This window comes from Hemicordylus capensis, chromosome 6, assembly GCF_027244095.1.
Source record: "Hemicordylus capensis ecotype Gifberg chromosome 6, rHemCap1.1.pri, whole genome shotgun sequence".
Lineage (NCBI taxonomy): Eukaryota > Metazoa > Chordata > Lepidosauria > Squamata > Cordylidae > Hemicordylus > Hemicordylus capensis.
Genome location: NC_069662.1, coordinates 32397398 through 32526415, shown reverse-complemented (window position 1 = coordinate 32526415; position 129018 = coordinate 32397398). Strand labels below are relative to the sequence as shown.

The 129018-nt window shown below is 43.4% G+C and overlaps 12 protein-coding genes and 1 pseudogene across 12 annotated transcripts; 9 read left to right on the top strand and 4 right to left on the bottom strand.

The window, feature by feature from the left end:
* The first annotated feature begins 12482 nt into the window (after window positions 1-12482).
* LOC128332162 (olfactory receptor 5V1-like) lies at window positions 12483-13412 on the top strand. The gene has a single exon (XM_053266581.1). It carries the CDS (start codon window positions 12483-12485, stop codon window positions 13410-13412), a length of 930 nt encoding a protein of 309 aa, XP_053122556.1.
* Window positions 13413-24240: 10828 nt separating this feature from the next.
* Window positions 24241-25173, top strand: LOC128332161 (olfactory receptor 5V1-like). The gene has a single exon (XM_053266580.1). It carries the CDS (start codon window positions 24241-24243, stop codon window positions 25171-25173), a length of 933 nt encoding a protein of 310 aa, XP_053122555.1.
* Window positions 25174-30987: 5814 nt separating this feature from the next.
* LOC128331252 (olfactory receptor 6B1-like) lies at window positions 30988-31932 on the top strand. The gene has a single exon (XM_053264605.1). It carries the CDS (start codon window positions 30988-30990, stop codon window positions 31930-31932), a length of 945 nt encoding a protein of 314 aa, XP_053120580.1.
* Window positions 31933-38917: 6985 nt separating this feature from the next.
* LOC128331251 (olfactory receptor 5B21-like) lies at window positions 38918-39865 on the top strand. The gene has a single exon (XM_053264604.1). It carries the CDS (start codon window positions 38918-38920, stop codon window positions 39863-39865), a length of 948 nt encoding a protein of 315 aa, XP_053120579.1.
* A 5724-nt stretch (window positions 39866-45589) lies between these two features.
* Window positions 45590-46531, top strand: LOC128331250 (olfactory receptor 6B1-like). The gene has a single exon (XM_053264602.1). It carries the CDS (start codon window positions 45590-45592, stop codon window positions 46529-46531), a length of 942 nt encoding a protein of 313 aa, XP_053120577.1.
* A 9651-nt stretch (window positions 46532-56182) lies between these two features.
* LOC128331249 (olfactory receptor 11A1-like) lies at window positions 56183-57145 on the top strand (annotated as a pseudogene).
* A 5677-nt stretch (window positions 57146-62822) lies between these two features.
* LOC128331248 (olfactory receptor 2F1-like) lies at window positions 62823-63746 on the top strand. Its single transcript, XM_053264601.1, has one exon. The coding sequence runs from the start codon at window positions 62913-62915 to the stop codon at window positions 63744-63746; it is 834 nt and encodes a 277-aa protein (XP_053120576.1). The 5' UTR covers window positions 62823-62912.
* A 7999-nt stretch (window positions 63747-71745) lies between these two features.
* LOC128331247 (olfactory receptor 2D3-like) lies at window positions 71746-72561 on the bottom strand. Its single transcript, XM_053264600.1, has one exon. It carries the CDS (start codon window positions 72559-72561, stop codon window positions 71746-71748), a length of 816 nt encoding a protein of 271 aa, XP_053120575.1.
* A 12014-nt stretch (window positions 72562-84575) lies between these two features.
* LOC128328790 (olfactory receptor 11G2-like) lies at window positions 84576-85407 on the top strand. The gene has a single exon (XM_053258859.1). The coding sequence runs from the start codon at window positions 84613-84615 to the stop codon at window positions 85216-85218; it is 606 nt and encodes a 201-aa protein (XP_053114834.1). The 5' UTR covers window positions 84576-84612; the 3' UTR covers window positions 85219-85407.
* A 6723-nt stretch (window positions 85408-92130) lies between these two features.
* On the bottom strand, window positions 92131-93066 carry LOC128331246 (olfactory receptor 10A4-like). The gene has a single exon (XM_053264599.1). It carries the CDS (start codon window positions 93064-93066, stop codon window positions 92131-92133), a length of 936 nt encoding a protein of 311 aa, XP_053120574.1.
* Window positions 93067-102578: 9512 nt separating this feature from the next.
* LOC128331245 (olfactory receptor 6F1-like) lies at window positions 102579-106240 on the top strand. The gene is made up of 2 exons (XM_053264598.1): window positions 102579-102614; window positions 105257-106240. The coding sequence occupies exons 1-2, from the start codon at window positions 102579-102581 to the stop codon at window positions 106238-106240; spliced, it is 1020 nt and encodes a 339-aa protein (XP_053120573.1).
* Window positions 106241-112725: 6485 nt separating this feature from the next.
* On the bottom strand, window positions 112726-113655 carry LOC128330561 (olfactory receptor 4D9-like). The gene has a single exon (XM_053263625.1). It carries the CDS (start codon window positions 113653-113655, stop codon window positions 112726-112728), a length of 930 nt encoding a protein of 309 aa, XP_053119600.1.
* Window positions 113656-124188: 10533 nt separating this feature from the next.
* LOC128331244 (olfactory receptor 4D9-like) lies at window positions 124189-125142 on the bottom strand. The gene has a single exon (XM_053264597.1). The coding sequence runs from the start codon at window positions 125140-125142 to the stop codon at window positions 124189-124191; it is 954 nt and encodes a 317-aa protein (XP_053120572.1).
* Window positions 125143-129018: the final 3876 nt, after the last annotated feature.

Sequence of the window (129018 nt, the reverse complement as noted above, 5' to 3'; positions counted from 1 at the left end):
AATCACAAAAAAAATTTTTTTTCTGGCAAAGGCAGGGGATAGGCGAGGGCACTTTTTGGCGCCCCCTGCCAAGTGGCTCCCGGGGCACATGCCCCCCTCGTCCCCTATCATTACGCCCCTGACCGGGCTCAGCTGCGAGCCCAGTAAATCTGATGATTGGTGGGGAGAGGGCTAAGCACCCTTAGCCTGCTTTTCACTGATCGTCAGAATAGCTTCAATATTTAGTTGAGACCCAAAGATTACTTCCACGGGTTAACATTCACATGAGCCAATTTACTGTCATCACATAAAATTAAAATAAGCTGGTCTAGGGCAGAACCAATATTCATTTATGGCTGAGTTACCCACAAATCCTTGGCTGATATCTAGACTAACACTATGCTATCATATGGGGGTGGGGAGAGTGATTTTCAGTGATCCCCCCTGCTCTCTGAAGCACTTTATACCTCTTGAAAATATGTCCCTGTGGGTTGTGCAGTCCTGTCCCGTTGCACAATGCCACAGCATAAGTGTGAATGTCAACCATTTTTGTGCCAGTGTGGTGCTAGTCTGATTCCAGGGGTAGAGCTACAATTGTGCACATGGGTTTAAAGAACCCATGCTGAGCTGTCTCTGAGACTGCCCCCTGTTCTTTTTGGGGTGCCTTGTTCACCCCTTCTCTCCCATCCACTGTGGGCCTCTGGTGGCAGTGGCCCCCTTATGCAGCGGAGGCCTTCCTGACCCAGCAGCCTGGGTTGCCCTGCTCCTGCTGCTCAGCTGGCCACATGTGGTGGCCAGCTGAGTGGCAGAGGCAGGGCAGCCTCTCTGCAGCCTGTTGGGTCAGTGAGGAGGCCACCACCGCAGGGGAGGTGGTGGTGGTGGGTAGCCGCGTTGGTGAGCTGCAAGGGAGAAGGGGCAAGCAAGGTGGGAAATGTGCTGCTGGTGCAGAATAGAATTACCAAGTGCCCACAGCAGCAAGCTATGGTGGAAGGGGCAAATGAGGCAGGAAGCAGGGTGCTGTCACCATTACAGAAGGGCAGGCTGCCTGTAACTGGAACACAGGCCACGTATGCCCTCCCTATGCCACTGATTCATATTGTATTGGATCTTGCACGTATCTATGAATCCCATCAATCTGACAAGAAGGTTTATGACAACACAGTGAGGCTATTCACACTCCAAGAGCAAAATCAGGCCAAGAAAGGCCAACCCAGTTTTGCATGCGCATGTGTACTGGCGGGATTGGGCCTGATCCTGGCGGCACTGTGGCGGCAAACAGCCACCCTCCAAAATGAGGTTAAGGGAGTGAGTGCTCCCTTAACCTCATTTTTACGATTGTTTATTAGCCACAGCAGCCACAACTAGCAGACTGCAGTGCTCTCGGTGCGGGGGATCCCCATAATGCACCACACACTTGTGCAGTGCATTATTGGAGCTCTGGGGGGGACATGTCCTGGCACCCCAACCCTTGGAGCTATCAGCAGCCGCTGGTGCTCATCTGGGCGGGTGATCTGCCCACCCGCTCATCTGCGGGGAGGTAAACTCTTCAGGACTTCCTTCCCCCTAACCCTTTTGCCCTTTCTCACTGGTTGTGAAAAAGGGCTCTGACATTTTCCTTTATAGTGACCTCTGGACACATGCAAATTCAAAGGGCGTTAATGGTTAAAGGCAGCTGCAAAGACCTAGTGAATAAGCATGTGTAAGCCCCACTGGAGAGATTTCATTGGATTTACCCATGTTTTACTCCTACCTTGCTTCCACACAATCAGTGCTACCCAGGTTTTACTCTTTATTTAAATTCTGATGAAAGCTGAGGGAATGGATGCTCACATTCTTTCAGAGAAGTATCACAGGAAATTATTTGCCTGTCCTTGAAATTCTTCAGATGTTTCATCTAAGAAGGAATCTCTACATTCAGAATACATTTTGCTTTAAGCATCTTACCAGTGATGAATATCAAGCTGGGGGGAAACCCCAGAAAGTGAAAGATCTATGCCCAAAATGATCTTGAAAATCCATCAAGATTCCTCTGAAGGTAAAACCCACCATGAGCATTCCATATTGACTGGAAGTCAACAAAAGCTACAGCAGTTCTAGAAGTCCAAAAAACAGGGCATGTATATATACAGTAATAAATGAAATACAATCCTAAGCAATGCACCATTGATTACAGTATATACAGTCATAACGACATACTCACAATGCAAGTGCTGCTATCCAGATTAATACTAGTGCAATGAACAAAGATGCACCCAGGCAAGAAGGTTACATAGTGGAGTGGATGCTCAGAGTTATCCAGTCTCTTGCACTCTTCCTCCATTTGTCCAAGCATTGTGCTTGGACAACACAAAGAGTGGATTGCTTTGCATCATTCCCTGCAACATATATAGATCAAGGAATGGGTTTCACTGCAGGAGGCATGCCACAGCTTGCTCAAGCATACCTTGTTCTACTAGTGCAACACCTGTGCCCAGAATGCAAGCTCCTAACTTAGAGGAACTAACTAGCAAAAGATCTTTGCACTAGTGCAACACAGTTGTACTAGTGCAGGGTTCATCTGGATGTCAGCAACCGGTTTTTCCTCTGTGACGCTCACACAAGGTACTATCACCTTCCACATGAAACTGAGTCAGACAAAGTTTTCCCTTACCTACATCATCTCTTTCTCTCTCTCGGGGATCAGAGTTGTGTTCCATGTGGGATTTGTGAGTTGTACTTGTTCATCAATGAGATGACTTCTTCTGAGAACGAAGAACAATACCAAGATAAACCAACTGGTTCTGGTTCACACATTTGTCCATGTACAGAGTTAAGTGAGCAGTTTTCACACAAAGGACATTGGGCCAATACTGAATCCAGAAACGCTGCATCTTCAGAATGAGCCAGATGGAATGGATGAGCCAGATAGAATGGGAACCAAGATTAAGTCATCTCTGGGTGGGATGTTTCTAACCCTGGGGATTAATTACTGGAACACATGAAAACACAGAGACTGGGGGAATAAATACATGTGAGAGTAATTTAGGAGATGACATAGCATTTCCAGTGTATCCAACTTGTTCCCCATTTTCAAATAATTGTCACCAGTCTGGCAACTATGGGGTAGCAGCATGAGTCTTCTGTAGCTTATTGTTCTTCTCGTGACTCAGGTCCGCCTAAAATTTGATGTAGCTTTTTTGAGTGAAATAGCAGAGAGTCTCAAAAAGAGAACTTGAGAATTCCACGGCATACTCTCCAATCCCCATTTAAGCTTCATCTGGATTTTGGTGTGGATTTCTAACCTCAGCTGCATAAAGGTGTATAAACAAGCAAACCACTGCACTCCCAGCTATGCTCTTGTTGTCAAGCTCTTACCTGAACTCTGGCACACAATGAAGTCATTCGCACAATCGAAAACTGTGTTCTTCCCAGGTTTGGGAGCTGTGTGTACTCCCAATTTTTGATCGTGTGGAAGCAAGGTTAGAGGAAAACCTCGGTAGAAGTGATTGTGTGGAATCAAGGTAAGAGTACACACAGCTCCCAAACCTGGGTAGAACACAGTTTTTGATTGTGTGAATGACCTCAATATATCTACAAGTTTGGCTCATCATTAGTTATGATATTTATGTTATTAATGAAAATATGACACACACTAGAAAACTACTCCAAAATGAATGGCTTTCTATGGTGGGGTGGTTTCTATCCCATTCCCATTACAAATCAATTGGGAGGAAAAACCTCCCCCCAAAATGAATGAGCTTTCACTGGTAATGGACTTTCACTGGTCAATTGGGAGAAAAACCACTCCATAAATGTATAGGTTTTTTACGGTGATGTAGTATCTATCCCATACCCATTTTAGACTCTCTGGAATGGGGGAGGACATCCTGTTTCTATTTGTAAACTTCAGTTTTGTTTTCCCAAATGATGATAGCATCTTAAAACTAGTCAGCGGCACTGAAGCTCTTATCACGATCAGTGAGAAGAGATTCTTCTGGGTCCGCAGGGCGAGCGGGCTTAGCCCGCTTTCCCCACAGATGATCCAAAGGCAGCCCTGGGCAGCTGGATCAGCCGCTCACATGACTGCTGGCTCTGTCATGGATGTATGAAATTCCAGGATGCCCCGTGCGAGCGCTCACTCCAGTAACCTCATTTAAGGGGGGGGGGTGTTCTAGGTGAGCTCGGTGGGTCCCGTGATCGAAAGGAAGCAGGCTAAGCTCCCTTAACTAGGGATGTGCAAAAAATTTCGGGCACAGAATGATCTGTGCCCGAAATGAGCAATTTCGGGTGATTCGGGTCCAAACCGAGAAATCTCATTAGCTATCATAGAATCCACAATCAGAATACCTCTGAAACAACAGAACGTGTACCCCATGGGTTAGAAACCCATGGGGGTGGTTGGCACCCTATGTGCACTACACTACCACTCGCTCTGGGCCACCCCAGCACCCCCCAAGTGCACTTATGGGGCTGCTGACACCTCAATGCTTCTCTATGGGGAAAAACCCTACAGACGCGTAAACTTTAACAATTCCCAAAAAATCAGCCCTATGCCCAAATCCTTTGAAAAAATTCAGGTAGCTTCCTTGACCCTACCTGGCACTATCACCAACCCCACACTGCTCTAGGCCACCCCTTTGCCCCCTGCATGAAGCTATCCATTTGCTGACACCTCAATGCTTCTCTATGGGGGAAAACCTTACAGATGCGTAAACTTCAACAATTCCCCAAAAATCAGCCGTCTGCCCAATCACTCTGAAATTGGGGTGGTAGCCTTAACCCATTAGGCACTACCACCCCACCCCACTCTTTCCCCCCAGATCCCACTCTATGCCCCCGAACTGCCCCAAAGACACTAAAACTTCAAAAATTCCCCAAAAACCAGCCCTTTGCCCAATTCCCCTGAAATTTGGGTGGTAGCCTCCAACCATTGGGCACTACCCCACTCCACTATTTTGCCCCTGGGGCCCATTTTTCCTTCCCGAATCGATTCGGATTCGGATTTAATCTAAATCCGAACCGAATCAGGGGTGATTCGGGTGGCCCAGATTCGGGCACAGAACAGATCGGGGTGATTCGGTTCGGGTCCCGAACTGAATCACCAAAAACCTGAATTGCACACCCCTACGGCCTTAACCACTTTCTGTCAATCGTGCGGATAGCCTCAGAGTCTCCTTCCAATTGAAATGCTGAGAACACAGATGCTGAAGTATGAATCTTTATTAGTGTGAGATTTGAAGTGTTCATTTTTCTTAGCTGAGAACTCATTTGAATCAAATTGTAATCTGTTCCAAAAATTTGATTCAAATTCGATTCAAATTCGAATCAATTTGACCTTGTTTTGGCACCTTTTCAGGAGACCTGAATGGTTTTTAAAATGTACCCAATGGCTCTTGAATATAATTTGAATTGAATTTTGAAAATTCAAATAGAATTCGAATCAAATTGCCTTTTTAAGGGGTGATTTGATTCCAATTTGAATCACCCCAGATTTTAATCAAATTGATTCAAATTCAAAGCATTTTGCACATCCCTAGTTTTTGCAACAATATGCCAAAATGGGGCATGTTGTGCAAACCCACCAGTCTTTTGGGTTTATCCTGCCCGACTTGCATATTCTGCCCTACTTGCAATTCCAAACTTGACATCTATCCCGTACTTCAGATCTAGGTTGCAGATGTGAGGTTCACAACTGCAAGAAGGGCAGGATATGCCAAGATTGGTGGATTCACACAACTTGCCCAGTGATGGCACCTGGTTGTAGAGACTGGATGGAGGACTTCTGAATGCTCTGGAGTTACAGCGGCTCACGGCAACCTTAGCTGCAGCATTACATATGAAGCCTCCCACTGTGTTTAATTAAAACAAGACAGAATCGTCCAGAGGGAACTGCTTGGAGTGGAGGATTCATACATTCTATTTACACATTCCATTGGTACATGTGCTTTTGAGTAAACATCAAAAGTGTGGGAATTGATAATAATGGTTTGCCTACGCTGAACAGCAGCAGAGGAATGAGCAGCTGTGTGCCTTTGAGATGTGTACTTTGGCAGAAATTCATACCCCAGAACCAGTCTTCAGAAAGTAAAGCGGAAATAATCCTCTCAGATAAAGTACTGTTAATTAACCCATACAATTCATTTAAAGAGACTTTGAAAAGCAAGAGCTTCTTTTCCCTGTCCAGATGAAACTGATTCAAACGTTTCAGGAACACCCTTGGATGGAAACATCTGTGTGCACCTTTATGATTCACTGCTTTCCATCCTGACACCAGGGGAGACCTTGGAAGGTTAAAGTTTTGATTGGTTATTAATGGTGCTAGAGACCATCTGCCCGCTTTGCAGCAGAAACTAATTTGGGAATAACTCTCATGTGGTATCTGGGGGGAAAGAATGATATAAGTGATTTTCTGTGACTTATTGAGGAAAGCATGCAATGTTATTCTCCACTTTCATGAGGTGAATTGGCTGTTTCATTAGGTCTATTTTTCCTTTGATGTCTGAGGAATTTTTAGATTTGATGACTGAGGAGTCTAAATCAGTCATAATATCCTTATTTGGTGTGTATCCAATGATTTAGTGGAAGTCAGTATTTTCATTTATAGCAATAATAATTCTGGTTCCTTTGCCTCGAAAAGATTATTATTCCAACTATGGATTTGAGTTTGAATGGCAAATTCCACTAAAGGAATCTGACCCATTGTGGTATGTACTCAGTTTTTTAATCTTCATGTTGCTGCTAATAAATAGATTGAGGTTTGCATGTTTTAGAAAATGTATGTTCATTTGTGGGTATCTCTGTGTGTCTGTGTGTCTTTCAGAAATATTGCAATTTGGCTCATATGCATTTATGGATGTATTTCTGTATCGTGTTTACATCTTAATGTTAGTGGCTTACATACCATATTAAGGTATAATGTAGCAGGCACACAAACACAATGAAGCTATTCACACGATGGGGCAAAATCGGGCTAGTGGAGGCTAGCCCGATTTTGCTCCATCGTGTGAACCACCGGGCTCGGCTGCGAGCCCGGTGGTTCCTAGGCGGGCAACCCGCCTAACTAACCCTGCCCTTAAACCAGGTTTGCAGCGTGAACGCTCCGCAAACCTGGTTTTAAAAATCGTGAGTAGCCACGGTGCAGCTCCGTGCTATGGTTACTCATGAGTAGACCCCTGGAGGGGAAGTGAAAAGCTGCCTCCCAGCTCCGGGGGTCTCCCCAGTATGCGCTCACGCAGGGCATACTGGAGCTTCCGGGGGCCACATGGCCCCTGAGTGCCACAGCTCCCGCCGGTTCCATCACAGAGCCAGCAATTGTGTGGGCGGCCGATCTGGCTGCCTAGGGCTCCCGCTCTGTTTGTGTGCAGGGAGAGTGGGCTTAGCCCGTTCTCCCCGCTCACTCTTACAAACCGGGTCTCACTGATCGTGAGACCCGGCTCATTGTATATGTAGTAGGCACACAAACACAAAAATTACACAAAAGAACTTACACAAGAGTAAGCCTATTATTTTCAGTAGGCTTACCTTTGTGCAACATCATTGCAGAACTTGTGTACACACATTACTGATCTAACATATGTTGCATGGTATGTCAGTCAGTATGTTTTGGTGGCATGATTTTTGAGAAGCTTAGATTCCCACATGCAAAAGTTCAATATTTTTTTACTTTATTTGCTCAAGTATGCAAATACATGCATGAACTAAGAATTGTTAGCATGAAGTAGGTGATGCATGGAAGAAACTAGAACCATTTCTCTTATTGCATCTGTGCTTCTGTCCCAGTGACTGTGATCATGGAGGGGAAAAAATCAGTTCTGATTGATCTGTATAGTATACTGCCTGCATCATGTATCCATATGGTCATTCATATATCTGCATATAAAAGAAAATGCAGGGAACATGCATAATAATGCATAGCATTTGTATAGACTTTTTTTGGTGTGCTAAGTGTTCCACATGTATTATTTTCATGTAATTCTGATGAGAAGTCTGTAAGATGCAGGCTCTCAAAGTTGGATCCACGGATGTTGTTGGACTACAATTCCCATCATCTCCAAAGGCCATTGTGGCTGGGGATGATGGGATTTGTACTATAGACCAACATCTGAGGACTCAAGTATGAGAACCCCTGTTGTAAGGTAAATATTATTAGTTCCATGTTGCAACTGAGACTTGGAGGGAATGACTTTCTTAATGCCTCTTCTGAGTTCATGGCAGTGGTGAACTTCAGATTTGGCAATCCCTAATTGCCGCTCAGTCTCTTAGTCATTACATTGTACCAATATACATACAGAGATCTACCCTATTACATGTAATATTGGTAACCTGTGCTTTGATTTTGAACTTTTCATGATTCGGACTGTTGTTTAAAAGAAGGTGAATGCTTGAAAATTTTTGAGACTTTTGTGTAAGTAAGTAGGAAGACTTAGTGAGGGCTAAGTGTTCTATCTGGTGTTCTACCCAGATTTGGGTGCTGTGTGCTCCTAATTTTCAGTTGTGTGGAACAAAGGTAAGTGGAAAACTTGGGTAGAAGTGATTGTGTGGAAGCAAGGTAGGAGTAAAAACATGGGTAGCTTTTCCTTCTACATTGCTTCCACGTCTACCCAGCTTTTCTTCCTCCCTTGCTTCCACACAATCCTAGCACACACAGTTCCTTCCTAGCACACATAGGGGTGATTCTCACGATCAACAAAAATCGGGCTAGCAGAGGCTAGCCCAATTTTTGTTGACTGTAAGAACCACTGGGCTCGCAGCTGAGCCTGGTGGTTCTTGAATGGGTTACCCACTCGAGACCCCCTGCTAAAAAGCAGGTTTGTGGAGCGAGTGCTCCAGCAAACATGCTTTTTAGGATCGTGAGTAGTCGTGGCACGCCTTCACACCTTGCCTACTCATGAGTAGACCCCCGGCCGGAGGCGAAAAGCCGCTTCCCGGCTCCGGGAGTCTCCCCAGTATGCCCTGCATGCTCACGCAGGGCATACTGGGGCTTGTGGGGCCACGCGGCCCCTGCTCCCCCCACCCCCCACCAGCTCCATCACGGAGCCAGCCATCGTGTGTGTGGCCGATCCGGCTGCCCAGGGCTCCCTGCCCGCTCGTGAGCGGGGAGAGCGGGCTTAGCCCACTCTTCCCGCTCACTGCCCCAAACCGGGTCTCACTGATCGTGAGACCCGGTCCATAGTTTTTATTGTCTGAATGACCTCAGTGTATTATTAAGCTTATTTCTGTAATATTGGGCGGACGGGTTAAGTACAGTTACATTCCAGTTGCTTCCTACTGGAGTGGGGGAGTTAGTTTTCCCTTCAGCCAAGCAATACAGAAGAAGAGGATTTTGGCAAGATGGGGTGCATCTATAATTGAGCAGTTGGGTTCAAAGAACCGGGGGGGGCAGCTTTTGAGGACCCCCAAGTCCCACCTCTCCCTAGTTTGTAATTATCTCCCTCTCTCCAAGGGGCCACTGTGGAGAGGGATGAACACAGGTCCCCTCTCCCCTAGCTACACCCCTGGGATGGAAGACAAATGTGGTCTCACTGGGTACTAGATGGCCAATGCGGTAATGGGACTTTTGACAACATTAATGCATTCCCATTTCCATGGCCCATTTTCTTAGTATCAGTGTAAGATTATCTGTATGTTTGCTGCAGCCAGGGGAAATCTCTCCCCATTGGTCCAAATTGGCCATGGGATCAGTAAGGGGATGTTTTGCTTCCTCTGTACTGTCAAATGTGAGGAACTATTATATGTGCTGTTGAATCTGGCTCTCATAACTAGGTCACACATTTCACAACTGGGAATGGCAGTGTTGGTGCAGGGGTAGTTGAGGATTAAGGTGCTTGGCAGGGGTGTGCAATTCGGATTTTTGGGTGATTCGGCTCGGACCCGAGCCGAATCACCCCCGTTCTGTTTTGTGCCCGAATCTGGGTCACCCGAATCACCCTTGATTCGGTTCGGATTCGGATTTAATCCGAATCCGAATCCGAATCGATTCGGGGGGGTAAAAAGGGGCCCAGGGGCAAAATTTTGGGGTAGGGTGGTAGTGCCCAATGGGTAGAGTCTACCACCCCAATTTCGGGGGGATTGGGCAAAGTCCTGATTTTTTGTGAATTTTTAAAGTTTTAGTGACTTTGGGGCAGTTTGGGGGCATAGCATGGGATTTGGGCAAAAGGAGTGGGGTGGGGTGGTAGTGCCTAATGGGTGCAGGCTACCACCCCAATTTCAGGGGGATTGGGCAAAGGGCTAATTTTTGGTAAATTTCTGAAAATTTCATGTCTTTGGGGCAGATTGGGGCATATTGGGGCAGAAAGTGGGGGCTGGGGCAGAATAGTGTGGTGGGGTGGTAGTGCCTCATGGGTTCAGGCTACCACCCCAATTTCAGGGGGTTTGGACAAAGGGCTGATTTTTTGAGAATTTTTGAAGTTTTGGTGACTTTGGGGCAGTTTGGGGGCAGAAAGTGGATCTGCCCCAAAATAGTGGGGTGGGGTGGTAGTGCCTCATGGGTGGAGGCTACCACACCAATTTCAGGGGGATTGGGCAGAGGGCTGATTTTTTGAGAATTTTTGAAGTTTGGGTGTCTTTGGGGCAGATTGGGGGCAGAAAGTGGATCTGCCCCAAAGGAGTGGGGTGGGCTGGTAGATAGTGCCTGATGGCTGGAGGCTACCACCCATCCCCAATTTAAGAGTGATTGGGCAGAGGGGTGAATTATGGTGAATTTATTTGTATGAGGTTTGTCATCATAAGGTGAAGTGTGCTAAATTGATTACTTCCTCATATTATTCATAGTAAAGGAAAGTGTGAAAAAGTGAAAGTGGGGTCATGAGAGTTGTTTAATTGAAAAAAATCTCATTTGCTATGATAGAATGAGAATTCACACCTCAGAAGTTTTGAATCCACTGAATCCACTCACTCTCATTTGCTATCATAGATTCCACACACAGAACACCTCAGAAACAACAGAACCAAGTACCCCATGGGTTAGAAACACATGGGGGGGGGGGGTTGGCACCCTATATGCACTACATCACCACTCGCTCTGGGCCACCCCAGCACCCCCCAAGTGCACTTATGGGGCTGCTGAAACCTCCATTATAGCTTATAAGGAAAAACCTTAAAGATGTGTAAACTTCAACATTTCACCAAAAATCAGCCCTCTGCCCAAATCCTTTGAAAATAATTCAGGTAGCTTCCTTGCCCCTACCTGGCACTACCACCAACCCCACACTGCTCTAGGCCACCCCTTTGCCACCAACGTGAAGCTATACATTTGCTGACACCTCCATGCTTCTTTATGGAGAAAAACCTTAAAGACGCGTAAACTTCAAAAATCACTTAAAAATCAGCCCTTTGCCCAATTCCTTTCAAATAATTCTGATAGCTTCCTTGCCCACCCTAGGAACTACCACCCACCATACTCCACTCTACGACACCCTTTTCCCCCCGATGTGAAGCTATACATTTGCTGCAATCCTCATTATTCTCTATGAGGAATTCAAAAAAACTTTAACAATTCACCAATAATCAGAGGAATGTCCAATTGCCTTGGGGTTTTGTGGGTGGTAGGCACCCCTGTCTGTCTACCACCCACCCTGCTTTTGTGCCCCTAGGTGCTCCACAATAGAGGATATGGACTGGTTCAGGTCCCATTATACTCTATGAGAATAATAATTTAAAATTATTTCAAATATTCATTAAATATCGTAGGACTGTCCTATTGCTTCAGGGTTTGAATGGTTGTTGGAACCCATGGGTGCTCCACAATAAGGTATAATGGCCTGGTTCGAGTCCCATTATATCCTATGAGAAAAAAATAAAAATAATTTTCAAAAATTCATAAAATATCATACAAGTGTCCGATTGCTTTGGGGTTTGGGTGACAGGTACCCCTGGGTGCCAGCTACCATACTATCAATATTTGGGTGTCTGAACAAGTCTGAACTGGTCCTAACCGGTTTGAATCGAACCACCCCCTGGTTCGGTTCGAATTCAAACCTGCAGCTCGAACCTGATGGCTGGTTCGGTTCGAATCCAAAACCTCCGAACCACCGCTGGTTCAGATTCTAACCGGTTCGCACATCCCTACCCTCGAGCTCCCCAGTCCCCGCCAGCTCCATCACGGAGCTGGCAATTGTGTGGGTGGCCGATCTGGCCACCCAGGGCTCCCTCCCCGTTTGTGTGAGGGGAGAGCGGGCTTAGCTCGCTCTCCCTGCTCATCCTGCTGAACCGGGTCTCACTGTTGTTTTCTGCTGTTTGTGAGATTACAGAAATGGAGATGAGGGAATAATTCATGGCTAGTGTTCTGTGTAGGGCTCAATTGGTCAGAAGCTATGTAGGACTAGTCCAATATTTCTTAAGCATCTGATGGTTCTCTTTTCTCTTAGAACACTTTAAAACATTTCCCATTTATGTTGGTTTTCCACTGAGTTGCACATGCCATTGCACTCTTACAAGTTAATAAGCATGACTTTTGTTTGTGGCAAAATCACGGTTGCCCATTCTTCCTTATTTTGCAGACAGAACAGTAGGAGGACACCACAACAATGGCCAATGAAACAGATCTGACTGAATTCTTTATCCTAGGCTTCTCTAATCTTCAGGAGCTGCAGCTCTTGCTTTTTTCTGTATTTCTCATCACATACATCTGTACCTTGGTGGGGAACATCTCCATCATTACCATTGCTTGCCTGGACCCTCGGCTTCACACTCCCATGTACTTCTTCCTAGGGAACCTCTCACTTCTGGATATCTGTTATACCACCACCAACATTCCTCAGATGCTGGTGCATCTCCTGGAAGAGAAGAAGACCATCACATATGTTGGCTGCATAATTCAGCTTTATTTCTTTGTCTTTTTTGTGGGCACAGAATGCATACTGCTGGCTGCAATGGCCTATGATCGCTTCCTGGCTATCTGCCACCCTTTGCACTATACAGCCATCATGAAGAAAGCACGTTGTCTCCAGTTAGCTGGGGCATGCTGGGCAGGTGGTTTCCTCAACTCTGCGGTGCACACCTATTTCACTTTCTGGCTGCCTTTTTGTGGTGCTAATCAGCTCAATTATTTCTTTTGTGATATCCCTCCCCTTTTGAAGCTATCATGTGGAGATACCTATCTCAATGAGGTCATTCTGCTTGTCGTTGGGGTCTTCATTGGGTGGACCCCATTTGTTTGCATAATCCTTTCCTACATCTACATCATCTCCACTATCCTGAAGATTCATTCCACTCAAGGGAGACTCAAAGCATTCTCCACCTGTGCATCACACCTGACCATTGCTCTCCTGTATTATGGGAGTGCCATTCTCACCTATGTCCGGCCCATCTCCACCTACTCATTAGACAAAGACAGACTCATTTCTGTCCTTTACAGCATTGTCACACCCATGTTAAACCCTTTGATCTATACTTTGAGAAACAAAGATATTAAGAATGCTCTGAAAGTCTTTTTGGGGAAAGTGTATTTAAAATGAAAATGCAGGTGTATGTTTACCATATTCTTGTTGAACTGAAAACTGGGTTATACCCTATCCCTAGGTTTCAATGTAATAAATATATTAGAAAGCAACTCTGTAATATCCCAGTACAATTAAAATTACCTTAAAGAGCAAACACGTTTGGCTGCTGCTTTTTGTTAGACTTTGGCATGTGTGTTGGGAGGTTATTGAGTAGGGATGTGCATGCAACAACACTTGCATTCCATTCGGAGCACAGGACAGATTGCAAATGCCCAGAATGGGTCAAGCTGGTTGTTCCAACAAAATGAGCTTGGAACAGTTGAAATGTTCCCAGCACAATTTGAAATCCAAAATGGGTTCTTCTGGCCTCTGTGCATGCAGAGCAGCCATTTGCATGGTGGAGCTGACCACACAAATGGCTGCTGCATATGCACAGAGGCCAGAAGTGTGCTATTTTGGACTCCAAACTGGCACTTGGAACATTCAAACTTGGAACAGGGTTGTTCCGTTCTGAGCTCAGAACAGGCCTTTCATTCAAAGGGCATTCTGTTCAGAGATCAGAACACTCACAATGGCCTGTTTTGAGTCAGAACATTCTGAGCTTGGAACATTCTGCACATCCCTGGTATCGAGCTAGGGCATGGGTTCCTAGCCTGTGGTACTCCAGACGTTGCTGAACTACAACTCCCATCATCCCCAGCTATAATTTATTGTGGCTGGGGATGATTGGAGTTGTAGTTCAGCAACGTCTGGAATACCACAGATTGGGAACCTCTGTGTTAGATAACATTCATATTTTGGGTAAAATAAATAAATACATAAAATATTTGAGTTTTGTGTTAATTTAACTAAAATGCAAATGCCTAACAGGAATTAAAAATAAAGTAAAAATTTGCACTTGACTAACATTTAAAAGTGATGTTGATTTTTTTTGAACATGTAGAAAGACCTTGAATTTATTTGGATTGGAATGCATCTTATGGGAACAAAGATATGTCAATATTTGGAGTGCAACAACATGTTATGAGATGTGGGTGATTGATGCTTCAGTGCTCCTTTTTGGAGATTGTTTCCTGTCAGAGTAGAAAACAGTGAGCTAGATGGATCAATGTTCTGACTTGCTGACGACAGCTTCCTATGTTCCTATGACTACCTTGGGCTGGATCCTACTGACAGGAAATAGTTTTGTTCAATATCCAAACCAATATGAGAAAAGGAAAAGAAACCCATCTCCCTCACAGCTCTCCTTGACTCACCAAACACCCCCATCAAAGTATCTCCCTAGCAAAGCAAGAGAGATACTTTGCTAGGGGACTGCTTTAGAGATGTCTCCATGAAAACTAGGTGTAGGGAGGTAGAAGCATACCTTCATTAGGGACCCTACATGAAAGACTTTTCCAAGAAGCTGCTTTTTAAGTATGAAGACATGTTCTGCTGGGGCTTAGTGCAGCCACCTTGATAAAGCTTAACAGTTCTATTAATACAAATAGTTAAGGTTCAAGAGTTGCCAATGAAAGGAATTTAATCCAGTTACAGTGAGGAATAGTTCAAATAGACTTGGCCATGCCATTCAAAATGTTGTGTTTGTCCAGGTGATCAAGTCCTGTTTAATCTCAGCTATTGAATGAGACCTTAGCAAGCTCTTTCCAGGAACACCTCCCCAAGAAAGAAACCTAGGTAAAAGTTCTACAAGGCTTTATTTGATCTCACCACTATCTTAGCAACTGCATAGAGGCAAGGCAGCTCAACCAGCTCGTTGGGACTGACAGGGAGGGCCAGTCAGACCCAGAACAAATGTAATACAAAATGTTTTTCCCTTCTACAATCTGCTGACAATAGTCCCCCACCTCCAAAAAATTGATAATTAGTGCCACGCAGTAGGGATGTGCAAAACGTTTTGGGCACAGAATGATCTGTGCCTGAAACAGCGAATTTCAGGTGATTCAGTGCCGAATCTGTTGTTTCTGAGGTTATCGGAGTGTGGATTCTATGATAGCAAATGAGATTTTCAATGAGACACCATGAATCCTCTCTAATTTGCTATCATAGAATCCACACTCAGAAAACCTCTGAAACAACAGAACCCTGTACCCCATGGGTTAGAAACCCATGGGGGTGGTTGGCACCCTATGTGCACTACACGACCACTTGCTCTGGGCCACCCCAGCACCCCCCATGTGCACTTATGGGGCTGCTGAAAGATCCATTATAACTTATGAGGAGAAAGATGCGTGAACTTCAACAATTCACCAAAAATCAGCCCTCTGCCCAAATCCTTTGAAAAAATTCAGGTAGTTTCCTTGCCCCTACCCAGCACTACCACCATCCCCACCCGGCACTAGAACACCGCTTTCCCCCCGACGTGAAGCAATACACCCTTCATGGGGGAAAACCTTAAAGATCCATAAACTTCAGAAATTCACCAAAAATCAGCCCTTTGCCCAATCCCTCTGCAATTGGGGTGGTAACCTCCACCCATTAGGCACTACCATCCCACCCCACTATTTTGACCCAGATCCCACGTTATGCCCCCTATCTGCCCCAAAGACACTAAAACCAAAAATCAGCCCTTTGTCCAATCCCCCTGAAATTTGGGTGGTAGCCTCCACCCATTGGGCACTACCACCCCACCCCACTATTTTGCCCCTGTGACCTGCTTTTTTGCCCCAAATCGATTCAGATACAGACCTGAATAAATTCGGGTCCAAACTGAATCGGGGGGTGATTCAGGAGGGCCATATTCGGCCACAGAACAGAACAGTGGTGTTTTGGCTCAGGTTCGAGCTGAAACACCAAAAGTCCGAATTGCACACCCCTACCACACAGCATGTACACACGATTACATACACCCTATGACTTATGCCCACAAGATGTCTGCAGTTTAGCTTTTTTCCCTTTCGGCCCTATGTTGAAACCCTTTTTGACCACAAGTAGCCTATTTCAACATCTATAGCATCAGCATATATTAACTTCCCCACTTAGGTAGCCTTTGACCCACACACATCTGTGCTAAAGTTTAGTCTGTGCTAAGTATAAGCTTACTTATTATTGATACTATTACTTAATGGATTAATATAGAAATTGCACAACAAAACATGTAACACTCTGAGCCTATTCCCATGATCATTAGAAAGTGGGCTGAGGGAGCCTAGCCTGATTTCCTGTGATCTTCAGAACCACTGGGCTTGCGGGCGAAACCGGAAGTTCCACAGTGGCTAGCCCGCATAATCCACCCTCCCCTTAAATGAAGTTAATGGAGCAAGTGCTTCGTTAACCTTGTATTATTGATCATGTCCCACCGTGACACATGGTGTCACATGAGTAGACCTCCAACCAGGAGGCAACAACAAGCCTCCTCCCAGCCTCGGGGGTACCCCAGAATTCCTCACATACTCGCACGGGGCATCCTGGGACTTCCAGGGGTTATGAGGCCCCGATCCCCACAGCCCCCCACTGGCTCTGTGACGGAGCCGGTAGTTGTGTGGACAGCTGATCCAGCCACTAAGGGCTTTACACCTGATCGTTTGAGGGGAAAGCAGGCTAAGCTTGCTCTCCATGTCAAACCCTCCCAGGCTCTACACACCGCTCATGTGTAGAGCCTCTGTGACTGCTACTATGAATATTTATATGCCATGTTTCAAAAAAAGTGCTTAAAGTGCTTTAAAAAATGCATGGTGGTTCCCTGTTCCAAAGAGGCACACAGTCTAAATGGAAATATAAGGTACATATCAGCAACATCCACTGGAGAGATGCTGTGCTGAGTCTGGATAGGGCCATGCGTTCAAATAGAAGAAGGATGGCACTTTAAAATATGCCTCTTTGCTCAGTTAGCAAAGAGACAGGAGGATTGGTCTATGTCAGTTTGAGCTGGCTACAAGAAACACATGGAGCTGGGTCTCACGATCTGCAAGACCCGGTTTGGGGAGCTAAGCGGGGAAAGGGGGCTAAGCCCGCTCTGCCCACACACGAGCAGGGCGGGAGCCCTGGGCGGCCGGATCGGCTGCCCACACAATTGCCAGCTCCATGACGGAGCCGGCGGGGGCTGAGGGGAGTGGGGGCCGAACGGCCCCCGAAAGCTCCAGCATGCCTTGCGTGAGCATGCAGGGCATGCTGGCGAGACCCCCGGAGTCGGGAGGTGTCTTTTTGCCTCCCCTCTGGGGCTCTCCTCATGAGTAGCCATGGTGTGGAGCCACAGTGTGGCTACTCATGATTTTTAAAACCAGGTTTGCAGAGCGCTCGCTCGTTTAAGGACAGGGGTAGTTAGGCGGGTGACTCACAGTCGAGCCTGGTGGTTAGGAACATAGGAAACTGCCATCTACTGAGTCAGACCATTGGTCTATCTAGCTCAGTATTGTCTTCACAGACTGGCAGCGGCTTCTCCAAGGTTGCAGGCAGGAATCTATCTCAGCCCTATCTTGGAGAAGCCAGGGAGGGAACCTGAAACCTTGTGCTCTTCCCAGAGCGGCTCCATCCCGAGGGGAATATCTTGCAGTGCTCACACATCAGGTCTCCCATTCAGATGTAACCAGGGCAGATCCTGCTTAGCTATGGGGACAAGTCATGCTTGCTACCACAAGACCAGCTCTCCTCTCCTGCGCTAGCCCGATTTTCTCCCATCATGTGAATAGCCTCATGGTATTTTTACAGGCACAAAACCTGGGGAAATACATTACATCAAGTATGTAAAAGAAGTTCAGGCAAAATAGACTTTCCTGATATTGGGATTAATAGTATCATTTGCTTGATAGTTCAGTGAGACATCAGAGGTTTATGCACTGATATTAGACTCCTTTTTATGGAAGATTACTGAAGCCGAAGCCTTGAGGAGCTGATTATTTGGGATGCTGCACTTGGGCAGAAGCACATCCCTCATTATACAGCCAGTGTGGTGTGGTGATTAGACTGTTGGACTAGAACAGTGGAGACCCAAGTTCAAATCTCCATGCAGCATTGGGTGACTCAGAGCCAGTCACTTTTCCCTCAGCCTAACCTAACTCACAGGGTTTTTGTGAGGATTAATATAGAGCATGTACTCTGCTCTGGACTCCTTGAAAGAAGAGTGGAAATAAATCAATACATAAGAACAGCCCTGCTGGATCAGGCCCAAGGCCCATCTAGTCCAGTATCCTGTTTCGCACAGTGGCCCACCAGATGCTGCTGGAAGAAACATGCAGGAGTTGAGGGCATGCCCTCTCTCCTGCTGTTACTCCCCTGCAACTGGTACTACTACTCACAGGCATCCATAAATAAATAGTTTTCAGAACTATGAGTTATATTAAGTTCTAAAAAAAAAGTTATATTCTTTTAAAAAAGGGAAACATAATATCCATTACAAGTGGTTATTCCACACAATTAATGACATCCAGACTAATGAAATACTTGTACAACAAACAAAGTTGTGCTAGTGTGAGAAGATTACATAGTTGTGCCAAAAATGAGGATTTGGGGGATTGTGCTCACGATGCTGTGGCACAGAAGTTCACTTTAAAACAGAGCTGCAGGTTGTGTAACTGCTGTGCAAGCAAAATCATGCTTGTGATAATTCAGCACCAGTCTGGAATACAAGTTTCAGATGTTGCGCAGGTAGTTAGCACAACATTTGTGCTAGTGTGGCTTTCTTCCACAAACACTTCATTAGATTGAGGCAGTGCCCAGGAGTTATCACCACTGACTTTAAAACTGTGGTGCATATGGTGGTAACCTCTAGGCTTGACTACTGTAATGTGCTCTACTTGGGGCTGCCTTTGTAGGTAGTATGGAAAATATACAGTAATTGGTACAGAATGCGGCAATCAGACTTTTCTCTGGGACAAAGAATTGCACGGGCTGACAATATGTTTCCAAGCAAAATTTAAAGTGCTGGTTATTACCTATAAAGCCCTTGACAGCTTGGGTCCAGAGTAATTAAGAGAGCACTTTCTTTGTGCCCCTGCTAACTGGGCAAAGAGCCACCTTTTACCGTGGTGATTCTCTTTATTTAGCAGGGGGAGAGTAACTGGCCCTATCCACCCCCAGCACAGTACTTCCAGTGACTGTTGCTGGTGTGTGTCTTATGTTTCTTTTTAGAATGTGAGCCCTTTGGGGACAGGGAGCCATCTTATTTGTTATTTCTCTTTGTAAACCGCCCTGAGCCATTTTTGGAAGGGCGGTATAGAAATCGAATTATTATTTCTTGTTTACACAGTCAGACAGGTGTTATTGACTGGTTTGTTTTATCCAGACATCGAGTCCTTCCCAAGGACCTGTGATGGCTGAATTTTATCATCAGTACTGTTGATTATTATAGATATTGTCGCAAAATATAGGCTGTTCCCAGTAAAGCTGCTTTTTGTAATTGGCTGATGGTGATTTCTGTGGCCCCTATGGTGTTGAGGTGCTCTTCAAGGTCTTTTGGAACTGCACCCAGGGCGCCAATTACCACTGGGATTATTTGGGTCTTTTTCTGCCACAGCCTTTCAAATTCAATTTGTAGATCTTTGTATTTGGTGATTTTTTCTATTTCTTTTTCTTCTATTCTGCTATCCCCTGGTATTGCTATGTCGATTATTTATTTATTTATTATTATTATTATTATTATTATTATTATTATTATTTGTCATGAAACCTGTTGCCTATTAAGATCATCTGCAGAGGTCCTGTTATGGTTGCTGCCGGCTTTTTGGTGGCGACTTAGGACTGGGCCTTCATTGTGGCTGTCTCGGGGCTTTGGAATATGCTCCCTGCTGAAATAAGAGCAACTCCTTCTCTGTTTGCTTTTAGGAAGACCCTCAAGATGCACCTGTTTTCTCAGGCTTTTAACTGAACATTTTAAACTGTTTCATGTGTTTTTATCTTGTGAGATTGTTTTTATTGGTTTTGTGAATTTTAACTGTTTTATATTGTTTTTACATTTGTTGTGTTTTTAACTTTGTACACTGCCTAGAGATGCACACACTAGACGTGCCACTGTATCAAATTGAGTTGCGTGATGTGATGTGTGCAGGCATTGTACAAGCTGAAAAAGAATTGTTCTTCTCAGATTTGTCCAAACCTCAAGCTTTTGAAGTCACACGACTGCATGCAAACACACCTGAGTACTCTTTGATAATAACCATATCTCCTTAGTCACTTATTTCATTTCTTGCATTTCAGAAAACTGGAAGGCAAACGTCTATTTAGGGCACCAGGGTTACTTGGAAACACTGTAGCAGAAACTAATTATTGGAATTAGACTCCTGAGGACTCAGGAACATATATAAGCCCTTTCCTGTGAATTGCTGAGGAAAGCACGCCATAATAGCAGCATTTTGCCACACATAATGCAGCTGTGTTAGCAGTGTGAGCTGATATAACCTTCTTTTAAGGTTAAATATATTTTGCTTTCATTTAAAAAACCCACCAGTGGCTGACATATTGACCGAGGAAGTATTGATGCTGTGAGGGGTTCATAGTAACAGCTCTTCCAGACTAACAGCACAAGCGCTTACTGGGGGAGAGGTGCAATTTTTGATGACCTCCGCTTCCCCAGGAAACCCACAATGCAACCAAAATATGTCCCTGAAGGTGCACAGAGGGCTCTACCTTCTGTAAGCGCTGGTGCAGTTAGTCTGTCAGTGCTGTTAGTCTGAGCCTCTTGCTGCACAGACTTGTGCTGCCTTACTTAAGATGCCTTAGTTAAGATGTCAGCCAATCGTGCATCAATCATTATCTGGTATACTTGACTGCCATCCATGAAAGTAAGTGTGCTCATTTTATTTACTGCATTCTTTATGATTCTGGTTTCTTTGACTTCAAAAGACTAAGATAATGTATTCCCATTATGGATCTGAGTTTGAACTACAAAATAGGGGTGTGCATTTTGGAATTTTCTTGTTTCGATTTGTATCCGAATTGAAACACCCCCGTTTTGTTTTGTGCCCAAATTTTCTGAATCCGAATTGATTTGGATTTTTTAAAAGGGTCCCAGGGCAAAAGAGTGGGTGGTGGTGGTAGCGTCCAATGGGTGGAAGCTAGCAACCATATTTTAAAGGAATTAGGCAAAGGGCTGATTTTTTGTGAATTTTTTAAGTTTACACATCTTTAATAATTTTCCTATAGGGAATAATGGAGATTCCAGCAAATATATCACTTCAAATCAAGGGGGAAGGGATGACCCAGAGCGGAGTGTGGTGGGTGGTAGTGCCCAATGGGGGCAAGGAAACTTCCAGAATTATTTCAAAGAAATTGGGCAAAGGGCTGATCTTTTGTGATTTGATGAAGTTTACGTGTCTAAGATTTCTCCCATAGGGAATAATGGAGGTTTAGGTTTCAGCAGCCCCATAATTCTACTTCGGGGGCACTGGGGTTGCCCAGAGTGAGGCGTTGTGTAGTGCACATAGGGTGCCAACCACCCCCATACCCACAAGCCCATGGGGTACTGGGTTTTATTGTTTCTGAGGTGTTCATTGTAGATTCTCTGGTAGCATATGAGATTTTCAGTGAAAAACAAGAATCCACTCTCATATGCTACCAGAAAATCTACACTCAGAACACCACAGAATCAACAGAACCCAGCACCCCAGGGGTTAGCAATCCTTTCCCTGGCCAATGTGGGATCAGTAAAGAGTGGCAAGAAGCAAAAGAGCCAATGGGGATCAAGGAGGGAATTGTCAGCAGGTCAGCCCATGATTTAGGTCACCGATCAGAAGGCTGGACGGGTGGGAAATTCAAAGAGATGTCAAACACAAAATGGAGACTGACTCAGAGATCACCACAAAATGGAGGTCCGAAACAACAAAACATTTTGTAGCCGAAGCAGGGACGTTTTGTTTTGTATACAAAACTTGTGGATCTGGAAAATGGGTGTTTTGTTTTGTCTACAAAACACCCGAAACAGGCTGTTTTGGGTACAAAACATTTTGTATCCAAAACGTTTCGCACATCCCTACTACAAAACACCCTAGAGAGAAACAGTGTTGTATGTTGTTTAGTTTCTTCTAGGAGCTTCATGTCTCCCCTAATCGATATATTTCTGCAGCCTGTGTTCTTTGGAAAATGTGCATGTGATTCTGGATTTCTTTGGTTGTGTGTCAGTGCTTGTGTTTGAAAAACAGTGCCATTTGCTTTCTCTGTGGACCATTCAGATGGTCTGACAGTCTGACACCACAAAATAAGGATTTCTGTGTATCTAATAAGAGTACCCATTTTGGGCTGTGTGTAGACAAGCAGTTTTGACAACCTGCCCCTGCCCTTCTCCCCACCCAATATTAGTGAAAGGTGCCTCTGTGCACTGAGAAGTGGGAAGAACATGCACACTCATGGCATAGCCCCATCATTACTGCATGGTTTCACACTGGTGGACAAAGTATAATCTGAACCAGCCCAGTGTGTAACCGTATCTGCTAGTATTTATGTGTACTGATTGTATCTTAATGTTAGTATGGATTGATAGTGTGATTTTTGGAATGCCTGGATTCCCATTTATATGATTGCAGCAAGATTGTACCTTTTTCTAGTGAGTACAGTCACAGGAACATAGAAACATAGGAAGTTGCCTTATAATGAGTCAGATCATTGGTCCATCTAATTCAGTATTGTCTACACAGACTGGCAGTGGCTTCTCCAAGGTTGTAGGCAGGAATCTCTCTCAGCTCTATCTTGGAGAAGCCAGGGTGGAAATGCGGCATCTTCTGCTCTTCCCAGAGTGACCCCATCCCGAAGGGAATATCTTACAGTGCTTACACATGTCTCCCATTCAAATGCAAACCAGAGTGGACTCTGCTTAGCAAAGGAGACAATTCATGCTTGCTACCACAATACCAGCTCTCCTCCCATTGCTATTTGGAAGATAAAGAAGCAACAACAGACTTAGATCAATAGAACAGCTGCAATGACCACTGCATAAATGGAAGGATAAAAGTTTAAAATGGAAGAAAAATATTTTATGCTTATGTTGCATAACAGAAGTTTAATATTCTATTGTGTAATTTGTGTGTAGAAAACCTTTGAGCTTATTTCAGTCATGTTTGTCTGTATTGGTCTACTGTATATTGTTCCAATGTAGATCAATCAATCAATCAATCAATCAGTCCTTTATTACAGTTAAGTACAGTTCCAGAGTAGAAAAGGATATTAGTAGAACTGAAGCTTCTTTAGCTTCAGTTCTACAAAGCTTTTAAGTTTCAGACTTTTTTCACTCCTTTGCCCTGCCTAGGGACAAGTTCCCATATTCAGGATTTGTTTCCATCAATTGCATATACATTTCAAATATGTATTTATTCTGCATTTTATTATTAGCCTGAAACAGGCTCTGACTTAGCAAATCAATGAACGTGTGCATAATTTCTCAAAAGTCAACAGCTTCTCAACATCTTCTCGACATCCTTCATGACATATCCTGGTTTCAGCTATGTTGCCTATGTAGAGAAGGACCATAGAGAAGTAAAGAGCATTTGCTTCACATGCAGAAGGTCCCAAGTTCAGCCCCTGGCATCTCCTGGTATGGATGAGAAAGACTCCTGCTGAAAACATGGAGCAGAGCTGTACAACATTCATCTTCCAGCAGTTGTTGGACTACACCATCTACAGCTACAGTGACCAATAGTCAAGGATGATGGGAGTTGCCATCCAACAACAGTTGGAGGGCTGAAGTGGTGCAGCCCTGTCCTGGAGGGAGCTGCTGCCAGCCAGGGTGGACAATAATGAGCTAGATGGATCTGTGGTAGATGCTATTGAGCTAGATGGCCCTCAGTTGAAGGCAGATTCTTGTGTCCCTTGAGTGAATGCAATTACAACCTTACCGATCAATAAATGAGCCAAGTTTCTATTTGTGGGAACTTAATTCTTATGCATTCATCTTCATTTTTCAGACAGGAGCACTGAAACAATGGTAAATGGAACAGCTCTGACCGAGTTCATCATCTTGGGTTTCTCCAGTCTCCAGGAGCTGCAGCTCCTGCTCTTCTCTATCTTTCTCATCACATACATCTGCACCTTGGTGGGGAACATCTCCATCATTACCATTGCTTGTCTGGACCCTCAGCTTCACACCCCTATGTACTTCTTTCTTGGAAACCTCTCATTTCTGGATATCTGTTATACCACTACCAATGTCCCTCAGATGCTGGTGCATCTCCTGGCAGAGAGGAAGAGCATCACATATGCTGGTTGTGTAATTCAGCTCTATTTCTTTCTCTCCTTTGTGGGCACGGAGTGTATACTGCTGGCTGCAATGGCCTATGACCGCTTTGTGGCTATCTGCCACCCTTTGCATTATACAACCATCATGAGGAAAGCACTTTGTCTCCAGTTAGCTGGAGGCTGCTGGGCAAGTGGTTTCCTCAACTCCGTAGTTCACACCTATTTCACCTTCCGACTGCCTTTCTGTGGAGCAAATCAGCTCAATTATTTCTTTTGTGATATCCCTCCCCTCTTGAAGCTTTCCTGTGGAGACACCTCCCTCAATGAGATCATTTTACTTGCTGTTGGGGTCTTTATAGGATGGACCCCATTCATCTGCATAGTTCTCTCTTATGTTTACATCATTTCTACTATCCTGAAGATACGTTCTACTCAAGGGAGACTCAAAGCATTCTCCACTTGTGCGTCACACCTGACCATTGTTCTCCTGTATTATGGTAGCTCCATCTTCACCTATGTCCGGCCCATCTCCACCTACTCATTAGACAAAGACAGACTCATTTCTGTCCTTTACAGCATTGTCACACCCATGTTAAACCCTTTGATCTACAGCTTGAGAAACAAGGATATTAAGGGTTCTTTGAAAAAAATATTTATGGGGAAGCTATATTCAAAATGATGGTGTTGGTATGTTTTGTTTTATTCTCTTTAATTTGTTTACAATGTATAGCAAATGCTATCTGTGTGGGCAACAATTCAGTTAGAATACAATTATGCAATATTCATGTGAAATTGAATTAAAATTAGAATTCTACTAACTGTGACTATTTCTGATTTTGATGTTCTCTCTGAGTGAGTGGCTGAATGCTTATTTGTCCTTTCTCTGTGTGTGTGTTTGTGTTTGTTATAGGGGTGTGCACAGAACCGCCAACTGTGGTCCGGCACTGGGGTGGGGGGGTACCTTTAAGAGTGGCGGGAGGGTTTACTTATCCCTCCCACCGCTTTCCCACTCTGGCACCCGTAATTCTAAGAGTAATTGGGGCGGCAGGACACCTCCCTGCCGCCCCTTTCCCGACGTTGCTCTTCAAAACTCCCAGGCGTCCTTTACGTGCGCGCTCATCTCTGTGACGTGCGTGCGCACGCGCAAAGGACACCTGGGAGTTTTGAAGAGCAATGTCAGGAAAGGGGCGGCAGGGAGGTGTCCTGCCGCCCCAATTACTCTTAGAATTACGGGCTAGAGCGGGAAAGTGGTGGGAGGGGTAAGTAAACCCTCCTGCCACTCTTAAAGGTACCCCCCCACCCGAACCGGACCGCCCAGGTCCGGACCGGTCCAGAGGCTTTTTAAATGGCCTCCAGACCGGTCCGGGCCCATCCCTAGTGTGTTAGAGAAGCACACCCAGGGGCCTTGTTAGGACATATTGCCAAACCAAAGGTAAACATGCCCGTGGTTTGAGTTTGTGATCGTCAGGAAGCGAAAAGCCATAATTTCATCAACCAACTTCAGCTCCATTTTGGCTCCCAAACCTGAATTTGAAACCTTGGTTTATAGTGAGTTTTGCTACTGAAACATGAGGTTAGAAGGCAGCATTGTGTCATCCAAATTTTGTCACCGCTATAACCTGGGTTTTGTGTACAAGTTCCTCCCACCACCATAGAGAGGTCAGCTCAGAGCAGCCCAGAAATGCATCAGTTCTAGGACGGGCGTGTTTCTCACTGGCTGCCTCTCAGACTGATGCTTCTGCTGTCTCCTTGCTCCTCCTGCCACTGCTTGGCAACAGGGATGCTGCTTCCCTGCAATTCCTGCATTTTAAGGGACAGAAAAGCATTGCAGAAAGTACACTTTAAATGAAAGAAGGAGAATAGACACATGTGCAAGGAGCCATTTCATTGACCTTACACCTGCTCTAGCCCCATTCTTGGGGCTCTCAGATGTTATCAATGGAGTTTAGTTTCTTTGGTGTAAATGTACACAAAAGTATGGGAGGTGGGGAACCAGACTGAGGGACATACCTAAGAATCCTGGGAGAAGACACCAGGCTAGATGTCTGGTGCTCCAGGAACTGACCTTAATGGCTTCCTAGAAGGCAGGTAAAGGATTCTGGGGTTTAGTTCACTGTAATCAAGGGTGCCACTAGGTTAGCAAACCCAGGAAAAGCTGTGAGAAAGACCCAACACACTCTCATCTTTCTTTATGCCAACTTGCTGGCTAGGGAGTTAGTCTTCTCATTAGACCACCAGTCCACCACAGAAAACAGAAACACCAGAGTGTTTCAGCTCTCCAATTGACTGCACTGTCATGAGATACATCTTTCAACTATAGCCCCCCTCTATTGGTGGGCTACCCACACCCCTTGTTAACAATAGAACTCATACTCCTTGAGGTCATTCACACAATCGAAAACTGTGTTCTACCCAGGTTTGGGAGCTGTGTGTACTCCCAATTTTTGATTGTGTGGAAGCAAGGTAAGAGGAAAACCTGGGTAGAAGTGATTGTGTGGAAGTAAGGTAGGAGAAAAAGCTACCCAGGTTTTCCTCTAACTTAGCTTCCACACAATCACTTCTACCCAGGTTTTCCTCTAACCTTGCTTCCGCACAATAAAAAATTGGGAGTACACACAGCTCCCAAACCTGGGTAGAACACAATTTTTGATTGTGTGAATGACCTCCTTATCTTCTCTCTTCCACCCAACCCTTCTAGACTTCAAAGTAGTCTGGGCGGCTTCAGGTTTCCAAGTGTTTTCAGGTTGGGTGGGCAGACACGGAGAGATGGGGGATGAATCCCACATTCCAGGCTAATTGGGATCATTTGCCCCCCGCCTGCTACAGCAAATGCAAACTAGCCACTGTAGGGCACTCTGAAATGGGACGCCTGTGGATTAGAACAGTCCCTGGATAGCCAGGTGACTATGAGCAGCAACAAAACTGGTTAGTCCACTTGCACTTAAAATGTTCATGCATCCACCATCTTGACTTGGGGTGGATGACATCACCACAAACTGAGTTTGAAGTGTCCCTATGTGTATCTACAACTGTACCAAATTTGGTCCAAGTTGATTCCCACTTGCACCTCAAACATTCACATGTCTGCCATCTTGAATCAGGGTGGATGATATCATTACAAACTATGCCCTAGGGGTCTCCCTGTGTGTCCCTACACCAGTAGTAAATCTGGTTTCAATCAGTTAGGTGTTTCACAAGATAGACCAATTGTGCCTCAAACATTTATGCAATTGCCATTTTGAACTGAAGTGGATGACATCATTAAAAACTACACCACTGAGGTGTCGCTATGTGTCACGCACTACAGCTTTAGCAAATTTGGTTCACATTGGTAAGGCAGTCCACAAGATAGGCCTCTTGTGCCTCAAACATTCACGCATCTGCCATATTGGATCAGGGTGGATGGCATCATTAAAAACTACACCATTGAGGTGTCCCTATGCGTCACTCACTACAACTATACCACATTTGTTTCAAACTGGTTAGGTGGTCAACAAGACAGCCCTCTTGTGCCTCAAAGGTTCATGTGTCCGCCATCCTGGATAAGGATGGATGACATCATTACAAAATATGCCCTTGAGGTGTCCCTATACCTGTTCTAAATGTGGCTCAAATCGGTTAGGCAGATGATAACTTAGCCCAATTGTGCCTCAAATGTGTACACATCTGCCATCTTGAATTGAGGTGGATGACATCATCACAAATGAGGCCACTGAGGTATCCCCATGTGCCCTTACAACTATAACTGGTTTGGTTCGTATTGATCCATTGTGAAGTTGATAGGGACACACACACACACACACACACATGGAATGCCCAGTGATCTCATAGGCTAAACATATGCTAAAAACAACACTGTTTGTTCCAGAGAGGTAAATGGATATATTAAAGTTCACTTTTCTGAAATAGAACATGACCACAATTTAGCAAGAGGTAGCATGTTGCAACTACTTCCTAAACCCGCACCCTATCACATTATTGGAAAAGACCTGGGAGGCTGAAATTGAACCATCTCCTAGAACTTTGAAGGCTCAAATTATGAGCTGGGAGTTTTAAAGGGTCTAAATGGAAACATGACCGTTTCAATTTCAGTTTAACATTACCTTTAGCATATGACCATGGGGCTTCTGGATCCTCCTTTAACTAATGCTTAATTAATCACAGGAGATATTTATAGCCAGGAGATATCATTTCATGTACCTACATGAAATTATGGAGAGAATGCAGAGGGATAGTCCAGCAGAATATAAATGTCTCTTTATTGTAAGTTCTCGCAGGCATTAAGGGAACAGAAGCAGAAACTCCTATCATTCATGTACCGAAGGCTGAAGAAGCAGCGTACAAATATATTCACAAAAGCAAAGAAGAAAGTTAGAAACAGGAGGACCATCACAACCAGAGAGCACAAGCTACACAAGAACAGTCACCACCATATGTTCTGCACTTGATATTTGTCAGTCAGCAGAATAAGATATTGATGAACTTCTGTACCGGTAAGAAGCATTTATCAGGGGACAATTGTGTATGTATGTATGTATATATATATATATATATATATATATATATATATATTTGTAATCTAAAGATGAGACCTCTGATATCATCTATTTGGTGCAGTAGAGGGATCAGGTTGTGTGCAAGACTAAATCTATATGTAATATTTAAGAAATATGTGAAAATGTAGGCAAATGTTATCATCTCTGTGTCTGTTGTATTACAGAGGGATCACTGTAATTACTTACCAGTAGTGAAACCTGATCCCAGACTTAATTCAGTTAACCACGTTACTGGACTTCTTGAGGACTGAATTGATTAATATATACCCAATGACATAATCAGTGGCCATGATGTTGCAAAGTGTAACATGTGTGCAGTTGTAAACTGCCCATTCTGGTACAAACTCCTAAAAAGGCCTGTAGAGTTGAACGAAAGCCATTGTGTGAATACATTATGTTGCACAATTGCACTTCTGCTGCACTGATTACCTTATTTCGAACACTGATTCTGCAACTTAAAGTATTAGCACAAGAATGAACTTGGGTTTTTTGAATAGATGCTTGCAAGCAGCATGGGTGCTTCTGAAGCACACACATTACACTGTGCAACATTTCAGCCACTGTATCCCAGTGTATAGCTACCTCTTCTCCCATCAATGTCCTTTCTATCCATCTCTTTTTAACCATTATTTTCCTTTACGTTTCCATTCAACTCAGCATACAAAGCTCAATGCATGTATTGGACTGATAATACAAACAGATTTTGAGGTATCCTGCACTGCTTTTCACTTCATAAAAAATTCCCACCTTATAATATATAATTTCACTTTTTTAAAATTGGCATGGTAATTCGGTATTCACAGTAACTGGTCTGTGGAAATATTGTGTATATTTACAGTATCATATCATAAATAAAGAAATCAGGTTTAACATCAACCTAACAAAATGATTTCTCTCTCTCTCTCTCTCTCTCTCTCTCTCTCTCTCTCTCTCTCTCTCTCTCTCTCTCTCTATATATATATATATATAAAATTATCATTGCAAAAAATAAAAATAAAAATGCAAGTTTTCTTGCTCACCTTTTGTATTCCTTCAAGGAAGGGGGGGGGGAATAACAAAACTTCACAGAAAGCATTGAGGCTGTGCAGAAGGGGCAGTTGTACAACCAGAACTTCCAGAATGTCCCCTTTGGGGAAAATGGATAAACATGGGGAAATATTGGTTGCATGACTGCTACTTCTGCACAGCCCTGTCACGCCCTATAAAATCCACAACAGCCCAGTATTATGCCTTTGTAACATTGCACATCATCTCAGTCATTAATATAAAAAACATCATAAAAGAGATAAAGTCTCAGGCTACATAAATCACATAAATAACAGGACAAATTAAAAGGATTCCCTTGAGGACCAAGGCATTAGCAATACAATGAAACTTAATGAAACTGGTTCTTTAAAAATAAGCAAAGATACTTTCAGATCCTTACATTGCCTGATATTCCACACTGTAGAATGTTATGGAGCCACTGGGGATGTTGCACAACTTGAAAGCTAGACCTGACGGTGTACCATGATGGGGAGGCTGTGGGATGACTTAGAAGCATTCCTGAGCTAATGTACAATGCTACCTCCATTGTTTCCAATGTAACCTCCCTGAGCCTTTTTTGCAAGGGTGGTATATAAATCGAATGAATGAATGAATGAATGAAGTAGCACTGTGAGCCTGCCAAGAAGTCATCTGAAGTCATTCCGCAGCTGCCCTAGCATGTTACACCATCAGGGCTGCCTTTCAAGTTGTGCTGCAGCCCCAGTAGTGAAGCAAAACTGCACTCTCAGGTCATTGTTTCATGAAGCATGAACTTAAGCATAGGAAGAACTTGTGGAAGCGAAGAAACATCCACAGCAACTTTTGAATTATATGCAGTAACTGTTTCACTGTATGCAATCACTATATGTTAATAATTCGCGTTCCCCCCACCCCACCCCCAGACGCAGAGGATGAGTGGCAGAGATGGACTAAATCAAACCATCATCACAGAGCTAATTCTGCAGGGATTTGGCGATGTTCAGGATCTATGCATTGTCCTCTTCCTTCTGTTTCTGGTGATCTACATCCTTACCATGGCTGGGAACATCCTCAATGTTGGGTTAGTTGTAGCCAACACTAGTCTTCACACTCCCATGTACTTTTTCCTTGCCAACCTGTCTTGTTTGGAGACCTTTTACATGTCAACCATCTTACCCAAGATCCTTGCCAGCATCCCAACTGGGGACAAAGCTATCTCCATTCCTGGCTGCATTGCCCAATTCTATTTCTTTGCTGCTTTGGTAGTCACAGAATGTGGCCTCCTAGCCATGATGTCTTATGACAGGTACATAGCAATCTGTAAACCACTGCATTATGCAACCCTTATGAATGACAGGCTGTGTCTTATTATGGCAGCAGGGTCTTGGATGAATGGGTTTCTGTCCATGTCGGTAATGATATATATGATGACCAGGTTGACATTCTGTGGCTCAAATGAAATTGAACATTTCTTCTGTGACTTTACCCCTATAGCAACAATCGCATGCAATGGAAGTCATGAATTTGAACTGACGGGATTCATTTTTTCAGTCATTTTCATTCTGCCTTCCGTTTTATTGACTCTGGCATCATACTCATTCATCGTCACCAACATCTTGAGAATCCCATCTGCCACAGGAAGGCAAAAGTCTTCCTCGACATGCTCATCTCACCTCCTCGTAGTCACAATTTATTATGGGACCTTAATTATCGTCTATGTGCTGCCAAATACAGACAATATGAGAAAGCTCAACAAAGTGTTCTCCAGTTTTTACACCTTCCTAACACCCCTTCTCAACCCTCTCATTTATAGTCTGAGGAACAGAGAAGTGAAAGAGGCCCTGAGGAAATGTGTTGGAAAACTATTTATGGTTTAATAAGAACACAGGGGAATTCAAGGCATAGTTTTTAGATTATGATAAAATAGTGTGTGTATGTGTGATACTTGGCAATACTGATGTCCTGCTCTCTACTTTATTTTCATTTTTCATCCATCCGGTGTTCTCTTTCTTTTATTAATAAATCTATTTGAATTAATTAGTCTGGTATGTTCTTTTTTCTTTTTTCTTTAAATTTTTATTGATTTTAACAATATCTTGAAAATCTCATTACATCAAACATTAAACAAAAATTGACTTCCAGCTCACCAATCAGCGCAAATCACTGACTATACAATTAACCCTTGCTATAATAATTCAAAACATATATCCTATACCTTACCAAACTCAATGGTGGTATGTTCTGATCTAGGTGGATACAGGAAATCTTATCTCATGTTACTGGCTCGGTGTTCTTAAAGGGGTATGCTATTAACTTTCATGTGGAGTTGAGTAGATCTATCTATCTATCTATCTATCATATTTATATACTGCCCCAAACCTGCATCTCTGAGGTTGAGATTGGAAGCTGGGAGAATGAAAACTCAGTTCCCTGTTAGATCTTTCATCGTTTTTGTACTATATAGCTTTTGTATATTCTTACAGTCTTCCTGCAATTTCCTTTTGTCTTTTTAAAAAGATAGGATGGCACCAATAACATAGAGGAAACATCCAAGAAATATCCCCTGCTAAATTAGCAAAGAGGCACCTTTTACAAGTGGTGATTCTCTTTATTTAACAGGGGGAGAGCAACTGGCCCTATCCATTCCCAGCACAGCATCTCTCCAGTGGCTGCTGCCAGTCTGTCTTATGTTTCTTTTAGAATGTGAGCCCTTTTGGACAGGGATCCATCTTATTTAATTATTTATTCTTTCTCTATGGAAGCTGCTTTGGGAACTGTTTTTGAAAAGCAGTATATAAATATGTGCCATATTCATATATATATATATATCACCATTAAGTGCTGTCAACTACTTGAGCAGATGGCATGACGAGCAACTTTCTGTTGCATTACTATTTTTTTAAAATAATTTTAACATTTATATCCTGCTCTTCCTCCAAGGAGCCCAGAGCAGTGTACATGGTTATGTTTATCCTTACGACAACCCCGTGAGGTAGGTTATGCTGAGAAATACATGACTGGCCCAGAGTCATTCAGTGGCTGAATGAGGATTTGAACTCTGGTCTCCCCCATCCTGGTCCAACACTCTAACCACTACACCACACTGGCTCTGTATATCATTGTGGGTCTTTTATTGTGATACTTCCTTATTCTTCTCTCACACAAACAGTTTGAAATGGAACACAACAACACAAATGAAGGCTTTTGAATGGGGGTAGGGTCTCTATATCTCACACATGCACAAATAGACACACACTGGTGGGGAAGAGAAATACACACAGTGGCTTCTAAGTGAGGGGAAGAAATCACACAAAAAAAACTTTTCTGCAGACCCTTGGGAGCTTTGTAGGCCCTAGGCATTGTGTCTATGGTGCCTAATGGATAATCCAGCCCTGCTCCATCCAGCATTGCAAAATGGCTGATGCACTCAAAGAACAGTAGGATTATGTAAAAAACAATTCATTTGAATATGGTGGCCATAGCATCAGCTATGTAGTTTTCTCAAATATGTCTAAAACAACAGTTAATGGATTAGAAACCATGGCTGTCATCCGGACTAATGCCATCTACACAATGTAGGAACACTTTGATTAAGAAAGATTGATGCCTGCTGAGAATTTCAACTTCAGCTTTATGTTCCAGCAAAATATATGCTTGTGGTATTAGGCCGTAGTTTAGCCTAAACCAAGGATAGTTCATACATGTAAACAAGTTGATCTGTTAAGAAATAATCTGCCTACTTTCCTTTCACTACAATTTTAATTGATAATTACCAGCTTCACAAGTTAGCCCACTTCAGTCTTAAATGTTCACACATCCACCATCTTGAATTGGGGGTGGATGACATCATCACAAACTACACTGTTGAGGTGTCCCTTTGTGTCCCTACAACTGTACCAAATTTGGTTCATATTGGTCTAGACATTGCAAAATTGATAGGGACACACACACACACACACACACACACACACACACACACACACACCTGGGGAAATACACTCAGAGAGAGAGAATGTCGGGTAATCTCATAAACTTACTTTCCTTAAGGAAAGTAGGATAAAAGGATGGGATCTGTTTCTCCTCTAATGCCTTTTTATTTTGTCAGTTAACAAAAATCACAACTTATGAAATGGCATGATGTCAAGGCAGACAGCTTTGATAGGAGTTTTCAGTTTTAAAAAGGAATAGTAATAAAAATAACAAAATGACAAAAGATGTAAAAAGCAAGCTGCAAAATACACATCTGCCTCCACTCCTCCTAAGGACTTGCTAGGGAAAAGCATGCATGATTGACTTTTCTGTCCCAGATATCTCCTAACCACTAAGTTCAGTGGTGGGTAAACCTGGCCCTCCAGCTGCTTGTGAACTACAACTCCCAAAATTCCCAGCCATAGTGGTCAGTAGTCAGGGATTATAGGAGTTGTAGTTTAGCAACAGCTGAAGGATGGAGTTTGTCCAGACTTGACTTAGTGTCCACTCCAGATATTTCCCCTCTCGGCTCTATCACACTGTTGCGGGCCTTAGTTAAAGGAGTTCTCACGCTCTTCCCACCTCCCAATTCAAAACAAAATATGGGTGCAGAGGACCTGTTTTGACTTGGTGGGCACAAGTGAAGGCCATGCACAGAGTGCAAAGCAACAAATGCTGCTTTCAGCTCTTACATAAAGAATATACAAGTTGGCTCTTCTCAGGTTAACTATTTGTCACTTTTGGTCCTTTGAAAGCAAGCATCCAACCAATATACCTCAAAAACTGATGTGATGTGTGACACTAATGCTGCACTAGTGCAATGAACAAAGATGCACACATGGAAGGAGGTCATGTTACTGAGCATATCAAAGTGGCTCAATCTGTTGCGCTCTTGGCAACCTTGCACAACTATTGCACTGGTGCAACAAGGTGCACAACTATTGCACTGGTGCAACAAGGATAGCAGGTAGCTCTTCATCATTGCTGGCATCATATCATAAGTGGACTGAGGAAGAGGTTTCACAGCAGGAGGTATGCCACGGATTGCTCAAGTGCACCCTGTTGCACCAGCACAACACACAAGCTTTGGACTAAGCAGAACTAGCTAGTGCAACAGTGCAGTGTTAGCCTGGATGTCAGCCCTTGTCCTCAGCATATGTCATCAACTCCCTAGGACAAAGAGTTGGTGGAATGTCAGATGGATGACATGAAATATTGCTCAAACTCAAAAGTAGTTGATTCACTGTGCTAATCACCAACATCCAATTATAATATAATCCTCCCACTTCCAAAGACTTCATATACCCCTGCTAATTGAGCAGAGGCACCTTTTAAAGTGGTGATTCTCTACGATTTAGCCAGGGGAGAGCAACTGGCCCTATCCAGCCCCAGCACAGCATCCCTCCCATGGCTGTTACTGGTGTATGCCTTATGTTTCTTTTTAGATTGTGAGCCCTTGAGGGACAGGGAGCCATCTTATTTATGTATTTTTTATTTTTCATTTTTCTATGTAAACCACTTTTAGAACCTTTCTTGAAAACTGGTATATAAATATTCATAGTAGTGGTAGTATGTAGTCTAATTTAGTTGTGATGTTGAGCATGCCCAGTGGGGTTCACTTTGTCTAGTGGACTGAGCATGTTCGGTGTGTTCGTTCAGTTTGAGCTATAAGCCCCAAGATGGACATTGCTTGAAGTATGTGTTCATGTGTACTCCTTGGTTAACAACAACAACAACAACAACAACAACAACAACAACTAGCTTAACCCACACAGAGCATATGCGCACTAGTAGCTGATGGTTCCTCACCCCCTGCCACAGCCCCCTCATCTGAGTCGCAGTCCTGCTCCTCCTCCTCCATCTGGTTGCTTCCATCCCCCTCACCCCTTTTGGTTGCAACTGCAGTGTTGCTGGTGCCTACTGGCCAAGCTGCAGCCCCCTATCCCCAGAGACCTCCCCACCCTCACCCGAGCCCTGCTTCTGCTCCTCCCCAAAGGAGCAGCAGTGGTTGACCGGACCCTTCCCCGCTCCCTCCACTGCCATGGCTGCTCATTCCCCTCACGCTGCTGAAAGGCCCAGGCCCATCCCTCGCCCTTCCTTCTCCCCCGCTTTTCTTTCTTTCTCTCTCCTCCACTCACTCTTCCCCTCTGTCTTTCTCCCCCTTCCCCTTCCTGAGTTAACAGATCTTGTTCATCTTGTTTCCTCATCTAATTCACACAACGGCATCCTCCCTCTCCTGAAGGGGCTCTTTCCTGCCTCATGACCCCTCTCTTTGCAGACCCCTGCACATTATCCTTTATATAGTAACAGTTGCATTCCAACTGTCCTTAACCATCACAGGCTCCTTCTCCCTATCTGCATATGGAATTCCCACTGCCCAATCACCACACTGCTTCTGCTCACGAACTCTCACGAGAGCTACCACACACAGGATTAGCCACGGGCATGCCTTAGAGAATTATATATATAGCTAATAATAATAATATAGCTAATAATACTAATACTACCACTGTTTGGACCAGACATGGTGAATATAGCAATAGCAATAGCTCTTACATTTATATACTGCTCTATAGCTGGAAGCTCTCTAAGCGGTTTACAATGATTTAGCATATTGCCCCCCACCATTCTGGGTACTCATTTTACCGACCTCGGAAGGATGGAAGGCTGAGTCAACCTTGAGCCCCTGGTCAGGATCGAACTTGTAACCTTCTGGTTACAGGGCGGCAGTTTTACCACTGCGCCACCAGGGGCTCTAATATACATTAATATACTTTAATATACATTAAAGATCACATTTCTGAAATAGAATGTGACTAAAATTTAGCAAAAAAAATTAGCGTGTTGTAACTAGTTCCTAAACCTAAAGCCTATTATCATTATTGGATAAGTCCTGGGAGGCTGAAGCTGCACCATCTCCTAGAACTTGGGAGACTCAGATTATTAGCTGGAGTTTTTAAGGGTCTAAATGGAAACAGAGGCCACCTAATGGCACAGTGGGAAATGACTTGACTAGCAAGCCAGGGTTTCTGGATTGAATCCCCGCTGGTATCTATATTGGGCAGCAGCGATATAGGAATATGCTGAAAGGCATCATCTCATACTGCGCAGGAGGAGGCAATGGTAAACCCTTTCTGTATTCTACCAAAAACAACCACATGGCTCTGTGGTTGCCAGGAGTCGACACTGACTCGACGGCACATTTTACTTTTACCTAAATGGAAACATGACAATTCCCATTACAATTTAATAATATCTTTAGCATATGACCCTGCGGCTTCTGGATCCTCCTTTATCTAATGCATAATTAATCACAGGAGACATTTATAGCCAGGAGATATAATCTCATGTCCCTACATGAAACGATGGAGAAAACGCAGGGGGCTAGTCCAGCAGAATATAAATTTCTCCTTACTGTAAGTTCTCGTGTGCATTAAGAGAACAAAAGCAGAAACCTCTATCATTCACGTACCGAAGGCTGAAGCAGCAGCAAACACATCTTTTCATGAAAGCAAAGAAGAAATTTAGAAACAGAAAGACCATCACAATCAAAGAGTACATGCTACACAAGAACAGTCATCACCATATGTGCTGCACTTTATATTTGTCACTCAGCAGAATAAGATATTGATAAACTTCTGTACAGGGTAAGAAGTATTTAGCACGGGGGAAATGGTGTTTTTGATTCAAACATGGAACCTATGTTGTCACCATTTCAATGCCTTGGAGGAATGAGGCTCTGTGCAAGATTACATCTATATTCAATTAAAGCAAGAAAGCTTCCTTTTACAGGTGGGTAAGTGTGGGTGTGGCCACTCCAACTGAACTCCAAAAAGAGCGATTTGATGGCCCATGAAGTTCACACAATTGGGGAATATGACCTGATGTCCACTCTGAAATATTGTACCGGCTTACAAAATAATGGAAACAATTGTGACATGTGACATATGACATATGACATAATTGTGAAATGTGAAATATGAAACCTCCATCTTCCAGTGTCTTTCTAAATTCTAAAATACACCTAAAACAAAGCCTACTAAGATTGCATAAAGCAATAAAATGAACACTTAAGATTATTTCCTGGAGGACCAAGGCAGTAGCAATGCAAGCAAAGAACTTGGTTCTTGAGAAATCAGCAGAGGTATGAGACACTTACATTGCCGGGCATTCCATGCAGTAGAATTTCAGTGTTATGGAACCAATGGAGTTGCTGCATGGCCTGGAAGGCAGACTTGACTTTGTAGCACGACAGAGCTGCTGTGGATCAACTTAAAAGCAGTGCAGGGCAGTTGTGCCACACCACTTGCATTGTTTCCGGGGGTAGTTTAAAGTCATTCCACAGCTGCCCCATTGTGCTACAACATCAAAGCTGCCTTTTAATCTGCACCACAGCCCTGACAGGTCCCTAACATCAGTGTTCCACTGCATGAATTGTGGCCTCTAATTTAAATTTGGGGTAATGCCATTGTGAGGTATGCAAATCTTAACTCCCAGGTAATTCTTTCATGGAGCATTAAGTCAAGTAGGGGGAGAATTTGTGAAAAAGAATAAACCAACAGCAGTAACATCAGTCATATGGAATAACAGTTACACTGGATTCCATAGTTGCTAATTGTTAATAAGAACCAACGTGGTGTAGTGGTTATAGTGCTGGACTAGGACCGGGGAGACCTGAGTTCAAATCCCTATTCAGCCATGATGCTAGCTAGGTGATTCAGGTCCAGTCACTTCTCTCTCAGCCTAACCTACTTCACAGGGTTGTTGTGAGGAGAAACTTAAGTATGTAGTACACCGCTCTGGGCTCCTTGGAGGAAGATTGGGATATAAAAATGTAAAATAATGTAAATAATAAAAAATAATTAGCTTATTTTCCCATCCTAGGCACACAGGATGACTCTTGGAGATGGGTTGAATCAAACCATCATTACAGAGCTAATTCTGCAGGGATTTGGGGATGTTCAGAATCTACAGCTTGTCCTCTTCCTACTGTTTCTGGTGATCTACATCCTTACCATGGCTGGGAACATCCTCATTGTTGGGTTAGTTGTAGCCAACACTAGTCTTCACACTCCCATGTACTTTTTCCTTGCCAACCTGTCTTGTTTGGAGACCTTTTACACGTCAACCATCTTACCCAAGATCCTTGTCAGTCTCCTAACTGGGGACAAAGCTATCTCCATTCCTGGCTGCATTGCCCAATTCTATTTCTTTGCTGCTTTGGTAGTCACAGAATGTGGTCTCCTAGCCATGATGTCTTATGACAGGTACATAGCAATCTGTAAACCACTGCATTATGCAACCCTTATGAATGACAGGCTGTGTCTTATTATGGCAGCAGGGTCTTGGATGAATGGGTTTCTGTCCATGTCTGTAATGATGTATCTGATGACCAGGTTGACATTCTGTGGCTCAAATGAAATTGAACATTTTTTCTGTGACCTCACTCCTGTAGCAAAGATCTCATGCAGTGAAAGTCACAAATTTGAACTAATGGGGTGTGTATTTTCAACAATTTTTACCCTGCCTCCATTTTTATTAACTCTTACCTCATATATGTTTATCATCACCAACATCTTGAGGATCCCATCTGCCACTGGAAGGCGAAAGACCTTCTCCACATGTTCATCCCACCTCCTTGTAGTCACAATTTATTATGGGACCTTAATTATCGTCTATGTGCTGCCAAATACAGATGATATGAGGAAGCTCAACAAAGTGTTTTCTGGTTTCTACACCATCCTAACACCCCTTCTCAACCCTCTCATTTACAGTCTGAGGAACAGAGAAGTGAAAGAGGCTCTTTGGAAATTTGCTGGAAAACAGATTTGTGGCATATGATTCCAGGAAAATCAAGGCACAGTTTTTACATTAGGATAAAATGATGTGTTTCCTGCTTCACAGTACTGATCTCTCTCTATTTTACTGTTTGAAGTGTTTCACATGCTGTCGAGTTGTGTGGGGAGCTGTCCCTGGATGACCGAATTGGCCACCCACATGATTGCTGGCTCCATTACGGAACCAGCAGGGGCAGCAAGGATCGGGGACCTCATGGCCTCCGGAAATCCCAGCATGCCCCGTGCAAGTGCGAGAATGACCCCGAGGCCACGACACTTGTTGGAGCCTCCCAGTGGGGCTTTCCTCAAGAGTTGTCACGATGCGATACTGTGCTGCAGTGTCTCACAGCTGCGAAAACACAGTTAGCAAGCGTTCTGTTAACCTCATTTAAGGACAGGGGTTGGCGGGCCCTGTGGTTCCAAAGATCACTGGAAAGCTCCTTTAGCCCTCTTTCCAGTGATTGTGGGAATAGCCTCTTTGTCTATTTGTTTCTCTCTCTGTATAGGTATGGCAGTGGGATGCTGAAATGTTGATTTTATTGTAGTAGTATCAGTAACAAATTTTTGATTTGATGTCCATTCTTTGTTCTCTGTTTTTTTAAAAATAATAAACCTATTTTGGATTAATTAGTCTATGTTCCTATCTAGATGGATAAAGGCTAATCTTATCTCATGTTACTGGCTCGGTGTTCTTAGCTTAGATGCTGCAAAGGGGTTGTGCTGTTAACTTTCAAGTAGTGTTGGATAAGTTGAAAACTCATTCTCAGGTTGGAGCTCTCAAAGATTTTGTATATCCTTATAGTCTTCCTGTATTTCCCCTTTCTCCTTTTCAAAAGTTAGGATGGCACAAATAACATAAAGGAAACTACCATTAATTATTGTCAACTACTTGACCGGACAGTATGACATGAGCAACCATCTGTTGCATTACTCTTTCATAAGTTTGTGTCTTTTATTGTAATTCTTTCCTTGTAAACATTGTATTTGGTAATTATCTCCCATCCATATTAAAACGCCTCTTGTTTCTGGCTTGAACATTTTGGGAGAGAGGTACACCTGAATTTCTAAGCAAATCTTCACTATAGCTAGTGCTGGGTTCCACATAATTCCAAGGAAACACTGATGCTCTACACAAGATCCGTGTGTAGAGCCTGGGAGGTTTCTGCAGGGAGAGTGGGCTTAGCCCGCTCTCACTGCAGACCAGCAGCTGCTGGTTGAAGAGCATCTAGGTTCCAAGTTCCCTCCTGGCATCTCCAAGATAGGGCTGAGAGAGATTCCTGCCTGCAACCTTGGAGAAGCTGCTGCCAGTCTGTGTAGACAATACTGAGCTAGATGGACCAAGGATCTGACTCAGTATACAGCAGCTTCCTATGTTCCTATCCGGATCAGCCACCCACATGACTACTGGCTTTGTCACGGAGCTGGTAGGGGCTGCGGGGATCCAGGGCCACCTGGTCCCCAGAAGTCCCAAGATACCTCACGCTAGTGCGTGGGGCATCCTGGGGGAGTCGCCTGACACTGGAAGGCTCATTTTAGCCTCCCGGCGGGGGTCGCCTCACAAGGCATCATGCCATGGAGCTGCACCGTGGCGATTCACAATTGGGAAAACAGAGTTGTCTGGGGTACACACAAGACCATGGGTACAAACTTGGATACACACAAGACCATGATCTTCTGTCCATCCAAGTCAAACACAGATGACATTCGGGTGAGTCACACGATTGTCCTGGGTAGGCTGGGAGTGCGTTGGGAGAAGGCTGAACTTTACTTACCTTCCACCCAGATGACTGAACTTTCCTTCATAGCATACCTCCCACACACCCACATGGACAGCCCTGCTCTGTGCAGCTCTGTGAAGTTTGGGGCAGGGTGGAGTGATCGGGGCTTGGAACATGTTGAGGGATCCCTCAAAGGATCCCTCAATGCAATGTGTGGCACACATTGGGGATTACCCCATCAGATGGGTACTCTATGTGTCTAGATCATTTATCATCATCATCATCATCATCATCAATTCAATTTCTATACCGCCCTTCCAAAAATGGCTCGGGGCAGTTTACACAGAGAAATAATAAATATAAAAGATGGATCCCTGTCCCAAAGGGTTCACAATCTAAAAGAAACATAGGATAGATACCAGCAACAGTCACTGGAGGTACTGTGCTGGGGGTGGATAGGGCCAGTTAGTCTCCACCTGCTAAATAAAGAGAATCACCACATTAAAAGGTGCCTCTTTGCCAAGTTAGCAGGGGTTTTGAATAAATTTTAAAGCACCGGTCCCAGAACAGATCCCTGGGGAATCACACTTCTTACTTCCATTGTGAAAACTCTCCATTCATACCTACACTCTGTTTCCTGTCCTTCAATCAGTTAGCAATCTGTACATGTACTTGTCCCCTTATCCCCTGACTGCTAAGTTTTCTCAGAAGTCTTTTATGAGGAACTTTGTTGAAAGCTTTTTGGAAGTCTAGGTATACTATGTCAACTGGATCACCTTGATCTACACACTTGTTGAAACTCTCAAAGAACTCCAGAAGGTTTGTGAGGCAAGATTTCCCTTTGCAGAAGCCTTGCTGGTTCTCTGCCAACGGGGCCTGTTCTTCTATGGGCTTGCTTATTTATTTATTTATTTATTTATTTATTTATTTATTTATTTATTTATTTAATACATTTCTATACCACTCAAAATGCAAGTTCTTTGGCGGTTTACAAATCGACCCACCGACCCCCCCCCCACAGCATCCTTTGCCCTCCCCATCTGCCTATCCCATTCTAGCAAAAGTGGGTTGTCCCCTCCCTTCCGGCAGTGAAAGTGGGATTTATCAACTGGCCCTATTCAACCCCAGCACAGCATCCTTCCAGTGTCTACTGCTGCTTGTATCTGTGGTAATAGTTCTATATAGTTCAGGGCCACTAGGTGGCACTGTGTGGAGAGAAGGGAAAAGAGGAAATAAAAGTTTGTTTCTCTTTCAGCTCAACATGGTGTCCCAGCTCTTTGCTATTACCTTGTGTTTCTTTTTGGATTTGGGGGGAAGGGGGCTTTTTTCCCTTTTTATTCTTTGCCTATATAAGCCTTTGAGGACTTTTTCTTGGAAAGTAGTATAATAAACAAACAAATAAATAATTCAGGAGTGTGGGAGAGGTTTATAGAAAACAGACTGAGGCTATTCCCATGATCAGGCGAAATTAGGCTTGGGGAACCGAGCCTGATTTCGCCTGACTGTGAGAACCACGGGGCTCGCAGGCGAGCCCGGTGGCCTCCAAGTGGTTAACCCGCTTAAATAACCCTCCCCTGTGCCCAGGTTAGCGGAGCAAGCGCTCCGCTAACCCGGGCTTTACGATCGTGAGTTGTCATGGTGTGGCTCCGTGCCATGGCAACTCATAAGTAGACCGCCAACCGGGAGGCTTAAAAGCAGCCGGGCTCAGGGGTCTCTCCAGCATGCCCTGCGCGCTTGCGGAGACCGGCAGAGTAATGGAGCCGGCAGTCATGTGGGCAGCCGGTTCGGCCACCTGGAAAAGACTGACTGCTTGTCCACAAAACTCATCCAGGCTCTTCTACTGATTGTGAGAAGAGCATCATTATCTAGGTGATTATTTTTGGGAGCATATAGGTAAATATTACTCTCATTATTTTGCAAATATTGAGGCAAGAGGGAGGTTTTTAACTTGCTATTAGAACAATCGCTAGAGACTAACATCTCTCAAGGGGTACACAGTGCCAGGCTCTGGGGGAAACCATTAAAGATACCAGCTATCTTCTCAAAATAAAATACTCTCATTTGCAAAAATGGGCAGCTATGCAGTGTAGGGCATGCTTTTCTTTGTTTAATCCACCAATTGATTATGAATTGGCGTAGTGCAAGGATGAAGCTTATAAGAAAACAGCCCATAATCAAAATAACAATACGTAAAAGATAGGAAAGACAATTTCTCTTCTCCATCCTCAAGTTGGTATCAGTCCTCTGAAGAGACCACAAACATTTAAAGAAATATAGCTCACTAAGAAGTGAGCTATAAGACAGATACTCCTGTCTTATAAGCAGTGATAGATCTAAAGTATAATCTGAGTACAGTGGCCCTTGCTATCCACAGTCCCGGCACCTGTGGTTTTGCATATCCACAGCTGGGTCATAAGGATCCAGTTACTTTATTTGTGGAGTGATAGCAGGGTTCTTTTCACCTATCAGCGGCTCTTGAGTGGTCAGAAATTACTTCTGACATTGTTTCCTGCTGCCATTTTGTAGTGCTAAGCCATTTTGCAAATTGGCTTTACTTTTTAAAAAGCCCTCAAAAAGGAACAAAAATTGGACAATTTGGAAGCTTGGGGGGCATTGCTGGAGAGCAAGGTACTGTGCTTATTTCGGCTCCCCCCTGCTTTTTCTTGTGTTTTTTTCAGCACCATTCAGTGTGCTTAGAAAACTAACCCCCTAGTCCCCATAGAGTTAAGGTTTCTTTATTCATGGTTTTGTTACCCACAGAAATTGGCAGGAACAGAACCCCTGCGAATAGCGAAGGCCACTTGTATTCATATGTATATGCTTCTGTGCTGCATTCTTGTGTGCTTTATAAAAAGTAGAAGGGAGAGGGGGAGGAAGAAAGGAATTCTAGATAAGGACAGTGTAAAATCATTTAAAATTGACCAAGTAAGTTAGATTAAGAGAGGGTCAGCATTTGGAGGATAACTGTTTATAAATGAAGTACCTTTATCTCTTATTGCAATAACACTCTGTAACAATGTAAAAGAGTGGCATTGCATTCATGAAGGATATGCCATAAAAAGTATACAGTTATATGAAGTTCAGTGATCTCTCCCTGGTTCTGTATGTCTGCTTAACTGAGGATGATCCTATCCTGCCCTTACTGCAATGTTGTAATTCCTGTATTGTAGGGTGAAATGGCTTGATTCAGGATAAGACAGTTTCACATATTCAAGGTAGAGAGGAGGAAAAAATGTGTTCACTTTTATTTACTAAAAGTTCACATTCTCCGTGAGTCATGCAGTCACACACAATACTGGGGGATATTCGGAGATGTGAAGTGCGCGCACAACGTGCACGCACGCAGAAGACTTCTGGTTGCCTTTTCAAGTGAAACAGGGGAAGGGGCGGCAGGGAGGTATCCTGCCACCCCAATTACTATAGAAATTACAGGCAATGTATGCTCATGTGCACAGAAGACTTCTGGGTCTGGGAGCCTTTTCAAGGGGAAGGGGCAGCAGGGAGGTATCCTGCCCCCCCATTACTAGAGAAACTATGGGCGATGGAGGGGGAAAGAGGTGGGAGGGGTAAGTAAGCCCCCCCGCTCCTAAAGCAACCCCCCACCCCAGTGCCAAACCGCAGTTCAGCAGTTCCATGCATACCCCTACTACTTGGGACTAGGAAGTTCTACTCATGTGTAAAAAATCATGACTCTAGATGACAGGTAAATCAGCATGCCCATACTTCAATAGTGCAATTTACATTGGAAATAATTTCAGTTGTGCTCTAGAAATACAGGCATTCTAAATTCTAAGTATGTGTGCATGTGCACAAGTCCACTGGTGCTTCCACAGATTCCTGTAGGAGCATGGGCCAATCAGAGCCACCCTTATAATGCTACACAACATGTGACTACCATCATTATAAGAAAATTCAGTGTATCAAATATGCATTTGTTGAGTGCTTTAACTATTTACCCAATAGCTTTTACTTTTTAATATCATTCTTTTCCAGAAAGCACAGACAGAGAAATGGAAACCACAGAATGGAGAAATCAGACAGTTGTTACAGAATTCATTCTCCTTGGATTTGGAGACAGCAGAAAGCTACATATTATTTCCTTTCTCCTGTTTCTAGCCATCTACGTTTTTACCACAACAGAAAATATTTTCATCATTGGATTAATAGCATCCAACAATCATCTCCACACCCCTATGTATTTCTTCCTGGGAAATTTGTCCTGCATGGAGATCTTCTACATTTCAAATATCTTGCCTAAACTAATTGCCATCTTCCTGACTGGGGATAGAAGCATTTCAGTTTGGGGCTGTATTGTCCAGTTTTATTTCTTTGCCTCCCTGGCTTCTACTGAATCTGCTCTACTATCTGTGATGTCTTATGATCGCTATTTGGCTATATGCAAACCACTGCATTATGTAACCATTATGAACAGTAAGGTCTGCCTCCATATGGCAGCCTGGTGTTGGCTCAGTGGGTTTGCTGCAATACTGGTAGTACCACATTTGATGTCAAGAGTAATATTCTGTGGTCCAAATATCATTGACCACTTCTTCTGTGACCTTACTCCAATAATGAAAATGTCTTGTGGTGATATACATGAACTGAAACTTATGACCTTCATACTTGCATTCATGTTCATCTTGCCTCCATTTCTGTTGACTCTAGTCTCTTACATTTTCATACTAAGAACCATCCTGAAAATCCCATCATCTACTGGAAGGCAAAAAGCTTTTTCAACTTGTTCCTCTCACCTTATTGTGGTTACCATTTTCTTTGGGTCGCTATGCATTGTTTATGTGCTTCCAAGGACTGAAACATTACGGGAACTCAACAAAGTTTTCTCTGTCTTTTACACCATCATAACACCTCTGGTCAACCCTCTTATCTATAGCCTGAGAAACAGGGAAGTAAAGGAGGCCTTTAGGAAAATTTTCAGGAAAATACATGTATAGCACCTTACAGAATCTTGGGGAATAGTGTCAAACAATGTGTAACAGCCATTATAATGCTGGGCAAAGCTAAAATTTGTATTCCATCAAAGAAAAAATATATTGAATTGGTACTGCCTATCATATATTTCTAAACTAACCATGAGAACTGGGATTTTACCTGTATCTTATTTTGGGTTTTGCCTAAATTTTCTTATATCCATCTACTTTAGCAATCATTGGGAACAATAAGGAACAAAATATTAACAATAAGGACATTAACAATAAGGAACAAAATAAAACACCGGGAACAATAAGGAAATTCAACATTATTAACACTCTTTGCTTAATCTCTAAACTACTTCAGGACCTAACAGTTCAACCCATCCTTCTTTCTTTATTTTATTTTATTTTAACATATTTTTAGTAATGCATCTCTTAGTAATATATCCCAACTCAGAATGTAATCCTGCATTTTGAACACAGGTTCATCATGTTGAAATCCTGTGATGGGCATGGCCTTTACCCAGAATAAGACTGCAGTCATGAATGCTAGCTAGCCTACACTTTTGTTAGGCAGATCACTGACATCTGATTAATTTATTTATGTGTTTGTTTGTTTATCATTATTACTTATTTATTTATTTGTTCGATTTTTAGACTGCCCTTACAAAATAGCTCAGGGTGGTTCACAAACATCAAAGACCCTTTAAAACAATTTAAGAGCACTGGAAGGCCAGGCTGAACAGTTAGGTCTTTAGGGCTCTCCTAAATTCCAATATAGACTTCAAATTACGGATGTCTGCAGGGAGCGCATTCCACAGTCCAGGAGCGGCTACAGAGAAGGCCGGCCTCTGGGTCGCCACCAGACGAGCTGGTGGCAACTGGAGCCGGACCTCCTCAGATGATCTTAGCGTGCGGTGGGGATCAAACTGAAGAAGGCGCTCTCTAAGGTAACCTGGACCTAAGCCATTCAGGGCTTTAAAGGTAATAACCAGTACTTTGTATTTTGCTCGGAAACATATCAGCAGCCAGTGCAGCTGTTTCAAAACAGGCATAATATGGTCTCTCTCTTACATTTCTATACCACCTCAAACACTAAGCAGTTTAATGAGGCGCCTGCCTATGAGAAAAGTACTGGTGCTTCTGAAGCGTTACAGACTAATACTGCACTGACACTTGGGTGGGTGGCAGAATTTTGAGCACCACCCTTGCCCCCAGAAGTACTCTGTGCCACCTGAAAATATGTCCCTGAGGGCCATGCAGTCCTCACACACATATTTATGCATGGCAAACAGCACTTCCAGGGGAAGGGAGGTCACTGAAATTTACACACACACCCCTTTGCACAAGCAGCAGAGCTCAGTTAGTTGAGCTCTTTAGGAGCACTGGTGTTTCATTTGTCTCGATGTCACTCAATGTTTCCTAAGGAGAGCCAATGGGCAAGAAGTCACCCTGGAGGGGGGAGACATAAGAGTCTTATGATAGCATATATCCTCCTGGCAGGGGCATAGGAACATAGGAAGCTGCCATATACTGACTCAGACCATTGGTTTATCTAGCTCAGTATTGTCTTCACAAACTGGCAACGGCTTCTCCAAGGTTGTAGGCAGGAATCTCTCTCAGCCCTATCTTGGAGAAGCCAGGGAGGGAACTTGAAACCTTCTGCTCTTCCCAGAGCAGCTCCATCCCTTAAGGGGAATATCTTACAATGCTGACTCTTCTAGTCTCCCATTCATATGTAACCAGGGCAGACCCTACTTAGCTAAGGGGACAAGGCATGCTTGCTACCACAAGACCAGCTCTCTTCTCCTAAGACCAGCTCTGTGAAAGACCCGCTGCTGTGAAAGTGTAAGATGACATATCCTGCCTCCTGAAACAGCAGTTTCAGGAAATTTTTGTGTGCAACAGTTGATGCAAACTTTGAGGGTGGGGTCATAGCTCAGTGGTAGAGCATCTACTTTGCATGCAGAAGGTCCCTGTTGAATCCCTGGCATCTCAGGGAAAGACCTGTGCCTAAAACCTTAGAGAGCTGCTCACAATACTGAGCTAGACAGACCAATGATCTGACTCCGTATAAGGCAGCTCCCTGTGGTCCTATGAGTTTGGGAGAGGCTGGAATGACAAAATTGGGCAGAGAGTTTAAGCACCTTGGGGTGCACAGACACTCCCTGGGAAGTGATGTAATTTGTTCCTGCTTGTAGGAATGTTTTGTTATTTCCACTCCATCTAATGCTTAACCAGTATATTTTTAAATAAGCCAAATACTACAAAAAATATCATTAGTCTCCAGCAGTGTTCCCTGTGACAGGGACTCCCATACATTTACTAATTCCCATCAACCCCAGTTGTAATGGGCTTTGGCTGGGGATTATGGGAGTTGTAGTTAACAACATTGTGGAATCCTTGTTACAAGAAACTTTGGCTTCCAGTGATCTCTTCTCAGAAAAAGAAGTTAGAATCTGAGTAGCACTGCCCCCACTGGGGGGAGTGAGGCATGTAAAGAATACTCACCATAGTGACAAGGGCAGTAGGGGTGTGCAAACAGGTTTGAATCTGAACCTGTTCAGTTCTAAGGTTCAGGGTTGAGCTGAACTACCCCCAGTTTGGATTGACCCCAGATGGAACACCCTCCCATTCAGGAGTTTGTTGAGCCATTTTTCTTTTTAAAAATCTCCCCTTTTTTAACTTACCTCCTCCAGGGGGCTTCTCCGAGGTGTTGGGGGGTTCCCCTCACCCCCATCGGCCTTCCTTTATGCAAAACATTTGCCCAGCTGGACTTCAGCCCTTTCTGGGCCTATTTCCCAGCACGGTGGCCATTTTGGAGGCCACTGTGCATGTGCAGTGGGACCCTGCATGACCTGGGCCATGAAAAGGAAATTTCAAAAAAGAGAAGAAATTTTTAACAAGCACCCCTAAACTGAACCAAATGGGGGGGGATCCAATGGGGGTGCACCAAATTGGCCTAGTCTGGATTGGGTCCAGTTCAAACTTTCCAGGCAGTTTTGTACACACCCCTAAAGAGCAGCTGTTACAAATTGCCTCCCTGGCAAGATCCCTAGTGCTGTCATGATTAGTTTAAAGATCTAAAAGGAAAACAACCTCAAGTTTTTGATCATAAAGCAGAGCAGACCTAGAGTGACATCTTTGTCGTCACTGCAGATTTCAAGGGAAAGATAATCCATATGCTGATAACACTCAGCTCTATCAGTCCTTATTCATGTTTTTGTAGACAAAGTTGGACTTGAAGCTTAATCCAGATAAGACAACACTGATACTGACTGGGAATTCCCTCCCACATCAAAGAGCTTTTTCAGAGGAGCTGCTTCAGTCCTCTTACCATCTGAGATACAGCAAAAGGATGACATAGCACTCTGCGGCTCTGAAATTCCCTTCCATCAGAAGCATGTTCCACCCCTTCCCTGCTGGCTTTCCAGTAGCACGCAAAGGTCTCCTCATGTGTTGCCATGGCATAAAGCCGTGCTGAGGCAGCACACGATCCACCAAATTGGGGTAGCGGAGCACTCGCTCCACTAACCTAGTTTAAGGGGAGGGGTGGTTTTGCCAGTTTGCTGCTGGGAGCTGCAAGTCTCCCATGGCAGCAGACGACCAGGGTTAGTCTTCCAGGGAAAATCCTCCCAGGGGATTTTCCAGGGGAAATCGGGCTAGGCTCCCTTAGCCCGGTTTCCCTTGGTCATGAGAACAACTTCACTCTCTTAAATACCCTGGGCCCAATGTTTATCTAAAGACCATTTAGATAAACAGCCCCCACACATGAACAAGGGACTTACTGGGATGGCCCCATTGGGGGGACTCAGGGGATCGATGGAGCATGTCCTGACAGCCACTTTATTAGTGTGCTCCCTCCTTCTTCATATGTGCTTGGACCAGTAGTGTTTGAACCAGCCTTATATCGGATAAACTGTATCATGGATGATGTGAGCTGCTCAGATAAAAAGGATTATGAAGAGTACTAGAAATCCTTTCAAAAAGACCTTCAGTTCCTTTCTATCCCAAATCTCTATGAATCTTTTATTAGGGATGTGCACGAACCAGTTCACAGGCCACGTTGGAGGCCTGCAAACTGGTTTGCTGGTCCGGGTGGTCCGGTGGACTGTCGCCGGGGGTGTGTGTGTTGCTTTAAGGGCAGGGGGGTTGTACTTACCCCTCCCGCCGCTTTTCCCCCTCCGGCGCTCCAGTTTTAAGCAAAATCTTTGAGGCGGCAGCGGTCCTCCCTGCCGCCCCTGCCCCCTTGTTGTTTGCAAAATGCGGAAGTAACTCCCGTGCATGTGCCATCCGCTCACATCACGCACATCACTGTGACGTGTGTGGTGGTGGGCGCATGCACTGGAGTTACTTCCGCGTTTTGCAAACAACAAGGGGGCAGAGGTGGCAGGGAGGACCGCTACGGCCCTAAAGATTTTGCTTAAAACTGGAGCACCGGAGGGGGAAAAGCTGTGGGAAGGGTAAGTACAACCCGCCCTTAAAACAACACACACACACACATACCCGGCATCGGACCGTGCCTCCGCGGTCCGTGCACATCCCTATCTTTTATATAGTTGGGTGCCACGACTATATAGATAAAGATCTTGCGCCAATCACTTGACTCCTTAGCTCAAATGAGTATACCAAATGGCCACCTGCTACCTGCTACCTTTTGGCTCATCCCCTTCCTAATTGTGTGGGCAGGGTCTATGTCATCCAAACTGTCCCTCCTGACTACTTAGAATGTTTATGAAGCCTATTGTAGAAGAACTGGATGATCAGTAATGGTCAAAAACCAATATGTGAGATTTATTTCACACAAACCTGTGCTGTCTTGGCTCCTTGGCCCACAGACTTGTAGCCTTTGTGTGGCAACTAGGCAAACATTACGGAGGACAGTGGTGAGAGGAGAGGCATTTTACTGCACACATGAAGGACTAGGTTTGCTGGGGTGAAATATATTTTTTTACATTTTAAACTCTCTTCTCCAGGGACAGGACATATTTCCCCAGAAAGCAATATTTTGCTCTCAATGAAAGCAACACATATGTTGGGGCAAATATCCTCACAGAGAGTTAAAAATATATATTTCCCCATAAAGACTGGAGAAGTGTGATAATTATGAGTGTTATTTCATCTATATCTATATTTATCTTGGTTATTTCAGATTCACATAAATTGAACCATAGAGGATATTTTGCTTTTACAGAAATATATAATGAGCCATAGGAGACTTTCCATCCATTGCTGATGGAGCATGTACAAATTAAAGAGAAGTTTTTTAAAAAAAATCTGCCAGAAGACCATAAATGAGAGTGAAAAGTGAGGATTGTAGCCAAAAAATTGAAGTTATGGATGGCAAGTATCAGTTTGCCACTTGCAGACTGATACTTGACATCAAGTAGGCACTTGCAGGAGACTTCAGGAGGAGGTTTGTGAGCTTACCATCTGCCTCCTTCCCTTTTTTCCATGTTTGGGGTAGTCAGGCCACCCACTGGCTGGGTGCTTGTCCTTCTTGATTGCTCTGATACCGAGCAGCTGGCCACCTCAGCCCATTGCTGTGGGAGAGACAGCTGACTGAGTTGTTCCATCTCTTTGGCCTTTAAAATAATGAAGCCTCTGCTGGAAGTTGCTGTGGGCATTTGCAGGAGACTTCAGGAGGAGGCTTGTGAGCTTTCCATCTGCCCATCGTCCAACAGAGTCCCTAACTGAGCTGACAGACCTGGTTGCTGAGTTGGCATTGGAGTGGACCAGGTTGTTGGTGGTGGGGGACTTCAATGTCAATTTCGGGACTGGGTTGTCAGGGGCAGCTCAGGAGTTAATAGCAGCCATGATGACTATGGGCCTATCCCAAGTGGTTTCTGGACCGACGCATGATGCAGGTCACATGCTCGACTTGGTCTTTTGCTCTGATCAGGGTGGTGTTCCATGGGTGTGGAGGCTTTCCCCACTGTCATGGACGGATCACCATCTGGTTAAGGTAAGACTTGCAGCCACAACACACCTCTGTAGGGGTGAAGGACCCATTAGGTTGGTCTGCCCAAGAAGGTTATTGGATCCAATAGGATTCCAAGAAGCCTTGGAAGGGTTTCCAGCTGGCTCTGTGAGTGATTCTATTGATGCTCTGGTGCAAACATGTAATAATGTACTTACTAGAGCAGTAGACACAATCACATCTAAGTGCCCTCTCCGACCTGCTTTTAAAGTCTTCCCCATGGTATTCAGATGAACTGCGGGAGCTGAAGTGGTGAGGTAGATGACTAGAGCACAAGTTGAGGAAGCCTCAACATGAATCTGATAGATTGCAACACAGAGCTCATTTGAGGATCTATGCTCTGGCAGTGCAGAAGGCAAAGAAGCGGTTCTTCTCCTCCTGCATTGCTTTTCCGGGCATGCCCCCTCTGCCTTGAATTTGAATTTGGAACCATCTATCACTCACTGTAATGTGTTTAACAACTTTTTTGCAGGTAAAATATCTTGTATTCACGTTGAACTAGACTCCACAGTTACTGCAGAGTCTATCGTAGAGGTGCCCAGCAACTCCCCTTGTAGTATTGAACTGGATCATTTTCAGTTTGTTACTTCTGCTGATGTGGACAAACTGCTTTGGACTGTGTGCCCCACCACCTGCTCTCTTGATCCTTGCCCAACTTGACTTATTTCAGCTGATAGTTATATTATCAGAGAGGGTCTGGTAAACATCATAAATGCTTCTCTGAGGGAGGGCAGGATGCCTCCTTGTCTTAAGGAGGCTATTATCTGACCATTTTAAAGAAACCTGCTTTGGATCCCTCAGAGTTAGCTAATTACAGGCCTGTCTCTAATCTCCCTTGGTTGGGCAAGGTGATTGAGCGAGTGGTTGCTTCTCAGCTCCAGGTAGTTTTGGATGACATTGATTATTTAGGTCCTTTCCAGACTGGGTTTTGTGTAGGCTATGTAGTTAAGATTGCCTTGGTCAGCCTGATGGAGATCTACAGTTGGCGATTGAGAGAGGGAGTGTGACTCTGCTGGTCCTTTTGGATCTCTCAGCGGCTTTCGATACAATTGACCTATGGTATCTTGCTGGGTCGCATGAAGGAGGTGGGCTTGGGTGGCACTGTTTTACAGTGGTTCCGCTCCTACCTCTCTGGCAGATTCCAGATGGTGTTGCTTGGAGACTATTGCTCTGAAAAGCGAGAGCTGAAGTATGGGGCTCCACAAGGCTCCATACTGTCTCCAATGCTTTTTAACATCTACATGAAACCACTGGGAGAGATCGTCAGGAAGTTTGGTCTGGGATGCTATCAATATGCCAATGACACCAAGATCTATTTCTCTATACCAACTTCATCAGGAAATGGCATGACCTCCCCTAAGTGCCTGCCTGGAGGCGATATTGGGCTGGATGAGGGATAACACTGAAGTTGAATCCAAACAAGATGGAGGTACTGTCTGTAGGGGGTCGGGATCTGAGAGATTGTATAGATCTTCCTGTTCTGGATGGGGTTAGACTCCCTCTAAGAGATCAGGTTCGTAGTCTGGGAGTGCTCTTGGATCCCAAACTTGCCCTGGTTTCTCAGGTTGAGGCTGTGGCCAGGAGTGCTTTTTATCAGCTTTGGCTGATATGCCAGATACGTCCGTCCTTGGAGAGAAGTGACCTTAAAACAGTGGTAAATATGCTGGTAACCTCTAGGCTTGACTACTGCAATGCACTCTATGTGGGGCTGCCTTTCTACGTAGTTCAGAAACTACAATTGGTACAGAATGCAGCAGCCAGACTGGTCTCTGGGTTTACCCAAAGGGACCATATAACATCAATTCTAAAAGAACTACACTGGCTGCCAATACGTTTCTGAATGAAATATAAAGTGTTCGTTATTACCTATAAGGCCCTTAATGGCTTAGGTCCAGGGTATTTAAGAGAGCGCCTTCTCTGTCGTGAACCCTGTTGACTATTAAGATCATCCGGTGAGGTCCAACTACAGGTGCCACAGACTCATTTGGTGGCAATTCGGGATCGGGCCTTTTCTGTGGCTGCCCCGGGGCTTTGGAATGCACTCCCTGATGAAATAAGAGCATCACCTTCTCTGTTTGCTTTTAGGAGGACCCTGAAGAAACATTTGTTTTCCCATGCCTTCAACTGAGATTTGATTTTTAAATTTTAATGTGTTTTTAACATGTTTTTATCTAATTTTTAACTTATGGATTTTAAATGTGTTATATTTTATGTTTTAATTCTGTACACTGCCTAGAGATTTTTATACTAGGTGGTATATAAGTTCAACAACTAACTAACTAAATAAATAAATAATGTTGGATTTGCTCCCAATTTAGAAGCACTTAAAGCAGGTGAAAGATGATGGCCACTTCTTGATGAATTCTCTGTCCTAATATTGTTTAGATTTTAGTTTGAAGAGTGAGCAATTTAAAGAGTGAGATAACATTACATAAGAAACAAAATAGTTATATGAATATTATTGCAGTAGAGAAAAGATTTTGAAGAACATATATGCTTATCAATGCCTATTAGTTCTGATGCCTATAGTTCAGAGGCAGGATACCTCCATGTTGCAGGGGAGCAATGGCAGTAGAGGAGGCAAGCCATCTTCTAGCTGTGTGGCTTCCCAAGGCTTCTGGTGGGCCACTGTGAGAAACAGGGTGCTGGGCTAGATAGGCCTTTGGCCTGATCCAGCAAGGCTATCTATCTATCTATCTATCTATCTATCTATCTATCTATCTATCTATCTATCTATCATTATATTCTTACGAAATACTGGAAAATGATTGATAGAGATTTGGAGGTATAGTTACTTTGTTTTCTGAGAAATTGGGAAATTAAGTTTAATTTGGGAAATTACGTTTATCTAAATGCTTCTGGCTTCTTTAAAACACCGTAGAAGTTTCACCAATGTACTACAACTGGAGTCTAGGTGAAATTTGATCAAGATTAGTTATAGCTAAAACAGAAAGACTGTGAAGACTAGTTGTTTAAAACTGAAGGCAGTGTGGTGGCCCATGAACTTGCCACTGGGGGTCAGCAGGAGGCACCTTGAAGAGAAAATGCATTAGGTGCTTACCTCTGCAGCTGCCGCACCTGAACGTTGTGCAGAGAAGTGGCGTGCTGCCCAGCAGCCCTGTGGCAGGGAATCACCGCCACCACTCACCTTGCTGACACGGAGCCAAGCCCCCGCCAGCGGCCAGGTGAGTGGCAGCGGCGATTTCCCACCAGAGGGGCTGCTGGGCAGCACACCGCTTCTCTGCACAGCATTCAGGTGCAGTGGCTGTGGAGGTGGTAAGCACCTAATGCATTTACTCTTACAGTGGCAGCGTGTTCACGGGCCGCCACTGACTGAAGGAATAGCAAGCCCTGTATCTATGCCGTGGGATTTCTGAGCAAAGGTTGGAGTGGCTTGTTATTAGGTGATGTGTGGTTTGCACATTAAAAGATAGGTTATATAATTGATCTCTCACACATTTATCTTCTTTGTCTAGATACAACAGATTTTCTTAATGGAAGAATCTTCTAACTCTAAGAGCTGTTCAACAGTGGAACAGTCAATCTCATGATGTGTGGGCTTTCCTTCTATACAGGTTTTCAGACAGAAGCTAGACAGCAAGCTTTTAGGGATCTCCTGGCTGTTTCCTGCACTATTTCAAAGAGCTGGAATAGAAATCCTCCAAGGTGCCTTCCTATTCTATGATTCTGAGATGGACATCACAGAAAAAGGGAATCTAACAGACTTCAAAGAGTTCATCCTTGTAGGATTTAGGGATATCGAGAACCTGAACATTCTTCTCTTCTTGTCATTTTTAGCGATCTACATTTTCACCATGGTAGGAAACATACTTATCCTGGGATTGGTTGTGTCAGATCATCACCTTCATACCCCGATGTACTAAATCTTGGGCAACTTGTCCTGTTTAGAGATTTGCTACACTTCCACTGTTTTACCAAAGATACTGTCCAGCCTCCTAACTGGAGACAGATCAATTTCTTTTTCAGGCTGCTTAGCTCAATTTTACTTCTTTGCTTCCCTTGCAACAACAGAATGTGGTCTCCTAGCCATGATGTCTTATGACCGGTACTTAGCAATATGCAAACCACTGCACTATGCAACCCTTATGAATAGTAGAATCTGCTTCTCTTTGGCAGCTGGGTCTTGGGTCAATGGGTTTGTGGCAATGGCAGTGCTGTTGTATTTAATGTTAAAATTAACATTCTGTGGTGGAGCTAATGAAATTGATCATTTCTTTTGTGATTTCACCCCGGTCATTAAACTTGCCTGCAGTGAAAGTCACACACTAGAACTTATGGGAACCATATTTCCATCCATGTTCATAGTGATCCCCTTCTTATTAACCTTGACATCATATATTTTTATAATTTCTACTATACTGAGAATCCCATCTGCCAGTCAGAGGCAAAAGGCCTTTTCTACCTGCTCTTCTCACCTTATTGTAGTCACCATGTTCTATGGGACTCTAATGATTGTCTATTTGATGCCAAGGAATGATACAATGAGAGAACTCAACAAAGTCTTTTCTTTATTTTACACCGTCCTGACACCTTTAGTTAATCCTCTTATATACAGTCTGAGAAACAGGGAAGTGAAAGAGGCCATTAGGAAATCTCTTAGTAAACACATCTGGTTCTCAAAACTTTCAAGGTGATATTGTGAATGCTGACTATAAATATTTGATATTATTAAGAGTTAAGAACACTTAAGAATAAGAAAATGTTAAGGTTAACCCCTGATAACTGAGCAAAGATACACCTTTTAAAGTGGTGTTTCTCTTCTATTTAGCAGGGGAAGAACAACTGGCCCTATCCAAACCCAGCACAGCATTCCTCCAGGGTCTTATGTTTATTTATAGATTGTGAGCCCTTTGGGGACAGGGATCCATCTTATTAATTTATTATTAATTTCTCTATGTAAACCGCTTGGAGAACTTTCTTTGAAGAGAGGTATATAAATATTTGTTGTAGTAATAGTAAGAAGGAGAAAAATTTGGGACAAGAAGAAGGACAGGAACTGAACTGTTGAAAAGGAGGAGAGAACAAGGGGTGTAGTTGGCACATGGCAGTTGACAATTGGCACTGTCTAAAATACAGTCAAAATGAATAGAAGAAATGAAGGTGTGTAATGAATCCTCATAAGGATTCATTGACTGAAAGTTATTATACAGCAAAGAATCAGAACACTTGAAAAATAGTGACCACACATTTTGCTCCATAACACCACTTCTATAAGGGCTAGAGCTTAGTTTTTTTTTTTGTTTTTTTTTTAATGAAAGCTGGGAATCTGGGGAAATTAATAGGACAGATCTGAAACCTGAATCAATTTGAATCGAATTGGCCGCAATTCGATTTGTACCCGAATCTAGCCAATGGACCACAGGGGTGATTCGTTTTGTCTCCGAATCACCCGAATCAGCTAGATTTGGGTACAAATCGATTTGTATCCTAATCGATTCGCACATCCCTATTGATGTGTACTCTGGGAGAAATAGGAGAGGATTACACAAGGATATGTGGATATCTCTCAGTTAGGGACTCCAGAGGGAATGGAAGACAGTTGGGTTCTCAGCTTTCTCAGAACAGTTCACATAGCCCTTTGTAGTTCAGATTGCCCTTTAACTCATTTATGCAGCATTCTTTCCATTCTTCCAGAACAGAGGGAATGCCACAGAGAAGTAATTGGTAGCCAGAATCCCCTTCATCTATGTGCCTCAACCTCTGCTCCCTGCAACCCATAGGTATAAAGCAGATATGACATCACACATATGTTTTACCTGCCATTGCTACAATTATTTTACAGTATACAAAAGTAGCAATGCAAATGATCTTAACACACCATGTTTTTGTTATGTTAAAACACATTTGTTTTTAGTTCTGTTCCTCTACCCGAATAATAGAGAGTGAGAAGAAAACTATGAATTTTCCAAAATATGAAAAAGATATGACGCTTGCTGAACATGGAATAAGAAAATGGTCTCCACGAAGCATGTTCTTGAAAGCTAGGTTGGTCACCTAATTTTAAAAGTCTTCACTTAACCATATCACAGTTTTTCAGTGAGTAATCAATCAAATCTAAAAAATAATGTGTATGAATAAAAAAAGGGGGAAAATATTTTCAGAAGATACATACACACGTCACATCAGGGATCACCTTAGTAAAGGCATTCTCCTTGGTATGAATTCACGAAAATGATGTCAGTCCACTGTGAGCTTTGTAAGAAATTGAACTGAAAATAATTGAATTGAATTGAATTGAATTCAAAATGATTAAGCATTTTAAAAAAAGTTTTTAATTTAGTTTTTAACTAAGCAAAATGATTACACGTGATTAATCTAACCAGTGCATGTGTTCCTCCATTTGGACAGGAGTTGCCTTTATAGACATAACAGAAAGCATGGCTGGAGAAGTGGTCAGTTCATATAGTTCTCTGCTGCACTAAAGATAATGACAATATTGCATTGGAATCAATGTTCTGGACACCTGGCTCAACCCCAAATGATTTTGAACACCTGGCACCTGGAACAACCCCAAGTGGTTCTGAACAACTTTTGCTGCTGCTACTACTAACTTTAAATTCAAGAAATTTCATAGTTAATTGCCCAACAGGGAATAGGACCTTCCTGATATAGTTTGCACTTGAATTCAATTAAGATTCAACATGGTAAATTCCCTGGAAGGTGAATGATCTTAAAAGCCTTTGATGATGAAATGGTCCTTCCTTTTGCAGGGGGACTACACACCAGAGGAGGTAAGCTGTTGCTGTAAGTTGCTGTACCAAATATCAATCTGTGCGGGGTGACAGTGAAGAGGGCTATCCCCTTCATGGTGTATTTGGAGGTTTCCTGGAGTTATGTGACTGGCCATTGTGGGAAGCAGGACGATGAACTAAGCAGACCATTGTGCTGATCCAGCTGGATTTTTCTTGATGAAAAAATACTGCATTTGAGAAAGTAGGTGTGATCATGTTCTAAGCAGCACAACAAGGGGCATAAAGTGATCAAAGCTCTGGAGGCATTCATGATCCCAGCTGCTTTTGCAGCTAGCACGCTCAGAAGAGCAAGCAAACAATATATAATTCTGTTTAAAATTATTTTCATATTGTATAAACCATCTGTAAACCTTGGGTCAGAAATGCATTAAATAAAACCAGAAATGCATTAAATAAATCAAGATTGCTTTTAGCTGTGTTTTAATATGAGCTGTGTTGTAATATGTGTGGCCAATTTCTTGCCACAGGAATCAGGAATTGTTTCCCCTGCCACAGCCATTGCATGATCCAGACTTTGAGGCTATTCTCACGTTTGCAGGAAATCGGACTAGCCTCCGCTAGGCGGTGGTTCTAGCCTCCGCTAGCCTCCACTAGGCGGTGGTTCATCGGACTAGCCTCTAGCCCGATGGTTCTAGAGCGGGTAATCCGCTCAAGTACCCCTCCCCTTAGCCTGGGTTTGTGAAGCGAGCACTCCGCAAACCTGGGCTATCAGATTATGAATACTCACGGCGTGGCTCCACGGCGCAGCTACTTGTGAGTAGCCCCCTGGAGGGGAGGCAAAAAACCACCTCCTGGCTCTGGGGGTCTCCCCAGTATGACCTGCGTCCTCACGCAGGGCATACTGGAGCTTCCGGGGGGTGCGCAGCCCCCGAGCTCCCCAGCCTCTGCTGGCTCCGTCACAGGGCCGGAAATCGTGTGGGTGCTGGATCCGGCCTCCCAGGGCTCCCTCCCCGCTCATGTGTGGGGAGAGCGCACTCGCAAAAACCGGGTCTTACTGATCGTGAGACCCGGTCCAGTGTTATGCAGTATCATTCAAGGATAGTTGATTTCAGTGTGAAAATATGAAGCACAAATGTCCTATGGAGATCCCACTGAATTATCAGGAACTTCAGTCTTGAAATTTTGCATTAGGCAAAGTTTTGTTTCAGCCCCTTTAGGGAAGAAAAACAACACAGAAAACAGAAAAAAATACTTTTGCTAGTCTTCTAAAAACTCCCCCCCCCCCAAGAAAAATTCCTCAAAGAAATTTCGATTTCCCTCAGAGGTTTGATTTAAGAGGAATTCGAAACCATAATTTGAATTCTTTATTGGCATTTAGGAGAGCCCTAAAGACCTACCTGTTCTGCCTGGCCTTCCAGGGTTTTTAAACCCTGTTTTAAAGGGTTCTTAATGTGTCATGTTTTTATAAGGTTTTGAACTGTTATATTTTTTAGCTTTATTGTATTTTAAACTCTTTGTTTTCAGTCACTGATTGATATTAACTGTTTTGTGGTATTTGTGAACTGCCCTGAGCTATTCTGTAAGGGTGGTCTAGAAATTGAATGAATGAATGAATTAATTAATTAATAATGATTTTATGTTTATTAGCCCTTGAATTAGTAGTTTATGGCCAAGGGGTGGGCTACTGCCTGCTACCTGCTTCCTAAACCATTCTGATATTTCGAGTGTGTTTCTTTTAATTCACAGTACATCGTACTGAACTCTTGTAAACTGTGATTTATAGTTGCATTGTTAAAGTTACTTTTCTAAGAGTTGATGAAAACTCACCTTTTCACCTGACTGATGGACATGCTCAAAATTCTCAGGTGAAGGCACCAGTTGCTGACCACAGAATGGCCAGGACTGATCATTGGCACTATAGGAACATATCTTATTGTCTACCTGGGAGGGGATATGTATATTAAGGCACGCAAAGGATCCTGGGTTTTGGTTTACTGTAACCAATGTTGCCACTAGGTTTGCAGATCTGGGCAAAGAGAAAGACCCAACACTCTCTCATCCTCTTGCTGTCTTGCTGTCTGGGAGGGTCGCCTTCTCATGAGTGGGCTAGTCCACCATAGAAAAAATAAACACTAATGTGTTTCAGATTTCTATTTGACTGCAAACACATGAGGTAAACTTTCCAATTATAGGGGTCCCTGCTATTGTGAGGCTCTTAGCACCACTAGTTAACAATATAACTCATAATCTTCATCTTCCCCCTTGCTCCCAACCCTAGCAGACTTAATAGTAGTCAGGGCCACTTTGGGTATTCGAGCAGTTCTGAATTGTGTAAGCAGACAAGGGGAGACCGGGGATGCCTACATTCCAGGCTAATCAGAAACAGTTGGGCCCAACATTGCAGTGAATGCAAACCAGCTACTGTACTGTGGGGCTCTCTGGGATGGGACACCTGTGGATTAGAATGGTCCCTGTCTAACCTGGTGACTGTAAGCAGAACAATCGAGTATGGAGATGTGTTGTGGGGAGACCAGACTCTTTTAAGGGGCCCTTATATTCTTGGTTCCTTGCAGTTGCCAGGACCAAGAGAGATGTTGTCGAGGGACTCTTCCCGGAGCTTTGGTGGAACTGTCAACTGGGCTGGGTAGTAAAAGCCCTCCAGTCTCTATGCCAGGCACTCTCATGAAAGAGTGGTCTGCTTGGAGCAGATCCATCTTAATTGCCCAAGAAGATTATCTTGTGTGATTTAATTCTGCTCTAGATGGACATTTCTTCTCATGAGGTTTGGCTGAGACCAAGCATTCTTGTACCCAGATGAAGGGGCTGCGCCACCCTTCCCCTACTAACTGGTGGGCCACTGTGTGAAACAGGATGCTGGACTAGATGGGCCTTGGGCCTGATCCAGCAGGGCTGTTCTTATGTTCTTATGTAAAAGAAAATAGAGCAACACTAGCAAAATTTGAAGGGGCAAATCCTAGGTAATATTTCCTCTAATTATGAAAGAGTTCACTGGTCTATAATACCACCTTCCACCAGTTTACTGGTACTAAGGTTTTCTAACTTCCCACCTTTGAGGATTACTTCCCACACTGATATGCCTGCTAAGAAACACCTCTATGGGTGAAACAGTAGGAGATTGCACCCACTCTCTCCCAGGAAATCTAATCTTGCCCCAGTAATGGGCCAGAGTAGGAGAAGGAGCTTGCTTCCTCTCCCTCTCCCATAACATAAACTCAGCATATGTGTATATGCACGATGCCAATTGTTCGTTGCATATTAAAAATTGCAAACTTTTAAAAAATAATTGCAAAATAGACTAGGGCTTGGAGGAAGCAAGGTGTGTTGGTGATGTCATGGATAGTAGCAAGTAGATGCCTTTTTCACCCATTCAGACAAATCATACTCGAAACTTGTCAGAACCTGTTTTTCCAGAGCTTGTCAGAGAACTGAAAAAGAAACTGTGCAGAATTTTTGAGGATGATTTCAAACACTCCTTGCCAATCTTAAAATGTTATGTTTGCCTTTATCCATAGTTCCCACGTGAGCGACAGTGGTGGTACCACACCTGATTTGGGCTTTCTTTTTCTCAGTTTGGGCTTTTATATACATGACAGGACAGGACAATGAGACAAGTTTCAGAGAGTTTGTGTTGCTGGGATTCTCAAGGGAGCGAGGAATCAACTTGTGCCTCTTTGCAGTGGTCCTTTCCATGTATCTCATCACCCTGACAGGCAACACACTCATCATCACAGCCATCCACATCGACCCATTGCTCAGCACACCCATGTACTTCTTCCTGAGCAACCTGTCCTTCCTGGACATCTGCTATACAACCAGTGTGGTGCCTCAGTTGTTGGTTCATTTCCTGACTAGTCACAAGACCATCTCTTTCAACCGGTGCATGGCTCAACTCAACATCTCTTTGTTCCTGGGCAGCACTGAGTTCTTCTTGTTGGCAGCCATGGCTTATGACAGATATGTGGCTATCTGCCATCCTTTGCATTACATGGCCATCATGGGCAGAAGAGTGTGCATCCAGTTGGTACTGGCTTGCTGGATCAGTGGCTTCCTCAATGCTCTGCTGCAAACTGTATCCACTGTTCTCCTTCACTTCTGTGGCCTCAACACCATCAACCATTTTGCTTGTGAAGTCTTGGCTGTTATCAAGGTGGCTTGTGCAGAGACTTTTGTCAATGAAATATTGCTTGTGGTGGCAGGGGTCATTGTGCTTTTGTTCCCCTGTATTGCAGTGGTGCTCTCCTATGTGTATATCATCAGGGCCATCCTGCGCATCCGCTCGTCTGAAGGTCGCCATAAAGCATTCTCCACATGTACGTCTCACCTGACTGTGGTCACCATCTGCTATGGCACAGCAGCTTTTGCTTACATGAGCCCTAAATTCAATACTTCCCCCAACCAGGACAAGGTGCTTGCTTTCTTCTATGCTGTGGTTACTCCTATGCTCAACCCCATCATATATAGCCTAAGGAACAAGGAAGTAAAAGGAGCCTTGTCTAAAGCAGTATGGAAAACTGTCTGCTAGGGGAGATGGGGGGAGGAAGAGAGACAGCCTGGGCGGGGGCACTGACTATTGTGTTTCCCTCTGCCCTCCTCCAGGTGTGTTCCATCACTAGTGCTGCTGCTGTTGCTGCTGCTATAAGGAGCAGGCTGGGCCGGCTGGGTTTGGAGGAAGGAAGAGAGACCGCTCGGGCAGGGCACTGACTGTTGTATTTCCCTCTGCCCTAATTTTGATTTCTATACCGCTTTTCATTTAAATAATCCCAAAGTGGTTTACAATATAATTAAAACAATGCACAATTAAAATATAAAAATTATGGATAATTGATATAAATGTGAGGGGATCTCGGGTGCAGGGGCAGAAGGAGGCATGAATAGGGGCACAACCCTGAGCAAAACCCCATCTCTATGGGCCTTACCAGTACTGGGGGGACACTGGCATTACCAGCACGGCCAATGCCCTGGACTGGCCTGAACAACAAATTGGTGAGATATCGCCTAAGAATGGTGAGATCTCATCAAAGCTCGGAGAGCTCTCCCAAGATCTCAGCCTGAAGTCTCAGAGTCGGCCGAGATCTCATGAGAGTTGCCCCGTTTGCCAGGAGTTATGTAAAGAACCACTGGCTGGTGATGAGGGGTCCGTATATGATAAGGGCTCGAGCTGGCAAGAGCTCTGGGTTTCGTGGGATGGCTAGAGATTGTGCTTCCTAAAAGGGCCTATGAAGTTGACAGGCTGTGGCTGCAGGAGTGCTCTCTACATCCCCAAAGCCTCTGAGGCCATCTGGAATCACCAGGAGGCAGCCATATCCGAGGGGGATCCTTACAATAAAAATAATCTTTCTCTATGTAAAAGTTTTAAAAACCTATAGAAAATAGTTACACACAAAACACAAAGCAGCAACAGTTAAAACTGTACTCTCATATAAAAGCCTGGGTGAAGAGTCACATTTTTACTTCCCCCACCCCTGTAATGGAAGCAGATGAGTGGATGCATAAGGAGGAATCCCTTTCTCTCAAGGGAACTTTCACTGCTTTCTTTGGAGCCAGTGGGGCAGATGAGCAGCCTAGGCAGCTGGCGTGTAGGACAAGCAATGCATGTGGAAATAGCAGGAAGGACGGGGAGGGGAGGGAGATCAGAGGACACCACTGCTGTTTGTTTGCTGACACCCCAGCACCACCCACCACTGACCTTGCCACTTACAAAAGGAAGAAAGAGACCAATCCACTTTTTAAAATAATATGATATTGAGATAGATGATCTGAAGGAGATTCAATCAATCATCTTTATTACGGTCAAAGACCAGCACAGGATATGATACGGATACAGAATAATAGAGGATCATGTGGCAATAAATCATATTACATTACAGTTATTATACACCACATTATCATGAAATAATTACAACTATTAAAATTCAACATACTATAATGTTAATCCCTGCTAACTTGGCAAAGAAGCACCTTTTAACATGATGATTCTCTTTATTTAGCAGGGGGAGTGTAACTGGCCCTATCCACCCCCAGCACAGTACCTCCAGTGACTGTTGCTGGTTTCTATCTTATGTTTCTTTTTAGACTGTGAGCCCTTTGGGGACAGGGATCCATTTAAATTTTTTTTTATTTCTCTGTGTAAACCACCCTGAGCCGTTTTTGGAAAGGCGATATAGAAATTCAATGAATGAATGAATGAATGAATGAATGAATATAATTAGTCTATAAAATTATGGTCTATAAAATACAGCTCTTAAAACTGTGGGGAGACTAATAAAATAGAAATAAAGCAAGGGTATTCATAGTTACACACAGCTATCTATAAAAGTAGAAGCATCTAAAAACTATAAAATATTTAAAATATAATAAGGCAAAATAGCTAAAACCTGAAATTAAACAACTAACTAAAGTAGGGTGATCGTGTAAAATAGTCAGTAGTTAAGAATCTGCTACATGGGTTTTAACCTGGCAGTCAGGGTCCAGCAGATCTTACATGCTGCCACGCAGAACCTGACAGCATTGTATGTGAAGGTCTGATTTTCATTCGAGAGCAGAATCTTGGTGTCATCTTGACTAGGACAACCAGGGTATCTGAGAAGTAGAGGGAGTATGAGCTTCTCTCAGGTGTCTTTGTAAAAGGGGCAAGAGAGAAGTACATGTTCAATGGTTTCCACCTCCTCAGAGTCACAAGGGCCTTTCCGTGAATTAGATCTTTCTGTATTGGCCTTCCAGAATAGCAGAAGGAAGGGCATGCCAACAGGCAAGGGTGAATGCCTTTCTGTGGCTCGGTATTTCCAACTGTGTCATATATACAGAGGGGGGGACAGTGAATCTGAGACTATCTGAGGCCAGGAAGCCAGGTGGCCTACTTAGATCTGCCTGGTGTTCCATATCCAGGATCCTCTGTTTGATGGGAAAAGTACCAATGAAACAAGTTAGTCATGACTATTACTTTCCATTGATTTCAATTTGAATTAGTCATGAATAACTTAGTCTGGGGACTGTCCAGCATGACAATGTTCTAAAGGACCAGAGCAAAAGCCGACGGTTGCCAGGCATACAGAATACCTCAACCACTAAGAACCGTGATTCAATCAAGACAAGCTCTAGAAAGTCCAAGAGGAACTTTAGCAGCTTTTCACAGCCCATAGCAAACAGGAGGGATGGGGAGAAGCTCAGCAGTGCCACTTTGTTGTAGATTGCCCGTTTCCAACAGGCTTGGAAATTGTCCTGCAGGGTCAGTGGGGCCAGGCCCCGTGGGCAAAGGGCTAGTTTAAGCCCTTTGAGAACAATCATCCAAACTTTGGCCTCAACTTTTATCATACCAGACACAGCCAGGCACTTGTAAGGCCACTATTCTGAAGAAGATTATATATCTGTCAAAAAAAAAAAAAAGGGGGGTCTGGAGTGGGCTCAGGCCTCAAATGATGTATGGCTCTATGCAGAGTTTAAATCGCCTAAACTAAACATCCTCTCACAAGTTCCATCAACCAATTGTAAAGTACCAATTTTATCCCTGCTCCCTTCACATTTGTTTCCAGTTATAGCAGTTCTTTACTTTTATTTCAGAGTTGGAATGTTTCGTAAGCTGATTGAACATTTAAAATAAATTATATTTAAAAGTTAAGCATAATTATTTCAACCACTGGATCAAGCTACCAAACACACACATTCTTGTGAGTTAATTATTTTTAATGTTTTGTCATCATGTTTTCTTTCTTTTTTGTTGTCTTAACCCATCCAAATCAGTTAGATGGTGAGCAGCTTTGAGAAATCGTTGTAAGCCACCTTAGGAACATAGGAACATAGGAAACTGCCATATACGGAGTCAGACCATTGGTCTATCTAGCTCAGTATTGTCTTCACAGACTGGCAGCAGCTTCTCCAAGGTTGCAGGCAGGAATCCCTCTCAGCCCTATCTTGGAGAAGCCAGGGAGGGAACCTGGAACCTAGATGCTCTTCCCAGAGCATGCTCCATCCTCTAAGGGGAAGATCTTACAGTGCTCACACATCAAGTCTCCCATTCATATGCAACCAGGGCTGACCCTGCTTAGCTATGGGGGCAAGTCATGCTTGCTACCACAAGACCAGCTCTCCTCTCACCTTGAAGCCAAAGGACAGGAATTCAATGGTTGACATCTTAACAATGTGCTTGCATGATGAGTACGGTTGTGCTAGCACAAGGAGTGCATAGCTGTGCTGAAAAAAATGGGATTTGTGGAACTGTATTCTAGTGCTCCTATGCAAAAGGCATGACTCAGGATTGTTTTCCCATTTGTGCAGTGTTGCACAAGTGCAAGCATGCTTGTAGCAGCAGCACACTAGCCTGGAACCCAAGCTGCAGACTTAGCACAACCGCTTTGCACTAGCACAGTGGTTCCTAACCAGGGTTCCTCCAGATGTTGATGAACTACCACTCCCATCACCCCTAGCCACAATAAATTGTAGCTGGGAATGATGGGAGTTGTAGTTCAGCAACATTTGGAGGCAACCTGGTTGGGAAACACTGTGCTAGCACATCTTCCTGCAGGTTTTTTGTTAATATGTCAGCATAGGCGTAACGGGGGGGGGCAGGGGGGGCACATGCCCCGGGCGCCATTGAGGTGGGGACGCCATACCAGTCTCTGCCACCCCCACCCCATTGCCCACCTGCCCAGCCCCAGGGCCCCTCAGCCCCTTGCCTCCAGCTCCGGCTGATCGGCAAAGAGGCTTAGGATCGGCAAGGCCTGCAAACTGCAGAGCTCTTCAATCCCCGCCTCTCAGCTGATCGGCGGGTGGGCGGGGCTTCCAGAGAGGCCTCCGAGTAGGCCTCCCTGAAGCCTGAACTCGAGTAGGCCCCAAGCAAGGAAGGAAGGAAGGAGGAAGCAGGCAGCAGACCCTCTGCCCAGACCAGACCATCCAGAACAGCTATTGCTAGGTAGGCTGTGAATTCCTTTTTGTGGTTACCCCCATATATAGGGATCTGCTTGCCATAGGGCTTTGATATGGGGGGGTGGGGCGAGACTGAGAAGTCTCTGAATATTTAATTTAAAACAGACTGGAAAATGTGCTGGCTTTAAAAACAAAAACTATCTAAAAAGGCCTATAAGTGGCTTGTTTCATGTCAGAAAATTACAAACACTTCTGGAACAAGTATATTTTATTTATTTTCATTCATTCATTCATAAATGCACTTATGTTCAAGTTGTTTTGCAATCCAGAAGGTCTGAGTGAGAACTGTGTGAAGCATGTGTTGTGATTTTATTTTATTTTATTTTTCTTGTGTGTGAACTGCTCCCCAATAACTTGCAGGGACTTCAGGGTAAATCTGGCCAACATGTGAATGCAGCACCTCTATTCCAGAGGAGATGTGTGTTAAAGGGCTTTAAAAGCCTGGTGTGAAAAGACTCCTGGAATCAAACTTTACTGAATTTGTTCAGCATTCTGAGAAAACAAACATAGGCTCACCCTGCATGGTTGAAAGTATCATTTGCTAATCTGCAGCAAGGGGTCCATTTTAATAATTAGCATTGCTAGTGTGTTCTAGGCATTAAAAGTAGCACAAATATATAGTACTCAATGTATATCACTATATACTGTGAAGTGTGCATGCGTGTATTCAGTGAAATGTATTTCCAGGTAGCATACTTATTTTGAAATATCAGACTTAAATCCTTGGGGGCCTGGGGTGTGTGGAGGCCCTGGACTTTGAGGGTCTGGGGGCCCATTTTGAAATCCTGTCTCTGGACCCATTCCAACCTTGCTATGCCCCTGGCGGAATAGTTACATATGTATTGATCACTACACATGGGTTTCTGCACAGCACCTGCACAGAAGAAACTTCCATGTAGAAAATGTGTCTCTTGTAAATTGACCCTGAGTTTTCCATCCATGACTGGGATATCTGAGAGTTACAGTCAATAATAAAAGAACAGCACACTGCTTGTGACAGGAAGGGGCAAATTACAATGATTTCTTACTTTGGCAGGGGCTGGTTTTGGCCCTGGCAGAACTTGGCTATCTGCTCCTGTTGCAAATTCCTCTGTCTAGTGTGGCAAACTAATGTATCCTCCTCCCTCTTGGTGTCAAAGTAAGCACTAGTGTGGTGAATGCACATATACCCCATCATGAGCCAACAGTCATCATAAGACAAAGGCTGACAGGAATCATTCACTGGTTTATAGACACCCCACCCCCACCACCTTCTTCTTCCCCTATTTTGCTAGTGGCTATTTGGGCAGGTGATCCTCTAGGACAAAGTCATGTTTTTTAAAGAATGAGACAGAGAAAATGACACTCGGAATCCTCGCATAACTCCTGACTGTTGTTCTAAGTCTTTTACAGAGATGGCTCATGTTTTCAGGTTTTGATCAACAACCATGTCTAGATGGTACAGTGTTCCTTTTAACAGGGATTTCCAGATATTGCTGACTACAAGTCCCATCATTCCTGCTTGGACAGTGGCGCAATTTCAGTGCTTGCCCTAGGTGCCATTTTCCCTAGTTACGCCTCTGTATGTCAGCCAAGATCTTTTTGTTAGCTGCTCTGAATATAGTCACATATACACATGGAATAAACAATCAATAACTTAAGTGTGTGTGTGTGTGTGTGTGTGTGATCTATAATAGCAATAGCAATAGCACTTAAATTTATATACCGCTCTATAGCTGGAAGCTCTCTAAGCGGTTTACAATGATTTAGCATATGGCCCCCCAACATTCTGGGTACTCTGCTATGTCACTATTGCCCCTCTGGGCAATTGCCCCAACATTCTGGGTACAACATTCTGGGTACTCTGCCCCAACATTCTGGGTACTCTGCTATGTCACTATTGCCCCCACCCGGGTATTCTGCTATGTCACTATTGCTATGTCACTATTGTACTCTGCTATATCACTATTGCCCCCCAACATTCTGGGTAATCTGCTATGTCGCTACTGACATGCTCATTCAGCTTTCGTTTGAAATGTTTGGTTTGAAGTCTGAACAGCAACAATGGATTGGACTCTCTTAAAAAAAACCCCACAACTTCTGTACTGCAAATCCATCCCAAGATATCTTCTTTTTTTCCCATTAGGAAGGAGATAAAAGGGTTGGAGGAACCACTGAATGAAACTCATGCAAGCGAAGACTGGTTTTTATTATTTATTTATTCCATGCATATCCCATTTTTCTACCATCATAAAATTCAAGGGGGCATACATGAGGTTCCAAGCCAGTCACCTAGCCCACCCCAGGCCTAGATGTGCTCTGTTTCAGCAAGCTGGCTAATAAATGCACAGGCAAACCTTGTTACTCACAGGGGTTCCACTCCTTGCCTACTGCCTAATGAAACCATAGGTGACGGGGCATTATGCCTACGGGTAAAGGGGGCCTAGGTTCCAGAATGGGGAGAAAAGGTTTAAAAGTCACTAACAACAGTGAAAAAACATGAAAATAATGTAAGCAGGGTACCGTACCATGGTCCAATGTGCACAGGAATGCCCCCCAAATCTGTGAAATGCCCCCCCAAACTGCAAAAAATAGCAGGAAAAAGGTGGTTTTTGAAAAGAAATAAGCTGAAATAAGTCACCACACGGCTCCTCCTCACAAAATAGTGGCCAGAAGTGACCTCCACAGTCACTTCCGGCCCTTCCAGAACCACGGATACATGGGTTTTAACTCTTTAGTATCAGCAGATAATGAAAATGGGTATCAGTTAACCCACGAGTACGGGGAATGGTGAATAGCAGTTCCACAAATAACAAGCTGCTACTTTATTGTGCTCACTCAAAGCATGCCTTAAGTTTCACATCCTGCAGCAAATCTGCAAGGCCTCAGGACTCACCATTGGAAAAATGCCACTTTGTTTCTCCATTAGCGATTAGCGTTGGACAGCACTGAGTTCTCAATGACCAGTTCGTACATATCAATATAAGGGGTCAGGGTGGGGTGGGGGGATAAGAAAGACAAGATGGAAACAGGCTAAGCAAATACAAGTGCTATCTATATTACACTGCTACAAGTTAGTTCCCTCACCCACCCAATTCATATGAATTCCAGTTTGGTGCAGTGCTGAGAATTGTGATAAACATTCTCAATGATCTCAGCCCCTCCGTTTGAATTACAATTCTCTGGGAAGGAAGAGTGACTAGGTTTCAGTCATTCGTGCAGATGCCAATTCATTCACAAAACCCACTAGATGATTTAATCCACCAAATATGGGAGAAGGCAGATTCCCTGCAAGCACAATGTCTGGATCTGTGCTGGCCCATTTCAAGAACGTCTCTATTCTTCCCCATACCAGAAGGCAGAATCCCATGATCCTGGCATGACACCTGTACACTAAAAAAGAGTTTCCAAAAGTGAGCAAAGTAGATATCTTGGCATAGTTTTGTGGCTCCAAGTGTACGCACTCCATTACCGGGTGGCTTCAACAATAATCACCCTGTGGCATTTGTGGCAAGGGATCTGTGTGGAATACATTCCTTGGGTGTATAGATTTGTGGATTTGGGGAGTTGATAAATTGAATACTAGTTCCCCCCCCCTTACACAACTGCCATATGGTTGAGACTCAGCTGACTTTTCCCATCACTTTGGATAAAGCCCCTTTAACTTCCTTGTTCCTTAGGCTGTAGATGATGGGGTTCAGCATGGGGGAGACCAGAGCATAGAAGACTGAGGCTCTTTTCTCCTGGTCTGCAGCATGTCTAGACCGGGGTTGCAAGTAAGTGAAGCCGATAGTACTGTAGAACAATGTGACGACTGTGAGGTGGGTGGCACAGGTGGAGAAAGCTCGTTGCCGGCCCCTGGCTGAGCGCATGCTGAGCACCACCCTGGCAATGTGGATGTAGGAGACCACGATGAAGGTGAAAGGCAGCATGAGGACAACCACACTCAGGGCAAAGATGAGGAGCTCTACCATATAGGTGTCCATGCAGACCAGCTGCAGTATGGCTGGCAGCTCACAGTAGAAGTGATTGACCCGATTGGGCCCACAGAAAGGGAAGCTTGCAGTAAGGGCAGTGAGCGTTGCAGTATTGAGGAAGGCTATGATCCAGCAGACGCCTGCCATCTTCATATACACTTGCATTCTCATTATGGTGGGATATTGCAGAGGGTGGCAGATGGCCACGTAACGGTCATATGACATGAAAGCTAGGATGAAGCACTCAGTCATCCCACAGGACAGGGCCAGGTTGAGCTGGGCCATGCATCTGTTGAAAGAGATGATGTTCACCGCAAAGACTAAGTGGACAAGCATCTGGGGGACAGTGATCATTGTAAAGAGTATGTCCAGCAATGAGAGGTTCCCAATGAAAAAGTACATGGCCGTGTGCAGGCGGGAATCCGCCCAGATCAAGAAGATGATAAGGCTGTTTCCAAGCATCGTAGCGAGAGACATGACCAGGCACGATCCCAAGAAGAGACGCTGCAATATGGGGTGACTGGTCAAGCCCAGAAGAATGAACTCCTTCACTGAGGTCCCATTATGACCCCACATCTTGCTCATCAGACTCCACCTGCAATGATGAAAATAATGATGGTAACAGGAAGGTCTCTCTGCTTTCAGCACCATACACATAACATACACAATATTATACAACTGTGTTCTTCAGCTGGGAGCTCATGAGCCTTATGAGGCTCACTGTGTCATTTTAATCAGCTCTCCAGGACTCTGTCCTTCCCCTTCCTTCTGCCATAGACTTTTGTGTTTCTCAGCTACTCACGTTGGCTGCTTGCATTCTAGTCTTAGCAGCTGCTTCCTTCCCTTATGTCATATGCAAACAAACTCAAATATATCCTGATCTGTTTCAGAACCCATGAAGCACTATGCTTTGTTGACTAAACTATGAAGAACTTCTGTTCAGAATGTTGTCCAACAAATAACTCCCAGAATATCACAAAGAAAACTGCACAATTTATGTTTGGGTTGTTTTTTGTTTTTTTGCTTTTCTATTCCACTTTTCTTTCATCATGAAATGTAAGGTGACATGATTGGGACCTGCAGGTGGCTACCTGTCTAACTAGGCACTGACCAGACCTCCTGTAGACTTGCTTAGCTTATCAAGGCAGCTGTGCCTTCAGATCTTAGATCATGCCCTAGAACCTTCTTCCAATTAATTCAAATGCATCTTAAAATCTAGCAAGTTCTGTGGAAAATATAGTTTCACATAGATATCATTTATACAGAAACGTGTTCTGTTTTCCAGTCTTGTTGCATAGCAGCAAATATTTCTGACTTAAATTATTCTCCCTTCCTGGTGGGGTAGCACTTTCAGAAGTTGCATGGTGTGTTGATGGATGCTGTGAACAGAATCCACATACATTCTCCTAGTGCAAAGGGAAGGGAAAGTCTCAGTAGAGACATTTTACTAACATATCTGACCACTCAGACTCATGGGTTATTGCAAACACCTACACCTGTACAAGCAAATCGATGTTTGGGATAAATATACATCTATCCAGGTAGGTGTATGTGTAATATATAAAGGTAAAGTTGTGCTGTCAAGCCAGTGTCGACTCCTGGCAACCACAGGGCCATGTGGTTTTCTTTGGTAGAATACACGCAGTATGAGATGATGCCTTCCAGCAACTTCCTATATCGCTGCTGCCCAATATAGTTGTTTACTATAGTCTGGGAAACATACCATAGCGGATTTTAACCGACAACCTCTTGCTCACTAGGCAAGTTACTTCCCCACTGCGCCATTAGGTGTAATATAGACATAGATAAAATAACACAAATACAATGTGTTGAAGCTCTTCTCACAATCAGTGAGAAGAGTTTCCTCCTGGCCTGCAGGAAGAGCGGGCTTAGCCCGCTCTTCCCGCAGATGATCAGAAGGCAGCCCTGGGTGGCTGGATGGGCCACCCACACAACTGCCGGCTCTGTCATTGAGCCAGCAGGGGCTGTGGGGATCAGGGGCCACGTGGCATCCTGGAGAGACCCCCAAACCCAGGAGGCTGCTTGCAGCATCCCAGTCGGGGGCCTACTCGTGTGTTGCCACGTGCCGCAGCAACACACAATCAAATAGATGAGGTTAACAGGGTGCCTGCTCCGTAAACCTCATCTAAGGGGAGGGGTACTTTTGGAGGTTTGCTGTCAGGAGCCATGCAGCTCCCGTGGCACAAGACAATCGGCCAAAAGCGGGCTAGGCTCCCTTAGCCTGCTTTTGGCCGATCGTGAGAATAGCCTCGTTGTTTTAGATAGATAGATAGATAGATAGATAGATAGATAGATAGATAGATAGATAGATAGAATACGCACATATTATAATATACACATATATATAATATCATCCGTCCTATTACTAGACAGCATCTTTGGTCTTTTTGGGTGATGGGTCTTAGCACTCATATTTTTGAACTAATACGTATTGTCACAACATGACACCAAATGCAAGGGCGATCCTTGCTTCTATAAACATGTATAGGATTGAGCTTATTGCGGCTACTTCTCCAGTCCATCCACTCACTTCAGCAGCACATGGCAGCACTTCCCAAAGTGCAGGCAGCAGTTGTATTCTGCAGCTCCTAGTTGCAGCCACAGTGCAGTGACAAAATTAGTGCCATTGCACTGGGTCCCAAGACTGGTTCATTGAAGGTTGCTCTGTTCTGTCAGGCACTTAATGAACTTACAATGAACTTCCAGGTTGGCAGTGATGTGGACAATCATTTCAGGCACACACTTTTTAATATACGTTTGCTTAGCACTGAAGGCACAGAGGTCATTCACACAATCAAAAATTGTGTTCTGCCCAGGTTTGGGAGCTGTGTGCACTCCCAATTTTCAGTTGTGTGGAAGCAAGGTAGGAGGAAAAACTGGGTAGCTTTAACTCCCTTACCTCCTACCTGCTTACACACAACCAGAAATTTGGAGCGCACACCACTCGCAAGCCTGGGTAGAACAGTTTTTGATTGTGTGGATGACCTCACAATGTCCTACAGTAGCTTTTTGTGAGACTAGGAACCCAACAAGAAACTGCCATTGAGAATTCCATATCCTGGCATGCCACCTTGCCAAGATCACTGCCCCTCAGCTAAGAGATCAATCCAACTGCCCATCAACTCCTTTGCATTTCTTATGGCAGCAAAATCATACTTGCTACACATTTGCTACATTCAGTTTCATGTAATAGTTTTTCGAAGCAAGCATCCATCTTGAAGTTTAAGAAAGGCCTTTCAGCGTTATACTGTATTTACTTTAATTGAAGATGACTCTGAATTTGACCTGAATCGAAGACTACCCCCTTAAAAATTAGAGGTCAAATACATGTTATACCTACTTTACTCAAAAGGAACAGGACTCTGAATTTAAGATAACCTCCTGATTTCTAATATCAAAAAAACTTGGATTCAGGTTAATATAGTACACACGTGTGCCTTCTTGGTGATCGGCAGAGAATCCAACAGCATTAAACAACCAGAATCCAGAGTCTGGCTTCAGTGCAATGTTACCAATGAAATCTCTGATGTTTACATATAGCTTTTCACATCTACTTCAATTTTGGGGACAAAATTTTCATACACAATGGGATGTGCAATGGAACATGTGCATGGACAAAAGAGTCTGGATTTTTTTTTTTTAAGCCCCTCTCCAAAAATGGCCCAATCTCTGAGCAAAGCATGTTGGAGTCTGGCCAGTGTCTAGTTGATATGTACAGTGCTCTGGGACGTCAGTGTATCCCTAGGCTACCTTGCCTTTCACTCTGAACATGCAGTTTTGCAGAAAATTGAACAAAATCTGATCTCTCTGGTGCCCTCCAGAGAATGGTACCCCTAGCCTGGGCCTATGGGTCCTACTGGGAAATTGATCTTTGAGTGTATTCCCTCTCCCTATAAACTGGAGCCACTGTTTCACTACTTCTGTTGTTTTTCTGTGAGATCACTGTGGATACTAAAATGCCATACTAGTATTCCTAAACCACAAAACAAATATAAACAAATAAATCAATACTTTTAGACATCTCACTGTCTGGTTGATCAATGATTGTTTTGTGGGTGAATTTTGGGTGTTGGGTGTTTTTGTTTTCATTCTTGGAAATTCCTTCAAGTTTACGAACGATTTGTGGTAATTGTTTTGCTTTTGGTAATCCAGAGTCAAAATAATATTATTGATAACAATCAGTAGGCATAAAACACTGGCCCACATACACCACCATGACCTTCAACCACATGTGGCTGAACATGTGTGTGGTGTTGTGTGTGTGTAAAACCCCACCTATATCATTGCAGAATGGGGTAGTTCTGCTCTGACTTAAAGTTGCACAAATGCAGTTCCATGACAGAACACCCATTTTTACTAATGGGTGTTGTGTTGTGCAACTGTGTTTGTGCAACTTTAAATCAAAGTGGAACTGCCCTGTTCTATAACAGCATGGATGATGTTTTACACACACAGGTAGCAGTGTGGGCAGTGCACTACAATCTGCATATCATTGCACTGTATGGGGGCTATTTAAAAAAAAAACACACAACATACCTTCTATACATTATTGAAGTAATTTGGGCAATTGTACAAACAGCCCAATAAAACAGACCAGTGTTGTTATCCATATGCTATAGAGTAGATGGGGGAAGCAAAGTGGCTGCAAATTATTGGCTTGCATAGGCCCACATCATTGAGTTAATGAGTGGTTATATATTTGAAGCAGATATTTGACATCTCTATTTCTTAGCCATATATTCACATAAAGAGTCCACTTGCTTCTATGGTTGAATCTGTCATCATGATTCATGCACTGGCATTTATTCATATCATACTGCAGGATGGGAGGGATGCCCCCAAAAAACTAATGTGCCATTGACATTTGAGGTGAAAAAGCCAAAAGTGATATTTTTTGCTTTTGAAAGGCTACTCTGGAATAATCCATACATTCTGGTCATCTTAACAAATCACATGCTTTTCAATCAGTTTATTCTATTAATCCATCAAGCAACCATCCTTACATGAAAATATCGGGGAGAGAGAAATCCACTTTAGAATTGCAATTTACAACTATTTGACATGGGAAAATGTATCATTTAGGGGGTGGAAGTCAGTTCTGACTGTGGAGCATCTCTGCTGTGAGAGCTTACTGGCCACAACAGCCCAAGAGATGACTTCATATGCAGAATTTCACATGCAGCTTTTGCTTCTTTTGCTTCTGCCTGCATGCAGACCCATGTACAAAGAATAATCTCCAGTCAGTTTTTACTACATGCATACATCTATCTATCTAGTACTTACAAAGAACAAATGAGGTCGTACAACTTTGTCTGGACTGTACCAATTCGAAACCCACATTGGGGGCTTACCTGATAAAATACCTGATAGACAAAAGTCATAGAAAATTAACAGAGAGAATATTAAACTGGGACCCTTCTTCCGGACAGCTAGGAAATGTTTTTGTATGGCACATTCAGTCATGTGTGTCCCTGGCAGCAATGTGAAGAGGTGCAGTGAAGTAGTATGTTAACCACCTTGTTTGCTCATCATGAGAACATAGCCTCAGCTGAAAAGGAGTTGTACTTCCATATCACATGCCTCCCACCCTGAAATTACCCCCACATACATGCATCTGTAAACGTGGTAGGAAAACACCTCCACCATGCAAATCTGCCATTATTTACCTGCTAGTTATGTTAAATCAATTCCATATGTTACCTGTTTTCTATGGTTCAGATACCATGTGAAGAATTATCATCAACAATTGCATACACTTCTGAAAGCCCTGGTCTTTAAAGGTTTGGACTACATTTCAGAATATATATTGTTTTTAATAACAGAAAACTCACGTAGCTGTCAATTGGGGGTAGGATCCAAAAGGAACACTGACACTTTTGATTGGAAGCAACTATTCATCTGGTGAATAAGAACAAAGTCGTTAAGATGTATTGGAAGACCCAAGAGCCTCCACACAATCTGGAAGAAACATTCTTTGGACAGAGGCATACATGACTGAATTATTCCTATATCTGAACCAACACAGAGAATATCTTGCCTTCCATAATGTATACAAGAATTCCTTGGAGGAGGTCCAACCATACATGGAGATTTGCCTAACTCTTCAAAGCTGAAAGGTTGCCAAACAGAATCAAATGGAGGTGGTGGGGGGAGGAGGAAGCCACAATGAGACACCAAAATATCAAAGGCATTGCCTTAAAGAAGTTTAGGTCTGAAGATTTTATTGCTTTTTAATTAGGCAAATGTCTTGTTTTATAAAACAAGAGACCTGTACAGCTCTGCGAAATAATTGCAGCATAATTCTTGCCAAAGTCAATGGAACAGCTCTGCTAGGAGACCAAGAGGTCATTCACACAATCAAAAATGGTGTTCTATCCCAGCTTGGGAGCTGTGTGTGCTCCCAGTGTTGAAGTTGTCCGGAAGTAAGGTAGGAGGAAAACCTGGGTAGAAGTGATTGTGTGGAAGCAAGGGAGGAGGAAAAGCTACCCAGGTTTTTCTCCTAACTTGTTTCCACACAATCACTTCTACCCAGGTTTTTCTCTTACCTTGCTTCCACACAACCAAAAATTGAGAGCCCACACACAGCTCCCAAACCCAGGTAGAACACCATTTTTGATTGTGTGAATGACCTCCATGAATAGTATAGGAACTGAAATAAAGAATAATAGCTGGCATCCTAGCTACAATGTGTTTGCACTTCTAGAGGCTGTGGGGGTGTGATCACATGACCCCCCATGATCACGTGACCTCACATGACTCCCCCATCCCCCTGTAAGAGTGCAGTTCTACAAGAGCCTTCAGACTCCAGAGCACGGGGAGCACTTCAGAGTCCAAAGGCCCTTTCACAACTGCTTCCCTTCCCTTCGTGCTTTTCATGCAGGGGATGGGGCAGTTGCGCAATGGGCCCCTTCCTCACCCTGCAGCCCCTAGAAGTGCAAGCACATCATTAGTCAGGATAACAGCCTGTTTAACTATATATCCATTTTAAAAATGTGTACTCCTCCCAATCTCACAGTGTCAACTCATGGCAGGTTACAGCGATAAATTCAAATAAAATTGAACTGATGGCTATAGGCTTGCATGGGGAAATTAGCTCAGGAAGGAACAGTTCCATGTCAGATTAAGTTTATACAAAGTCCCTATTCAACTTGCAGGCCCCTACTGGACAAGCTTATATCCACTGGAGGAGGATGCCAGCTGGCAGCCCATGTTCCTCCCACCAGGTCCCCCTCCTCCCACCACACCACCTGTGTCTGACATCAGATGATGCGTCTGACCTCAGACGCGGGGGGCATGCCTTCGTCCGCACAGCCTGAGAGCAAATATATTTATTTTATTTATTTTATTTATTTATTTTATTTATATACCGCCCTTCCAAAATGGCTCATTTAATGGCTCATTTAAAAGCAGGGAGAATGTCCTTGGCCGCTCTGTGAATGCATGGAAAACATGACAAATGTTTTAGATTAAGTTAAGAAGTAGTTGTTAAAACAATACAATAATAAGATACTATTAAACAGAAATAAAATCTGTAGTGACTCAAAATCTGAGTTACACCTTCCCCCCGCAAAACAGCCCACACAATTAAGATGAGAGATAGTTAAGAAAGGGACTAAGAGCATCCCCACTTGACACATTTCTTGGATGTCCCTTTATCATGTGGGGGTGGTTCATTTGAACCACCACTCCACATGGAACCCAAAGAAATGCACTGGAAGGACATCAGGATGTCCAGGAAGTCTCCAGGACAGGAGTACTCTTGGCATGTCCTCCTCCCTAATTGTGTGGGCCAGTTTGTGGGAGGAATGTATCATCCAAACTGGACCTGTGTTTTTAGAAATGGTTTCCCATATATATGGTGAAGATAAGTCTGACACTTCACCCTTAAGAATAGTGATAGTAAAATGGGCAGACTGGATAGATAAGTCTTTTCCAAACACCATTAGTAGTAAGCATCCACATAGACACTTGGTTGTAATCAATTGTTGGAGCAGTCAACATATGTCGAATTTCACTGTTTAAGTGAAGGATAATTCATGGAAAGGGCTCAAGTAAAACCCAGTGGGTGATATGCAGACTAAGTTACTCAACAGTACTGCTAAAGAGTTACTTTAAAGGAAAACTTCATTTTAATACAACTTTCATCAGGTAATCAGCCAGCATAACGTAGTGGTTAGAGGACTGGACTAGAACCAGGAAGATCTGAGTTCAAATCCCCATTCAACCATGAAACTTACTGGGTGACTTTGAGTCACTCATGTATCTCTCAGCCTAACCTACCTCACAGGGTTGTTGTGAGGATAAAAATAACCATGCTCTGAGCTCCTTGAGGAAAAGCGGGATATAAATGTAATAATAACAACAACAACTCAGGATGTCAGCTACTAACCCCTGCTAACTGAGCAAAGAGACACCCTTTAAAGTGGTGATTCTCTTATATTTAGTAGAAGGAGAGCAACTGGCCCTATCCAACCCCAGCACTGCATCTCTCCAATGGCTGTTGCTGATATCTGTTTTATGTTTCCTTTTAGATTCTTTTTAGATTAGTTTTGTATCTGTTTTATGTTTTTTTTGTGAGCCCTTTGGGTACAGGGGGCCATCTTATTTATGTATTATTTATTTTCCTATGAAAATTGCTTTGAGAACTTTGTTCGAAGATCACTATATAAATATTCATAGTAGTAATAGTAGTAGTAATGTAATGTCATCACACCATGAGGTTTCCTGTCCCTTGCTCTTAGCTATTGAATGACTCTGATGGGAAAACTAACAATATCCTCCTTCTGACATTATTGAGTGCAGCGGTGCACATGGCTATATCTAGGAAAGCAAGGAGCAAGTGCTGACCAGGAGCTATCACTCACCCCCTACAGTGTGGACCTACATGGTCCTGTTTGTGTGAGGGGGGAAGCACCAAAACTGTGATTGCTGCTGCTTCCATGAGCAGCAAACCCTGGAGATCCATTCTGCTGCTCACAGAAGTGCCTGCCATCGTGATTATAGTGCTTCCCCCTTCACACAAAAAGGACCATAATCAAGAGTGCCCGGTAGGAGTGTGGGGAGAGAGAGACATCTTCCGGGTGGGACTTGCTCACGGCTTTCCCAGCTGAAACTGTGAGTGCCACTGCACTCAATAATGTATTGAATAGGGCTAATATGGTGATGTCACATTAGGGTCTTCAAATTATTTAAGACATAAGCTTCCATTCAGAGTTAATAGAAGTATTTGGGTAAGTACGCTAGTTCATATTCACACTACCCCACCACCCATTTTATCATTATTTCTTATCATTATCATTTCCATCCATTGTGCCCTCTTATCTCCCAAGAAACCATATCAAACACCCCAGGCCATACTCTGTCCTGAGAATCTGCAGTTCTATGAATTCCCTAGATGCCAAAATTTTGCTATCACTGAAGCTGTTTTAAGAGCTTCAGAATAAATATTCCCTTACCACAAATGGAGAATTTCAGTTATTCTCAATGGCAAGGGACTATTCACTTCCCAACCAAATTATGATTAATTAGTGAGGAGAGGAAAAAAAGTACCCTTGAGGCAGAAATACACTAGGCAGAAAAAAGCATACCATATATTGTGAAATATAAGAGTTTCATTTCTGTGTAGAATGAATCGTACAGTGGAAGATGGGACCAGAAGACAGATTTTACTACCCATATTAAAAACTGAAGCATTTTCATCATACAGTAAATCAGTCATTGACATTAGTTTCAGCCTTCGCTCATCAAAAATGCCACAGCAAAACTCCACTGAATAAGGTAAAACTGAGATAGTCTGATTAACTTTTATTTTTGGTCTATTGAGTGTGAACCAGAGTGTGAACCTACTGAGGAGGAGCAAAGGAGTACTGCGTGTATTCTAGACAGTGCTTTCAGTTCCCCTGAACTGTGCTTTCAGAGAAGAGAGCTAGTCTGGTAGTAGCAAGCATGCAGGGGCGTAGCAAGATGGGAGTGGGCCCAGAGACAAGATTTTAAAATGCCCCCCCCCACTGAAGCTCAGCTCATGAAGTAAAGAAATCTTAAATGAGGCTGAATCGTGGTCACAAAAAGCAGAGTAAAATTATACACACACACACACATACGTGTGTGCCACAATAAAACATCACCCTAAATTATCTTTTAAAAGGTTTTGTAAATTGTGGACGATGCAAGTCATTTAATGGTCCTAGAGAAAGACCTGCTGTTCTGGTAGCTCCAGGTCTTAACATCCACATTCGTTTCGGAGGATGAATACAACTGAAGGAAGCCTGGGCGGGTGCATGGCTGGGGGAGTCGGTCATGTGACTTACCTCTGAAGGGCCCCCCAAGGCTGTGGGCCCCCAGACAACTGTCTCCCCTTGCCCTATGATAGTTACGCCCCTGCAAGCATGTCTTGTCCACTTAGCTAAGCAGAGTCCTGGTTGCATATGAAAGGGAGACTAGAATTGTGAGCACTGTAAGATATTCCCCTGAGGGGATGGAGCCGCTCTGGGAAGAGCATCTAGGTTCCAAGTTCCTTCCCTGGCATCTCCAAGATAGGGCTAAGAGAGATTCCTGTCTGCAACCTTGGAGGAGCTGCTACCAGTCTGTGTAGACAATACTGAGTGAGATGGACTCACTATGGTCTAACTCAGTATATGACAGCTTCCTATGTTCCTATGTTCCCTGTGGATGGATGATGAAGATCAGCAGGTCCACCTAATGCTCATTCATGAATAGAATGCACACCCTAAAGCATATTAATAATCAGTTATGGAGCATTTCTGAAGCACTTCTCATAATCTTGTTGCCTATACAACATCCTTGTAAGGTTGCTCTTCCAAACCCATGGGTTGTATGCAAAGGTTTCCTTCTACTGATGGAAGCAGGTTCCTATAATGGAAAGACTCCTTTTCCATCAGGTAAATTTTACTTTGGCAGAGGAAGCCCTTTCCATTGGTGGAAGAGAACATTTGGATCCAACCCATAGAAAGAAAGGCATTGCTCTTGTTTCTCTGTGTGTACATTAATGTAACCCTAGTCATCTGCACATATGTCTAGGTGATAGAACATGTGGTGGTGTCTCAGCTGCAGAGGGTCTTGGATGATACATATCTAGATCCCTTTCAGTCTGGCTTTCATCCTGGATATGGGACGGAAATGGCCTTAGTCACCCTAGTGGATAACCTATGCCAGGAGCTTGACAGGGGGAGTGTGCATGGGACATCATTAGAAGGGCTGCCAGGCAGGGCCAGACACAGGCCGCCATTTGGCTGGCTCTGCACCTGCCTTCCCCATTGGTGATGAATGGGGGAAGTTGTCAGCAGTGGACAGATGAGAGCTCCAGAAATGACCCTGACAGGGTTTTTAATGTGAGCATGGAAGAAGATGAAGTGGCAAGCATCTTCTTCTCCCCAACCTGTGATTCAAGCTTCTTGAGCTCCTGATTTAAGCTTTGCAGGCTTGTGGTTAGAGGCAAGGAGAAGAGGCTGTTGGCAGCTCCTTCTTCTCACCCTGTGCACCTTCCAGACCTGGAAAGGTCAAATCAAGAGCCAATGGGCTTCACAGGACCCCACTGCCACCACAAAGCCCCAAGACTGTCAGCCATTACCCAATGTGGTTCACCTCTGATGCCACTTTTGAACATGATTGTCACTGTAACTCTCCACAGTAGAGGTGGGAATAAATCCAAACTGTCCATGCCGGATATAATGGAATTCTGAGAGTGCAGCAGGCAAGAAGCTATATCCACTTAATTTAATTAACAAAGAAAAACCAAAATACGTAAATACATAGCTTGCTGTACTGGTCTATTAGAAGAAAAATCCACAATCCAAAGTACATAATGCTTTTATTATTACCAACCAAAGGTATAAGGACTCATTTTAGAAGAAGCTTTGAAATCATTTTTGCATTTCAGTTTCTCCTTGGAGGAACCCTGAACTACACTTCAGATTCAACTTTGAAGAAATTCCAGTTCCAACTTGTGAATAATCACTTCTAGCTAGTAATGTGTGATTGTATTGCATATACATCCAAAAATCTCTACCACTACTTCAACAATCTATTATGAAATCATGATGCATGCATGTGTGTGTTAAATGTTTAAGCAACAGATAGATTTTTAAAATAACCATGCTTTGTTTGATTTTCAGGAATGAAGAGATGAATAAATTGGGAAACCAAACAATCATTTCAGAATTAAAGCTCCGTGGTTTTGGTGATGCACCGCACTTGCAGATTCTTCTCTTCCTCCTCTTCCTGCTGATCTACATCTGTACTATGGTTGGCAACATCCTCATCATTTTGCTAATAATTTTGGAGCAACAGCTTCACACACCCATGTACTTCTTCTTAGTCAACTTGTCCTGCTTGGACAGCTGCACAGTTTCCACGGTCCTTCCCAAGGTGCTTGCTGGCTGCCTGAATGGGTATCGAACAATTTCTGTGTGGGGTTGTATTGCCCAGTTCTATTTCTTTGCTGCTGTGGTTGCTACACAGTGCTATCTCTTATCCATGATGTCTTATGATCGGTATTTAGCCATTTGCAGACCTCTCCACTATGCCTCTCTTATGGATAGAAGGCTGTGCTTTCGTCTAGCAGCTGGCTCCTGGATCAATGGGTTCATAGGGATGTCAGTATACATACCATTGATGTCCCAGTTAATATTCTGTGGGCCCAAAGATATTGACCATTTTTTCTGTGATGTGAGCCCATTAATGAAGCTTTCTTGCAGTGAAACCAAGACCATGGAGTTAGTGACCACCATTTTCTCATCCATTTTCACACTGCCTCCGTTCATGTTAACCCTGACATCCTACATATTAATTGTCAACAGTATCATGAGAATCCCATCCACAACTGGGAAGAAAAAGGCCTTCTCCACATGCTCTTCTCATCTCCTTGTGGTTTCCATTTTCTACGGGACCTTAATCATAGTCTATGTGCTTCCAAAGACAGAGAAACTGAGAAAATTAAATGAAGCCTTCTCTGTGTTTTACTCCATCCTGACTCCCTTGATCAACCCTCTGATATACAGCCTGAGAAACCGAGAGATGAGGAAGGCCCTGAGAAAGTTTCTTGGGAAGTTTGTAAAGCTCTTAAGGCCTCAGGAAATCTAAGAACATTGGTCTACAACATTTTCCCCTGATATGGTGATGGAGAGATCTGTCTAAGAATAATGGCTAACGTACAACACAATGCACCTGCCTTGGCAGAGGGATGTGTTTGCCTTCTGCCCTAGCCCAGAGCCTGTCTTCACTGCTAGTGGAGGCAGGGGAGGCTCTGTGCACACTAAGTAGGGGTGTGCGACCGGGTCGGCTCGTGCTCGAACTGAGCCAGTGCCATAAAGAGTGAAGCTGGTCTGAGTTTGTGTCGAGCCAAACCAGTTCTAAAAACCCTCTCAAAGGGGTGAGCTGGCTTGAGGAGCTTGAGGAGTGCACTTGCAAAGGGGAATCTGGGAAAGATTGCCCCTTACAAGTAAAGGGCTTTCTAGAAAGTAAATGTGGGGGCAGGGGAGGAAAAGGTAGTCTTTACCTTTTAAAATGTGATGTGGGGATGACAGGGGCAGGAGCTCCTCCAACCCCCCTGCCAACCTCCCAAATGACAGGCCGTGCCAGCTGCGGCCCATTTTGGGACTCTGCGCATGTTTGACCACCATTAGAGTGACCGATGCATGTGCCCAGAGGCCATTTGTGTCACCATGCAATTTGTGTGGTGACACAAATGGCCTCTGTGCGTGTGTGGAGGTCACTCAAATGGTGGCTGCACATTCACAGAGGCCCAAAACAGGCCCCAGATGGCTCGGCCTGTCATTTGGGAGGCTGGCAGGAGGGGATTGGAGAAGCCCCCTCCACCATCCCCACCTCCGCCATCCCTGCTTCCAGTGCTGCTTTTTAAAAGGTAAAGACTGCCCTTTTCCTTGCCCTCCCCCACCTTTACTTTCTGGAAAACCCTTTACTTGTAAAGGGGAATCCTTGTCAGATTCCCCTTTACATGGATACCCCTCTAGGTGGCTCATGAGCTGGCTCCCCCAGCTCAACAGCCAGACCAGACTGGGCCACAGCTCAATCGAACCCAAGCCAAACCGAGAAAACTGGTTCCATGCACATTTTTAACATTAAGGTGTATGCAATCACTGTTCCATTGTTACCGCCATGATTCCTAATGGTGGTCATGGCAGGCCAGTGATTACACATACCTTAATGTGCACAAAGCCTCTCCCACCTCCATTAGAAGTGGTAATGGGCTCTCAGTTGGGGCAGAAGGCACACACATTGCTCTTTCATGAGAGGTGCACTGTGCTGTGTGTTAGCCAATATTTAGTAACCCAAAACACTCCAGTTTTAAATGAGAGTTAAGATGTTTTACATTCTCATTCTTGCCCTCAAAAGCATGGACATTTCATAGCAAGGTACCCATCTTCATTTCCATGCTTTATAAACTTTAAAGACTTTGTACAGTGTCATATATTATGCTGTTTGTAGAAATGAAACTCCATGCACACATATTTTGCCATATACCTCATCATCCCAGGGATATATTTTCATGGAGAACTATACCACGTGAACTAAACTTTTAGTAATTGTTTTGTGGGATAAGGATGATGAGGATGATGAGACTGATGAGGCTGATGAACCATTTTTCAATAGCAAAAGTTCTTAAAGGGGTCCACATAGCAAAAGGAATGGGGGAAAATGGTTCCTTGCTACCCCAAAGGGCACAAATGAGACGCCAATAGCCACTGCAGAGTGTCTATGCTGAGCTAGATGGGGACAGTTGCTCTCACTCTGCTAAATATAGAAAGTCAGCACTTTAAAACATGCCCTTTGCTTGTCTTGGCATTGCAACACAGCTACAAAAAGCAGAGTGAGCTAGGGAAGAGAGATTATTTAGACTAAGGGCTGATACAGATGATACTTGCACACAACGCAGCAGAAAGAATGCACACTGACATATCTTCCCCACTCATTGTGCTGTTCCACCCCTCATGGTGATGTGATCCAGGTTGCTGAGCATGGATGTGCCATCCATCACGGCTATGACACTTCCCCCTTTAGACAGCAGAGCCATAACTATAAGTGACAGGTGCGAGGTGGTGAGTGACAGCTCTGGCGTAGGAGTTCTTCCCCGCTTCCGGAGCTGTAAACGTGAGCATTGCTGTGCTCAGTAACATGTGAAAGAGGTTCATGTTGCAAGATTAGGAGTGCTTTGGATGTTCTATTTCCCTTCCCCCAGACATGACTATGTGGGGTGGAATGGTGGGGAAGACAAATAACTCCTCAAATGGCAAATGCTACTGGAATCTGAACTGGCTGTAGGGTGGCAGTTGTCTAGTCTCAGGATTTACTGTTAGAGATGATTTGGGTGATAGTCTTCTGGCTCATAAAATTAAAAGGGGAATGTGTTGAAAGTATGCCTGCTCTGATATCTATTGCAGATGTCCTGATCCCCTACCAGTGTGCCCCATGTGTGTGTGTGTGTGTGTGAGATATTTTCATAAAACAAGGATGGGTATGCCCTTGGTGCATCCCCATTTTAATTGTGAAGGCTGGAAAAGTCTTGTCTGAACTGGAGCTTTGATATTCAGATGTTTTAGGGATTGTTGGTTAATAAGGTCTCAATGGCTGCATTCGCACATAATGCGAAACTGCAGTTAAATCAGACAGAGGTTTGCATTTGTGAACGTCCAAATGCGTGAAACCACAGTTTTGCGGCAAAATTGACCTCCAGTTTCCCTTGCCAATTTGAATCTTAGGTTTGTAGTGAATTTCACTATCCCAACCAGAGGTTTTGCAGCAGCAGTGTTACATACAAATGTGGATGCTGCCTTAACCACAGTTTTGTGCTGTTTCTGGAACTGTAATCATAAAGAGATTGGTCCAGACTTGCCCGGGATCACACCTGCTTCTTCCCTGGGGTGCTTCTCGCTGCCTGCCTCTCTGAGCACTTGCCCTTCCCCCCACTCCAATCTAATATAGCAATTGCCTGGCCACTTCCCACCCCAAGCCTCCAAGCCCATCAAACAGGAAAGTCACATGTGGGAATGGTCTCTTCCCACTCTGTCCCTTGTTCCCCCCTTCTGACAGTCAGGAGAGAAAGGGGATGCGGTGGTAAGATGGGCACTATGTGCTTTGCTCTCCAAAAATGAAATGATAAAAATGTATTTTCACAAGCACATGCAGTTGTGGTGGTAAACAGGGCAACCCCATTAGATCACTGGGATGGCAGCTTACAGCAGGTGGTGATACCCAGGGTCAGGTTTAAAGGGCAGCCCCAACTAGGAATTATTGAATGGCTCAGGTCTATATTCTGCACAATGATGTTGGAGAAGGGAGGCCCAGCCCCTTCCCCTTGATGGAATGTGTGTGGTCCCTAGGCTTACTCATGAGAAGGGCCAGGCAGCAGGATAAGCATTGCCTCCAGGGAAAAGAGAGATTCCTCAAATGCAATGAGGATGGTAGCTGCTCCTGAGCAGACCACTCTCTCATGAAAGTGGAAGGCTATGTGGATAGTGGATACACCTTCACAACTCATGAGCAAAAGCATCCTGGGGGACAGGGGGATTGGGCAAAATCACTAATAATGTGTGATGACATCCCTTCTCCCATGGACAGCACTTTCATGCATGCAGGCTGGAGGGCAGATGCCACCCAGCCCGCTTGCTTGACATAAGCAAGCCACAGGGACAGGTACCTGTTCTGGTGACTGCCATGAAAAACCAGTCAAAGTGGGCCCTCTGCCAGCCAGCCATCCACCCACCTCTCTCTCTCTCTCTCTTTCTCTTTCTCTCTCTCTCAAAATCTATGTGCCACAATAGAACATCACCCTAAACTCCAGGTCTTAACATCACATTGGTTTGGGAGGATGAAAACAAATGAAGGAAGCCCGGGTGGGTGCGCAGCTGAGGGAGTCAGTCATGTGACTTGCCTCTGGGGAGGGGCCCTCAGGACAGTGGGCAACTGTCTCCCCTTGCCCTATTATCTGTCTGGATCAGCTGAGAGGGCTCTGCTCTGTGTGTCGACCACTTCTGAGGCTCATTTGTCAAGCACATGGGACAGGGCCTTCTCAGTGATTGCACCCAGGCTGTGGAACTCACTCATGGTTGAGATCTGCACGGCTCCCTTTCTCCCAGCCTTTCAGAGAAAACTGAAGATCACCCTTTTTATACCTATCTCTGTTTAACGTTGCTGTGTTTTTATTTTATTTTATCTTATTGAAGTTTTATTACTGTGTTTATCTTCTTGTTAACTGATCCAGGGGCTTCAGATAAAGGACAGTATAAAATATATATAAAATAAATACATACATATGGACTGTGTATGGACTATGATGAAAAGACTTGTGTATCTATGTGATTTGGATCACAAGTTAGTATTTGCATCCCCAGTGAGTAGTCTAGTTTGTCTGTTACACACACACACACACACACACACACACACACACACACACACAGTTTTGGAGATGGCGTTCCAGTGCATTGACCTTTTGCACCAACTATCCTAATGACCACTAGGGGCATTGGAAGTAGATGTAGTTAGTGAGGGTCTCCTTACCTGTCTCTGCTTGCCTCTACTCTATGACCCTTGCCTTGACTCCTCAGGTACTTCCTGTGCTGAGTCAGTCCTTTTCCTTTCCTCTTGGAGAGTAGATGGAAACATCTCTCCCTCACCCCATCTATCCATTATGTAGCTTTTAGAGAGGTTTAGGTCTTTCCTTTCCAAAATGTACTTCACCAATAAACCTATTCAGTTTAGATTGTACAACAATCTCCATTCATGTTCTTCAGATAACTGCAACAACTAAACTCTGCCCTCTACTCTGTAACTGAAGTGGGTAGCTTCCTTTGTTGGTGCTTTCCTAAATAATTACAAAATCCAACATACACACATACACACATGAACAGTAGGACTCAAACAACTTAAACAAATACAAGTTTATTTTATATCATGAGCTTTTCTAGGAAGCAGTTTCCTTTCACTTGATACACAGCACTCAATATGTGTTCAATGCATGCTACCTATATGTGCCCTTCATTTGAGTGGTTCTATGCTCAACTTCACTTTTTAAATGAATGCCTGTTCATACAAAAAGTTGTCCATGTATACAGACACTTTTATGCACATGGAATGGAATGTTTGAATAGGGCGCATTACACTTAGGAATCATTTACAGGCATCTTTGTCATTAGTAAGAGAATAATCTATCCTGGCTGACCATACTGCACAGTGAGCTGCAGATCCAAGAGAGATCCACACTTGCTGCTTGCAAGGCACTCACTAGTCCATCGGCTGGGGAGTGGGGGATGATAGGAGTAGGTCGGGAATGATGGGAGGCAATGACATTGGTGGTGCAGAGAAGCCCCAGCCATTGCTAGCAGTGCCGATGAGCTGGTGAGTGCCTCAGAAGCTCCAAGTGCAGATTCCTCTTGGATCTGTGGTTTGCTGCGCAGTATGTCGGCCAATTTCTTTTCAGCTCAGTATTTCTCTTCTTCTGGAGTCAAAAATTATAATCAATAACTATCAATGCATTATTAGTGACTTACAGGCATACAAAATACAGGTGGCTCTCATTATCCATGGTCCTAGCACCCATGGTTTTGTGTATCCATGGTTCGGCAATGGGGACCTGACCTCGTTATCTGCTGTTGTAAAAACAGTAAGAATTAGCCTATCCATGGTTCCTAAGTGGCTGGTAATGACCTCTGAGCTCATATACATACATAAATTTCCGGCCACAATTTTGCTGAACATTTTGTGGCTCTTCGGGGGGAATTTCCCCACAATTTTTCATGGAAAATCAGATGAATTGGGGTTTGGAAGGGACATTGCTGAACAGCTGGAGACCTGCAAAGCATATTGTGATATGTTATTGCCCTTATTTCTGCCTCCTCCCTGCTTTTTAAGCCTTTTTTTAACCTCCAGGAACCTAACACCCCAATTCCCATAGACTCAAGTTCTTGTCATCTGCAGTTTCATTGTCTGCAGTTGTAGCCAAGAATGAAACCCCAGCATATAATGAGGGCCACCTGTAAAGGCCAAAAATGTCATCTTCTGGGAGGAAACAGGATGGGCACTCTTGTTTCACTGTTCTGCACTGTTCACAGAACAGTTGTAAGGCATGACTTCTCTTACTACTCTCTACCAGCGTGCTAATAACTAATATTGCAGTTGTCCCCTCAGTTATACCCTGCTGTGCTAACTGAGCAAAGAGGCACCTTTTTAAAGTGGTGAGTCTCTTTATTTAGCAGGGGGACAGCAACTCCCAGCATGGAGTCCCTCCAGTGGCTGAATTCCCAGCACGGCATTCCTCCAGTGGCTGTTGCTGGTGACTATATTATGTTTATTTTTCAAATTGTGATCCCTTTGGGGACAGGGAGCCCATGTATGTAAGTATGTATGTATGTTATTATTTTTATTTTATTTTATTTTATTGTATTTTATTTTATTGTATTTTATTGTATTTTATTTTATTTTATTTCTATGTAAACCACTTTGGGAACTTTTGCTGAAAAGTGGCTTACTTACTTACTTACTTACTTACTTGTTTGTCTATTTATCTGTTTGTTTTATGGTTCAATTTTTATACCGCCTTTCATAATGCACCCTGAGGCAGTTTACAAAAGTTAAAATACAATACAATTCCATAAAAGTTACATTTAAAATGATAAAAATCCATTAAACATTAAAACCATAAAACAACAAGAAACAATTAAAAAGAAACAAATGAAAGAAATCTGAGAAACCTGGAACCTCTAGGAGGTAAAAGCATGAGTAAATTTTAAAAAGTCTTTAGCTGTTTTTTCAAAGCAGCCACAACTGTCACAGAGAGAACATTTTCCTGGGACAGCATTCCAGAGTCTGGGGGCAACAACAGAGATAAAGATGGTGGGAGTTGTAGTCAACAACATTTGGGAAACCCTACTACCAGGAACACTGGTTACAGCTCTAGAGGTATCAGTCCTATGAAACATGCAGTTGTTTCTCATATTGATCGCTTGTGATGTGCAATGTTCATGCTTTTTGACATCATTATCAAAAACATATTGTCCTACTGAGCAATCTACTTAAGGCTTTCTTCATTTCCTTGTTCCGCAGGCTATAAATGATGGGGTTTAACATGGGTGTGACGATCACATAGGAGAGAGAAAGCAAGTGATTGTTCCCTGAGGAATAGCTTGCCTTGGGCCGAAAATGAGTCAGACTTGCTGAGCCATAGAACAGAGTCACAACAATGATGTGGGAGGAGCAAGTGGAGAAGGCTTTCCGTCTCCCTTCAATGGAAGGCATCTTCAAGATCGTGCGTATAATACAGATGTAGGAGACCAGGATCAGGATAAAGGGACACAACAGATTGATAAAAGTACCTATGAGAGAAAATAGCTCAAACCTGTAAGTGTCAGCACAGGCTAAGTAGAGAACTGGTGGAGCATCACAGAAGAAATGAGAAATTTCATTGGACCCACAAAATGGAAAACTAAGGAGCCATGTACTTTGTATAGTCCCAATTGGGAATCCTGAGGTCCATACTGCTGCCACCAGTAGCACACAGATTTTCCTGTTCATTATGATGGTATACCTCAGAGGATTGCATATGGCCACAAAGCGATCATATGCCATGACAATTAATATATAGCACTCCATGGCTCCAAAGAAAAAGACAAAATATATCTGTGCCCTGCATCCTAATAGGGTGATAGCCTTGTTCTTTGAAAGAAGGTTCACCAGCATCTTAGGAACAATAGCTGATATAAAGCCAGCTTCTGCAAATGACAGATTTTGAAGGAAGAAGTACATAGGACAGTGCAAGGTGTTGTCCATACTTATTACCAAGATGATGAGGAAGTTCCCTATCACAGTGACCACATAGAAGACCAGAAAGACAACAAAGAGGAGAATCTGGAGCTGGCCTAAGCTGGAAAATCCCAAGAGAATGAATTCATTGACCATAGTTTGATTTGACCATGCCATTGTTTATGATTAAAAAATACAATCTTGGAAACACAGGTCACAAACCAACACCAGTCATTCCAAAGCAAAATCCTTTCTTCACAGTTGTTATGTTTGCCTTATCTAGACCCAAAGGGAATTCTTGGCATTCTACACAGTGTTCTTCCAATGTTGATTCTTCAAGCAAATATAAGCAGATGTTTCTCTTCCCTTATTAACACACTACAAGGTTTATTTTCATGGGACTTACCATTCAATCAGTTGGGAGCAATAAGACAGTCTAACTATTTTATTTTGGCAATAACATAGTTTAATAATATTATTTTGATGGAACTTCAGTTTGGAAGAAAATCACCACGTTTGTAAGCTTAAAGGGCAATAAACCAGCAGTTCTCCATTGATTTTCATTCCTGAGAGTTTCAATATTATTTCCCCAAATACAAGGAGTTGGAAGTTACTCCTTAATTATTTAGGAGTCAGGTACCAGGAATCTGGGTCCTAGAAAACAAAGTAATAACCATTTGGACACATTAGGACAGAGTAGGTTCCCACATCCCTTCCATTCCATTATTCTTCCACAGTTCTGCTTGACCTTGCATTTAATTGCACCAGACCTTTTGATTTACAAGGCTAATTCTATGTTTCCAAAATGGGACACGCAGTTTGTACAGTCTTCACTTCCTCGAGGTTACCTGCACCTGATACTTCCTTGCTTCCATTCTTCAACTGCTATTTACATTTTTAAATTTTAAAGTGTTATTTATCTAGTGTTTTTAGTGTTTTATCTATTTTATCTATCTATTATGATTTTTTATCTTTTTATGAATTTTAGATGTCTTATATTTTATATTGTTTTCATTCTGTACACCACCGAGAGCAGGGTTTCTTAACCTTGGGCCCCCGGATGTTGGACTACAACTCCCATCATCCTCAAAGGCCATGTCTGGGGATGATGGGAGTTGTAGTCCAACAACATCTGAGGGCCCAAGGTTAAGAAACTCTGCCCTAGAGATTTCTAAATTAGGCAGTATATAAATCCAAAAAATAAATAAATAAATGAAAACCTTTTTTCATGCATTTAGATCCCATTATCATGGATACATGTACTATAAAAGTCAAAGATCTGTCAAATTCTTACTAAAAGCAAATGACTAGGCAGTTTGGCGATGGAGCCATAGCTCAGTGGTGGAGTATCCACCTTTTCTTCAGAAGGTCTCATATTCAATTCCTGACATCTCCAGGCAGGCTTGGGAAAGGCTCTGGCACAGGGGGGACATGGCTTGCCTAGCAAGCCAGAGGTTACTGGTTCGAATCCCCGCTGGTATGTTTCCCACACACTACACACGATGGGAAACACCTATATCGAGCAGCAGCAATATAGAAAGATGCTGAAAGGCATCATCACTAGGGATGTGCAAAAGATTTCAGGCACAGATCGATCTGTGCCTGAAACAAGCAATTTTGGGTGATTCGGGTCCGAACTGAATCACCCCCGATGTCCCCTGATATTTTTAGGGGCCGAGCCGAATCACCCCTGATTCATGCCCACAAATTTGGGTGATTCGGGATGACATCTCTTTGAATTTCCCGCCTTTTTGCATCCATTGATTTGAATGCAAAAAGGTCTGATGAGACGTCAGCTCGAATTTCGGGTCCCAGGGGCAAAATAGTGGGGTGGGGTGGTAGTGCCTAATGGTTGGAGGCTATCACCCCAATTTCAGGGGAATTGGGCAAAGGGCTGATTTTTGGGGAATTTTTGAAGTTTTAGTGTCTTTGGGGCAGTTCGGGGGCATAGCGTGGGATCTGGGCAAAAAGAGTGGGATGGGTGGTAGTGCCTAATGGGTGGAGGCTGCCACCCCAATTTCAGAGTGATTGGGCAGAGGGCTGATGTTTGGGGAATTGTTGAAGTTTACGCATCTTTAAGGTTTTTCCCCATAGAGAAGCATTGAGGTGTCAGCAAATGTATAGCTTCACGTTGGGGGCAAAGGGGTGGCCTAGAGCAGTGTGGGGTTGGTTGTAGTGCCAGGTAGGGGCACGGAAGCTACCTGAAATTTTTCAAAGGATTTGGGCAGAGAGCTGATTTTGGGGGAATTGTTAAAGTTTACGCATCTTTGAGGTTTTTCCTCATAGGCTATGCATGGAGCTTTCAGCAGCCCCATAAGTGCACTTGGGGGGTGCTGGGGTGGCCCAGAGCGAGTGGTAGTGTAGTGCACATAGGGTGCCAACCACCCCCATGGGTTTCTGTTGTTTCAGAGGTATTCTGAGTGTGGATTCTATGATAGCTAATGAGATTTTCAATGAAACACCATGAATTCACTCTAATTTGCTATCATAGAATCCACACTCAGAATACCTCTAGGCCACCCCTTTGCCCCCCGCGTGAAGCTATACATTTGCTGACACCTCAATGCTCTCTATGGGGAAAAACCTTAAAGATGCGTAAACTCCAACCATTGGGCACTACTACCCCACCCCACTATTTTGCCCCGGGACCCGTTTTTCTTACCCGAATCGATTTGGATTTGGATTTGGATTTAATCCGAATCCGAACCGAATCGGGGGTGATTCGGGTAGCCCAGATTCGGGCACAGAACAGGGGTGATTCAGTTCGGGTCCCGAACCAAATCACCGAAAACCCGAATTGCACACCCCTAATCATCACATACTACATGGGAGACGGCAATGGTAAACCCCTCCTGTATTCTTCCAAAGACAACCACATGGCTCTGTGGTCGCCAGGAGCTGACACCAACTTGACGGCATACTTTACCTTTACCTGCCTGAAAACTGGAGAGCTGCTGCCAGTCAGAATAAATACTCTGTTCTCATAAATAATAAACACTAAGGCTGTTCTCATGTTCTCAGCCTGGGTTGGACTGCTCCTCTAGAATACTGGGATTGAGCCAGATCCTGGTGCTGGCCTTGCAGATAGCCTGATTTTCACCTCAGCCTTTAGCCAGGGTTAAGAATATGAGCATGCCCTTAACCTCAGCACCAGCCCAAGTACACACAGAGTAAGGCAGCAAGAGTGCCCATCTGAGGGAGGATACCTCGATGCACTCCGCTCCTAGTGTGGTACATTGAAGGATGCTGGAATACTTCCTCCCCAGCTCCCTGATCTCCTGCTCACAGAGGCTCTGCTCATGTGCCGTGCAAAGCAAACTGGGGAGGGTGATTGTGTGTGGGGAGGCAGGCAGGAGCAAGAAAGACCAATGGTCTGACTCAATATATGAAAGCTTACTATGTACCTGTTTCCTGAGCCACCTTGCAGGACTAGATGCAATGTTCTTTAAATATTTGATCAAAAAGGTCTCAATTAATGTAATAATTCGAACGGTCAGTGCTACAACACACTCTACAATATGAAGCTACCTGCACGCTCTACCAGGCTCTGTAAGTCCACCACTTCCACATTCTGGAGGAGTCTCCCAACATATTAAAGCAGAGTGTGTTCTCGAGTCAGTGTCAACTCCTGGCAGCCACAGAGCCATGTGGTTTTCTTGGTAGAATACAGGAGGGGTTTGCCATTGTTAGACCCCAGGAGGGCATTTTTCTATGGCCAGATTGACCAGTCTTCTTGACAATGGTTTTAGGAAAAACTAGGCTTTGGGGCCTATGATGGCAACATCATACCTTCTCAGCCGGCTCCACTATGATCTGGGTTTTTTTAGAAGTTTCATACAGTTTCCAAATGTCAAAGGGTGTTCTATTGGGGGCATACTGAAGGGCATGACCAAATGCATCTTGACAACTTTCCCAGTTTAGCCTGAGTTCTACTTCAAAGGCGATTTGAATGTGGCATTTTGACAGGATGAGCATAAACCACAGAAAGTTCTGTATGATGCAGTTGTGATATAAGTAGTTTTGTTAAAAACACCTAGATACCAATCTGCACATATCGATTATGCAGATTTTATGCAAGTTATAACTTGAACAATTTATTTATATGTCAAAGGGGGTGACGAATTAGGTTATAAGCTATATCAGTGGTCTGAATTCTTCTGACCTATCATTATTAAGAAAAACAAGGGGACAGAACTGAGTCAGTGACTCTAGGACAGGATATAAGGGAGGATAAGGATTCAAGTTGAGAGGGAACCACACACCAGGGCAACAGCAGGAGGGGAGGAGGAGACTGGAAAGAGAGAAAGTGTGAAGACAGATAGCTTTTGATTTTCGACATCCAAATTTCTGATTGATGCCATGAATACGGTGCCTGAACCCTGAAATTGTCCCTTACTACTGTTTGCTGAAGGCTGTCAAGATTTGGGTGAGAATAAATGCTGTTAATTTTTAATCACTTGTCTGTGTGTTTTTCACACGTCTTGGAGGAGCAGAACAAGCCAAGCAAAAGGAAAAGTACCAAGACTTCTGAATACTCTTTACCTCTTTAGGAAGAGGGAATTCTGATGTCCCAAATTCTTACACCATTGAGATCTCCCGTGCAGTATGAGATGATGCCTTTCAGCATCTTCCTATATTGCTGCCGCCTGATATAGGTGTTTTCCATAGTCTGGGAAACATACCAGCAGGGATTCAAGCCATCAACTCGGAATGTGCACGGAACCACGGCGGGGCAGTTTGAAGGTGGCGGGGGTCTCCCTTTAAGAGCAGGGGAGGGTGCACTTACCCCTCCCACTGCTTCCCCCCCCCCGCTGGCGCTAATTTTTTTAAAAGCCCATTGGGATGGCAGCGTACCTCCCTGCTGCCCCATTGCCCTCCTCTTCCGAATATGACTGAAAGTCACCAGCATGCCGGCACAGCATGCACAGGCACACCGGCGACTTCTGGTCATATCCGTAAGACGAGGGCAACAGGGCAGCAAGGTGGTACACTGCCGCCCTGATGGGCTTGTTAAAAAACTGATGCCAGTGGGGGGAAAGAGGTGGGAGGGGTAAGTGCACCCTCCCCCAGCTCTTAAAGGGAGATCCCTTCTGCCTTTGTACCGGCAGAACCGTCAGTTCTTTGAACCGGTTTGGAGACCCATCAAGGTCCACCGAACCGGTTCCATGTGCATCCCTACCAGCAACATCTGGCTTGCTAGTCAAGACATTTACCCACTGCACCATTAGGTGGTTTCCCCTGACATATTATCTATGTATAATATGGTTTGGGTCTTTCATGGAATGTTCTTAAAATAATATCCTGAGATCTTGTCCTCCTCAGAAGCTCTCAAACTACGTTAATGAGGCATCTCCTCAGCTTATTTATTCCTTTGCTCCTACCCTCTGTATCATCTTAGTCTTACAGCCTGAAATATGCAATTCCAATTTTTAAAAAAGATATGATTAAGCTAATTTTGCCATGAATATCTCTTCCCTTTGACCTGATCTGGAAATGGGCTCCGATATTTTCTTTTAGGTACCGAGAAAACAAATGAAGTTTTGCTTCATTTTAATGAAGTCAATCATTAGCAAAAATGCATCCGTGTTTTCTTTCTTCTCAGCACAGAGCTGGTAGCCCCCTTTTTCAGTTCATGTTTTGAAAAGATATTTCCTTGCCTTGATCATCACCCAGGAAAATTCCAGTTTAAACATCTGCCACATGAAATTTAATAGAAGCTTTCAGAGTCCTTACCTGACTCAGAAATGGGCAGTGACTCCACGGTGATGCTCGATGAATACTATCTCCATTTGTAACTTCTCTTCTCCCACAGGACAATGCTAAAGCAACAACTTTGTACTTTAATTACTCTGATGAGAAGCACATTACCAAGGGTATAACAAAGCATATATGCCATATGGACATGGTTGTAGTAGTAACTACACCTAACCAGCAGAGGTCATAGAACATCTCTGTTCCTCCTGTCATTAGGGATACTCTCTGGGATCTTTTTTTGTGCAGCCATATTTGTGTTCACAATTACTCTGATGAGAAGTCAATTAACAAGGGTCTAACAAAGCATGCACACAAATGAATCCTAAAATCAGAGGCAGCTCTAAAGGATTAAAATGCTCCTCACTCTTCTGGGATACTAGCAATCTATACTAATTAATCTGTGCCCTGTTTCTTAGTAGCCATGCTGCACAAATAAATATTCACTATAAGTTTACTGAGATGGAAAATGTTGGAGCAGTGTAATGTATGGATTGCTTGATAATGGCCAATCTTCCTTGAGGAAGACTCAGATAGAGATAAGCACTGACCAACAGTTATCAATGGCTGTATGTGTAACTCTAGACTGAGCCAGCATAGTGTAGTAGTTAAAGTGGTGGACTAGGACCAGGGAGACCAAAGTCCAAATCCCCGTTCAGCCATGAAACTCACTTGGTGACTATGGGCCAGTCACTTATCTTTCAGCCTAACCAACCTCACAGGGTTGTTGTGAGGATAAATATAACCATGTACACTGCTCTGGGCTGTTTGGAGGAAGAGTGAATTATAAGTGTAAAATAAAATAAAGTAGCTAATTCATGAATGATTGTGGAACCACATGTGCAGGATTTTATGTTAATATATATGAATAAAAATTGGAAGAGTTACTGTTTCGGATCACATTTGAGCCCAAATTGGTGGTAGGAGCCATCACTGCATTTGCAAACTCAGAATACAGAAGTGATGCCCTCTGCTAATTCAAATTTAATATAATAGTGCACCCACGTGTGTGTGTGTGTGTGTGTGTGTGTGTGTGTGTGTGTGTGTGTGAGAGAGAGAGAGAGAGAGAGGGAGGGAGGGAGGGAGGGAGGGAGGGAGGTGGCGTTCACCCGTACAGTTTAACTGTATTTAAAGCTAAGTGTTTGTAACAGCATTACACCTGCACAAGGAAAACCCCAGTCAAGCCTCAAAAATCAACTCCAATCCGCCCAGACTAACTCCAATTTGTACCAGAGGTTTCTCTTAAGGTTCGCTGCCGATAACTGTGGTTATGCCACTGAAGCGTTATGCCCGAACCCATCCCCATCCCTAACTGCAGTTAAGCCGCCAGTTCCTAACTCCAAATATAGAGGAGGTAGCACAGACCTACCTGAGGACATGGCTGCTCCAGGTTTTCAGCACTTCTTGGTGGCAGCTGCTCTGAAAACCAGCCCCACCCCCATGTCAGCCTCACAGCTATGGAGTTGCCAGGTAAGAGAAAGCCCAAAGGCAGACCCAAGCAGGGCAGCTGTAGCAGCCAAGTTCTAGTCTTCACTCACAGAGGGTGGGGAAGGGCGCCCCAGCCCATTCCCTGGGGGGGGGGGGATTTGCTCACTAAGTTTTATTCATGAGAAGAACCTTCTGTGGGTCACAAATGCCAAATTTACAGGATGGTATCTCACTAATGGGAAGAACCTTCTGTTGGGCAAACTGGCTTGTGCATGTATATGGGAGCACAGACAGGTGTGGTGAGAAAATTTTAGAAGGGTACTGAATGAGACAAAAAATGGGAGGGATTCCTGCTCTTCCATGGGAAATAGCAAATGGACTTGAGGAGACTTGGCTTAGCAAGTGGGAAAGTCAAGCATAAACAAGGTGGTTACATAACAGGTTGACTAAATAGACCAATGGTGCAGATCCTTTCTCTAAGCATTTGAGGAGTTACTCCTCTCATTTTACTGAACTCTCTAATTAAACTCAATAACTCAAATCTTAAATCCCCAACATATATTTTTCTCCCCCCGTATGCCCCCCCCAAAGAAAATTAAGTGATAGGTTGGTCCTCAGGTTTCCTTCCGTCTGAAATAGACAGTACATGCATCCAAATGTTTCTGATTCTCACTCCTTTTGAGGACAAGTGGCTCAGAGGCCACTTGGCTGGATAGTGGAAGGGATACTATTTGGTTTGGAAGCCAGAAAGCAAATGTCTTGGAGCATGCTTGGCTTAGAATTGGTGCAGTCAGCTGGGGAATGAGAGGCCAGGAGTGAGAGTGTGCTTCTGCAGCACATGGGTGATATATCCACCCTGCAATGACCCCAGAGGAGCAGCAACAATAGTTGCAGGTGGTCTTGGGGATAGCAATCTGGAGGTGCAGGTGCCTCAAAGCACACACCAGAGCCTTTATCAAGCATTACCTTCCTCAACAAGCATGTAGGATGGTGTCCACTCACGAAGAGTGGGCCGTGTTATTGGGATGGATCTGCAGTTGGATCACCAGTGACATTAGGGTTGGCAGGAGAGTGGGAAGTGTTCAGCTATACTAGGTCCTTATATGGCAGCAAATTCAGTATGGTTGGGATAGAGAGAAGAACCAAAGCCAAACTAGTAAGCATCCTTGAAGTCCAATTTGCTTCCTTAAACCAACCTTTCACAGCATACTGGCTCAAGAAGATTGAGACAGGAGATATTTGTTGGCAGTCCTGGACCCATTGACCTACTGAGTTCACTGGCTGGATGGGGCTGAGGATGCTAGCAGACCTTTAGCAAGGACGAGCAAGGGTCTGTTGTTTTATCTGAGACAAGGCATGGAAATGGGGGTGGGGTGACTAGTCTCTCTCTCTCTCTCTCTATCCGTTCAGTCGTGCCCAACTCTTGGTCATTCTATGGATCAATGCACTCCTTGCCGTCCTATCTCATACAGCTTCCTTTAATTCCTCAAACAATTTTCTTTCTTTTTTTTCTTCAAAAGGTTTTCCATTTTGCTTTTCTTCAATTTTTTTTACAAACAACAGTCTCCTTGTAAATCCAGGTAAAGAGAATCTCTGATTGTGGATGATCATTCGCTTAGTCTAAAATAAAACTTTAACTCCAGAATCTGTGACTCTCCATTCGCAAATATAGACCTACTTTGCTTATAACAGACAACATTTACGCCTCCTTCAGATGTTATAAATTGGAGGCCGTACTCAAGTACAGAGTCCGTATAAGAGGCAGAAGTCCCTCTTGGCTGTCAATCAGTCTCTTCTGCCAGGCAAGTAACTTCACATGTACATCTTTGTCTGAAGCAGCAATGGCTATAAGCATGTTGGAGGGCGATTCTGTGAGCACAAATTTCTGGTACAGAATTATCCTGCCCACCAAATCACCCTCCAACACACTTACAGCCTCCGCCACTTCAAATGAAGGCAGTATGTGTGAGGCTCCCAGCCAGCAGGGGAGAGTGATTGACAGTTGGGTGGGACTTTCACCACTTGTTCAGCAGCTGTACTAGAACAGATTCCGGTTTTTAACATCTGAAGGGGACTTTCATCTGTTAATATTCCAAGAGAATTTTTTTGTTTAAAAAAACACTCTACTATTCATAGAATTCTTTTAGATTAGTTTTAGCTGTGTGATTCTTTATTGAACTAGTCTCTTTACATCAAGAGTGTATGCTTTCCTCTGTCCACTTCTCTTTCCATGTCCACGCCCAGCAATGCACTTAAGTTGTTAAAAAGAGATAGACAATGTTTTGAAAGAGAATATAATCCCATATGTAGCAAGTAACCTCAAGGTAGATGTTATTCATCAAGAAAAGACATATAACAAATCACAAGGGGAATATTTTCCCCAAGGAATGGGAAGCTGTATAAGGCATAATAATGAACAATAAGTAACCCCAGTAAGTATGCAGCTCCAATATAATAATACTCTCCTGATTTTTTAAAAAGTGGCACAAAATAACCTGATGTAGCAGAACATGGAATCGGCATCTCACGTACTCAAGGATGAAGAGGTATGATGGAAGATAGTACTTTATGGCAAGCCATAGATTTCCTTCAGATTATGGAAACTCACAAAAACTCAAAGCAGCTGTCATGCAGTACAAAGTACCTATCCCAAAACTATACTCAAACTATTGTATTTTGGAGACATGTGAAAAAGATGCTCAGTATCCATGAATGGAGACAACATTGGTTTATGTAGCAGAATAGCATAGGAAAAGGGAGAAGTCGCCAGATGCATCTTTTTTCTGGCTTCTTAAAAAACTTTGAACATGGCTAAGGTTGAATTTTGGAAAATCTCAGAAATAAGTTTTGAAAGGTAGGAACAGTTTTGGAATAAAGGGCTAAAAATCTGATGGTGTTATTCTTGGGAACAGTGACTGATTCTCTTTCTGATTCTGTGCTTCTGCAAGAATCGTGTGCTAGTGCAAAGCTGTTGCACTAGCTAGTTGTGAAAAGGCTGGTGCTTGTGTCCCAGACCAGCATTGCATGAGTACAAACACATCTGTGTTTGTTCAACAAGGTACATAACTTGTGGTATGTTTCATATGTTTTGCAGGGAACTTTTTGACAATAGTGCAATTCCAAAAATCCCCATAATATATCGCAGCTCCACAATCTTTTTGCACTAGTACAAGAAGTTGGTTGCACAAAACAGTAAAGCTGCCAGAAAGAGTTATCTGTATCCATATAGTATCTCACATCTAAAGAAAGTAGAACTGTTACAATTTTAAAAATGCAATATGCTCAAGTTAATTTGTGATCTAAAATCACAAACTGAGAACTGTGAGAACCGCAAGGGTCATGTGTTGTGGTTTTAATCCCCACCCCCCACTGTATGCACAATACATCTAAGTTGGTTTTATGTTTGAACTGTGGAACAAGGGACACATGTTGTGTCCCAGTTAGTTTGTGAATGGTCAAGAAGCTATGAGAATCCTTTGGGGCCTCTCTCTCTCTCTCTCCCAACCCCTCTTTCTGCAAATGCACTCTGGCCCAGATCTGTGGTTTTTGTGGTAAAATGTATATGTATGGAGAGGATGTTTATTTTGCAGTGTACCATCCCCCGCCTCTGCCAAAGTCACCTCAGGTGGCAGATTATTGGAGTACCAGCAGGGTGGCAAGATGTCTCACTGATGTCATTGGAGCAGTTCTTCAATATGATTCATGCAAGCTTTCCTGTAACTTCTGTTGCAAAGCTTGCATGAAACCTGAGGTGAGAAAAAGAAGCTACCAGCAACCCTCCTTCCTCACTGTCCCCTGTGCCACTTTCACAGCTTGCAAATATTGGTTTTGAAAGGGAACTGGTGCCCTCTAGGATCAGGAGGAAGGCAGCACTCAGTGCCTTGCCTCAAGCACCACAATACCTTGGGTTGCTACAGAGGGAGGAATCACATGTTTAAATGAATTCCAATTTTTTATACAGGTGGCCCTTGTTATTTGCAGGGGTTCCATTCCTGCCTATTGCTGTGGTTAACAAAACTGGGAATAAAGAGACCTTAGCCCTATGGGGATTGGGAGTGGGGGTTAGGTTCTTAAGCACACTAAAGTGTGCTGAAAAAAAACCAAGAAAAATGCAGGGGGCAGCTCTCCAGCAATGTCCCAAAACTTCCAAATCCTCAGATTTTTTTTATTTTTGCACAAAAGAGCCACAAAACACTACAAAATGGTGTCAGGAAATGACATCAGAAATCATTTCCAGCCTCTCAAGAACTGCAGATAGGTGAAAATAACCCAGTTTTCACACTGCAGATAAAGAAACTGGGTCCCTATGATCCCACTGCAGATACATGAAACCACGGGTGCCAGGACTGCAGGTAATGAAGGACACCTGTATGTGCTCTCATGAGCTCTCTAAAGTTATTCAGTAGGCCTCTGGTATGATTTTGCTGATCATGTAGCTGAACTATAAAGTGTGGCTTCTGAAATAAATGTTGTCAGCCAGATTGTTGGCTGATGGGTTGAAATAAATGCAAAAAATAAGTGGTGTCAGCCAGATGTGAGGTCTCTCATGTGAGGGCTCTCATGTAAGATCTCCAACTGAAGGAGAATGCATGCCGGAACAGATCATGTTACATCATTATTGTCCTCTAAAGTTGGAAAACTAACATCTTGGAACAGCATCCGGGCTATGCTTTGCTTTCACTGAACATATGAAACTGCCTTATGGTAGACTCATTCAAGCAATTTGGAATAGGGTAAAAGCATCCTACCCATTTTTAGGAGCTGTGTGTGCTCCCAATTGGTGATTGTGTGAGAAGGAAAAACATGGTTGGCAGCACCAGCAATAATTGTCAGCTAGCCTCTGACAGGAGAGGAAGGGTTTTGCTTCTACCTCATTCAGGTAGAAGCAAGATACAGCAGCTGGGTAGGATGGAGCTTTCCTATCCAGTGGGAGGCTAACTGATGAATACTGTTGGTGCTTCCAACCTTGTTTTCTGCATGCGAAACATGTGCTCTACAACTCAACTACAGATCCTCCTCTCAAGCTTCCCCACCACCATTCATTCTGAGGGATATAGAGAGGTGTAAGATTGCTGCACATACTCAAATAGTCAAGATGACTTACCATATGAACATAGGCTATAAGTCAAAACATGCCAATACTTCCTGTGTTGCAGCCATCTTATAGCATTCTCTAACTTCTCCCTAGGCAGAAGTGAAGACCAAATGGGGAAATCAAACACTCATCACAGAATTTGTTCTCTTGGGCTTTGGTGATTCTCAACAACTGCAGATCCCACTTTTCTTGGTGTTTTTAGTGATCTACATTTTCACCATGGCAGGAAATATACTCATCATTGCCCTCGTTGTCACTGATCGTCAGCTTCACATGCCCATGTACTTCTTCCTGGGGAATCTGTCCTGCTTGGAGACTTGCTACACCTCCACCATCCTGCCCAAAATCCTTGCCAGCTTCATGACTGGAGTCAGAACTATTTCTGTTTGGGGATGTACTGCTCAGTTTTATGTCTTTGCTTCACTGGCAGGTGTGGAATGTTGCCTCTTAGCAACAATGTCTTATGATCGCTATTTAGCCATATGCAAGCCACTCCACTATGCAACAATTATGAAAGAGAGACTTTGCTTCAGCCTGGCAGTTGGATCTTGGATTAATGGATTCTTGGCCATGTCTGTAATGTTGTACCTAATGTCAAGATTAAGCTTTTGTGGCCCAAATGAAATTGAGCACTTCTTCTGTGATCTTATGCCTGTTATAAGAATTTCTTGCAGTGAAACACAAAGAATGGAGTTGGTGGCTGTAATCTTCTCTTCCTTGTTCACTTTGCCCCCATTTTTGTTAACGCTGACCTCCTATGTCTTTATTATATCCACTATCTTAAGAATCCCATCCACCACTGGACGAAAGAAGGCATTCTCCACATGCTCTTCCCATCTCATTGTTGTTACCATTTTCTATGGGACCCTGATCATTGTGTATGTGCTGCCAAAAAACAAGACACTAATAGCCCTCAACAAAGTTTTCTCTGTATTTTATACTGTGCTTACTCCCTTAGTCAATCCCTTGATATACAGTCTAAGAAACAAGGAGGTAAGAGGGGCCCTGAAGAGATTGGTTCAGAAATGTTCTTACTGTTTCACAAGAATGGAGACCAGGGTAGTGTTTTCACAGTAGAGCGAGCTGATTTGCATTAAAATCCCAGCCTCAATGATGTGTTCATTATTTTGCTGTGCAACTCAGGCAATTCTGATTTTAGAACATTAAGTGGTTGTTTCCATATGAATTACAAACAGTATTTGGACTTTTCTCTCATTCCTGAGCTGAACATTCTTACTGATAAAAATTCAACTTTGCATTTGGCGTTGTGGGCGAAATTAAAAAGGGAAATAAAATTGGGAGTAATTTTGAGGAGGGGCAGAGAAATTTGGAGAATCCTTGAGGGACAGCTCACTGCTGTGTTATATCTTGTTTCTTTAACTTTTTTGTTGTCTCTTCAGTGGTGGCAGTAACAGGAGCACAGCAACGATGTGGAGCACTTCCTGTCAGCCAACTGCCATTATTTTCCTTCCATAATTTTCCTATATATGTTGCTAAAACCTGGTGCAATTTTAGAAGAAGAAAAATGGTGAACACCAGCTCTGTGAGACACTTCTCAGAAAAATCATCAAAATGGGGTTGCTCCAAAATGCTGCTCTTCCCCTCAGTTCACAGGTATTGAAAATGCAGGACAAAACTGAGGGGAGAATAAGCATTTTGGAGGAGCCCCATTTTCTTTTCTTCCTTCCCACCCTCTCATCTGATCTGAACTTGCCTGAGGCCAGAAAAATCTGTACAGTTCAGTTCAGACCAGCAATACAAAGTAGACAGATAAAAATCTTTAAACATTAATAACAATTCATCCTAAACTATAGCAGTTGGATTAAGTATTAGAGTCTGTCTGATTCTATTGGTCACCACACAAAATTTGGCTACATTATATGTAATGTCAGAGTCATGGCCAGCAAGAAGAAAGCAAACCAAAAAAAGCCACATCGGAATGGCCTAGAAAATTTCTTAGTAAAGGAGATATAGGAAAAAATAAAAGAATTTTGATAAAAAGTACACTATAACCAAACATGGGCTATAGACTCAACTGCTCCATCTCCACATGGGCATACCGGCTCCTCGTAAGGAGTCCACTTTAGGGGCGTACACAATTTGCCAGTTTGGCTCAAATCCAAACTGGATTTGTATATGTGTTTTAATTGTTTTTATGTTAACTGCCCAGAGACTAAAGTTTGGGAGGTATAGAAGTTAAATAAATAAATAAATAAATAAATGCCTGGATCATCTCTCCTGACCTTTTTAAATATGGGGATTATTATGGCCAATTCCCATTCTTCAGGGATACGGGCCGTCTGATCAATAGGGGTAAAAGGAGAGGCCAAAATAGGGGCCCACCACACTAAATTATTTTGAATTAACCCAGAAGGAATAAGATCACTCCTCAGAGCTTTACGCCTCTGCAGCCATAACTGGAGGCCACTCAGGGGAAACAGCAGACCCAGACTCCACCTCACAGGAACTTTCTACTTCATCAGTGTATAACTCACAAAAATAGGCTTCTCAGACTGCAGCTGAAATATGGCAGTCCAAACAGGATGGGCCCATATGCAGGTCTCTCCACAACAAGGCACCAAAGCCTAGCTGAATCATTTGTCTTAGCTGTAGTGATCAGTTTCTGCCAGGCAGCTTTCACTGAGCTCTTATTATTATTCAGCAATAATTTATACTGTTTTTTCTGCAGTACTAAAATGGGAGGACGGGCATTAAGGCTGGATTCTGCCAATATTCCTCAAAAGCTCTAATTAAAATATTGCAAGGCCATTTGCAGCCAAATTCATGATAATTATGTCTCTGGAAATTTTAATTGGATTTTAGAACAATGTGACAACATTCAGTGTGCCTGTGTTTAAGACTGAAATCCATTTATGTGCTTTTGGAAATAATAAAGGTACAGTTAAAGAATTGTAATGACAATGAACATGGCTTTAGAGATGAGGCTCCATGCACCCACACTTTGCCTTGATCAGAGATGCATCAGGCAAAAAATCTTCAGTGCCATCACTAGGAAGTGATAGGAGAAGCTGCACCTGTTAAATGCCTGCCTGGATGCATCCCTCCCCAGAGCATTGTCCAACTGAAAGACCAAGGCAAAGCATGAGTGCACAGAATTTCATTTTTAAAGCCAGCTTAAACAATAGTGTCCAAAACTACAGATTCTCTTTACAGAAACATCCCAGAAACTTCACAGTTCTCCTGCTTGATTTAATTTCCTTCAGGATGGTGTTATCAGCAAAATAGTTGTAGGCCTTAAGCCAATCTAACTGAAACAGAGGGCCTTAACCGTCTGAATTGAGCCTTTTAAACATTAATAGGGATTTATACTCTGCTATATGAGCCCCCATTGGGTGGATATTACCACCCAAGCCCCAAAGGAATCAGTCAAAGGAGTGATATTTTTAGGAATTTTTGAATTTGGTTTTATTTTTTCTGCCATAGGAAATAAGGGGGATCAAATTGGCCCCATTACTTCCTGTGGGTAGTGCCAAGGTGGTCCAAAGTGGGTTTGGTGGGGAGAGCATATTGGCTGCCAACTATCTCCCAATCCACAAGGCAGTGGGACACTCAGTTTTTAAAAAGGAATTTTTGAAGTGCCTAGACTCTTCGGTGTGTTATGACTTTTTCTCATAATGAATCCCTATGAGTATTATTTACACACCAAAGAGTCTAAACATTTCAAACATTCCTAAAAATCCCAGGGCTATCAAGGCAAGTGTGTCCTAATGTGCTCACGTATGCAGGGCAATATTAATCTGGACCAGCCCTCAGAGAATTGTGGTGAGGGATAACCTTTTTCCAAGTAATAAAGTTGGCAGATGCTCTCTTGAGCAAGGGGTTGACTTGTGTAGGCAGTATGAAACAGAAGAAGCCAGACATACCCCCAGAGATGCAAACACACTCAAAGGGAACAGTGCCAACAGTGTTTGGCTTGGGAGGGGACAGGACCTTTTCAGTGGTTGCACCCTGTTTATGCAATAGCCTCCCCAGTGAGGTTTGCCTGGCTGCATCACGATGTTCTTTTAGATGCCAGATAAAGACCTTTTTGTTCACACAGGCCTTTTAAATTTCATTTTTTTAATTAGGGTTTTCAGATTTTTTCAGATTTTTAAACTAAATTTAAAATTATGTTTAGGCTTTTTTATATAGGTACTGTATGTGCATGGAACAGGTGGAGGCCTGTTCGAAGGTGGAGGTATTACTTTAAGGATGGGGGAAGGTGCACTCCCTCCCCCAATTGTATTTTTCCAGCTTGCACTCTCTTAAAAACTGATCTGGCGGGTAGGCAGCATACCTCCCTGCCGCCCCATCCTCTCCTCAGACCGCAAGTGAGCGGAAGTAACCTGTGAGTATGCATGTGCATAAGGCATGCGTGCCCGACATGTGAACGAGCGAGTGTGACATGCACATAAACCTGACACATGGGTTACTTCCGCTCATCATTTAAAAAAATTATTATTATTTCTTGTTTACACAGTCAGACACGTGTTATTGACTGGTTTGTTTTATCCAGACATCGAGTCCTTCCCAAGGACCTGGGATGGCTGAATTTTATTGTCAATTGTTATAGATATTGTCGCAGAATATAGGCTGTTCCCAGTAAAGCTGCTTTTTGTAACTGGCTGATGGTGATTTCTGTGGCCCCTATGGTGTTGAGGTGCTCTTCAAGGTCTTTTGGAACTGCACCCAGGGCGCCAATTACCACTGGGATTATTTTGGTCTTCTTCTGCCACAGCCTTTCCATTTCAATTTGTAGATCTTTGTATTTTGTGATTTTTTCTATCTCTTTTTCTTCTATTCTGCTATCCCCTGGTATTGCTATGTCAATTATTTTGACTTGTTTTTCTTTCTTCTCAACTACAGTTATATCTGGTGTATTGTGTGGCAGATGTTTGTCTGTTTGTAGTCGAAAGTCCCATAATATTTTTACATCTTCATTTTATTCAACTTTTTCAATTTTATGGTCCCACCAATGTTTGGCTACAGGTAGCTTGTATTTTTTGCAGATGTTCCAGTGTATCATCCCTGCTACCTTGTCATGCCTTTGTTTGTAGTCAATCTGTGCGATCTTTTTACAACAGCTGATTAGGTGGTCCACTGTTTCATCTGCTTCTTTACAAAGGCGGCACTTGCTGTTTGTGGTTGATTTTTCAACTTTTGCTCTTATTGCATTTGTTCTTAGTGCCTGTTCTTGCACAGCCAGTATTAAACCCTCTGTTTCTTTCTTTAAGTTGCATTCTTAAGCCATTGCCAGGTCTTGGTGATGTCTGATTTTCCTCTTATATTGTGCAAATATTGACCATGCAGGGGCTTCTTTTTCCATTTTTCTGCTTGGTTCTTGACTTGTTCTTTCTTGTAGGCCTGCTTTCTTTCATTGGTGTTGAATAGTTTCACAGTATTGACCATGTGAAGTGCATCTTCTTCACTGTCCATGATATATTCTTCAAGGCCTCTTTTCTCCTCCTCTACTGTTTGATGGACTTGTATTATTATTATTATTATTATTATTATTATTATTATTATTATTATTATTACAGAAGATATTGGTATTGTGTGTACCCAGGATGTTTGTGCCCAGGACAGCTGACAAGAAAACAAGCCAAAGGTGTGATGATTGTGGGTGACTGGCCTATAGAACGCACTTGAAGGAATGGAGCTGTTGAAGTATGGATCTGCATTAGTGTGAGCTTGAATTGCTCATTTTTATTAGTTGAGAACTCACATTCTCAGTGAGTTGTACAATCACTCAGGGCACCATGCTTGGGATGAGGACGTCACTGTTGCACTCCCCTGTAGTGATATGTTAAATTATTGTGAGTTTGGTGGCCTAAAAAATGTTGGGGGGCATTCAATTTAACCAATGGGACTACTTGGGAGTAGGACATTTTACTCATGTGTAAAAAAAGACTCCAGATTAGGGTTAATAAAGAAGGGTTTTTTGTGATTAGCTTCTTCCTTCTAGGATGTGGAAACTACTTATCTGAATACCTGTTTGGTGCTTTAATTTTCATCTCTGTGTGTTTGAGGGGGGGGGAGGGGGGGAGAGAGAGAGAGACCCGGTACATTAGAGATTGCAGGCAATATCAACAACAACTTCACATTGTCACTTCACAAAATAAATATTGAACTGAGTCTTAACAGTCTCTTATGTAACAGTTTTAAACATGGATTATCTGGTACAGCAGTGTGGGATGGGCACAATTGAATGTCCATAGTTCATCAGTTCATGCTGGTTATTATCCTGCGATAATAAAATTACTCCATATAGGTGAACACTGATATCTGCAGTTTCCCTAAGGACTGCACTGCATGACTACCACCCCCAGCACTAGACAATATTCACAGTGACTGATCCTAAAAATGAAATAATCAATCAGGAATGTTTAGGCATATGGGGATATGGATATCTTATTCTATTGGGCTGTTGTTTGGCATTAATTTTCAAACTCTCCTTTGATGAGGGTAGTTTGCTTTTCTGAAATACACATGCTTGCTTTTAGTATTATATGTATGTTTCAAAGCTACCTTTCAAAGACAAACTGTGTTGCGACAGAACATTTGTTTCTGGAAGACTGGGTTCAGGTTTCCCCATCGTTGTTGATTCACTTTGTGGTCATAGGAAGGTCACAGTCTCCTCAGTTTTGATCCCCATCTTGCAATGGGAATAATTATGGATGTCTGAAAGCTGGCACTTTTTTCATCATTGCCCAGCATGTTGGTATTGGACCAAATAAGCAGACCAAAGCAGAAAAAGCATTTTTACAAAATGGAACTGAATCATTGTACATTGCACATGTATGATTAATTAACATCATATTACTATGAGATCCTGAACTAGAGAGGCACAACTATACCTGTACAATACTCCTGAATGAAATCCACAAGGGAATATTTTCTTGAAAAGGCTGGTTTTGAAGTTTGAAAGAGGACATCAACACAGCTCAGCATTCCATCCTATCAGTATCTTGGTGCGCTCAATGATAGACATGAGGCAGAATGGCCCTTGTAGAAAAGAATAGAAAGAATAGTATATTTCTAATACAAAAAGGGGGCCAGAAGGGAAAATTAGCATTAAAATCCAAGTCCTTAAAGCATGAGGGAAAACTTTCAGTAGGAAATTAGCCCAGGACATGCATAAGTGCTATTAAGGCTGGATTTTTAAAAAATGACATTAAAAGGTTATATGGATTTAATGAGCTCAGCGAAGCTGAAATATGAACCCAGAATTGATCCAGAATGGTCAAAATACTCTACTTAACCTGCATTTAACCAGGACAAATAGCTATGCTGGTTAACCAGAGTGGTTTCACCAGGAATGCCCATAAATTCTGTGTTCACACAATTAGCTCTGCTAGGTTCAGTAATCCTGATTTAACCAGGATGCCTGTGATTGTATGAACCAACCTACAATATTTGTAAGTATATCAGATATGGGGGGTGGGGAGCGTTGGATACCTGTGAATTATAAACAAATAATAAATGTCACATAAAAAGCACCTGAGGCGTCTGCTGTGGCTATTTTGATGAAGTGCATCCTTTGGCTATCTCTGTAGTGGTTCTCATGTTTTGGAAGGTAGGCATTTTTTCATTAGCCTCCTAACAGTAGTTTTCATTTCTGTGTTGCGCAGAGTGAAGATCATTGAGTTCAGCATTGGTGTTATGAGAGTGTAGAGGACTGAAATGATCTTGTCTCCTGGAAAAACCTTGAAAGGCCGGTCATAAATAAACATTCCTGGAACAAAATTTAAGCTCATGACCATGATTTGTGCAGCACACGTAGAAAGAGCTTTGTGCTTCCCTTCTGTAACATGTTTCCTAATTTTCAGCAAGATGATAGTGTATGATAAAAGTAAGACGAAGAAGATTAGTGTGAGGAGCAGTCCACTGTTGGAAACCATCAGGAGTTCTATGGTGTATGTGTTGGTACATGCTAATTTGATGAGCTGAGGGATGTCGCAGTAGAAATGATCCAGAACGTTGGATCCGCAAAAGGGCAACTGAATGAGAATCCCAATCTGGACAATGGAGTGAGCAAAGCCACCCAACCAAGCTCCTGCTACCAAACCTATGCAAACCCCTCGGTTCATGATAATCATGTATCGCAGTGGCTTGTAGATAGCTATGTACCTATCAATAGCCATCACCACTAGTAGGAAGACCACTGCACCCCCTGTCAAATGAATGAAGAAGATTTGGGCAATGCACCAGTTGTAAGAAATGGTATGGGTATGGGAGAAGAGGTCCCACAGCATCTTCAGGGAGGTGACTGACGATTCACTGATATCTATGACAGCGAGATTAGCCAGCAAAAAGTACATGGGAGTGTGGAGGCTGGGTGTGGTGATCACTGTGGTTATAATGATGAGGTTTCCAAGCCAGGTTATGCAGTAAATGGTGAAGAAAACAAGGGAGAGGATGGATTGTACTTTAGGATTCTGAGAGAGGCCCAGAAGGATAAATTCTGTTACTTCCATGGTGTCATTCTCCATTGAGAATCCTGTTGAAGACATAGTAGATAGAATTGTTTTCACCTAGGAATCACTAGGACACATTAAAAGTGTTAGTATCAACATCTTCCAGAACTAACCACCACCTATCCTTAACAATGCCTCACACATTACAAGTTCACAATTAACCTGATAATAAACTATTGAAGAAGACACTGAGCACAATCCATAGATTCTACCATGGCTACAATATGTTGTGAAAAGTGTTGTCATTAGATGCTATAAGCCAATGTCTTGTTTTTAGTTCCAAAATGCTTTTAAAATTAGTTTCACTACTGAAAATATTGCAAATATGCCTTTAGTACAGTTGCTGTTATTTCTAATGCTACTACAATATTTATTACTGCTGTTTTCATGATCAGCCAAGATGGCCTAGGGCAGCTAGGTATTTCTATACCGCCCTTCCAAAAATGGCTCAGGGCAGTTTACACAGAGAAATATTAAATTAATAAGATGGATCCCTGTCACACAAAGGGCTTACAATAAAAAAACACCTAAGATAGACACCAGCAACAGTCACTAGAGGTACAGTGCAGGGCGTGGATAGGGCCAGTTACTCTCCCCCTGCTAAATAAAGAGAATCACCACATTAAAAAGTGCCTCTTTGCCAAGTTGGCTTCTCAGATCAGAAAGAGAGGTCTTGTTACTAGAAAGAGCTGCTAATATCTTACCATGAAATGCTGACTCCATCCAAGAAACACCAAAACTATTGTCAAATGCTGGTGCTTGTTGAATGCATAAGTGATGAAAAATTATATCGCCTCCTAAATGGGGAATCAATGATCATTGTCCCCTTACAAAAAATGACAGAGTCTGTATCTGAAAGGAGCTCTGGAGTTATAGCAAAGGTCATTCCTGTTCTTTTGTCTTGAATCAATAAACATCTTATTAAGTAATCTTTGAGTTTTGTCATATCTCGAAGAATGTTGGTGGAGGAGCTAGGGAATCAAAACACAAGGGAGTCCATTAAACTAAGTTCCATTCTAAAGAGAGGCAAATGTGTAGGTTCATTGAGACCAGAAAACAATGTGCTACCAGCCCAATCAGGCAGCAGAGCCCCCAGAAAGTGTGTTGTTCATCTAAGATGTATAGATATTTGGCTGTGCACATGAGCAGCCCTACCCCAGTTAGGGAACCCCTACTTAGGCTCATGTGCAGTGCTGGGATTGAGGCTGTCTTGGTATTGCCTCCCTTGGTAGCCTGAGTTTTTTTGCCCGTGCTTTTTCCTGGGTGAGGGTACAATCTTGCCCTTTACCCCAGGTCAAGCTCTGTGTGTATGCCTGGGCTTCAGGCAGCCCAAGTATATGCAGAGCTGGGCTCCTTTTCTAGAGGTGCACCTAGAGGCGGAATTGCAGAATGCACTGTTCTGCTCACATGATGCATTCAGGGATCTCTGGAGGCAGGGATTCATTTTCCTGGCCTCCAGAAACCTGCTCAGACAGAAGCAGCATGGATCATGTGGGTGCATGAGCTGAGATGATCACACAGACAGTGATGATCACACAGATGATCACACAGACAGTGATCATCTGGGGGGAAAGGTAAGCTCAATCTGGGGGGAAAGGTAAGCTCAGGATGATAGGGATGTGCAAACCAGTTTGAATTTGAACCAGTTTGATTTTGAACCAGTTCCGTTTGATGGTTCGAACCGAACCAGGCATTGGGTTCAACCTGCTAGTTCAAATTCGAACTGAACTGAGCCTGGTTTGTTTTGAACTGGTTTGAACCAGTTTGAGCTGGTTCAAGCCTCCAAAACTGGGTTGGGTAGTAGGCACCCATGGGTTTTAACTACCACCCAATCCCCAAAGTAATCAAACACTCCTACATTTTTAATGATTTTTAAAAATATTTATTATTATTGCCCCTTATTCCTTATGTGCAGTACCTAGGGGCAAAAAACTGGGGTGGGTAGTAGGCACCCAGGGCTTCCTACCACCCACTGAATGGCAAAGCAATTGGAGACTCCTGCAATTATTTGTGAATTTTTGAAGTTTTTTACATTTTTTTATTCCTCCCACAGGGAATAATGGGGATTCCAGCAAATGTATCGGTTCACGTCGGGGGGGGGAGGGGTGGACCAGAGCAGAGTGTGGTGGATAGTAGTGCCCAATGGGGTCAAGGAAGCTACCAGAATTATTTCAAAGGAATTGGGCAAAGGGCTGATTTTTTTCTGATTTGCTGAAGTTTACGCATCTTTAAGGTTTTTCCCATAGGGAATAATGGAGGTTTCAGCAGCCTCATAACTGTACTTGGGGGGTGATGGGGTGGCCCAGAGCAAGTGGTGGGTAGTGCACAGAGGGTGTTTCTGTGGTGTTCTGAGTGTAGATTCTCTGGTAGCAAATGAGAGTGCAGAGTTTTTTGTCATTGAAAATGAATCCAGTCTCATTTGCTACCAGAGAATCTAGACTCAGAACACCTCAGAAACAACAAAACTCAGTACCCCATGGGCTTATGGGTATGGGGGTGGTTCGCACCCTATGGAGCTGCTGAAACCTCCATTATTCCCTATGGGGGGGAGCTTTAAAATGTGCAAGCTTCACACATTCTTTAAAAACCATCCCTTTGCCCAATTCACTACAGCCCACCCAAGTCTTCTGCTTCCAAAACCCCCTTTCTACCCCAAATCTGCCCCAATGACATGCTAACTTCAAAAATCATTTAAAAATCACTCCTTTGCCCAATTTCTTTGAAATTTGGTTGGTAGCTTCCACCGATTGGGCACTACCACCTCCCCCACTTCTTTTGGCCCCGGGGCCCTTTTTTATCTGAATTGATTCAGATTCAGATTCAGAAAGTTTGGGTGCAAATCGAATCTGGGGAGATTGGGGGTGGGGTCCAGATTTGGACCCAAAACAAATTGGGGGTGTTTTGATTCAGGTACAAACCAAAAAGAAAGAATTAATTTGTGCAAATCCCTACTTATCTTGAGAGATGGAGTCATATGTGGCCTTGAGGTCTATGAAGGCAGCTTAAAGGGAGGAAGAGTTGTTAGAAGAATATTTTTCAATAAGATGTTGGAGTACCAGGCTCTGGTCAGTTGTGGATCTGCCTTCCTGAAAACCTGCTTGTTCTTCCGGCAGCAATTCCTCTTGTTCTAGCCAGTCCCTGAATTTCCCATATATGTGTCTGGCATACAGCTTGCTGATGGTATTGAGCAAACTAATAGGCCTGTAATTGCCAGGATCATCCCTGTGTCCCTTTTTGAATATGAGGCTGATGATTGCCAACCCCCAGTCCCTGGGAATGTGGCCCTGGGAGTCTATATGGGTAAACAAAGAGGTCAGAACTGGGGTCCACCAGTCCAGGTTACTTTTTATAAGGTCCATAGGGACGAGGTCTTCCCCTGGGGACTTGCCTGCTTTAGATTGTGAAACAAGGGACTCAACCTCTTATATCTTGACTGGTGGCCAGCTGGGCAAATCTCTTATATCTATGGAGGGATCTGAGTCTGCCTTGCTATCTTCGTATAAGTTCTAGAAGTGCAATTCCTAGGCTGATGGGGGGACTTGGGAGTCTTTCAGGGCTGAGCCGTTGGAAGAAGAATTAGCTGTAATATGCCAAAATGTACAAGAGTCCTTCACTTTGGTTGCCTGAAAGAGTCCTGTCCAGGTAGTCCTCATGGCCTCTCATTTCTTGATTGTCTGAATATGTTTATATTGTTTCTTTAGAAGTTGAAGATGTGTGAGGGCCTCCGAACTAACTACTCCTGTATTAGCTCTGTAGGTGAGGTAGGCAGAGGTAAGGGCTTTCCTGACCTTTATACAGTCCTTATCAAACCAGGGTTTGTTTGGGCATCCAGAAGGCATAGTGGGGGAGCCACCCTGCCTGCATAGATTTTTTGGAGCTCATGCACCAAGCTCTCATATGTCTTCATGGCATCTGCTGCATAGGTGAAAGTCATAATGTCTTGCCAGAGGCTCAGAAATGGTTCTACTGCAAGAAGTTCCTTTACTGTTTGGTCAAGTTGGGGTGTTCATTTTGCATGACATCTGCCTTGTCCCTCTGTCAAAATGTTGAGTATGTATCGAGTTTCCAGGTGTGACTGTTGATCAAGGGACTCCAATTGTAAAAGGAGCAGAAAGTGATCACAATTTCAAGTGCGGTATGACTTCAAAGTTCCGAACAAAAGGGAATAGGTTCCCAGATATAGTGATGTAATCTATCTTGCTTGCTTTAACTCCAGATAGGTAAGAATATTCTCATGGATGGTCATTCTCCATTGAGCCATTTAGGATTTGTAGGCTGGGTCTGGCTGTGCCAGGCAGAGTCCGGCAAAATTAGCTCTTTGGTCCTTTGAAGAGCAGTTAAGGGGCAAGGGGTTCAAGCTCCAGACAAGGAACAGGTAGGTTGTGGCGGAGGAATAGTGTGTGGCCATCAGGACCCATCCTAGCATCAAAGTCACCCCGTATCACCACCAGCCGCTCGGGATTGGCCAAAATGAGGTCATTTGTGTACTGCTCAAATTTGGTCCACACTGAGCTGATTACAGGTTTTAATTGCTGGGGTGGTAGATAGACATTAATAATTAACAGTACACTAGAACCAAGAACTAGAACACTAGTACACTAGACACTTTCTAGTACACTAGAACCATAAGTACACTAGAACCAAAGTGAATTAGTACAGCCATGGCAAAATGCTTAAGCAAGGTGAGATGTGCCATTGTAGCCCATAGGGAGGTGGAGATTAATAATGCCAGACCTCCTTTAAGACTTCCATGTCCTGACCCACGGACCATGCCCATTGAGAATGAAAGATATCCATTGAGTGTAAGGTCTTCTGCTGTCCACGTTTCCTGGGCTAGGATTATGTCAAATTGTGAGAGGAAGCTGCTGCAGCCTGCATCTTTGAAGCAACCCCACCCGGCAAGGTTCCAACATGCAAGGTTGATCCTATGCTGGTCGTGAGGGTGTCATAAGGACATGGTGGGTGTGGGGTTTGGTTGTTCACTCACAGACCTATTGAGTGACTGCTGTTCTCACTGGTCTGCCAGGGGTGGGAGGACCTCCATTGGGTCCTGTTCTGATTGCCCGGATGGCTGTGAAGTGGTGCTCAGAAAAGCCGGAGCTTCCTCTAGTAGCGCTGTCCATCCAGGGTGCACTCCTGTTGACTCGGGGAGGGGTGGTGGTGTTGTGTGTCCACTGACTCTGTACAGGTGAGCAAGGCATGCAAGATATTGGCTCAGAGGTCATCATTCAAGGATGTGCCAGACGCTTGCAAGACAGTGGATGAATCCCCTGAATCTTGACCCTGGACATGGCTGTCATCTCTATTCTCTGAGGAGCATTGGGAAGCTGTAAGAAGGAGTGTCACATCGCTCTGCATATTCATGCCATCTGGGGCAATCATCACTTTGAGGGTGACAAAGTGGGGGTCACTGGCAAAAGGCAGTCAATGTCCGAGCGTCAATGGGGCAGTGCTCCTCATCAGGGAGGCACATCGTGAGGAGAGCCCTAACTCCTTCAGATCCTGACATGTAGGAGAACATTTGGGCAGTAGGTGGTGTTCTGAGGCAATCTGGCTGTGTATGGTGTGCTGGAGTCAGCACACGTGTGTCTACCCTGGAAGTGGGCACGTCCATGACTAGGAGGGGGGTGGCTAACAGTGAGGAACCCATACCCTGGTCAGGTTGAAGTACAGGGCGAAAAGAGGACCCAGGGGGTTCATCCTCATCCTCATCCTCAGAATCTATATATAGAAAATCTTGATGATGAACTGATAGTCATCTTTTGGACATTCTGGGTGTCTTTGTGGAACTTTGTATTTCCATCTCACTATCTGAATCTGAATTTTCAGGGTCCTCATTACATACCAGTAAATCAAGAAGAGGTTTTAAATTATGGTTGGCTTCCTTTATTCTGTTATTTAAGTTGTTAAAATAATCATAGATGGCTTTTAGCTGGGGACTGTCTGTGATAGGGTTAGCTTGAGCTGCACTTAGATGGCTGGGATTTATGCTCAGGACTGGTGATTTGTTGCAGTTAGTTATTCTCCCAGTAATGAGTGAGCTGACCTCCATGTCCAGAAAGCAAAGCCAAGCAGCAAGAACGTAAATCTTTAGATGATTAGCCAATCATGAAAGTTTAGCAGGAACAGCATGCGTTCTAAACACCAAGAAGAGCCCTTTATAGCTAGAACAGGAGAGAAGAAAGTGGAAATCTTTTAGTTCTTTGCTATTAAGTTGGGTCCTTAAAATTTCTGACAGTGAGTTCAAAATGTTTTTCCATTCGGACCACAGCCATGACTCTGACCTAGGAATTTCTATGAGGATTTGCTGAGCTTGAAGAACTCTATGCTATCTTTGTGTGTACTCAGCATCTGGTCAATGTGGCAATTTTGGGGCTGACAGAGAAATGAGAGCTGTCTGAAACTTGCAATCAGCTTAGCCTCTGTGTAAGTTGATCAAAGCCAAGTCTGAGTTTGTCAACTTTATCAAAAACTTGGTTCAATTTGGACATAATGGAAATTAATGCTTCTGCAGGAAGCAAGCAGGCATTCCCCACAAGCTTTGTAAGAAGATCCCAGGTGAGGTGAGTGGTGGATTTGGCAGATTTAGGGGGCCAGTTTCTCAGCCCTGTAGGTTATCTTTGGATAGGCTGCTTGGAGGATTCAGGGGCAGTCAGATTAGTATGAGGCTTCCTTGCAGCACAGTCCTTTTTGGAGTGGGAAGGGCTCTCGGGTTTGGGTAGAGGAGGGCTTTCTGCTTCATTGGGACACAAAGCTGTAAATCTGTTCCTGGTACAGGGAATATTTTTGACAGGAGAGTTACTCACTATTTCATTCTGTCTTGCTGGAGGCAGAAAGGCATTAAATCAAAGTTGTTTTCCTTTTCTTCTCCTTCCAGATTGAGAATGAGGATCACAATCATTGTCCCGGCTTTCACTATTGTCTCTGTTTCTCTCCCCCTACTTTGTTGACATGATGGATAGGGGAGAGGGGTGACCTGGAGGGGGTTGTGTCCAATGGCTAAACAGAGACTCATTGGGGAGCAGCTACCCGGTCACCATCTTGGCTCCTCAGTAGTTTGAAATGTATTTCAGATTGGATCAAAGACCCTTATGGCCCAATGATGGATATGAAGGGATCAGATCTTTCAGATGGGTAACATAAGTATTTTTGGACTAACATGGGAAGAAATTACCAGGACATAAAATCCCATACAATTAGAAAGAGCTTGCTAAGTGTTTGGGACAAGCATAAGAAAAGGATCAGTCCGGACCTATATCCTTTGGCTTCTATTTTAAACATATTTTGTTATCTTGATGAAAAATCTAATAACTTTGATCTTTGGAGAGAGAAGGCATATAACATGCAAAGTTTAACTACTGGAAAAACAAAACTCAAATCTATTCAGATTCTTACTCAAGAATGGTCTGAGGAACATTCTTGGTTCATATATTTACAAATTAGTTCTATAGTAGTATATAAAAGGAAATACAAAGACGAGGTAGGAAACTTAGAGATCAAACACAATTTGAAGTGCTAAGAACTAAAAGTGCAGCTTATTACAGTTTATCTAAGGAACAAATTCAGATGAATTATTTGCTTTAACTTGGGATCCTTTTATAAATTCCCCATTCCAAAAATAAACCAGTACATACCCTGCTTAGCAGCCAGGGCACACAACAAAAAATAAACTGGGACCCACCCTACTGAGCATTTGGCTGCCATCCAAAAATACCCTGGACCCACCCTGCTTAGCATCTGAGTGCCCATCCAAACACAAACTGGGACTCCCTGCTTAGCATCTGGGTACCCATTCAAAACTAAAAAGGCCCACACTGCTTAGCATCTGGGGTGCCCATCCAGAAATAAATTGGGGCCCACCTTGCTTAGCATCTGGGTGCCCATCCAAAAATAAACCAGGACCTACCATGCTTAGTATCTGGGTTGCCCATCCAAAAATAAACTGGGGCCACCTTGCTTAGCATCTGGGGTATCCATCCAAAAATAAACCAAGACCCACCCTGCTTAGCATCTGGGTGCCCATCCAAAAATAAAATAGGACCAACCCTGCTTAACAGCCAGGGCACCCATCTACTAGAGAACCAACTACCCATCTAGTTCCACCTACTCGATAAACAAAACTCAAATCTTTTCAAATCCTTACTCAAGAATGGTCTGAGGAACTGTCATGGTTCCTATGCTTACAAATTAGTTCTATAGTATAGAAATAAATAAATACCAAGACAAGGTGGAAAATGTAGAGATTTAACGGAATTTGAAGTGCTAATGACGAAAAAAGCAGATCATCTCCCGGGACTGATTTACAAGTTACTGCTGAAATAAGACGCAGAGACAGAACAAATAGAAAACTGCATGATAAAGTGGATGTAAAATTTAATCAACAATGGGAATATCAGTGGAATATCAATGCCTGGATGGTCCTTCAGGAGGCTAGCTGGGGCCTTAGAGGACCCTCCACCACCACCCCTGCCCCTGTTGATGTCTCCACCTCTGCCTCGGAATCTCAGATTAAGTTACAGAGTACCCTTTCTCTCATCCACCCACGCCAGCCTTAGGAAAGTGAAAGCCCTTTACTTGTAAAGGGGAATCCTCACCAGATTTCTCTTTAAAATTATATACCTGAACTGGCCCATGAGCCTGTTTGGCCAGTTCAATGGCCTGACTGGACAGAACTATTTCACCTGGACCAAGACCTGGATTGGGCCCAGTTGTTTCAAATTCGGTTCGGATACAAACTGAACAGGCCAACCCAGTGCTGTGCATACCCCTAACTATGGACCTGTTCATGGAAGATTTGTCAGCACAGAGTGATACCAACCCTCTTGCCAGTCACACCAAAGGGAACAATAGGTGATTTTATCTGTCATTAGAGTTGCAGATCAGCCTTTCTGATATGCTGATGTAGTAGCATATGTGTTTCATTTGCTCTGGACCTGAACTGAATAAACGCTTCTACGCCTTTCCATTTAAGGGGATTCTTTCAAATAAGCACTGATTAGCATGTTTAATCATTAGCATGTTTTTTCACTTGCTAGATTGAGATCTACAGGCATAAATGAGATGGTGATGTATCCAATGGGACTACTTGGGAGTAGGATGTTTTGCTTGTGTATAAAAACCATGACTCCAGATTAGGGTTAATAAAGAATGGTGTTTGTTTTGTTTTGTTTTTAAATGATTAGTTTCTTCCTTCTAGGATGTGGAAATGAATTACCGTTTTACAAAACCTGTACATTATAGATTGCAGTCAATATCAACTGCAACTTTATATATTCACTTCACAAAATAAATACTGAACTGAGTCTTAATGGCCTCTTATGTAACAGTTTTAGACAGGGACAGTCTGATGCTACAGTGTAGGATGGGCCCAACTGAATGTCCAGAATGCATCCGTTCATGCTGGTTATTATCCTATGATCATAAAATTACTCCATATAGGTATAACACTGACATCTGTCCCTTAGGACTGCACCACATGATTACCATCCCCAGCAGTAGGCAATATTCACAGGAACTAAAAAAGAAATGATCAACCAGGAATGTTTAGGCATATGGGGATATGGATTTCTTATTCTATTGGGCTGTTGTTTGGCATTAAATTTCAACCCCTCCTTTGATGAGGGTAGTTTGCTTTTCTGAAATGCACATGCTTGCTTTAAGTATTATATGTCTGTTTCAAAGCTACCTTTCAAAGCCAAAATGTGTTGTATTAGAAAGACAGGACATTTATTTCTGGGAGACTGGGTTCAGATTTCCCCTTCATTGCTGATTCACTTTGCGGTCATAGGAAGGTCACTATAGTAAGAGGCAGCATGGCATAGTGGTTAGAGTGGAGTGGTGGACTAGAACCGTGAAGACCTGAGTTCTAATCCCCTTTCAGCCATGAAACTCTCTGGGTGACTCTGAGCCAGCCACTTATCTCTCAGCCTAACCTACCTCAGAAAGTTGTTGTAAGGATAAACATAACCATGCAACTGCTCTGGGCTCCTTGGAATAAGAGTGAGATATAAATGTATGTATGTATGTATGTAAATAAATAAATAAATTTAATACTAATAAAAAATAACCTACATTTTTATCTCCATCTTTAAATGGGAATAATTATGGATGTCTGAAAGCTGGCTTTTTATTTCATCACTACCCAGCATGTTGGAATTGGCTGTTAAGGAGACCAAAGCAGAAAAAGCATTTTCATAAAGTGGAACTGAATCATTTTACATTGCATATGTATGATTCATTACCATCAGAACCCTATAAGATCCTAACTAAATTGAAGAGACTCGACTATACCTGTACAATACTCCTGAATGCTCTGAAATTCGGTGTTCACACTATCAGTATTACTGGGCTCACCAATCCTGATATAATCAGGATGCCTGCGATTGTGTGAACCGAGCTAACTCAGATATATAGGGGCAGTGGGGGGGAGAGATTGAATCTGTGTCAATTATAAACTAATAATCAATGCCATGTAAAAAGAGCCTGAAGTGTCTGCTGTGGCTTTCTCTGAAGAAGACAGTTCATTAGGCTATCTCTGACTAAGTGTCTTCAGTGGTGTATCTGTAGTGGTTCTGACCTTTTGGAAGGCAGAAACTTTTTCATTAGCTTCCTAACAGTGGTTTTCATTTCTGTATTGCGCAGAGTGAAGATAATTGAGTTCAGCATTGGTGTTATGAGAGTGTAGAGGACTGAGATGATCTTGTCTCCTGGAAAAACCTTGAAAGGCCGGTCATAAATAAACATTGCTGGAACAAAATTTAAGCTCATGACCATGATCTGTGCAGAACAGGTAGAAAGAGCTTTGTGCTTCCCTTCTGTCACATGTGTCCTGATTTTCAGCCAGATGACAGTGTATGATAAAAGTAAGGCGAAGAAGATTAGTGTGAGGAGCAGTCCACTGTTGGAAACCATCAGGAGTTCTATGATGTATGTGTTGGTACATGCTAGTTTGATGAGCTGAGGGATGTCGCAGTAGAAATGATCTAGAACATTGGATCCACAAAAGGGCAACTGAATGAGAATCCCAATCTGGACAATGGAGTGAGCAAAGCCACCCAACCAAGCTCCTGCTACCAAACCTATGCAAACCCCTCGGTTCATGATAATCAAGTATCGCAATGGCTTGTAGATAGCTATGTACCTATCAATAGCCATCACCACTAGTAAGAAGTACACTGCACCCCCTGTCAAATGAAGGAAGAAGATTTGAGCAATGCACCAGTTGTAAGAAATGGTATGGGTATGGGAGAAGAGGTCCCACAGCGTCTTCAGGGAGGTGACTGACGATTCACTGATATCTATGACAGCGAGATTAGCCAGCAGAAAGTACATGGGAGTGTGGAGGCTGGGTGTGGTGATCACTGTGGTTATAATAATGAGGTTTACGAGCCAGGTTATGCAGTAAATAGTGAGGAAAACAAGGGAGAGGATGGATTGTACTTTAGGATTCTGAGAGAGGCCCAGGAGGATAAATTCTGTCACTTCCATGGTGTCATTCTCCATTGAGAATCCTGTTGAAGACAGAATTGTTTTCACCTAGGTAGGAACCACTAGGACACATTAAAAGTATTAGTATCAACGTCTTCCAGAATGAGCCACTACCTATCCCTAACAATGCATCACATACTAAAAGTTCACAATTAATGTGGTAATAATGTGCTGGAGAAGACACTGAGCACAAGCCGTAGAATGTGAGTCCCATGGGAAACAGTAGGAATTTGCCAGGTATAGCTTTATCTGAACTCCATGCACGATCACTAGAGCTTGCCACATTTTAAACAATTCAAATTGGCCTTTTGTTTAGCCATTTGTTAGAATAAAAATCAAATTCTACCATGGCTAGAATAAGCTGTTAAAAGTGTGGTCATTAGATACTATAGGCCAATATCTTTTTTAAAAAATTCCAAAATGCTTTTAAAATTACTTTCACTATTAAAAATGTTGGAAATACTGCTGCTGTTATTTCTAATGCTACTATGATTGTTATTACTGCAATATTGTTATTTAATAAGGCTGTTCTCATGAGCAGCAACCAGTCAACTGACACACTGATGGGCACCCATTGCTGGGGGTATCCTCATAATGCACTGCACACTTGTGCGGTGCATTGTGGGATTTCCAGATCCCAGGATGATGCATCCTGGCTTCCAAACTTCCATGCTCCCTGGGGCAGCAGCAGACCATCTGGGCGCACAATGCATATGCCCAGACAGTTCTCGGCAATTGTATGCAGGGAAGTCGGGCTTCTGAAGACTTCCTCATCACCCGCCCAGCACCCCACCTGGTCTTGAGAACAACCTCAGTGTTTTTATGGATACACATAAACCAGATGATGCACATACATTTTAAATGAATGATATCCCTTTGTTGCATATATGATAAACAGTAATTGTAATGCTAGGAAGGCATACATTTTTGTGCGAGGTCTTATGTCTGAATTTATGAATGATGTAGAACATACAGCTAGCTAGCTCATGTATACTCCATTATAGCTATGATTCTCTCTCTCTCTCTCTCTCTCATATATTGTTTTAAGAGACATTTTATAAAAATACAGGTAACTCAAATTCTGTCTACTACATTGTCTTTCATGGACTCTTGAGCCTTCATTCTGAAGTATTCACAAGATGTTACCCAATATAATATAAAGTTGGCTATACAGTATTGTCAGAGATGTGCACATTTCTCTAGCATCAGCAGAATAAATATCCAATCTCAAGATAAATATACATAGTCAAATAATGTGACTTGGTAAAAGTAAAGTGCCAGTCAAACTGGAATAGTTATGAAATTGCATTCAATGCTACCAAAATTGGTCCAAAATTGGTCGAAAATCAGTTTCAGAAAACTGAATACAATCAAGTTTCATGTGATTCCATTCTTTCTTCCAGAAGCAGATCTGCCATAGTAGTTAAAGAGCAAGGTACATATATTCCTAAAGATCTCAATACATTGTTTCCTTCCCCAGGAATAACAATTTAGTTTTCAGTAATTCTGCGTCTCAGATCAGAAAGAGAGGTCTTGTTACTAGAAAGAGCTGCTAATATCTTACCATGAAATGCTGACTCCATCCAAATGCAGATGCATGTCAAATGCAGGTGTTTGGTGAATGCATAAGTGATGAATAATTCTATAGCCTCCTAAATGGGGAATCAATGATCATTGTCTCCTAACAAAAAATGACAGAGAGTCTGTATCTGAAAGGAGCTCTGGAGTTATAGCAAAGGTCATTCCTGTTCTTTGTTCTTCAAACAATAAACATCTTATTATGTAATTTCTGAGGTTTGTCATATCTTGAAGAATGTTGGTGGAGGAGCTAGGGAATCAAAACACAAGGGAGACTATTAAACTATGTTCCCTTCTAAAGAGAGGCAAATGTGTAGTTTCATTGAGACCAGAAAACAATGTGCTACCAGCCCAATCAGGCAGCAGAGCCCCCAGAAAGTGTTTTGTTGACCTGAGCTGTTTGTATACTGAGGCTGTGCACATGACCATCCCTACCTAGGTTAGGGCAGCCCTACCTGGATAGTAGGGCTGCTTATGTTCAGAGCTGGGATTGAGGCTGTCCTGGTGATGCCTCCCCTGGTAGTCTGAAAAGCTCTTTCATGATCAAGTGGGAAGGGCTACCCTCTTTTGCAGGGAGGAAGCCTGAAAGTGCTTCCCTTTGTGATAATAGCTTCTGAGTTTATTACATGGGCTGTTATCTAGGTTAGGGCATGAGTGTGCCATTTAACCCAGGTCCAGGGCTGTTTGTATGTCTGGGCTGCAGGCAGCTTGAGCATACACAGAGTATGACACCTAGAGAGCCCAGCTTGAGAGGAAATTCCTGAATGCACCACACTGCTCGCATGGTGCATTCAGGAATATCTGGAGTCCTGGACTCATTTTCCTATTCTCCAGAGATTTGCGCTGACAGAAGCAGCGTGGATCATGTGGGTGTGTGAGCTGTGTGTCCCACACATGGACAGTGATAATTTGGGGGAGAGGGTAAGATCAATCCTGGCTTTCCCCCACACCCTCACCTCCCACAAAATGATCGTGAGAAGAATCTTATTGGATGTTTACATGCAACTCTGCAGTACCAACCATTTCACTCACTAATTGCCTACTAATCAACATACCCCTTCCTTGCCCTCCAATGAAATGCAATGAGGCAGCTGCCTCTGGTGGAGGATTGGTGAAGATGAAGTTATCAAGGGTCTCTAACTACCTCATGAGCCACAGCCTAACATTTACTTGACCTCGCTGTGTATGTATGCTCCATTGCTGTTCCTCCTCCCACTCCCTGAACTTTTCCTTAAAGGAAGAGAGTTGGGGATGGAGGTGTGGAGCAGTAGAGTAGTAGGTTAGCCCATCCCTCTCCTCTGCCACATTTTCTTCCAACTGTTTCCCCTTCTGCCTTTTGAAAGGTCAGGAAGTGGGATGAGCAGGATGAGGTGGATCTGTGGAGTTGCTGCAGCTACCTGTTAAAGGGAGATGGGAGATATCACTATGCGGGTGGTGGGATGAGGAGGGAATGTAGCTTGATGGGTGAATTTGTAGGGGAGAATTTGAGTCAGCCTCTTACTTAGCCAGGAAACCTAGTCTGAAGAGAACAAAGCTCACAGAGAAGCTCTGGAGAGAAATGTTTAAGGTCAAAAAACAAGTAAAGGTTTACTTGAAGAAGTCACAAACTTGAATAGAAAGCCTACAGCCCTGTACTAGCTTCCTCATGGTGCTGTGAACAGCCTGGCTGTCACTAACACAAACTGTAGTCTACCAGACTACTTCAGCTTCGTTATCCATGAGAACATGTGTGTTGGGGGGAAAGGAGGGGGAAGAATGAAGGCATTCCCAAACACAACACTACAGTTTAAAGCTTTATTGAAGGCTAAATGATTACATCGAAGCAATTTAGCAAACAAGCAAAATCAATCATATGTGTCATTATAATGTATAGGTCCAACAGCAAATAAAATCATTTATTTCACCCAACAGAACAGCATTAAAAGCATTTCTCTCTCTCACTGGAAATGAGCTAACAGCTGACTGCATATTTTCTCTCACTGACTAGGAATGAAAACACTTTCCTATCTCACTCAGAGAGCTGGGTCTCACAATCAGTGAGACTCACTTTGTAAAGGTAAGCGAAGCCCGCTCTCCCCACAGACAAGCAGGGCGAGAGCCCAGGGTGGCCGAACTGGCTGCCCACACGACTGCCGGCTCCGTGATGGAGCTGGCGGGGGCTGGGAGGATCAGGGGCCGTACAGCCCCCAGAATGCCCCTGTGTGACTTTGCCATTTGACAGGCTGACAAACTTGGAATGGGACACGGCAAAGCCCCTGTTATGGGGCAACTGCTTTGTTGGATCGGAGACAGGAGTGGTGGGCCAGGGCAAGT

What these genes read in the sequence shown, in the direction of transcription:
- LOC128332162 (XM_053266581.1), top strand. Translation starts at nt 12,483, where the DNA reads ATGGCCAATGAAACAGATCTGACTGAATTCTTTATCCTAGGCTTCTCT.
- LOC128332161 (XM_053266580.1), top strand. Translation starts at nt 24,241, where the DNA reads ATGGTAAATGGAACAGCTCTGACCGAGTTCATCATCTTGGGTTTCTCC.
- LOC128331252 (XM_053264605.1), top strand. Translation starts at nt 30,988, where the DNA reads ATGAGTGGCAGAGATGGACTAAATCAAACCATCATCACAGAGCTAATT.
- LOC128331251 (XM_053264604.1), top strand. Translation starts at nt 38,918, where the DNA reads ATGACTCTTGGAGATGGGTTGAATCAAACCATCATTACAGAGCTAATT.
- LOC128331250 (XM_053264602.1), top strand. Translation starts at nt 45,590, where the DNA reads ATGGAAACCACAGAATGGAGAAATCAGACAGTTGTTACAGAATTCATT.
- LOC128331248 (XM_053264601.1), top strand. Translation starts at nt 62,913, where the DNA reads ATGTATCTCATCACCCTGACAGGCAACACACTCATCATCACAGCCATC.
- LOC128331247 (XM_053264600.1), bottom strand. Translation starts at nt 72,561, where the DNA reads ATGCTTGGAAACAGCCTTATCATCTTCTTGATCTGGGCGGATTCCCGC.
- LOC128328790 (XM_053258859.1), top strand. Translation starts at nt 84,613, where the DNA reads ATGATGTCTTATGATCGGTATTTAGCCATTTGCAGACCTCTCCACTAT.
- LOC128331246 (XM_053264599.1), bottom strand. Translation starts at nt 93,066, where the DNA reads ATGGCATGGTCAAATCAAACTATGGTCAATGAATTCATTCTCTTGGGA.
- LOC128331245 (XM_053264598.1), top strand. Translation starts at nt 102,579, where the DNA reads ATGGAATCGGCATCTCACGTACTCAAGGATGAAGAG. An exon ending in ACGTACTCAAGGATGAAGAG is followed by an intron (nt 102,615 to 105,256) that starts GTATGATGGAAG and finishes ACTTCTCCCTAG; the next exon opens with GCAGAAGTGAAGACCAAATG.
- LOC128330561 (XM_053263625.1), bottom strand. Translation starts at nt 113,655, where the DNA reads ATGGAGAATGACACCATGGAAGTAACAGAATTTATCCTTCTGGGCCTC.
- LOC128331244 (XM_053264597.1), bottom strand. Translation starts at nt 125,142, where the DNA reads ATGGAGAATGACACCATGGAAGTGACAGAATTTATCCTCCTGGGCCTC.